Consider the following 144179-nt stretch of genomic DNA (forward strand, 5'->3'; position numbering starts at 1 on the left):
TTTTGATATTGTTGAGGCTTGTGTGAGCTCTTCTTTCCCACCTCCCGTGCCACTTGAAGAAGTGGCATCTCTTCTTCATGCAGCCCTAAGGGAGAGGGGAGGGGGGTACCTGGCTGCTGTACTGGTGTCACAGGAGGAGTCCCTCAGAGGACCACCATGGGCTTGGGGAGGGGGGATGCTGGGAGGTGTCTCAGTCTGGGGACGAGAATGCTAAAGAGAGGGTGCTTGAAGGTGCAGCCAGAGCCTCCAGGGCAGTGCCCACAGCATAGCAGCAGACTGAGCAAAGAAGTGAGAGGGGCAGCAGTTCCTCTGGAGAAGCAAAAGGCTTCAGGCCTGCCACGAAGGGAGTGCTGAGGTTCAGCGTTGAGGTCCCTCTGAGATGCTTCATGAGGAGCTCTTCCCAAGACGGGGCAATAAATAAGCAATAAAACGTTGAAACCACCGCCACGACCACCTGATAAAATGCTCTCCTCTCCTCTTTGGCACTTTGGGGACTGCGTGCGGGCTCGTCTCCCCTTCTGATTGTGGGAGTCCTGCTGTGCCATCCCCCAACCCTCGTGAAGAAGTGGCAGCTTGTCCTAGTTTTGGCTGGGATAGAGGTAATTTTCGTCACATTGGCTGGTGCAGTGCTGTGTTTTGGATTTGGGGTGACAATATCGTGTCCCACCCCGATGGTTTAGTTGTGGCAGAGCAGCGCGTACCCAGAGCCAAGGGCTTTTCAGCTTCTCGTGCTGCCCTGCCAGCGAGGAGGCTGGGGGTGCAGCAGGAGCTGGGAGGGGACAGAGCCCGGACAGGTGACCCAGACTGGCCAAAGGAATATTCCAGACCATACGGCATCGTGCTGAGCAATAAATATGGGGGGAGTTGGCCAGGGAGGTGGGGCCGCTGCTTATGGTCTGGCTGGGCGTCGGTCAGCAGGAGGTGAACCATTGCACTGGGCATCACTTGCTTTGTACTTTTGTTTTTTATTATTAGGAATTTTTTTATTCTCCCTTCCCTTTCTGTCCTATTAAACTGTCCTTATCTCAACCCTTGAGTTTTTATCTTCTTTTTTTCCCAATTCTCTCCCCTATCCCACTGCGGGGGGTGGAGGGCAGTGCAGTGAGTGAACAGCTCTGTGGGGTTTAGCTGCCTGCCCGCTTCCACCACGACACCTTCCGAACCAGTGCCTGCTTTTGGAGTTCCTGATTAGCGTAGTACCAGCGTGTCTCTCAGCAGGGCACAATTCTTTGCCTTTCAACTTCTCTTGCAACTTTCCCCTCCTGTGGGCCAGCGCAACAGAGGGCCACTGTTGGAGGCCCCCGAGGTCCTTAGGGCCTGGAGGGGGGACGCCCTCAGGCTGAAGCTCCTTGCCATGGCAACACGGCCATGTTTGGCTACAGCTGTGGGCCACCGTCACAATGGCCATCACAGTGGCCTGCTTATGTCACAGCAGCCACCGCCACCGCGCCTTTCCTCCTGGGCCCTATAAATACAGGAGCCTTGCAGCTGGCCCACCACTTGCGAGGCTTCGAGGCTTTCAAGCGCAAAGGATGCTCGGAAGCAAGAGGAGCCAGAGCAGGAAGACGGGTGGCTGCCCATCATTGAGTGCGGCAATGAAGAGACTGGCGTTGTTCTCAGGCCCAAGGAGGAGGCTGCGTCGTAAGAAGAAAAAACGGAATAGGAGGACGAAGATCAGCTCTCTCACAAGAGCGATGGCCAGCATTCATGTCAACAGCGGAACGCAGAGCGCGGCTGTGAAGCCATCAGGGAGCAGTGCGAGGCCCCAGAATCAAACGCAGCAGACCGGGACAACGAATGACTATTCTGGCAAGACGGCGATGGCCAGCGTCCGTGTGAGCAGCGGAACGCAGAGCGTGGCTCTGAAGCCAGCAGCGACCAACGCGAGGCCCCGGCTTGTCGTTTGGACAAAGAATGGTGTGGGACCACGGCCCACCAATCGTCCTGCCAACAACCAGGGACACAGGCATGTCCATCTGCCAGCCACCAGGGAGGAGCCCATGGAGGTGGATCCACCACGAGATGCGGAAGAAGCCATGGAAGTGGATCCACCGCAGAGAGAACAAGCATGGAGCTACCCTGGCATGTCTTTGGTGTCCACCGTCAGAGCCCGGCAAGAGCATTGCAGCAGTGCCTGGACAGCTCCCTACGCGCAGCGTAGCCTCCGCACCCACCACTAACTTGGGCAGAACCACCAGACTGGATGCCTTGCAGGCTTGCCTGTAAGACATTGTGTAAATAAATAGTTCTTTTGATATTGTTGAGGCTTGTGTGAGCTCTTCTTTCCCACCTCCCGTGCCACTTGAAGAAGTGGCATCTCTTCTTCATGCAGCCCTAAGGGAGAGGGGAGGGGGGTACCTGGCTGCTGTACTGGTGTCACAGGAGGAGTCCCTCAGAGGACCACCATGGGCTTGGGGAGGGGGGATGCTGGGAGGTGTCTCAGTCTGGGGACGAGAATGCTAAAGAGAGGGTGCTTGAAGGTGCAGCCAGAGCCTCCAGGGCAGTGCCCACAGCATAGCAGCAGACTGAGCAAAGAAGTGAGAGGGGCAGCAGTTCCTCTGGAGAAGCAAAAGGCTTCAGGCCTGCCACGAAGGGAGTGCTGAGGTTCAGCGTTGAGGTCCCTCTGAGATGCTTCATGAGGAGCTCTTCCCAAGACGGGGCAATAAATAAGCAATAAAACGTTGAAACCACCGCCACGACCACCTGATAAAATGCTCTCCTCTCCTCTTTGGCACTTTGGGGACTGCGTGCGGGCTCGTCTCCCCTTCTGATTGTGGGAGTCCTGCTGTGCCATCCCCCAACCCTCGTGAAGAAGTGGCAGCTTGTCCTAGTTTTGGCTGGGATAGAGGTAATTTTCGTCACATTGGCTGGTGCAGTGCTGTGTTTTGGATTTGGGGTGACAATATCGTGTCCCACCCCGATGGTTTAGTTGTGGCAGAGCAGCGCGTACCCAGAGCCAAGGGCTTTTCAGCTTCTCGTGCTGCCCTGCCAGCGAGGAGGCTGGGGGTGCAGCAGGAGCTGGGAGGGGACAGAGCCCGGACAGGTGACCCAGACTGGCCAAAGGAATATTCCACACCATACGGCATCGTGCTGAGCAATAAATATGGGGGGAGTTGGCCAGGGAGGTGGGGCCGCTGCTTATGGTCTGGCTGGGCGTCGGTCAGCAGGAGGTGAACCATTGCACTGGGCATCACTTGCTTTGTACTTTTGTTTTTTATTATTAGGAATTTTTTTATTCTCCCTTCCCTTTCTGTCCTATTAAACTGTCCTTATCTCAACCCTTGAGTTTTTATCTTCTTTTTTTCCCAATTCTCTCCCCTATCCCACTGCGGGGGGTGGAGGGCAGTGCAGTGAGTGAACAGCTCTGTGGGGTTTAGCTGCCTGCCCGCTTCCACCACGACACCTTCCGAACCAGTGCCTGCTTTTGGAGTTCCTGATTAGCGTAGTACCAGCGTGTCTCTCAGCAGGGCATAATTCTTTGCCTTTCAACTTCTCTTGCAACTTTCCCCTCCTGTGGGCCAGCGCAACAGAGGGCCACTGTTGGAGGCCCCCGAGGTCCTTAGGGCCTGGAGGGGGGACGCCCTCAGGCTGAAGCTCCTTGCCATGGCAACACGGCCATGTTTGGCTACAGCTGTGGGCCACCGTCACAATGGCCATCACAGTGGCCTGCTTATGTCACAGCAGCCACCGCCACCGCGCCTTTCCTCCTGGGCCCTATAAATACAGGAGCCTTGCAGCTGGCCCACCACTTGCGAGGCTTCGAGGCTTTCAAGCGCAAAGGATGCTCGGAAGCAAGAGGAGCCAGAGCAGGAAGACGGGTGGCTGCCCATCATTGAGTGCGGCAATGAAGAGACTGGCGTTGTTCTCAGGCCCAAGGAGGAGGCTGCGTCGTAAGAAGAAAAAACGGAATAGGAGGACGAAGATCAGCTCTCTCACAAGAGCGATGGCCAGCGTTCATGTCAACAGCGGAACGCAGAGCGCGGCTGTGAAGCCATCAGGGAGCAGTGCGAGGCCCCAGAATCAAACGCAGCAGACCGGGACAACGAATGACTATTCTGGCAAGACGGCGATGGCCAGCGTCCGTGTGAGCAGCGGAACGCAGAGCGTGGCTCTGAAGCCAGCAGCGACCAACGCGAGGCCCCGGCTTGTCGTTTGGACAAAGAATGGTGTGGGACCACGGCCCACCAATCGTCCTGCCAACAACCAGGGACACAGGCATGTCCATCTGCCAGCCACCAGGGAAGAGCCCATGGAGGTGGATCCACCACGAGATGCGGAAGAAGCCATGGAAGTGGATCCACCGCAGAGAGAACAAGCATGGAGCTACCCTGGCATGTCTTTGGTGTCCACCGTCAGAGCCCGGCAAGAGCATTGCAGCAGTGCCCGGACAGCTCCCTACGCGCAGCGTAGCCTCCGCACCCACCACTAACTTGGGCAGAACCACCAGACTGGATGCCTTGCAGGCTTGCCTGTAAGACATTGTGTAAATAAATAGTTCTTTTGATAATTGTTGAGGCTTGTGTGAGCTCTTCTTTCCCACCTCCCGTGCCACTTGAAGAAGTGGCATCTCTTCTTCATGCAGCCCTAAGGGAGAGGGGAGGGGGGTACCTGGCTGCTGTACTGGTGTCACAGGAGGAGTCCCTCAGAGGACCACCATGGGCTTGGGGAGGGGGGATGCTGGGAGGTGTCTCAGTCTGGGGACGAGAATGCTAAAGAGAGGGTGCTTGAAGGTGCAGCCAGAGCCTCCAGGGCAGTGCCCACAGCATAGCAGCAGACTGAGCAAAGAAGTGAGAGGGGCAGCAGTTCCTCTGGAGAAGCAAAAGGCTTCAGGTCTGCCACGAAGGGAGTGCTGAGGTTCAGCGTTGAGGTCCCTCTGAGATGCTTCATGAGGAGCTCTCCCCAAGACGGGGCAATAAATAAGCAATAAAACGTTGAAACCACCGCCACGACCACCTGATAAAATGCTCTCCTCTCCTCTTTGGCACTTTGGGGACTGCGTGCGGGCTCGTCTCCCCTTCTGATTGTGGGAGTCCTGCTGTGCCATCCCCCAACCCTCGTGAAGAAGTGGCAGCTTGTCCTAGTTTTGGCTGGGATAGAGGTAATTTTCGTCACATTGGCTGGTGCAGTGCTGTGTTTTGGATTTGGGGTGACAATATCGTGTCCCACCCCGATGGTTTAGTTGTGGCAGAGCAGCGCGTACCCAGAGCCAAGGGCTTTTCAGCTTCTCGTGCTGCCCTGCCAGCGAGGAGGCTGGGGGTGCAGCAGGAGCTGGGAGGGGACAGAGCCCGGACAGGTGACCCAGACTGGCCAAAGGAATATTCCAGACCATACGGCATCGTGCTGAGCAATAAATATGGGGGGAGTTGGCCAGGGAGGTGGGGCCGCTGCTTATGGTCTGGCTGGGCGTCGGTCAGCAGGAGGTGAACCATTGCACTGGGCATCACTTGCTTTGTACTTTTGTTTTTTATTATTAGGAATTTTATTATTCTCCCTTCCCTTTCTGTCCTATTAAACTGTCCTTATCTCAACCCTTGAGTTTTTATCTTCTTTTTTTCCCAATTCTCTCCCCTATCCCACTGCGGGGGGTGGAGGGCAGTGCAGTGAGTGAACAGCTCTGTGGGGTTTAGCTGCCTGCCCGCTTCCACCACGACACCTTCCGAACCAGTGCCTGCTTTTGGAGTTCCTGATTAGCGTAGTACCAGCGTGTCTCTCAGCAGGGCATAATTCTTTGCCTTTCAACTTCTCTTGCAACTTTCCCCTCCTGTGGGCCAGCGCAACAGAGGGCCACTGTTGGAGGCCCCCGAGGTCCTTAGGGCCTGGAGGGGGGACGCCCTCAGGCTGAAGCTCCTTGCCATGGCAACACGGCCATGTTTGGCTACAGCTGTGGGCCACCGTCACAATGGCCATCACAGTGGCCTGCTTATGTCACAGCAGCCACCGCCACCGCGCCTTTCCTCCTGGGCCCTATAAATACAGGAGCCTTGCAGCTGGCCCACCACTTGCGAGGCTTCGAGGCTTTCAAGCGCAAAGGATGCTCGGAAGCAAGAGGAGCCAGAGCAGGAAGACGGGTGGCTGCCCATCATTGAGTGCGGCAATGAAGAGACTGGCGTTGTTCTCAGGCCCAAGGAGGAGGCTGCGTCGTAAGAAGAAAAAACGGAATAGGAGGACGAAGATCAGCTCTCTCACAAGAGCGATGGCCAGCGTTCATGTCAACAGCGGAACGCAGAGCGCGGCTGTGAAGCCATCAGGGAGCAGTGCGAGGCCCCAGAATCAAACGCAGCAGACCGGGACAACGAATGACTATTCTGGCAAGACGGCGATGGCCAGCGTCCGTGTGAGCAGCGGAACGCAGAGCGTGGCTCTGAAGCCAGCAGCGACCAACGCGAGGCCCCGGCTTGTCGTTTGGACAAAGAATGGTGTGGGACCACGGCCCACCAATCGTCCTGCCAACAACCAGGGACACAGGCATGTCCATCTGCCAGCCACCAGGGAGGAGCCCATGGAGGTGGATCCACCACGAGATGCGGAAGAAGCCATGGAAGTGGATCCACCGCAGAGAGAACAAGCATGGAGCTACCCTGGCATGTCTTTGGTGTCCACCGTCAGAGCCCGGCAAGAGCATTGCAGCAGTGCCTGGACAGCTCCCTACGCGCAGCGTAGCCTCCGCACCCACCACTAACTTGGGCAGAACCACCAGACTGGATGCCTTGCAGGCTTGCCTGTAAGACATTGTGTAAATAAATAGTTCTTTTGATATTGTTGAGGCTTGTGTGAGCTCTTCTTTCCCACCTCCCGTGCCACTTGAAGAAGTGGCATCTCTTCTTCATGCAGCCCTAAGGGAGAGGGGAGGGGGGTACCTGGCTGCTGTACTGGTGTCACAGGAGGAGTCCCTCAGAGGACCACCATGGGCTTGGGGAGGGGGGATGCTGGGAGGTGTCTCAGTCTGGGGACGAGAATGCTAAAGAGAGGGTGCTTGAAGGTGCAGCCAGAGCCTCCAGGGCAGTGCCCACAGCATAGCAGCAGACTGAGCAAAGAAGTGAGAGGGGCAGCAGTTCCTCTGGAGAAGCAAAAGGCTTCAGGCCTGCCACGAAGGGAGTGCTGAGGTTCAGCGTTGAGGTCCCTCTGAGATGCTTCATGAGGAGCTCTTCCCAAGACGGGGCAATAAATAAGCAATAAAACGTTGAAACCACCGCCACGACCACCTGATAAAATGCTCTCCTCTCCTCTTTGGCACTTTGGGGACTGCGTGCGGGCTCGTCTCCCCTTCTGATTGTGGGAGTCCTGCTGTGCCATCCCCCAACCCTCGTGAAGAAGTGGCAGCTTGTCCTAGTTTTGGCTGGGATAGAGGTAATTTTCGTCACATTGGCTGGTGCAGTGCTGTGTTTTGGATTTGGGGTGACAATATCGTGTCCCACCCCGATGGTTTAGTTGTGGCAGAGCAGCGCGTACCCAGAGCCAAGGGCTTTTCAGCTTCTCGTGCTGCCCTGCCAGCGAGGAGGCTGGGGGTGCAGCAGGAGCTGGGAGGGGACAGAGCCCGGACAGGTGACCCAGACTGGCCAAAGGAATATTCCACACCATACGGCATCGTGCTGAGCAATAAATATGGGGGGAGTTGGCCAGGGAGGTGGGGCCGCTGCTTATGGTCTGGCTGGGCGTCGGTCAGCAGGAGGTGAACCATTGCACTGGGCATCACTTGCTTTGTACTTTTGTTTTTTATTATTAGGAATTTTTTTATTCTCCCTTCCCTTTCTGTCCTATTAAACTGTCCTTATCTCAACCCTTGAGTTTTTATCTTCTTTTTTTCCCAATTCTCTCCCCTATCCCACTGCGGGGGGTGGAGGGCAGTGCAGTGAGTGAACAGCTCTGTGGGGTTTAGCTGCCTGCCCGCTTCCACCACGACACCTTCCGAACCAGTGCCTGCTTTTGGAGTTCCTGATTAGCGTAGTACCAGCGTGTCTCTCAGCAGGGCATAATTCTTTGCCTTTCAACTTCTCTTGCAACTTTCCCCTCCTGTGGGCCAGCGCAACAGAGGGCCACTGTTGGAGGCCCCCGAGGTCCTTAGGGCCTGGAGGGGGGACGCCCTCAGGCTGAAGCTCCTTGCCATGGCAACACGGCCATGTTTGGCTACAGCTGTGGGCCACCGTCACAATGGCCATCACAGTGGCCTGCTTATGTCACAGCAGCCACCGCCACCGCGCCTTTCCTCCTGGGCCCTATAAATACAGGAGCCTTGCAGCTGGCCCACCACTTGCGAGGCTTCGAGGCTTTCAAGCGCAAAGGATGCTCGGAAGCAAGAGGAGCCAGAGCAGGAAGACGGGTGGCTGCCCATCATTGAGTGCGGCAATGAAGAGACTGGCGTTGTTCTCAGGCCCAAGGAGGAGGCTGCGTCGTAAGAAGAAAAAACGGAATAGGAGGACGAAGATCAGCTCTCTCACAAGAGCGATGGCCAGCGTTCATGTCAACAGCGGAACGCAGAGCGCGGCTGTGAAGCCATCAGGGAGCAGTGCGAGGCCCCAGAATCAAACGCAGCAGACCGGGACAACGAATGACTATTCTGGCAAGACGGCGATGGCCAGCGTCCGTGTGAGCAGCGGAACGCAGAGCGTGGCTCTGAAGCCAGCAGCGACCAACGCGAGGCCCCGGCTTGTCGTTTGGACAAAGAATGGTGTGGGACCACGGCCCACCAATCGTCCTGCCAACAACCAGGGACACAGGCATGTCCATGTGCCAGCCACCAGGGAAGAGCCCATGGAGGTGGATCCACCACGAGATGCGGAAGAAGCCATGGAAGTGGATCCACCGCAGAGAGAACAAGCATGGAGCTACCCTGGCATGTCTTTGGTGTCCACCGTCAGAGCCCGGCAAGAGCATTGCAGCAGTGCCCGGACAGCTCCCTACGCGCAGCGTAGCCTCCGCACCCACCACTAACTTGGGCAGAACCACCAGACTGGATGCCTTGCAGGCTTGCCTGTAAGACATTGTGTAAATAAATAGTTCTTTTGATAATTGTTGAGGCTTGTGTGAGCTCTTCTTTCCCACCTCCCGTGCCACTTGAAGAAGTGGCATCTCTTCTTCATGCAGCCCTAAGGGAGAGGGGAGGGGGGTACCTGGCTGCTGTACTGGTGTCACAGGAGGAGTCCCTCAGAGGACCACCATGGGCTTGGGGAGGGGGGATGCTGGGAGGTGTCTCAGTCTGGGGACGAGAATGCTAAAGAGAGGGTGCTTGAAGGTGCAGCCAGAGCCTCCAGGGCAGTGCCCACAGCATAGCAGCAGACTGAGCAAAGAAGTGAGAGGGGCAGCAGTTCCTCTGGAGAAGCAAAAGGCTTCAGGTCTGCCACGAAGGGAGTGCTGAGGTTCAGCGTTGAGGTCCCTCTGAGATGCTTCATGAGGAGCTCTCCCCAAGACGGGGCAATAAATAAGCAATAAAACGTTGAAACCACCGCCACGACCACCTGATAAAATGCTCTCCTCTCCTCTTTGGCACTTTGGGGACTGCGTGCGGGCTCGTCTCCCCTTCTGATTGTGGGAGTCCTGCTGTGCCATCCCCCAACCCTCGTGAAGAAGTGGCAGCTTGTCCTAGTTTTGGCTGGGATAGAGGTAATTTTCGTCACATTGGCTGGTGCAGTGCTGTGTTTTGGATTTGGGGTGACAATATCGTGTCCCACCCCGATGGTTTAGTTGTGGCAGAGCAGCGCGTACCCAGAGCCAAGGGCTTTTCAGCTTCTCGTGCTGCCCTGCCAGCGAGGAGGCTGGGGGTGCAGCAGGAGCTGGGAGGGGACAGAGCCCGGACAGGTGACCCAGACTGGCCAAAGGAATATTCCAGACCATACGGCATCGTGCTGAGCAATAAATATGGGGGGAGTTGGCCAGGGAGGTGGGGCCGCTGCTTATGGTCTGGCTGGGCGTCGGTCAGCAGGAGGTGAACCATTGCACTGGGCATCACTTGCTTTGTACTTTTGTTTTTTATTATTAGGAATTTTATTATTCTCCCTTCCCTTTCTGTCCTATTAAACTGTCCTTATCTCAACCCTTGAGTTTTTATCTTCTTTTTTTCCCAATTCTCTCCCCTATCCCACTGCGGGGGGTGGAGGGCAGTGCAGTGAGTGAACAGCTCTGTGGGGTTTAGCTGCCTGCCCGCTTCCACCACGACACCTTCCGAACCAGTGCCTGCTTTTGGAGTTCCTGATTAGCGTAGTACCAGCGTGTCTCTCAGCAGGGCATAATTCTTTGCCTTTCAACTTCTCTTGCAACTTTCCCCTCCTGTGGGCCAGCGCAACAGAGGGCCACTGTTGGAGGCCCCCGAGGTCCTTAGGGCCTGGAGGGGGGACGCCCTCAGGCTGAAGCTCCTTGCCATGGCAACACGGCCATGTTTGGCTACAGCTGTGGGCCACCGTCACAATGGCCATCACAGTGGCCTGCTTATGTCACAGCAGCCACCGCCACCGCGCCTTTCCTCCTGGGCCCTATAAATACAGGAGCCTTGCAGCTGGCCCACCACTTGCGAGGCTTCGAGGCTTTCAAGCGCAAAGGATGCTCGGAAGCAAGAGGAGCCAGAGCAGGAAGACGGGTGGCTGCCCATCATTGAGTGCGGCAATGAAGAGACTGGCGTTGTTCTCAGGCCCAAGGAGGAGGCTGCGTCGTAAGAAGAAAAAACGGAATAGGAGGACGAAGATCAGCTCTCTCACAAGAGCGATGGCCAGCGTTCATGTCAACAGCGGAACGCAGAGCGCGGCTGTGAAGCCATCAGGGAGCAGTGCGAGGCCCCAGAATCAAACGCAGCAGACCGGGACAACGAATGACTATTCTGGCAAGACGGCGATGGCCAGCGTCCGTGTGAGCAGCGGAACGCAGAGCGTGGCTCTGAAGCCAGCAGCGACCAACGCGAGGCCCCGGCTTGTCGTTTGGACAAAGAATGGTGTGGGACCACGGCCCACCAATCGTCCTGCCAACAACCAGGGACACAGGCATGTCCATCTGCCAGCCACCAGGGAGGAGCCCATGGAGGTGGATCCACCACGAGATGCGGAAGAAGCCATGGAAGTGGATCCACCGCAGAGAGAACAAGCATGGAGCTACCCTGGCATGTCTTTGGTGTCCACCGTCAGAGCCCGGCAAGAGCATTGCAGCAGTGCCTGGACAGCTCCCTACGCGCAGCGTAGCCTCCGCACCCACCACTAACTTGGGCAGAACCACCAGACTGGATGCCTTGCAGGCTTGCCTGTAAGACATTGTGTAAATAAATAGTTCTTTTGATATTGTTGAGGCTTGTGTGAGCTCTTCTTTCCCACCTCCCGTGCCACTTGAAGAAGTGGCATCTCTTCTTCATGCAGCCCTAAGGGAGAGGGGAGGGGGGTACCTGGCTGCTGTACTGGTGTCACAGGAGGAGTCCCTCAGAGGACCACCATGGGCTTGGGGAGGGGGGATGCTGGGAGGTGTCTCAGTCTGGGGACGAGAATGCTAAAGAGAGGGTGCTTGAAGGTGCAGCCAGAGCCTCCAGGGCAGTGCCCACAGCATAGCAGCAGACTGAGCAAAGAAGTGAGAGGGGCAGCAGTTCCTCTGGAGAAGCAAAAGGCTTCAGGTCTGCCACGAAGGGAGTGCTGAGGTTCAGCGTTGAGGTCCCTCTGAGATGCTTCATGAGGAGCTCTCCCCAAGACGGGGCAATAAATAAGCAATAAAACGTTGAAACCACCGCCACGACCACCTGATAAAATGCTCTCCTCTCCTCTTTGGCACTTTGGGGACTGCGTGCGGGCTCGTCTCCCCTTCTGATTGTGGGAGTCCTGCTGTGCCATCCCCCAACCCTCGTGAAGAAGTGGCAGCTTGTCCTAGTTTTGGCTGGGATAGAGGTAATTTTCGTCACATTGGCTGGTGCAGTGCTGTGTTTTGGATTTGGGGTGACAATATCGTGTCCCACCCCGATGGTTTAGTTGTGGCAGAGCAGCGCGTACCCAGAGCCAAGGGCTTTTCAGCTTCTCGTGCTGCCCTGCCAGCGAGGAGGCTGGGGGTGCAGCAGGAGCTGGGAGGGGACAGAGCCCGGACAGGTGACCCAGACTGGCCAAAGGAATATTCCAGACCATACGGCATCGTGCTGAGCAATAAATACGGGGGGAGTTGGCCAGGGAGGTGGGGCCGCTGCTTATGGTCTGGCTGGGCGTCGGTCAGCAGGAGGTGAACCATTGCACTGGCCATCACTTGCTTTGTACTTTTGTTTTTTATTATTAGGAATTTTATTATTCTCCCTTCCCTTTCTGTCCTATTAAACTGTCCTTATCTCAACCCTTGAGTTTTTATCTTCTTTTTTTCCCAATTCTCTCCCCTATCCCACTGCGGGGGGTGGAGGGCAGTGCAGTGAGTGAACAGCTCTGTGGGGTTTAGCTGCCTGCCCGCTTCCACCACGACACCTTCCGAACCAGTGCCTGCTTTTGGAGTTCCTGATTAGCGTAGTACCAGCGTGTCTCTCAGCAGGGCATAATTCTTTGCCTTTCAACTTCTCTTGCAACTTTCCCCTCCTGTGGGCCAGCGCAACAGAGGGCCACTGTTGGAGGCCCCCGAGGTCCTTAGGGCCTGGAGGGGGGACGCCCTCAGGCTGAAGCTCCTTGCCATGGCAACACGGCCATGTTTGGCTACAGCTGTGGGCCACCGTCACAATGGCCATCACAGTGGCCTGCTTATGTCACAGCAGCCACCGCCACCGCGCCTTTCCTCCTGGGCCCTATAAATACAGGAGCCTTGCAGCTGGCCCACCACTTGCGAGGCTTCGAGGCTTTCAAGCGCAAAGGATGCTCGGAAGCAAGAGGAGCCAGAGCAGGAAGACGGGTGGCTGCCCATCATTGAGTGCGGCAATGAAGAGACTGGCGTTGTTCTCAGGCCCAAGGAGGAGGCTGCGTCGTAAGAAGAAAAAACGGAATAGGAGGACGAAGATCAGCTCTCTCACAAGAGCGATGGCCAGCGTTCATGTCAACAGCGGAACGCAGAGCGCGGCTGTGAAGCCATCAGGGAGCAGTGCGAGGCCCCAGAATCAAACGCAGCAGACCGGGACAACGAATGACTATTCTGGCAAGACGGCGATGGCCAGCGTCCGTGTGAGCAGCGGAACGCAGAGCGTGGCTCTGAAGCCAGCAGCGACCAACGCGAGGCCCCGGCTTGTCATTTGGACAAAGAATGGTGTGGGACCACGGCCCACCAATCGTCCTGCCAACAACCAGGGACACAGGCATGTCCATGTGCCAGCCACCAGGGAGGAGCCCATGGAGGTGGATCCACCACGAGATGCGGAAGAAGCCATGGAAGTGGATCCACCGCAGAGAGAACAAGCATGGAGCTACCCTGGCATGTCTTTGGTGTCCACCGTCAGAGCCCGGCAAGAGCATTGCAGCAGTGCCCGGACAGCTCCCTACGCGCAGCGTAGCCTCCGCACCCACCACTAACTTGGGCAGAACCACCAGACTGGATGCCTTGCAGGCTTGCCTGTAAGACATTGTGTAAATAAATAGTTCTTTTGATATTGTTGAGGCTTGTGTGAGCTCTTCTTTCCCACCTCCCGTGCCACTTGAAGAAGTGGCATCTCTTCTTCATGCAGCCCTAAGGGAGAGGGGAGGGGGGTACCTGGCTGCTGTACTGGTGTCACAGGAGGAGTCCCTCAGAGGACCACCATGGGCTTGGGGAGGGGGGATGCTGGGAGGTGTCTCAGTCTGGGGACGAGAATGCTAAAGAGAGGGTGCTTGAAGGTGCAGCCAGAGCCTCCAGGGCAGTGCCCACAGCATAGCAGCAGACTGAGCAAAGAAGTGAGAGGGGCAGCAGTTCCTCTGGAGAAGCAAAAGGCTTCAGGTCTGCCACGAAGGGAGTGCTGAGGTTCAGCGTTGAGGTCCCTCTGAGATGCTTCATGAGGAGCTCTCCCCAAGACGGGGCAATAAATAAGCAATAAAACGTTGAAACCACCGCCACGACCACCTGATAAAATGCTCTCCTCTCCTCTTTGGCACTTTGGGGACTGCGTGCGGGCTCGTCTCCCCTTCTGATTGTGGGAGTCCTGCTGTGCCATCCCCCAACCCTCGTGAAGAAGTGGCAGCTTGTCCTAGTTTTGGCTGGGATAGAGGTAATTTTCGTCACATTGGCTGGTGCAGTGCTGTGTTTTGGATTTGGGGTGACAATATCGTGTCCCACCCCGATGGTTTAGTTGTGGCAGAGCAGCGCGTACCCAGAGCCAAGGGCTTTTCAGCTTCTCGTGCTGCCCTGCCAGCGAGGAGGCTGGGGGTGCAGCAGGAGCTGGGAGGGGACAGAGCCCGGACAGGTGACCCAGACTGGCCAAAGGAATATTCCAGACCATACGGCATCGTGCTGAGCAATAAATACGGGGGGAGTTGGCCAGGGAGGTGGGGCCGCTGCTTATGGTCTGGCTGGGCGTCGGTCAGCAGGAGGTGAACCATTGCACTGGCCATCACTTGCTTTGTACTTTTGTTTTTTATTATTAGGAATTTTATTATTCTCCCTTCCCTTTCTGTCCTATTAAACTGTCCTTATCTCAACCCTTGAGTTTTTATCTTCTTTTTTTCCCAATTCTCTCCCCTATCCCACTGCGGGGGGTGGAGGGCAGTGCAGTGAGTGAACAGCTCTGTGGGGTTTAGCTGCCTGCCCGCTTCCACCACGACACCTTCCGAACCAGTGCCTGCTTTTGGAGTTCCTGATTAGCGTAGTACCAGCGTGTCTCTCAGCAGGGCATAATTCTTTGCCTTTCAACTTCTCTTGCAACTTTCCCCTCCTGTGGGCCAGCGCAACAGAGGGCCACTGTTGGAGGCCCCCGAGGTCCTTAGGGCCTGGAGGGGGGACGCCCTCAGGCTGAAGCTCCTTGCCATGGCAACACGGCCATGTTTGGCTACAGCTGTGGGCCACCGTCACAATGGCCATCACAGTGGCCTGCTTATGTCACAGCAGCCACCGCCACCGCGCCTTTCCTCCTGGGCCCTATAAATACAGGAGCCTTGCAGCTGGCCCACCACTTGCGAGGCTTCGAGGCTTTCAAGCGCAAAGGATGCTCGGAAGCAAGAGGAGCCAGAGCAGGAAGACGGGTGGCTGCCCATCATTGAGTGCGGCAATGAAGAGACTGGCGTTGTTCTCAGGCCCAAGGAGGAGGCTGCGTCGTAAGAAGAAAAAACGGAATAGGAGGACGAAGATCAGCTCTCTCACAAGAGCGATGGCCAGCGTTCATGTCAACAGCGGAACGCAGAGCGCGGCTGTGAAGCCATCAGGGAGCAGTGCGAGGCCCCAGAATCAAACGCAGCAGACCGGGACAACGAATGACTATTCTGGCAAGACGGCGATGGCCAGCGTCCGTGTGAGCAGCGGAACGCAGAGCGTGGCTCTGAAGCCAGCAGCGACCAACGCGAGGCCCCGGCTTGTCATTTGGACAAAGAATGGTGTGGGACCACGGCCCACCAATCGTCCTGCCAACAACCAGGGACACAGGCATGTCCATGTGCCAGCCACCAGGGAGGAGCCCATGGAGGTGGATCCACCACGAGATGCGGAAGAAGCCATGGAAGTGGATCCACCGCAGAGAGAACAAGCATGGAGCTACCCTGGCATGTCTTTGGTGTCCACCGTCAGAGCCCGGCAAGAGCATTGCAGCAGTGCCCGGACAGCTCCCTACGCGCAGCGTAGCCTCCGCACCCACCACTAACTTGGGCAGAACCACCAGACTGGATGCCTTGCAGGCTTGCCTGTAAGACATTGTGTAAATAAATAGTTCTTTTGATATTGTTGAGGCTTGTGTGAGCTCTTCTTTCCCACCTCCCGTGCCACTTGAAGAAGTGGCATCTCTTCTTCATGCAGCCCTAAGGGAGAGGGGAGGGGGGTACCTGGCTGCTGTACTGGTGTCACAGGAGGAGTCCCTCAGAGGACCACCATGGGCTTGGGGAGGGGGGATGCTGGGAGGTGTCTCAGTCTGGGGACGAGAATGCTAAAGAGAGGGTGCTTGAAGGTGCAGCCAGAGCCTCCAGGGCAGTGCCCACAGCATAGCAGCAGACTGAGCAAAGAAGTGAGAGGGGCAGCAGTTCCTCTGGAGAAGCAAAAGGCTTCAGGCCTGCCACGAAGGGAGTGCTGAGGTTCAGCGTTGAGGTCCCTCTGAGATGCTTCATGAGGAGCTCTTCCCAAGACGGGGCAATAAATACGCAATAAAACGTTGAAACCACCGCCACGACCACCTGATAAAATGCTCTCCTCTCCTCTTTGGCACTTTGGGGACTGCGTGCGGGCTCGTCTCCCCTTCTGATTGTGGGAGTCCTGCTGTGCCATCCCCCAACCCTCGTGAAGAAGTGGCAGCTTGTCCTAGTTTTGGCTGGGATAGAGGTAATTTTCGTCACATTGGCTGGTGCAGTGCTGTGTTTTGGATTTGGGGTGACAATATCGTGTCCCACCCCGATGGTTTAGTTGTGGCAGAGCAGCGCGTACCCAGAGCCAAGGGCTTTTCAGCTTCTCGTGCTGCCCTGCCAGCGAGGAGGCTGGGGGTGCAGCAGGAGCTGGGAGGGGACAGAGCCCGGACAGGTGACCCAGACTGGCCAAAGGAATATTCCACACCATACGGCATCGTGCTGAGCAATAAATATGGGGGGAGTTGGCCAGGGAGGTGGGGCCGCTGCTTATGGTCTGGCTGGGCGTCGGTCAGCAGGAGGTGAACCATTGCACTGGGCATCACTTGCTTTGTACTTTTGTTTTTTATTATTAGGAATTTTTTTATTCTCCCTTCCCTTTCTGTCCTATTAAACTGTCCTTATCTCAACCCTTGAGTTTTTATCTTCTTTTTTTCCCAATTCTCTCCCCTATCCCACTGCGGGGGGTGGAGGGCAGTGCAGTGAGTGAACAGCTCTGTGGGGTTTAGCTGCCTGCCCGCTTCCACCACGACACCTTCCGAACCAGTGCCTGCTTTTGGAGTTCCTGATTAGCGTAGTACCAGCGTGTCTCTCAGCAGGGCATAATTCTTTGCCTTTCAACTTCTCTTGCAACTTTCCCCTCCTGTGGGCCAGCGCAACAGAGGGCCACTGTTGGAGGCCCCCGAGGTCCTTAGGGCCTGGAGGGGGGACGCCCTCAGGCTGAAGCTCCTTGCCATGGCAACACGGCCATGTTTGGCTACAGCTGTGGGCCACCGTCACAATGGCCATCACAGTGGCCTGCTTATGTCACAGCAGCCACCGCCACCGCGCCTTTCCTCCTGGGCCCTATAAATACAGGAGCCTTGCAGCTGGCCCACCACTTGCGAGGCTTCGAGGCTTTCAAGCGCAAAGGATGCTCGGAAGCAAGAGGAGCCAGAGCAGGAAGACGGGTGGCTGCCCATCATTGAGTGCGGCAATGAAGAGACTGGCGTTGTTCTCAGGCCCAAGGAGGAGGCTGCGTCGTAAGAAGAAAAAACGGAATAGGAGGACGAAGATCAGCTCTCTCACAAGAGCGATGGCCAGCGTTCATGTCAACAGCGGAACGCAGAGCGCGGCTGTGAAGCCATCAGGGAGCAGTGCGAGGCCCCAGAATCAAACGCAGCAGACCGGGACAACGAATGACTATTCTGGCAAGACGGCGATGGCCAGCGTCCGTGTGAGCAGCGGAACGCAGAGCGTGGCTCTGAAGCCAGCAGCGACCAACGCGAGGCCCCGGCTTGTCGTTTGGACAAAGAATGGTGTGGGACCACGGCCCACCAATCGTCCTGCCAACAACCAGGGACACAGGCATGTCCATCTGCCAGCCACCAGGGAAGAGCCCATGGAGGTGGATCCACCACGAGATGCGGAAGAAGCCATGGAAGTGGATCCACCGCAGAGAGAACAAGCATGGAGCTACCCTGGCATGTCTTTGGTGTCCACCGTCAGAGCCCGGCAAGAGCATTGCAGCAGTGCCCGGACAGCTCCCTACGCGCAGCGTAGCCTCCGCACCCACCACTAACTTGGGCAGAACCACCAGACTGGATGCCTTGCAGGCTTGCCTGTAAGACATTGTGTAAATAAATAGTTCTTTTGATAATTGTTGAGGCTTGTGTGAGCTCTTCTTTCCCACCTCCCGTGCCACTTGAAGAAGTGGCATCTCTTCTTCATGCAGCCCTAAGGGAGAGGGGAGGGGGGTACCTGGCTGCTGTACTGGTGTCACAGGAGGAGTCCCTCAGAGGACCACCATGGGCTTGGGGAGGGGGGATGCTGGGAGGTGTCTCAGTCTGGGGACGAGAATGCTAAAGAGAGGGTGCTTGAAGGTGCAGCCAGAGCCTCCAGGGCAGTGCCCACAGCATAGCAGCAGACTGAGCAAAGAAGTGAGAGGGGCAGCAGTTCCTCTGGAGAAGCAAAAGGCTTCAGGTCTGCCACGAAGGGAGTGCTGAGGTTCAGCGTTGAGGTCCCTCTGAGATGCTTCATGAGGAGCTCTCCCCAAGACGGGGCAATAAATAAGCAATAAAACGTTGAAACCACCGCCACGACCACCTGATAAAATGCTCTCCTCTCCTCTTTGGCACTTTGGGGACTGCGTGCGGGCTCGTCTCCCCTTCTGATTGTGGGAGTCCTGCTGTGCCATCCCCCAACCCTCGTGAAGAAGTGGCAGCTTGTCCTAGTTTTGGCTGGGATAGAGGTAATTTTCGTCACATTGGCTGGTGCAGTGCTGTGTTTTGGATTTGGGGTGACAATATCGTGTCCCACCCCGATGGTTTAGTTGTGGCAGAGCAGCGCGTACCCAGAGCCAAGGGCTTTTCAGCTTCTCGTGCTGCCCTGCCAGCGAGGAGGCTGGGGGTGCAGCAGGAGCTGGGAGGGGACAGAGCCCGGACAGGTGACCCAGACTGGCCAAAGGAATATTCCAGACCATACGGCATCGTGCTGAGCAATAAATACGGGGGGAGTTGGCCAGGGAGGTGGGGCCGCTGCTTATGGTCTGGCTGGGCGTCGGTCAGCAGGAGGTGAACCATTGCACTGGGCATCACTTGCTTTGTACTTTTGTTTTTTATTATTAGGAATTTTATTATTCTCCCTTCCCTTTCTGTCCTATTAAACTGTCCTTATCTCAACCCTTGAGTTTTTATCTTCTTTTTTTCCCAATTCTCTCCCCTATCCCACTGCGGGGGGTGGAGGGCAGTGCAGTGAGTGAACAGCTCTGTGGGGTTTAGCTGCCTGCCCGCTTCCACCACGACACCTTCCGAACCAGTGCCTGCTTTTGGAGTTCCTGATTAGCGTAGTACCAGCGTGTCTCTCAGCAGGGCATAATTCTTTGCCTTTCAACTTCTCTTGCAACTTTCCCCTCCTGTGGGCCAGCGCAACAGAGGGCCACTGTTGGAGGCCCCCGAGGTCCTTAGGGCCTGGAGGGGGGACGCCCTCAGGCTGAAGCTCCTTGCCATGGCAACACGGCCATGTTTGGCTACAGCTGTGGGCCACCGTCACAATGGCCATCACAGTGGCCTGCTTATGTCACAGCAGCCACCGCCACCGCGCCTTTCCTCCTGGGCCCTATAAATACAGGAGCCTTGCAGCTGGCCCACCACTTGCGAGGCTTCGAGGCTTTCAAGCGCAAAGGATGCTCGGAAGCAAGAGGAGCCAGAGCAGGAAGACGGGTGGCTGCCCATCATTGAGTGCGGCAATGAAGAGACTGGCGTTGTTCTCAGGCCCAAGGAGGAGGCTGCGTCGTAAGAAGAAAAAACGGAATAGGAGGACGAAGATCAGCTCTCTCACAAGAGCGATGGCCAGCGTTCATGTCAACAGCGGAACGCAGAGCGCGGCTGTGAAGCCATCAGGGAGCAGTGCGAGGCCCCAGAATCAAACGCAGCAGACCGGGACAACGAATGACTATTCTGGCAAGACGGCGATGGCCAGCGTCCGTGTGAGCAGCGGAACGCAGAGCGTGGCTCTGAAGCCAGCAGCGACCAACGCGAGGCCCCGGCTTGTCATTTGGACAAAGAATGGTGTGGGACCACGGCCCACCAATCGTCCTGCCAACAACCAGGGACACAGGCATGTCCATGTGCCAGCCACCAGGGAGGAGCCCATGGAGGTGGATCCACCACGAGATGCGGAAGAAGCCATGGAAGTGGATCCACCGCAGAGAGAACAAGCATGGAGCTACCCTGGCATGTCTTTGGTGTCCACCGTCAGAGCCCGGCAAGAGCATTGCAGCAGTGCCCGGACAGCTCCCTACGCGCAGCGTAGCCTCCGCACCCACCACTAACTTGGGCAGAACCACCAGACTGGATGCCTTGCAGGCTTGCCTGTAAGACATTGTGTAAATAAATAGTTCTTTTGATATTGTTGAGGCTTGTGTGAGCTCTTCTTTCCCACCTCCCGTGCCACTTGAAGAAGTGGCATCTCTTCTTCATGCAGCCCTAAGGGAGAGGGGAGGGGGGTACCTGGCTGCTGTACTGGTGTCACAGGAGGAGTCCCTCAGAGGACCACCATGGGCTTGGGGAGGGGGGATGCTGGGAGGTGTCTCAGTCTGGGGACGAGAATGCTAAAGAGAGGGTGCTTGAAGGTGCAGCCAGAGCCTCCAGGGCAGTGCCCACAGCATAGCAGCAGACTGAGCAAAGAAGTGAGAGGGGCAGCAGTTCCTCTGGAGAAGCAAAAGGCTTCAGGCCTGCCACGAAGGGAGTGCTGAGGTTCAGCGTTGAGGTCCCTCTGAGATGCTTCATGAGGAGCTCTTCCCAAGACGGGGCAATAAATAAGCAATAAAACGTTGAAACCACCGCCACGACCACCTGATAAAATGCTCTCCTCTCCTCTTTGGCACTTTGGGGACTGCGTGCGGGCTCGTCTCCCCTTCTGATTGTGGGAGTCCTGCTGTGCCATCCCCCAACCCTCGTGAAGAAGTGGCAGCTTGTCCTAGTTTTGGCTGGGATAGAGGTAATTTTCGTCACATTGGCTGGTGCAGTGCTGTGTTTTGGATTTGGGGTGACAATATCGTGTCCCACCCCGATGGTTTAGTTGTGGCAGAGCAGCGCGTACCCAGAGCCAAGGGCTTTTCAGCTTCTCGTGCTGCCCTGCCAGCGAGGAGGCTGGGGGTGCAGCAGGAGCTGGGAGGGGACAGAGCCCGGACAGGTGACCCAGACTGGCCAAAGGAATATTCCAGACCATACGGCATCGTGCTGAGCAATAAATACGGGGGGAGTTGGCCAGGGAGGTGGGGCCGCTGCTTATGGTCTGGCTGGGCGTCGGTCAGCAGGAGGTGAACCATTGCACTGGGCATCACTTGCTTTGTACTTTTGTTTTTTATTATTAGGAATTTTATTATTCTCCCTTCCCTTTCTGTCCTATTAAACTGTCCTTATCTCAACCCTTGAGTTTTTATCTTCTTTTTTTCCCAATTCTCTCCCCTATCCCACTGCGGGGGGTGGAGGGCAGTGCAGTGAGTGAACAGCTCTGTGGGGTTTAGCTGCCTGCCCGCTTCCACCACGACACCTTCCGAACCAGTGCCTGCTTTTGGAGTTCCTGATTAGCGTAGTACCAGCGTGTCTCTCAGCAGGGCATAATTCTTTGCCTTTCAACTTCTCTTGCAACTTTCCCCTCCTGTGGGCCAGCGCAACAGAGGGCCACTGTTGGAGGCCCCCGAGGTCCTTAGGGCCTGGAGGGGGGACGCCCTCAGGCTGAAGCTCCTTGCCATGGCAACACGGCCATGTTTGGCTACAGCTGTGGGCCACCGTCACAATGGCCATCACAGTGGCCTGCTTATGTCAAAGCAGCCACCGCCACCGCGCCTTTCCTCCTGGGCCCTATAAATACAGGAGCCTTGCAGCTGGCCCACCACTTGCGAGGCTTCGAGGCTTTCAAGCGCAAAGGATGCTCGGAAGCAAGAGGAGCCAGAGCAGGAAGACGGGTGGCTGCCCATCATTGAGTGCGGCAATGAAGAGACTGGCGTTGTTCTCAGGCCCAAGGAGGAGGCTGCGTCGTAAGAAGAAAAAACGGAATAGGAGGACGAAGATCAGCTCTCTCACAAGAGCGATGGCCAGCGTTCATGTCAACAGCGGAACGCAGAGCGCGGCTGTGAAGCCATCAGGGAGCAGTGCGAGGCCCCAGAATCAAACGCAGCAGACCGGGACAACGAATGACTATTCTGGCAAGACGGCGATGGCCAGCGTCCGTGTGAGCAGCGGAACGCAGAGCGTGGCTCTGAAGCCAGCAGCGACCAACGCGAGGCCCCGGCTTGTCGTTTGGACAAAGAATGGTGTGGGACCACGGCCCACCAATCATCCTGCCAACAACCAGGGACACAGGCATGTCCATCTGCCAGCCACCAGGGAGGAGCCCATGGAGGTGGATCCACCACGAGATGCGGAAGAAGCCATGGAAGTGGATCCACCGCAGAGAGAACAAGCATGGAGCTACCCTGGCATGTCTTTGGTGTCCACCGTCAGAGCCCGGCAAGAGCATTGCAGCAGTGCCTGGACAGCTCCCTACGCGCAGCGTAGCCTCCGCACCCACCACTAACTTGGGCAGAACCACCAGACTGGATGCCTTGCAGGCTTGCCTGTAAGACATTGTGTAAATAAATAGTTCTTTTGATATTGTTGAGGCTTGTGTGAGCTCTTCTTTCCCACCTCCCGTGCCACTTGAAGAAGTGGCATCTCTTCTTCATGCAGCCCTAAGGGAGAGGGGAGGGGGGTACCTGGCTGCTGTACTGGTGTCACAGGAGGAGTCCCTCAGAGGACCACCATGGGCTTGGGGAGGGGGGATGCTGGGAGGTGTCTCAGTCTGGGGACGAGAATGCTAAAGAGAGGGTGCTTGAAGGTGCAGCCAGAGCCTCCAGGGCAGTGCCCACAGCATAGCAGCAGACTGAGCAAAGAAGTGAGAGGGGCAGCAGTTCCTCTGGAGAAGCAAAAGGCTTCAGGCCTGCCACGAAGGGAGTGCTGAGGTTCAGCGTTGAGGTCCCTCTGAGATGCTTCATGAGGAGCTCTTCCCAAGACGGGGCAATAAATAAGCAATAAAACGTTGAAACCACCGCCACGACCACCTGATAAAATGCTCTCCTCTCCTCTTTGGCACTTTGGGGACTGCGTGCGGGCTCGTCTCCCCTTCTGATTGTGGGAGTCCTGCTGTGCCATCCCCCAACCCTCGTGAAGAAGTGGCAGCTTGTCCTAGTTTTGGCTGGGATAGAGGTAATTTTCGTCACATTGGCTGGTGCAGTGCTGTGTTTTGGATTTGGGGTGACAATATCGTGTCCCACCCCGATGGTTTAGTTGTGGCAGAGCAGCGCGTACCCAGAGCCAAGGGCTTTTCAGCTTCTCGTGCTGCCCTGCCAGCGAGGAGGCTGGGGGTGCAGCAGGAGCTGGGAGGGGACAGAGCCCGGACAGGTGACCCAGACTGGCCAAAGGAATATTCCAGACCATACGGCATCGTGCTGAGCAATAAATATGGGGGGAGTTGGCCAGGGAGGTGGGGCCGCTGCTTATGGTCTGGCTGGGCGTCGGTCAGCAGGAGGTGAACCATTGCACTGGGCATCACTTGCTTTGTACTTTTGTTTTTTATTATTAGGAATTTTTTTATTCTCCCTTCCCTTTCTGTCCTATTAAACTGTCCTTATCTCAACCCTTGAGTTTTTATCTTCTTTTTTTCCCAATTCTCTCCCCTATCCCACTGCGGGGGGTGGAGGGCAGTGCAGTGAGTGAACAGCTCTGTGGGGTTTAGCTGCCTGCCCGCTTCCACCACGACACCTTCCGAACCAGTGCCTGCTTTTGGAGTTCCTGATTAGCGTAGTACCAGCGTGTCTCTCAGCAGGGCATAATTCTTTGCCTTTCAACTTCTCTTGCAACTTTCCCCTCCTGTGGGCCAGCGCAACAGAGGGCCACTGTTAGAGGCCCCCGAGGTCCTTAGGGCCTGGAGGGGGGACGCCCTCAGGCTGAAGCTCCTTGCCATGGCAACACGGCCATGTTTGGCTACAGCTGTGGGCCACCGTCACAATGGCCATCACAGTGGCCTGCTTATGTCACAGCAGCCACCGCCACCGCGCCTTTCCTCCTGGGCCCTATAAATACAGGAGCCTTGCAGCTGGCCCACCACTTGCGAGGCTTCGAGGCTTTCAAGCGCAAAGGATGCTCGGAAGCAAGAGGAGCCAGAGCAGGAAGACGGGTGGCTGCCCATCATTGAGTGCGGCAATGAAGAGACTGGCGTTGTTCTCAGGCCCAAGGAGGAGGCTGCGTCGTAAGAAGAAAAAACGGAATAGGAGGACGAAGATCAGCTCTCTCACAAGAGCGATGGCCAGCGTTCATGTCAACAGCGGAACGCAGAGCGCGGCTGTGAAGCCATCAGGGAGCAGTGCGAGGCCCCAGAATCAAACGCAGCAGACCGGGACAACGAATGACTATTCTGGCAAGACGGCGATGGCCAGCGTCCGTGTGAGCAGCGGAACGCAGAGCGTGGCTCTGAAGCCAGCAGCGACCAACGCGAGGCCCCGGCTTGTCGTTTGGACAAAGAATGGTGTGGGACCACGGCCCACCAATCGTCCTGCCAACAACCAGGGACACAGGCATGTCCATCTGCCAGCCACCAGGGAGGAGCCCATGGAGGTGGATCCACCACGAGATGCGGAAGAAGCCATGGAAGTGGATCCACCGCAGAGAGAACAAGCATGGAGCTACCCTGGCATGTCTTTGGTGTCCACCGTCAGAGCCCGGCAAGAGCATTGCAGCAGTGCCTGGACAGCTCCCTACGCGCAGCGTAGCCTCCGCACCCACCACTAACTTGGGCAGAACCACCAGACTGGATGCCTTGCAGGCTTGCCTGTAAGACATTGTGTAAATAAATAGTTCTTTTGATATTGTTGAGGCTTGTGTGAGCTCTTCTTTCCCACCTCCCGTGCCACTTGAAGAAGTGGCATCTCTTCTTCATGCAGCCCTAAGGGAGAGGGGAGGGGGGTACCTGGCTGCTGTACTGGTGTCACAGGAGGAGTCCCTCAGAGGACCACCATGGGCTTGGGGAGGGGGGATGCTGGGAGGTGTCTCAGTCTGGGGACGAGAATGCTAAAGAGAGGGTGCTTGAAGGTGCAGCCAGAGCCTCCAGGGCAGTGCCCACAGCATAGCAGCAGACTGAGCAAAGAAGTGAGAGGGGCAGCAGTTCCTCTGGAGAAGCAAAAGGCTTCAGGCCTGCCACGAAGGGAGTGCTGAGGTTCAGCGTTGAGGTCCCTCTGAGATGCTTCATGAGGAGCTCTTCCCAAGACGGGGCAATAAATAAGCAATAAAACGTTGAAACCACCGCCACGACCACCTGATAAAATGCTCTCCTCTCCTCTTTGGCACTTTGGGGACTGCGTGCGGGCTCGTCTCCCCTTCTGATTGTGGGAGTCCTGCTGTGCCATCCCCCAACCCTCGTGAAGAAGTGGCAGCTTGTCCTAGTTTTGGCTGGGATAGAGGTAATTTTCGTCACATTGGCTGGTGCAGTGCTGTGTTTTGGATTTGGGGTGACAATATCGTGTCCCACCCCGATGGTTTAGTTGTGGCAGAGCAGCGCGTACCCAGAGCCAAGGGCTTTTCAGCTTCTCGTGCTGCCCTGCCAGCGAGGAGGCTGGGGGTGCAGCAGGAGCTGGGAGGGGACAGAGCCCGGACAGGTGACCCAGACTGGCCAAAGGAATATTCCAGACCATACGGCATCGTGCTGAGCAATAAATATGGGGGGAGTTGGCCAGGGAGGTGGGGCCGCTGCTTATGGTCTGGCTGGGCGTCGGTCAGCAGGAGGTGAACCATTGCACTGGGCATCACTTGCTTTGTACTTTTGTTTTTTATTATTAGGAATTTTATTATTCTCCCTTCCCTTTCTGTCCTATTAAACTGTCCTTATCTCAACCCTTGAGTTTTTATCTTCTTTTTTTCCCAATTCTCTCCCCTATCCCACTGCGGGGGGTGGAGGGCAGTGCAGTGAGTGAACAGCTCTGTGGGGTTTAGCTGCCTGCCCGCTTCCACCACGACACCTTCCGAACCAGTGCCTGCTTTTGGAGTTCCTGATTAGCGTAGTACCAGCGTGTCTCTCAGCAGGGCACAATTCTTTGCCTTTCAACTTCTCTTGCAACTTTCCCCTCCTGTGGGCCAGCGCAACAGAGGGCCACTGTTGGAGGCCCCCGAGGTCCTTAGGGCCTGGAGGGGGGACGCCCTCAGGCTGAAGCTCCTTGCCATGGCAACACGGCCATGTTTGGCTACAGCTGTGGGCCACCGTCACAATGGCCATCACAGTGGCCTGCTTATGTCACAGCAGCCACCGCCACCGCGCCTTTCCTCCTGGGCCCTATAAATACAGGAGCCTTGCAGCTGGCCCACCACTTGCGAGGCTTCGAGGCTTTCAAGCGCAAAGGATGCTCGGAAGCAAGAGGAGCCAGAGCAGGAAGACGGGTGGCTGCCCATCATTGAGTGCGGCAATGAAGAGACTGGCGTTGTTCTCAGGCCCAAGGAGGAGGCTGCGTCGTAAGAAGAAAAAACGGAATAGGAGGACGAAGATCAGCTCTCTCACAAGAGCGATGGCCAGCGTTCATGTCAACAGCGGAACGCAGAGCGCGGCTGTGAAGCCATCAGGGAGCAGTGCGAGGCCCCAGAATCAAACGCAGCAGACCGGGACAACGAATGACTATTCTGGCAAGACGGCGATGGCCAGCGTCCGTGTGAGCAGCGGAACGCAGAGCGTGGCTCTGAAGCCAGCAGCGACCAACGCGAGGCCCCGGCTTGTCGTTTGGACAAAGAATGGTGTGGGACCACGGCCCACCAATCGTCCTGCCAACAACCAGGGACACAGGCATGTCCATCTGCCAGCCACCAGGGAGGAGCCCATGGAGGTGGATCCACCACGAGATGCGGAAGAAGCCATGGAAGTGGATCCACCGCAGAGAGAACAAGCATGGAGCTACCCTGGCATGTCTTTGGTGTCCACCGTCAGAGCCCGGCAAGAGCATTGCAGCAGTGCCCGGACAGCTCCCTACGCGCAGCGTAGCCTCCGCACCCACCACTAACTTGGGCAGAACCACCAGACTGGATGCCTTGCAGGCTTGCCTGTAAGACATTGTGTAAATAAATAGTTCTTTTGATAATTGTTGAGGCTTGTGTGAGCTCTTCTTTCCCACCTCCCGTGCCACTTGAAGAAGTGGCATCTCTTCTTCATGCAGCCCTAAGGGAGAGGGGAGGGGGGTACCTGGCTGCTGTACTGGTGTCACAGGAGGAGTCCCTCAGAGGACCACCATGGGCTTGGGGAGGGGGGATGCTGGGAGGTGTCTCAGTCTGGGGACGAGAATGCTAAAGAGAGGGTGCTTGAAGGTGCAGCCAGAGCCTCCAGGGCAGTGCCCACAGCATAGCAGCAGACTGAGCAAAGAAGTGAGAGGGGCAGCAGTTCCTCTGGAGAAGCAAAAGGCTTCAGGCCTGCCACGAAGGGAGTGCTGAGGTTCAGCGTTGAGGTCCCTCTGAGATGCTTCATGAGGAGCTCTTCCCAAGACGGGGCAATAAATACGCAATAAAACGTTGAAACCACCGCCACGACCACCTGATAAAATGCTCTCCTCTCCTCTTTGGCACTTTGGGGACTGCGTGCGGGCTCGTCTCCCCTTCTGATTGTGGGAGTCCTGCTGTGCCATCCCCCAACCCTCGTGAAGAAGTGGCAGCTTGTCCTAGTTTTGGCTGGGATAGAGGTAATTTTCGTCACATTGGCTGGTGCAGTGCTGTGTTTTGGATTTGGGGTGACAATATCGTGTCCCACCCCGATGGTTTAGTTGTGGCAGAGCAGCGCGTACCCAGAGCCAAGGGCTTTTCAGCTTCTCGTGCTGCCCTGCCAGCGAGGAGGCTGGGGGTGCAGCAGGAGCTGGGAGGGGACAGAGCCCGGACAGGTGACCCAGACTGGCCAAAGCAATATTCCAGACCATACGGCATCGTGCTGAGCAATAAATATGGGGGGAGTTGGCCAGGGAGGTGGGGCCGCTGCTTATGGTCTGGCTGGGCGTCGGTCAGCAGGAGGTGAACCATTGCACTGGGCATCACTTGCTTTGTACTTTTGTTTTTTATTATTAGGAATTTTTTTTCTTCTCCCTTCCCTTTCTGTCCTATTAAACTGTCCTTATCTCAACCCTTGAGTTTTTATCTTCTTTTTTTCCCAGTTCTCTCCCCTATCCCACTGCGGGGGGTGGAGGGCAGTGCAGTGAGTGAACAGCTCTGTGGGGTTTAGCTGCCTGCCCGCTTCCACCACGACACCTCCCGAACCAGTGCCTGCTTTTGGAGTTCCTGATTAGCGTAGTACCAGCGTGTCTCTCAGCAGGGCACAATTCTTTGCCTTTCAACTTCTCTTGCAACTTTCCCCTCCTGTGGGCCAGCGCAACAGAGGGCCACTGTTGGAGGCCCCCGAGGTCCTTAGGGCCTGGAGGGGGGACGCCCTCAGGCTGAAGCTCCTTGCCATGGCAACACGGCCATGTTTGGCTACAGCTGTGGGCCACCGTCACAATGGCCATCACAGTGGCCTGCTTATGTCACAGCAGCCACCGCCACCGCGCCTTTCCTCCTGGGCCCTATAAATACAGGAGCCTTGCAGCTGGCCCACCACTTGCGAGGCTTCGAGGCTTTCAAGCGCAAAGGATGCTCGGAAGCAAGAGGAGCCAGAGCAGGAAGACGGGTGGCTGCCCATCATTGAGTGCGGCAATGAAGAGACTGGCGTTGTTCTCAGGCCCAAGGAGGAGGCTGCGTCGTAAGAAGAAAAAACGGAATAGGAGGACGAAGATCAGCTCTCTCACAAGAGCGATGGCCAGCGTTCATGTCAACAGCGGAACGCAGAGCGCGGCTGTGAAGCCATCAGGGAGCAGTGCGAGGCCCCAGAATCAAACGCAGCAGACCGGGACAACGAATGACTATTCTGGCAAGACGGCGATGGCCAGCGTCCGTGTGAGCAGCGGAACGCAGAGCGTGGCTCTGAAGCCAGCAGCGACCAACGCGAGGCCCCGGCTTGTCGTTTGGACAAAGAATGGTGTGGGACCACGGCCCACCAATCGTCCTGCCAACAACCAGGGACACAGGCATGTCCATCTGCCAGCCACCAGGGAGGAGCCCATGGAGGTGGATCCACCACGAGATGCGGAAGAAGCCATGGAAGTGGATCCACCGCAGAGAGAACAAGCATGGAGCTACCCTGGCATGTCTTTGGTGTCCACCGTCAGAGCCCGGCAAGAGCATTGCAGCAGTGCCCGGACAGCTCCCTACGCGCAGCGTAGCCTCCGCACCCACCACTAACTTGGGCAGAACCACCAGACTGGATGCCTTGCAGGCTTGCCTGTAAGACATTGTGTAAATAAATAGTTCTTTTGATAATTGTTGAGGCTTGTGTGAGCTCTTCTTTCCCACCTCCCGTGCCACTTGAAGAAGTGGCATCTCTTCTTCATGCAGCCCTAAGGGAGAGGGGAGGGGGGTACCTGGCTGCTGTACTGGTGTCACAGGAGGAGTCCCTCAGAGGACCACCATGGGCTTGGGGAGGGGGGATGCTGGGAGGTGTCTCAGTCTGGGGACGAGAATGCTAAAGAGAGGGTGCTTGAAGGTGCAGCCAGAGCCTCCAGGGCAGTGCCCACAGCATAGCAGCAGACTGAGCAAAGAAGTGAGAGGGGCAGCAGTTCCTCTGGAGAAGCAAAAGGCTTCAGGTCTGCCACGAAGGGAGTGCTGAGGTTCAGCGTTGAGGTCCCTCTGAGATGCTTCATGAGGAGCTCTCCCCAAGACGGGGCAATAAATAAGCAATAAAACGTTGAAACCACCGCCACGACCACCTGATAAAATGCTCTCCTCTCCTCTTTGGCACTTTGGGGACTGCGTGCGGGCTCGTCTCCCCTTCTGATTGTGGGAGTCCTGCTGTGCCATCCCCCAACCCTCGTGAAGAAGTGGCAGCTTGTCCTAGTTTTGGCTGGGATAGAGGTAATTTTCGTCACATTGGCTGGTGCAGTGCTGTGTTTTGGATTTGGGGTGACAATATCGTGTCCCACCCCGATGGTTTAGTTGTGGCAGAGCAGCGCGTACCCAGAGCCAAGGGCTTTTCAGCTTCTCGTGCTGCCCTGCCAGCGAGGAGGCTGGGGGTGCAGCAGGAGCTGGGAGGGGACAGAGCCCGGACAGGTGACCCAGACTGGCCAAAGGAATATTCCAGACCATACGGCATCGTGCTGAGCAATAAATATGGGGGGAGTTGGCCAGGGAGGTGGGGCCGCTGCTTATGGTCTGGCTGGGCGTCGGTCAGCAGGAGGTGAACCATTGCACTGGGCATCACTTGCTTTGTACTTTTGTTTTTTATTATTAGGAATTTTTTTATTCTCCCTTCCCTTTCTGTCCTATTAAACTGTCCTTATCTCAACCCTTGAGTTTTTATCTTCTTTTTTTCCCAATTCTCTCCCCTATCCCACTGCGGGGGGTGGAGGGCAGTGCAGTGAGTGAACAGTTCTGTGGGGTTTAGCTGCCTGCCCGCTTCCACCACGACACCTTCCGAACCAGTGCCTGCTTTTGGAGTTCCTGATTAGCGTAGTACCAGCGTGTCTCTCAGCAGGGCACAATTCTTTGCCTTTCAACTTCTCTTGCAACTTTCCCCTCCTGTGGGCCAGCGCAACAGAGGGCCACTGTTGGAGGCCCCCGAGGTCCTTAGGGCCTGGAGGGGGGACGCCCTCAGGCTGAAGCTCCTTGCCATGGCAACACGGCCATGTTTGGCTACAGCTGTGGGCCACCGTCACAATGGCCATCACAGTGGCCTGCTTATGTCAAAGCAGCCACCGCCACCGCGCCTTTCCTCCTGGGCCCTATAAATACAGGAGCCTTGCAGCTGGCCCACCACTTGCGAGGCTTCGAGGCTTTCAAGCGCAAAGGATGCTCGGAAGCAAGAGGAGCCAGAGCAGGAAGACGGGTGGCTGCCCATCATTGAGTGCGGCAATGAAGAGACTGGCGTTGTTCTCAGGCCCAAGGAGGAGGCTGCGTCGTAAGAAGAAAAAACGGAATAGGAGGACGAAGATCAGCTCTCTCACAAGAGCGATGGCCAGCGTTCATGTCAACAGCGGAACGCAGAGCGCGGCTGTGAAGCCATCAGGGAGCAGTGCGAGGCCCCAGAATCAAACGCAGCAGACCGGGACAACGAATGACTATTCTGGCAAGACGGCGATGGCCAGCGTCCGTGTGAGCAGCGGAACGCAGAGCGTGGCTCTGAAGCCAGCAGCGACCAACGCGAGGCCCCGGCTTGTCGTTTGGACAAAGAATGGTGTGGGACCACGGCCCACCAATCGTCCTGCCAACAACCAGGGACACAGGCATGTCCATGTGCCAGCCACCAGGGAGGAGCCCATGGAGGTGGATCCACCACGAGATGCGGAAGAAGCCATGGAAGTGGATCCACCGCAGAGAGAACAAGCATGGAGCTACCCTGGCATGTCTTTGGTGTCCACCGTCAGAGCCCGGCAAGAGCATTGCAGCAGTGCCCGGACAGCTCCCTACGCGCAGCGTAGCCTCCGCACCCACCACTAACTTGGGCAGAACCACCAGACTGGATGCCTTGCAGGCTTGCCTGTAAGACATTGTGTAAATAAATAGTTCTTTTGATAATTGTTGAGGCTTGTGTGAGCTCTTCTTTCCCACCTCCCGTGCCACTTGAAGAAGTGGCATCTCTTCTTCATGCAGCCCTAAGGGAGAGGGGAGGGGGGTACCTGGCTGCTGTACTGGTGTCACAGGAGGAGTCCCTCAGAGGACCACCATGGGCTTGGGGAGGGGGGATGCTGGGAGGTGTCTCAGTCTGGGGACGAGAATGCTAAAGAGAGGGTGCTTGAAGGTGCAGCCAGAGCCTCCAGGGCAGTGCCCACAGCATAGCAGCAGACTGAGCAAAGAAGTGAGAGGGGCAGCAGTTCCTCTGGAGAAGCAAAAGGCTTCAGGTCTGCCACGAAGGGAGTGCTGAGGTTCAGCGTTGAGGTCCCTCTGAGATGCTTCATGAGGAGCTCTCCCCAAGACGGGGCAATAAATAAGCAATAAAACGTTGAAACCACCGCCACGACCACCTGATAAAATGCTCTCCTCTCCTCTTTGGCACTTTGGGGACTGCGTGCGGGCTCGTCTCCCCTTCTGATTGTGGGAGTCCTGCTGTGCCATCCCCCAACCCTCATGAAGAAGTGGCAGCTTGTCCTAGTTTTGGCTGGGATAGAGGTAATTTTCGTCACATTGGCTGGTGCAGTGCTGTGTTTTGGATTTGGGGTGACAATATCGTGTCCCACCCCGATGGTTTAGTTGTGGCAGAGCAGCGCGTACCCAGAGCCAAGGGCTTTTCAGCTTCTCGTGCTGCCCTGCCAGCGAGGAGGCTGGGGGTGCAGCAGGAGCTGGGAGGGGACAGAGCCCCGACAGGTGACCCAGACTGGCCAAAGGAATATTCCAGACCATACGGCATCGTGCTGAGCAATAAATATGGGGGGAGTTGGCCAGGGAGGTGGGGCCGCTGCTTATGGTCTGGCTGGGCGTCGGTCAGCAGGAGGTGAACCATTGCACTGGGCATCACTTGCTTTGTACTTTTGTTTTTTATTATTAGGAATTTTATTATTCTCCCTTCCCTTTCTGTCCTATTAAACTGTCCTTATCTCAACCCTTGAGTTTTTATCTTCTTTTTTTCCCAATTCTCTCCCCTATCCCACTGCGGGGGGTGGAGGGCAGTGCAGTGAGTGAACAGCTCTGTGGGGTTTAGCTGCCTGCCCGCTTCCACCACGACACCTTCCGAACCAGTGCCTGCTTTTGGAGTTCCTGATTAGCGTAGTACCAGCGTGTCTCTCAGCAGGGCACAATTCTTTGCCTTTCAACTTCTCTTGCAACTTTCCCCTCCTGTGGGCCAGCGCAACAGAGGGCCACTGTTGGAGGCCCCCGAGGTCCTTAGGGCCTGGAGGGGGGACGCCCTCAGGCTGAAGCTCCTTGCCATGGCAACACGGCCATGTTTGGCTACAGCTGTGGGCCACCGTCACAATGGCCATCACAGTGGCCTGCTTATGTCACAGCAGCCACCGCCACCGCGCCTTTCCTCCTGGGCCCTATAAATACAGGAGCCTTGCAGCTGGCCCACCACTTGCGAGGCTTCGAGGCTTTCAAGCGCAAAGGATGCTCGGAAGCAAGAGGAGCCAGAGCAGGAAGACGGGTGGCTGCCCATCATTGAGTGCGGCAATGAAGAGACTGGCGTTGTTCTCAGGCCCAAGGAGGAGGCTGCGTCGTAAGAAGAAAAAACGGAATAGGAGGACGAAGATCAGCTCTCTCACAAGAGCGATGGCCAGCATTCATGTCAACAGCGGAATGCAGAGCGCGGCTGTGAAGCCATCAGGGAGCAGTGCGAGGCCCCAGAATCAAACGCAGCAGACCGGGACAACGAATGACTATTCTGGCAAGACGGCGATGGCCAGCGTCCGTGTGAGCAGCGGAACGCAGAGCGTGGCTCTGAAGCCAGCAGCGACCAACGCGAGGCCCCGGCTTGTCGTTTGGACAAAGAATGGTGTGGGACCACGGCCCACCAATCGTCCTGCCAACAACCAGGGACACAGGCATGTCCATCTGCCAGCCACCAGGGAGGAGCCCATGGAGGTGGATCCACCACGAGATGCGGAAGAAGCCATGGAAGTGGATCCACCGCAGAGAGAACAAGCATGGAGCTACCCTGGCATGTCTTTGGTGTCCACCGTCAGAGCCCGGCAAGAGCATTGCAGCAGTGCCCGGACAGCTCCCTACGCGCAGCGTAGCCTCCGCACCCACCACTAACTTGGGCAGAACCACCAGACTGGATGCCTTGCAGGCTTGCCTGTAAGACATTGTGTAAATAAATAGTTCTTTTGATAATTGTTGAGGCTTGTGTGAGCTCTTCTTTCCCACCTCCCGTGCCACTTGAAGAAGTGGCATCTCTTCTTCATGCAGCCCTAAGGGAGAGGGGAGGGGGGTACCTGGCTGCTGTACTGGTGTCACAGGAGGAGTCCCTCAGAGGACCACCATGGGCTTGGGGAGGGGGGATGCTGGGAGGTGTCTCAGTCTGGGGACGAGAATGCTAAAGAGAGGGTGCTTGAAGGTGCAGCCAGAGCCTCCAGGGCAGTGCCCACAGCATAGCAGCAGACTGAGCAAAGAAGTGAGAGGGGCAGCAGTTCCTCTGGAGAAGCAAAAGGCTTCAGGTCTGCCACGAAGGGAGTGCTGAGGTTCAGCGTTGAGGTCCCTCTGAGATGCTTCATGAGGAGCTCTTCCCAAGACGGGGCAATAAATAAGCAATAAAACGTTGAAACCACCGCCACGACCACCTGATAAAATGCTCTCCTCTCCTCTTTGGCACTTTGGGGACTGCGTGCGGGCTCGTCTCCCCTTCTGATTGTGGGAGTCCTGCTGTGCCATCCCCCAACCCTCGTGAAGAAGTGGCAGCTTGTCCTAGTTTTGGCTGGGATAGAGGTAATTTTCGTCACATTGGCTGGTGCAGTGCTGTGTTTTGGATTTGGGGTGACAATATCGTGTCCCACCCCGATGGTTTAGTTGTGGCAGAGCAGCGCGTACCCAGAGCCAAGGGCTTTTCAGCTTCTCGTGCTGCCCTGCCAGCGAGGAGGCTGGGGGTGCAGCAGGAGCTGGGAGGGGACAGAGCCCGGACAGGTGACCCAGACTGGCCAAAGGAATATTCCAGACCATACGGCATCGTGCTGAGCAATAAATATGGGGGGAGTTGGCCAGGGAGGTGGGGCCGCTGCTTATGGTCTGGCTGGGCGTCGGTCAGCAGGAGGTGAACCATTGCACTGGGCATCACTTGCTTTGTACTTTTGTTTTTTATTATTAGGAATTTTTTTATTCTCCCTTCCCTTTCTGTCCTATTAAACTGTCCTTATCTCAACCCTTGAGTTTTTATCTTCTTTTTTTCCCAATTCTCTCCCCTATCCCACTGCGGGGGGTGGAGGGCAGTGCAGTGAGTGAACAGCTCTGTGGGGTTTAGCTGCCTGCCCGCTTCCACCACGACACCTCCCGAACCAGTGCCTGCTTTTGGAGTTCCTGATTAGCGTAGTACCAGCGTGTCTCTCAGCAGGGCACAATTCTTTGCCTTTCAACTTCTCTTGCAACTTTCCCCTCCTGTGGGCCAGCGCAACAGAGGGCCACTGTTGGAGGCCCCCGAGGTCCTTAGGGCCTGGAGGGGGGACGCCCTCAGGCTGAAGCTCCTTGCCATGGCAACACGGCCATGTTTGGCTACAGCTGTGGGCCACCGTCACAATGGCCATCACAGTGGCCTGCTTATGTCAAAGCAGCCACCGCCACCGCGCCTTTCCTCCTGGGCCCTATAAATACAGGAGCCTTGCAGCTGGCCCACCACTTGCGAGGCTTCGAGGCTTTCAAGCGCAAAGGATGCTCGGAAGCAAGAGGAGCCAGAGCAGGAAGACGGGTGGCTGCCCATCATTGAGTGCGGCAATGAAGAGACTGGCGTTGTTCTCAGGCCCAAGGAGGAGGCTGCGTCGTAAGAAGAAAAAACGGAATAGGAGGACGAAGATCAGCTCTCTCACAAGAGCGATGGCCAGCGTTCATGTCAACAGCGGAACGCAGAGCGCGGCTGTGAAGCCATCAGGGAGCAGTGTGAGGCCCCAGAATCAAACGCAGCAGACCGGGACAACGAATGACTATTCTGGCAAGACGGCGATGGCCAGCGTCCGTGTGAGCAGCGGAACGCAGAGCGTGGCTCTGAAGCCAGCAGCGACCAACGCGAGGCCCCGGCTTGTCGTTTGGACAAAGAATGGTGTGGGACCACGGCCCACCAATCGTCCTGCCAACAACCAGGGACACAGGCATGTCCATCTGCCAGCCACCAGGGAGGAGCCCATGGAGGTGGATCCACCACGAGATGCGGAAGAAGCCATGGAAGTGGATCCACCGCAGAGAGAACAAGCATGGAGCTACCCTGGCATGTCTTTGGTGTCCACCGTCAGAGCCCGGCAAGAGCATTGCAGCAGTGCCCGGACAGCTCCCTACGCGCAGCGTAGCCTCCGCACCCACCACTAACTTGGGCAGAACCACCAGACTGGATGCCTTGCAGGCTTGCCTGTAAGACATTGTGTAAATAAATAGTTCTTTTGATAATTGTTGAGGCTTGTGTGAGCTCTTCTTTCCCACCTCCCGTGCCACTTGAAGAAGTGGCATCTCTTCTTCATGCAGCCCTAAGGGAGAGGGGAGGGGGGTACCTGGCTGCTGTACTGGTGTCACAGGAGGAGTCCCTCAGAGGACCACCATGGGCTTGGGGAGGGGGGATGCTGGGAGGTGTCTCAGTCTGGGGACGAGAATGCTAAAGAGAGGGTGCTTGAAGGTGCAGCCAGAGCCTCCAGGGCAGTGCCCACAGCATAGCAGCAGACTGAGCAAAGAAGTGAGAGGGGCAGCAGTTCCTCTGGAGAAGCAAAAGGCTTCAGGTCTGCCACGAAGGGAGTGCTGAGGTTCAGCGTTGAGGTCCCTCTGAGATGCTTCATGAGGAGCTCTTCCCAAGACGGGGCAATAAATAAGCAATAAAACGTTGAAACCACCGCCACGACCACCTGATAAAATGCTCTCCTCTCCTCTTTGGCACTTTGGGGACTGCGTGCGGGCTCGTCTCCCCTTCTGATTGTGGGAGTCCTGCTGTGCCATCCCCCAACCCTCGTGAAGAAGTGGCAGCTTGTCCTAGTTTTGGCTGGGATAGAGGTAATTTTCGTCACATTGGCTGGTGCAGTGCTGTGTTTTGGATTTGGGGTGACAATATCGTGTCCCACCCCGATGGTTTAGTTGTGGCAGAGCAGCGCGTACCCAGAGCCAAGGGCTTTTCAGCTTCTCGTGCTGCCCTGCCAGCGAGGAGGCTGGGGGTGCAGCAGGAGCTGGGAGGGGACAGAGCCCCGACAGGTGACCCAGACTGGCCAAAGGAATATTCCAGACCATACGGCATCGTGCTGAGCAATAAATATGGGGGGAGTTGGCCAGGGAGGTGGGGCCGCTGCTTATGGTCTGGCTGGGCGTCGGTCAGCAGGAGGTGAACCATTGCACTGGGCATCACTTGCTTTGTACTTTTGTTTTTTATTATTAGGAATTTTATTATTCTCCCTTCCCTTTCTGTCCTATTAAACTGTCCTTATCTCAACCCTTGAGTTTTTATCTTCTTTTTTTCCCAATTCTCTCCCCTATCCCACTGCGGGGGGTGGAGGGCAGTGCAGTGAGTGAACAGCTCTGTGGGGTTTAGCTGCCTGCCCGCTTCCACCACGACACCTTCCGAACCAGTGCCTGCTTTTGGAGTTCCTGATTAGCGTAGTACCAGCGTGTCTCTCAGCAGGGCACAATTCTTTGCCTTTCAACTTCTCTTGCAACTTTCCCCTCCTGTGGGCCAGCGCAACAGAGGGCCACTGTTGGAGGCCCCCGAGGTCCTTAGGGCCTGGAGGGGGGACGCCCTCAGGCTGAAGCTCCTTGCCATGGCAACACGGCCATGTTTGGCTACAGCTGTGGGCCACCGTCACAATGGCCATCACAGTGGCCTGCTTATGTCACAGCAGCCACCGCCACCGCGCCTTTCCTCCTGGGCCCTATAAATACAGGAGCCTTGCAGCTGGCCCACCACTTGCGAGGCTTCGAGGCTTTCAAGCGCAAAGGATGCTCGGAAGCAAGAGGAGCCAGAGCAGGAAGACGGGTGGCTGCCCATCATTGAGTGCGGCAATGAAGAGACTGGCGTTGTTCTCAGGCCCAAGGAGGAGGCTGCGTCGTAAGAAGAAAAAACGGAATAGGAGGACGAAGATCAGCTCTCTCACAAGAGCGATGGCCAGCATTCATGTCAACAGCGGAATGCAGAGCGCGGCTGTGAAGCCATCAGGGAGCAGTGCGAGGCCCCAGAATCAAACGCAGCAGACCGGGACAACGAATGACTATTCTGGCAAGACGGCGATGGCCAGCGTCCGTGTGAGCAGCGGAACGCAGAGCGTGGCTCTGAAGCCAGCAGCGACCAACGCGAGGCCCCGGCTTGTCGTTTGGACAAAGAATGGTGTGGGACCACGGCCCACCAATCGTCCTGCCAACAACCAGGGACACAGGCATGTCCATCTGCCAGCCACCAGGGAGGAGCCCATGGAGGTGGATCCACCACGAGATGCGGAAGAAGCCATGGAAGTGGATCCACCGCAGAGAGAACAAGCATGGAGCTACCCTGGCATGTCTTTGGTGTCCACCGTCAGAGCCCGGCAAGAGCATTGCAGCAGTGCCCGGACAGCTCCCTACGCGCAGCGTAGCCTCCGCACCCACCACTAACTTGGGCAGAACCACCAGACTGGATGCCTTGCAGGCTTGCCTGTAAGACATTGTGTAAATAAATAGTTCTTTTGATAATTGTTGAGGCTTGTGTGAGCTCTTCTTTCCCACCTCCCGTGCCACTTGAAGAAGTGGCATCTCTTCTTCATGCAGCCCTAAGGGAGAGGGGAGGGGGGTACCTGGCTGCTGTACTGGTGTCACAGGAGGAGTCCCTCAGAGGACCACCATGGGCTTGGGGAGGGGGGATGCTGGGAGGTGTCTCAGTCTGGGGACGAGAATGCTAAAGAGAGGGTGCTTGAAGGTGCAGCCAGAGCCTCCAGGGCAGTGCCCACAGCATAGCAGCAGACTGAGCAAAGAAGTGAGAGGGGCAGCAGTTCCTCTGGAGAAGCAAAAGGCTTCAGGTCTGCCACGAAGGGAGTGCTGAGGTTCAGCGTTGAGGTCCCTCTGAGATGCTTCATGAGGAGCTCTTCCCAAGACGGGGCAATAAATAAGCAATAAAACATTGAAACCACCGCCACGACCACCTGATAAAATGCTCTCCTCTCCTCTTTGGCACTTTGGGGACTGCGTGCGGGCTCGTCTCCCCTTCTGATTGTGGGAGTCCTGCTGTGCCATCCCCCAACCCTCGTGAAGAAGTGGCAGCTTGTCCTAGTTTTGGCTGGGATAGAGGTAATTTTCGTCACATTGGCTGGTGCAGTGCTGTGTTTTGGATTTGGGGTGACAATATCGTGTCCCACCCCGATGGTTTAGTTGTGGCAGAGCAGCGCGTACCCAGAGCCAAGGGCTTTTCAGCTTCTCGTGCTGCCCTGCCAGCGAGGAGGCTGGGGGTGCAGCAGGAGCTGGGAGGGGACAGAGCCCGGACAGGTGACCCAGACTGGCCAAAGGAATATTCCAGACCATACGGCATCGTGCTGAGCAATAAATATGGGGGGAGTTGGCCAGGGAGGTGGGGCCGCTGCTTATGGTCTGGCTGGGCGTCGGTCAGCAGGAGGTGAACCATTGCACTGGGCATCACTTGCTTTGTACTTTTGTTTTTTATTATTAGGAATTTTATTATTCTCCCTTCCCTTTCTGTCCTATTAAACTGTCCTTATCTCAACCCTTGAGTTTTTATCTTCTTTTTTTCCCAATTCTCTCCCCTATCCCACTGCGGGGGGTGGAGGGCAGTGCAGTGAGTGAACAGCTCTGTGGGGTTTAGCTGCCTGCCCGCTTCCACCACGACACCTTCCAAACCAGTGCCTGCTTTTGGAGTTCCTGATTAGCGTAGTACCAGCGTGTCTCTCAGCAGGGCACAATTCTTTGCCTTTCAACTTCTCTTGCAACTTTCCCCTCCTGTGGGCCAGCGCAACAGAGGGCCACTGTTGGAGGCCCCCGAGGTCCTTAGGGCCTGGAGGGGGGACGCCCTCAGGCTGAAGCTCCTTGCCATGGCAACACGGCCATGTTTGGCTACAGCTGTGGGCCACCGTCACAATGGCCATCACAGTGGCCTGCTTATGTCACAGCAGCCACCGCCACCACGCCTTTCCTCCTGGGCCCTATAAATACAGGAGCCTTGCAGCTGGCCCACCACTTGCGAGGCTTCAAGGCTTTCAAGCGCAAAGGATGCTCGGAAGCAACAGGAGCCAGAGCAGGAAGACGGGTGGCTGCCCATCATTGAGTGCGGCAATGAAGAGACTGGCGTTGTTCTCAGGCCCAAGGAGGAGGCTGCGTCGTAAGAAGAAAAAACGGAATAGGAGGACGAAGATCAGCTCTCTCACAAGAGCGATGGCCAGCGTTCATGTCAACAGCGGAACGCAGAGCGCGGCTGTGAAGCCATCAGGGAGCAGTGCGAGGCCCCAGAATCAAACGCAGCAGACCGGGACAACGAATGACTATTCTGGCAAGACGGCGATGGCCAGCGTCCGTGTGAGCAGCGGAACGCAGAGCGTGGCTCTGAAGCCAGCAGCGACCAACGCGAGGCCCCGGCTTGTCGTTTGGACAAAGAATGGTGTGGGACCACGGCCCACCAATCGTCCTGCCAACAACCAGGGACACAGGCATGTCCATGTGCCAGCCACCAGGGAGGAGCCCATGGAGGTGGATCCACCACGAGATGCGGAAGAAGCCATGGAAGTGGATCCACCGCAGAGAGAACAAGCATGGAGCTACCCTGGCATGTCTTTGGTGTCCACCGTCAGAGCCCGACAAGAGCATTGCAGCAGTGCCTGGACAGCTCCCTATGCGCAGCGTAGCCTCCGCACCCACCACTAACTTGGGCAGAACCACCAGACTGGATGCCTTGCAGGCTTGCCTGTAAGACATTGTGTAAATAAATAGTTCTTTTGATAATTGTTGAGGCTTGTGTGAGCTCTTCTTTCCCACCTCCCGTGCCACTTGAAGAAGTGGCATCTCTTCTTCATGCAGCCCTAAGGGAGAGGGGAGGGGGGTACCTGGCTGCTGTACTGGTGTCACAGGAGGAGTCCCTCAGAGGACCACCATGGGCTTGGGGAGGGGGGATGCTGGGAGGTGTCTCAGTCTGGGGACGAGAATGCTAAAGAGAGGGTGCTTGAAGGTGCAGCCAGAGCCTCCAGGGCAGTGCCCACAGCATAGCAGCAGACTGAGCAAAGAAGTGAGAGGGGCAGCAGTTCCTCTGGAGAAGCAAAAGGCTTCAGGTCTGCCACGAAGGGAGTGCTGAGGTTCAGCGTTGAGGTCCCTCTGAGATGCTTCATGAGGAGCTCTTCCCAAGACGGGGCAATAAATAAGCAATAAAACATTGAAACCACCGCCACGACCACCTGATAAAATGCTCTCCTCTCCTCTTTGGCACTTTGGGGACTGCGTGCGGGCTCGTCTCCCCTTCTGATTGTGGGAGTCCTGCTGTGCCATCCCCCAACCCTCGTGAAGAAGTGGCAGCTTGTCCTAGTTTTGGCTGGGATAGAGGTAATTTTCGTCACATTGGCTGGTGCAGTGCTGTGTTTTGGATTTGGGGTGACAATATCGTGTCCCACCCCGATGGTTTAGTTGTGGCAGAGCAGCGCGTACCCAGAGCCAAGGGCTTTTCAGCTTCTCGTGCTGCCCTGCCAGCGAGGAGGCTGGGGGTGCAGCAGGAGCTGGGAGGGGACAGAGCCCGGACAGGTGACCCAGACTGGCCAAAGGAATATTCCAGACCATACGGCATCGTGCTGAGCAATAAATATGGGGGGAGTTGGCCAGGGAGGTGGGGCCGCTGCTTATGGTCTGGCTGGGCGTCGGTCAGCAGGAGGTGAACCATTGCACTGGGCATCACTTGCTTTGTATTTTCCTTTTGTTTGTTTGTTTGTTTTTTCATTGTTAATATTTTTCTCCCTTCCTTTTCTGTCCTGTTAGACTCTCTGTATCTCGACCCACAAAATTTTACTTTTTTTACTCTCTCCCATCCCACTGTTGGAGCTGGGGGGCAATGGACTGAGAGAACAGCTACTCAGTACTTAGCTGCCTGCCAAGTTCTACTCCAACACTGCTTTTTGTTTCCCAAGACTGGGCACAAAGAGTTGTTTTAATGAGAGGTCTGGCCAAGTTTGTTAAAAGCATTACGTTAGTTTAATATTGCTGGTCACAATGTTGATTTATTTTCTTTAGGCGCTGTTGTGTGTGTTTTCAGAGTGGTGTTATAGAATCCTTAGTTGCTGTATATGTTCCCTGTCATGCTGTTGATCGCTTCTGTGGGCTGGTTAACAGTTATCATTTTACCGTACTGTGTAACACTCGCCTATGATACGATAGAATGACCAGTCGTGAGACTAATGCGGTGTTTGTATTCCGCATTGCTGTCATCTCCGTACTTCAGGAACCATCTTTGAGACACCATTAATAACTACACTGTCTACCTTTTGTCCTCAGGGAGCCAATCTATAGGGGTGATAAGGGGGCGATACTGTCCCCTTCTCCTTCACCTTTCCTTTCTCCTTCATGTTCCTCTTTCACGCTTGCCACAATAGCCCTGGAGAATTTTGAATATCCTTTGGATGTTCAAACCTGCGTTTTCCTGTTGCTATGTTTCCTGAATGTGTTTCAGGTTTCATTCATAGTTAAACAACTATTTAAGAAAACTACCCATATATCTGCCCCAAGGCAGGATAGTTATGAGCAGCAGGGTGTGACGGAGGATATGGGCAAGTACCTAGGACAGTGGGCACCTCCAATATTTTGGAACTTCGCCCCTGGATAAGTGCAAAATCCTGGAAAAAAATAGAAATATTAAAAAATAAAAAATGCCGTCACCTTTGCAATTCCAGAGAGACATGAATCACTGCTGGGGCCTGGCCCATGCCTGCCAAGCCCTGTTTACCACCCTATTCAGCACCCTCAAGGGGAAGAGAAGGTTTCTGGATCCAACGACAAAATGACAGGCACTGTGGCCACTCCCGCAACAGACCCTGAAGCCACTCCAACCCCTGTGATGGGCCCCACGGCTATGCCAGCCCCCGCAGCAGGCACTGCAGCAGGGCCAGAGAACCAACCCGTGTTGCTATCAGTCACCCCTCCATGCAAGACTGAACGATGGATGCAAAAGTTCGCTCATTTAGTAGGGGAAAAATCTCCTATTAAGAAGGGGAAGGAGGGAGAAGAAGAAGAGGCAGGCTACTCTAAATGAGGGCCATTGTGGGACCAGGAGGAGGAAGAGGAATATATCATAAAAGTGGCAATAACCAACCCATCCCTATCCCTATTCAGCACCCTCAAGGGGAATCACAGAATCACAGAATCGCAGAATGACAGAATCGAAGGGCTTGGAAGGGACCTCGAAAGATCATCAGGTCTGACCCCCCTGCCAAAGCAGGCTCCTTAGAGCAGGCTGCCCAGGTAGGCGTCCAGACGTGCCTTGAATACCTCCATTGAGGGAGACTCCACAACCTCCCTGGGCAGCCTGTTCCAGTGCTCTGTCACCCTCACCGCGAAGAAGTTCTTTCGCATGCTGGTGCGGGACTTCCTGTGCTCTATCTTGTGACCATTGCCCCTTGTCCTGTCCCCACAAACCACTGAAAAGAGGTTGACCAAATCCCTCTGTCTCCCACACTTAAGATATTTGTAAACATTGGTAAGATCCCCTCTCAGCCTTCTCTTCTCGAGGATGAGCACACCCAGGTCTCTCAGCCTTTCCTCACAGAGGATATGCTCCAGGCCCTGTATCATCTTTTTGGCCCTCCGCTGGACTCTTTCCAGGAGATCCCTGTCTTTTTTGTACCGGGGAGCCCAGAACTGGACACAGTACTCCAGGTGAGGCCTGACCAGGGCAGAGAAGAGGAGGAGGATCACCTCCCTTGACCTGCTGGCCATGCTCCTTTTAATGCACGCCAGGATCCCATTGGCCCTCTTGGCCACCAGGGCACACTGCTGGCTCATGGTCAACCTGTCATCCACCAGGACCCCCAGGTCCTTCTCCTCAGAGCTCCTCTCCAGCAGGTCGTCCACCAGCCTGTGCTGATACATGTGGTAGTTCCTTCCCAGGTGCAGGTCTCTACACTTGCTCTTGTTAAACTTCATTTGGTTTCTTCCTGCCCATCTCTCCAGCCGGTTCAGGTCTCGCTGAATGGCAGCACAGCCTTCTGGCATGTCAGCCACTCCTCCCAGCTTCGTGTCATCGGCGTACTTGCTGAGGTTGGACACTATTCCCTCATCAAGGTGGTCGATGAAGATGTTGAACAAGACTGGACCCAGCACCGACCCCTGGGATTCACTTCAAGTTACCATTTTTTACCTGGTATAGATTTATGGCTAAGAACAGTTACACAGGTATTATTTTTTCTTTTGAACAATAATTTTAAAAAATGTGCAAATGATTGTATACATTTAAACACAGTTTCCATTCAGATCAAACAAACAATCTAACTTTAGCACTAGGAACAAAACAAGTAAGTTCAGTGGAACAGCAGAGCCACTTTCCAGCTCTCTAATGGAGAAATATTCTATTCCACCCATGCAACCTCACCCCCCTGTAAGGATCTTTCTTCTCCCAAGAAAATCTTTCTTCTCCCAAGAAAACTGTTGAAACATAACAGCAATATGTGAAAGACAGAGAAGACTGGGGTCCTATGAAAGAGTTGGAAAAAGAAAGATGTTCTGCAACATTCTAGACTCCTAAATTGCACTGAAGAACTTTCCAGGTGAGTTTAAAGTGTAATGTCAAACACACGTTTCCCTAATATAGAAAGCTGCCATAAATCTTAGTGCTCCTTTGCTCAAAAACTTTAGGAAATTTGCCAGATTACTTTTGGTATCAATTTTGTAGGAGATCTGAGTGTTTATTTTTAATGTGCTTATTGGGTCTCTTGGCTAGAACAAGGTAATCTGAATGTTTTAATGTCAGTATGAAAATGCTCCTTTCAATAATGCAGAAACAAAGTGAATGCTTGGATCAGAACCTATACTTGTAGATAATTATAGGCAGATACACTACTACCTATATTTTGTTTTTATCTAACTAACTTATGCTACAGAAAACCTGCCTGACAGAGGTAAAATGATGAAGTATATTGGGGAAACATTCTGTTATTACTGCTTCTTACCTGGTACAATTCCTAAAAGAAAGAGTCAGGTCCTTTGAGTTATATGGAAACACACAATAATCTAATATGGTCCTCAAGCTGATAGTGAAATGCAAAAAAGTAACAACCATATCAGATTTTCAACAAAACTCAGATGAAGCCTGTGGTGTTTTAATGACATCCACTGAAGTAGTTGAAGAATTAACTTAGCGGTGTATAACAAATAAAAAACTATTTTTCTTCCACTGACAAGAAAACTATGAAGAGTCTTGATACTATACTCTCAAGACAGTTAATTTTTAACTAGTTCAAATATAATTTACAATGAATAATTTACTGTTTCAAGGACTGCATGTGTGAACATCAAAAAATCCACTGATAATAAGCTTGGCTATGTTAAAGGCATGAAGACATTGTTTATATTTACTGACCTATGAATAATTCATAAGTGAACAAAAACTTTTTAAAAATCAGTTTATGGATCACAGATTTCTTTTAAATATTTTCAGAAAATGTTTGTTTTCTATATAGTTTGACTCTGTGTTCTGAAAACTGCTCTTCCAATGCTTAAAGTTATTCTGAAGGACTCTGCATAAAGCATGTGAAATGACAGTGAAATCCTGATATGAAATTACGGCCTTCACTAAACTTTTTGTGCTTCATTTGTGCTCAGAATTCACTGGATTTACATAGAACAAAATGTCCAATGCATCAGGTTCATTTCAATTTTGAAGGTTTACTGCTGTCTGAAATTCATGACTATAACCAGCTGCTTCACACTTCTCTCAGCACTGCAGCTGAGGTGTCCAGCTACTAGAAGTGGCCAAAAACAAATCCATTTTTGTATTTCACAAGGAAGTTGGGAACTTTATTCTTATCTTGATTTCAATTTGAAACAAATCAAAAGCAGATTTTTTTCAAGATTTCCTGTACACCAGAAAGAATAGTTCAACTACTCTTAACAAATAAATATGTAAAGCAAATTTTAGCAATCTGAAAGCTAACAACAGTAGTAAATGTGACCTTCCGTGAATAGATATAATGTTAGGGCTCTAGAGTAACCTTCCAGGATGACCATGTAGAGCAATAGACCTGGGAAGATAATTTTATTTGTCTTTTTAGCAACTGGTTTGGCATGAGACTCAAATAAATTATTTCTATCCTTATCAGTTTTATGACAAGATCCTCCCACAGCTGCAGTGCCTTACTGCAGTCTGTCTCCCATTTTGTTATTCCATGCAATTGGTGGTAATCACATAGATTGGCACAATGATTGCTGATGGGTAGAAATGAGATTTGGGCATGATTTGCGTCACATTGCAACTGAGACATAAATTAGTGTGAAAGAAAACACACTGAAAAGCTAGTGAGTTTTGTGCCCTAACATCCCATTTTACATCCAAAACCATCAGATACTCACTACTACAACATTACCTAATACATTGCTTCATATAGAAGGGAGGAATACACTTGAGAGGTTGAAACAAGAAGCCTGGAAACAGAGAGATGTCCTTGTGAGGATCAAAGGCCCCTGGAGTTGCGGACATCTCAGCCACTGGCTAACGTACTTAGCATTTGTATCTCAGAAGCATGGACACTGAAATTCTAGTAACTGTCTGTTTTCAAACTGGAAGAACTTTGTATAGCAAAAGCTCTTCAAACCTGGAGAATTTTGAAAAAAGGCTTCAAAAACTTCTGATGTGGTTGGATACTCAAATATAGAAAGTTGCTCACCTGCTCCAGCTCTGTTTCAGTCTTACAGATGATAAATATGGAACGGATTTTGGTATGGAAGAAATGTTGTCATTTTAGCATGTAGATCTATTCATGCTGACGTGGAGGAATGGAACTATTTTCACAGACATGACATATGCTACTGATCTACACAGTATTAGGGCAGGTCCAGGCCCTTCCATCCCCAGAAAGAATGAAGGGAGAGATCTGCTCTTGTTCCCTTGTCACCCTCCTCCCCCACCCCCTCACCCCGTACTAGTTTTATTGGGAAAATTTCCCATCAGTTCTATTTTCTATTCATGTGTTTTGTTTATAAACACTGTTTGAAATATATTTGAGGAGGCAAAAAATGATTTTTTTTTTAGTGTGGTTCTTTAATTAATTTAGGAAATTATTACAACTGTACATAAACATGTTACTTAGTTGTATAATTGCAGCTGCAGTGTTAATTCAGGACAATTTAATGTGGATAATGTAGTGCAATATGGTTTGTTTATTTATTTATTTATTTATTTATTTGTCAGATTGTGCCTATTACCAAAGAGCTGAGCGGTGCAGTCGATACAACAGAGGGAAAGGATGCCATCCAGAGGGACCTAAACAGGCTGCAGAAGTGGGTCCATGAGAACCTAATGAGGTTCAACAAGGCCAAGTGAAAGGTGTTGCACTTAGGCTGGGACAATCCCAGGTACTTATATGGACTGGGAGAAGAAGAACTCAAGAGCAGCCCTGAGAAGAAGGACTTGGGGGTCCTGATGGACAAGAAGCTGGACATGAGCCAGCAGTGCACACTTGCAGCCCGGAAGGACAACTATGTCCTGGGCTGTATTAAAAAAGGGGTGGCCAGCAGGGAGAGGGAGGTGATTGTCCCCCTCTACTCTGCTCTTTTGGGACCCTACCTGGAATACTGCATGCAGGCCTGGGGCCCCCAGCACAAGAAGGATGTTGAGCTCTTTGGAATGGGTCCAGAGGAGAGCCACTAAGATGATCAGAGGGCTGGAGCACCTCTCCTATGAAGAAAGGTTGAGGGAACTGGGCTTGTTTAGCTTGGAGAAGAGAAGGCACCATGGAGACCTTATTGCGGCCTTCCAGTACTTGAAGGAAGCATATAAACAGGAGGGGGAATGCATGTTTATATGTGTTGATACTGATAGGACAAGGGGGAATGGTTTTAAACTAAGACAGGGGAGACTTAGGCTCAAAATTAGAAGAAAGTTTTTCATTTGGAGGGTGGTGAGGCACTGGAACCAGTTGCCCAGAGAGGTTGTGGATGCCCCACCCTGGGAGGCATTCAAGGCCAGGCTGGATGCAGCTCTGGGCGGCCTGCTGTAGTGGTTGGCAACCCTGCCCAGAGCAGGGAGGTTGAAACTAGATGATCTTTAAGGTCCTTTTCAACCCAGGCCATTTTATGATTCTATGTTTCTATGACTATCCATAAATTTTCTGATGTTAATTAATTACAGAGAAATGATGTTAAAATGGTACTGAAATATCTAAGTAGTGTCTTTTTTTTTTTTTTTTGGTATGAAGTGAAAAAGAAATTTAATGGATTTTAACATAACGACAAGTGACCCATAACTCATCTTTAATCATTGCTATAACTGTTAACAGCATACAGCAACAACTCTGCTTCAGATGATCATTGTAATTGTATACAGTAACTTATATATATATATATATCAAGCATGATCTGAGAGCAAATAACTGCAAGAGCAGTGGCTCTTGAAACTCTTACTCTTCAGCAGTTTGGCACAATATCATAAATTATTTTTTTCCTGTAAGTAGTAATCTATTCAATGATGTGAGCTGGATGAGATTTCAAGAGGAAAGGCTATTAAAGGCAACCTGTATGCAGAGGAAATGTTAGAGGTTGCTATGATTCTTTACAGTAAGAACTAGGTAAACACTGTCATTTTCACTTCAGGTCATGCTATATGTAGTAGATAAGAAATGAGAAAATAAAAAATGGTAAGGCAAGGAACCATCTGCAGCTGAAGTTTGAATTCTTTATACTTTTTCAGTGTGGCATAAATTAAAGCATTTCATTGCTATCATATGATTCTTTTTCTCTACTTCTTTTTTGCAATTGTTCATGCTTTTTGACAGGCCAGATGATCTAATATCTTCCTTATTGTTGAATGCATACCTCTAGACTTTTTAATTACCATTTATTCCTGTTCTTTGGGTACTCACTTATCTGTCTAGGTGTCTAAGCCTAAAAGCTGGATTGACAGAAACTCCATTCAGCTGATGCTTGACCTGAAATGTTAAAGGCATCTCACTGTTTAAACTTAAATTCACTACCACAACAAGAAATTCTTCTTACCTGAGAGGTCTGGAACCTTTCTTGGATAGCAAATGATGTGTTTTGCCTTATCTGCTTTTATTCTGTAGCTCAGTGGCTGGAAAATTTGTCCAAAATAAAGCTAGGTCTCCTTGTCTGTCAGGGAAATGCTTTCACCATTAGACTATGTGGTCATGATCTTTCTTTCTTTTTTTTTTTCTTTCTTTTCTTTTTTTTTTTTCCCCATTCCTGTGTCCCAGTCACAAATTATGACATCTTCAGCAAGAGTACTGAATGAACCTCTAGCACATAGTTCTGGTTAATAGTAAAGCTGGTAGGTGTCACACTCTCAGAAGGTAAGATCATATGACACATAACTGACCATCAATCTATAAAATTAAGAGAAGTCTCTTTGATTTTTGGCTGGAAGGATTGAGCCTCCTGATTTCTTAAAGAGGAGCCTGTGGTGCACAAGTAGAGTCATCAGGACAACAAAACTGAAGTTGAAGATAGACTGTTCCTGCAATCTGAGATCATGTTTGCCCCGTTTCATCTCTATCAGGGCCCTGAGTGTGAAAACAAGCCTCAGTTGCCTCATGTCATAGTGTACCATACTATGGAAACTTGATCATTATACCCAAGAAGAAGTCAGTGTCTTATTAACCCAGTTGAGAAATTAATGTCCTACTAAACAAAAAAAAAGCTTTGCTTCACACATCCAGAATTTTATCTTTCTTCTTATTTCTACCATTTGACAATTTAGTGATAGAAGCCTCCATTTGAAGACAGAGAGAACTTTTTTTGATTACATCCACATTTGGGTTCCATGTTGCCATTCAGGTGGAGGAGTCCACATGAATGTATTTTGCAGCTCTCTGCCATAAAAGTGAGGTGTTGCTGTCATTTCTTCACTCAATACGCAGCTAACTGATGATTGCCAAAAACTGTAAGAACATAGACTAGCTAATGTGATACCCATCTATAAGGAGGGTAGTAAGGAGGACCCAGGGAACTACAGGCCTGTCAGCATGACCTTGGTGCCAGGAAAGGTGATAGAGCAGGTCTTCTTGAATGCAATCACGCAACATATGCAGGACAAATTGGGGGATCAGGCCCAGTCATCATGGGTTCATGAAAGGCAAGTTCTGCCGGACCAGCCTCATCTCCTTCTATGACCTAGTGACCCGCCTAGTGGATGAGGGAAAGGCTGTCGATGTAGTCTACCTAGACTTCAGCAAGGTCTCCCACCGTATTCTCCTGGAGAAGCTGGCAGCCCATGTCTTGGACATGTGTACTCTTTGCTGGGTTAAAAACTGGCTGGATGGCCCAGCGAGTGGTGGTGAATAGAGTGAAATCCAGCTTGTGACCGGGGGAACACCAGTGGTGTTCCTCAGGGGTCGGTGTTGGGGCCCACCCCCTTTAACGTCTTTATTGATGATTTAGATGAGGGAATTGAGTGCACCCTCAGTAAGTTTGCAGATGACACCAAGCTGGGGAGAAGTGTTGATCTGCCGAAGAGTAGGAAGGCCCCAAAGAGGGACCTGGACATGTTGGATCGATGGGCAGAGGCCAATGGGATAAGGTTCAACATGGCTAAGTGTCAGGTCCTGCACTTTGGCCACAACAACCCTATACAACACTGCAGGCTTGGGGCAGAGTGGCTGGAAAGCTGTGCAGAGGAAAAGGATCTGGGGGTGCTGATTGATGCTCTCCTGAACACAAGCCAGCAGTGTGCCCAGGTGGCCAAGAAGGCCGATGGCATCCTGGCTTGTATAAGGAATAGTGTAGCCAGCAGGACCTGGGAGGTGATCGTTCCCCTATACTCTGCTCTGGTGAGGCCACACCTCAAGTACTCTGTTCAGCTTTGGGCTCCCCAGTACAAGAAGGATATTGAGGCCCTGGAAAGTGTCCAGAGAAGGGCTATGAAGCTGGTGAAGGGTCTGGAACACAAGTCTTATGAGGAGTGGCTGAGGGAACTGGGGTTGTTTAGTCTGGAGAAGTGGAGACTCAGGGGAGACCTTATTGCTCTCTACAACTACCTGAAAGGAAGGTGTGAGGAGCTGGGGGTCATCCTCTTCTCACGGATAACTAGTGATAGGACTAGAGGGAATGGCCTCAAATTGCACCAGGGGAGGTTTAGGTTGGAAATAAGGAGACATTTCTTCTCAGAAAGAGTAGTCGGGTATTGGAACGGGTCACCCAGGGAGGTGGTGGAGTCACCATCCCTGGGGGTGTTTAAGTAAAGGTTGGACATGGTGCTTAGGGACATGGTTTAGTGGGTGACTTTGGTAGTAGAGGAATAGTTGGACCAGATGATCTTAGAGGTCTTTTTCAACCTTAAAGATTCTACGATTCTAAGTAAGAAATACAATTTCTGTACAGATGCTGTTGCACTTTTCCCTCAGTATCTGCTATCTCAGGCTAACACAAACAGCGAATTAAACTAGATGGTCATTTGGTCTACCTTCTCGTGGTGATTCCTTTTATTTGGTAATACTATACTGTATTTGCCCACAGCAAAGCAATAGAGAAAAAAAGTATTTTTATTCTCTGAGTAGGGCTTGCAGGTTTGTAGTTGGTAGACTCTGAGCAAATCACACTGCTGCATTTCCGCCTTCACTGTTTTAATGATGTCCTGCCTAATTTATTCAGCAGACAGAATTGACAGCAATGTTCAGGATTCCCATTGATGAAAGCCATCTATGTCAGTCATTGTGTTCTAGAAGTGGTACAGAGTCAAAGTTCATTGATGTGTCTTTCAGCTCTTTAACACACAGAGTAGCTTTGGTTCTGTGATGGTTTGCTTATAAAGTACCATTAGTACTGTTTATCCCAAAGAGACTGAGAAAAGATGCAGAACAGATGATGTGGGCCAAGCACTAGTAAAAATAAATTCAAATGGACTGTTCAACTCTGCCTTTCTTCCCTCTGTTGCTCTACCAGCTTAATTTTCTGACTGAACTTGCATGTCTGACTGCCATAGAATCACAGAATCATTTAGGTTTGAAAAGATCTTCAAGATCATCAACTGTCAACCTGACCTACTGAGTCCCATCGCTAAACCATGCCTTTTAGTGCCATGTCCACACATCTCTTAAACACCACCAGGGATGGGGATTCCACAACTTCCCCAGGCAGCCCATTACAATGTTTCACCACAATCTCTGAAAAGAAAGTCTTCCTAATATCAAATCTAAGCATGCCCTGGTGCAACTTGAGACCATTTCCTCAAATTCTATTGCTTGTCACCTGAGAAAAATAGACGGACACCATGACACATGACAGAAGTTCTTTGGAAGAAGCTCTTGAGTTTTCTATCTTCAGTAAAACAGATATAACCTGTCTTATTTTCATTAAGATGTCTCAGTGATGCAGCAACGTGTTTGCTGGATCACAGTCTTCTTTTTCTGACTTTGAGTGTCAGCATTTCTGAAAGGCTTCACCTTCTTTTTTCAATTTTAGAAGCATTTCTTTGTAAGTGTACTATGCATTTACTGTATATACCTGTACACTGAAATGTAAGGAGGAAGTACCTTCTACACCCACAGAACACTGCCAGGATGGAATCAATTTTGTTCCTTTGCAAAAGGTATCCATCTGGAGATGCAGATTAAGCAATCTGTATAATTATTTTTCTGTTCCATGATAAACCTGGAGGGTGCATGAGACATGGCAGGGTATTATCTAAGATATTAAGAATGTTATTGGAAAATTTCTAGTGCAATTTACTTTTGTCAGCTAATGAGAAGTAATGCTAGTCCTGAAATCAGTGCAGGGATTATGTATGGAATTAACCTTAACAGAACATGTATTTCATCAGGAAAATTTTAACACAAAATTAAAATCAGCTTTATTCTAAAAACAACTATTTGTATTTCTCAATCTACTCTATTTAGTTACAAATTGTCTCTAAAATGTATGGATTTCTTTGAAAACTGTGCCCTTTCCTCACTGGTGCACAGTCAAAGTGAATTACTGCAAGTATTTTATAGCAGCCAATGTTTCAATTAGTACTTTGCATTTTTAACTGGTTTGTCAATTTACCTTATTGTATTCTTCATCTGTAGTAAGTGTTCAATTGATTTCTATTCCCATTTATTTTAATATATAAAATAAAATAAATAATTTATAAGCTATGCTGATATGGCTTATTCTCCTTGCATCCAGAGATGTCATCAAAGACACTGAGAGTAAGGCAGCCAACTTTGTGAATATTTTGATGAACTGGAATTTAAGCATTGTTTCATAAATTGATTTTATAGTGACTTCTGTGTTGGGTTCATGAGCCTCTTTTAAGGCTATTTTAAGATGTTGTGTATACAACAGATATAAATTAACATAAGTTCCAGACACTTCTGTTGTTTAAGATCACTCCATAATAATTCATAGTCTACAATTGTGGCAGGTAGTTTTATAACTGTTCACATAAATTTATGTAAGTCACTAGTAAAGTCAAATATTTTACTTTGAATTTACAATTATTACAAATACTGGATATTAGAAGCTAAAATGACTAATAATATGTTTGCTGTATCAAATGAATGTATTAGGTCAGCTCATTTTTCAGACCGTCTGTTAGAATCCTGTGGTATTTCAAACAATTATTTTTCTATTTCCTCTGTGCAAAAAGGAATATACATACCCACAAAGAAAGAAAGTGTAAACAGAAAACAAAAAGTAAAGAAAATTAAAGGGACATATGTTATTATAATTTTCAGTCCCAGTTATGTGACATTTTAAAGGAGCTCTTTAAAAGGATGGTAAACAGACAGCACTTAGAATTGAAGAACACCTTTTCAGACATTTTGAAGACTCCTTTTTCTCCTACTTTAGTTACCTTAATCAGTTAACAATATTCCAGTATCATCATTAGCTAGTATCAGCAGGGCTCACAGCTATACAGAAGCTGGAGTAACTAATGCTGCTGGCTTTGGCATCCTCAAGGAATAGCTGATTCTGTCACCAGCAACCCCAGTTCCTTTCCTGTATCATAATGCTAAGTCTGGGATTTTCTTTTCTGTGACAGCTGCTACAGAATCTTGTTCAGCAAGTGAAGCAAGCTCTGCAACACTAAAATAAGTTTGATTTTACCTCCAGTCTGTCTGGTTAAAGCAAAGGTAAAGCAGTGCAATTCCCCACATTCCTATACACAGATTTGCCATGTGGCTATGTCAACTAAATCAACATCAGTGTAATATGGAAGTCCTCAGGTTACCACGCATCTATTGTTTTTATACGTGACATCCAACTTCACATTCACTGATATCTTCACCTGTTCTCACAGCACAAAGACCAAAACTAGAGTGCTCTCTGCTCCCAGAGATCTGCCACCTCATAGCTGCATTTCTTTGTTGCTATCAGAGCAGAAATGATCCTTTACTATATTGAGTTCCTTTTATTTTAACTGTTTATGATCATATGTAACCATACAGCAACTGTCACACAGAGGCCTTTCCTTAAAAGTCATTTGGTGCATCAGTCCAGTCGCCCTCTTTCTCCCTTTAGTTCTGTTAGGTACAGGGCTCAGAAATCCTGGAGCTGAGTTAAAGGACATTTGCCCACATTATGTGTTATCAGCAACCAATGCAAATCTCTTAGATTGAGTTTTTTGGTTCATTCTAAAACCCTGTGTAAGGACGGCTTTCCTGTGGATGATCCATTCTCTTCCTGGACTAGAAAAAGGAGATGAATGGAGTTGCATGAAGGTATTTCAAAACTGTTAAACTGTTTCAGGATGACTGGTCTGCCTCACTGCTTCCTAAAAAAAAAAAAAAAAAAAAAAAAAAAAAAAGCTGGTCCTATCCAGGACTTCTTCCTACCAGTGAAAAATTTCTGGAGCCAAGTCATTTGCAGTATTGTCATTTCCATATGCATCTCATGTAGGAAGCATGGGGCGGATCAATATGTATGGGAGCAGATCAACATGCTCAGTTACACTGGTTATTGTTTGCCTGTGACTTCCCTCTGGTGCTGCTTTCTCTGATGATGACAGCTGTACCAGCTAAGAGGACAGATACTGCAAAATAGAGAGTGTATTCTTTTGCTTCTCAAATTTCACAGGTCAGCTATCAAGCAGTAAGAGTTTGTGGTATTTGACAAACATTCCCTGGACACCTCTTGTCCTTGCTTTGTCTGGTCTTTGAAGATGGCATTTTTGCTAGTCACTACCATCCCTTGGAAAACCGGGGGAGAGCTAGGTCTTTATGGTTCTCCATCAACAGACTGTGCTTCAGCAGTCACTCTATATTCATCCCTAAAGCAGTGTCAGACTTTCATCTTGGCCTACTTCTTGATTAAGAGGTTAATTAACCTTCCCATTTATTTCTGTATGCCTTACGCTTTTAGGTTTGATGCAGCACTTCTCCCTCAACATCAAAAAGACTATTTTGTTTTATCTGCACAGGTGTAGCCATTTTAAAAAATCCCTTTTTTCATGTTTCTCAATGAAGGAAGAGTCAAGTCTGTTCACTGCATTCAGTGATTGCCAAGAAGATACTGAGCTATATTCAGATTGTTTCTGAAACTGCAAAAGCTCCACATAATTTTGGTGGAAGGTCAGAGAACATTCTGCTGGAGCTTTTTCATTTGCAATGCCCAATATTTTAATTTTGAAAATGCTTATGTGACTGATTACCTGATGTTCCATCCACACCTTCAGTAGGCTCAGTTCCACTTGCAAACCATCCAGACAAGTACTGCTGAAATTATCATCCATGAAACAGGAATTTGAGATCCTTGCCTGGATGCTTTCTGATAACATAGCTGCTCAGAATTACAGCAAACAGGGATACAAAGAAATATTTCCATACATAATACATAATACATCCCAGTCCTTCTTCTTTTCTGTACTTCTTTATGGGTAAAATTTTTGCTTTTGAGAGAGGCAGAAATCGCTACCCATGTAAACCATGCACACATGCACATAGCAGTGGAATATACTTGACTATATGATCCACAAAAGTTGCACAGGAAAATGTTTCTGCTCTCAAGCAGCAGGACACAGCTACACCTACTGTAGAAATGCGTAATCTATATGTATATTCTAACAGTATTTATTTGCAGATTTACTACATCCTGGTAATAGTATTCTGCCGTTTAACTTATATTTCTTAAAGGCTCAAGCTTGCTTGCCATGGACGGTTTCAATATACTCTTAGGGGTTTGCTTCCCCTGAACTTGGGTATACACATATCCTGTTTAGAAACATTATAAAAAGAACTATTTAACTCCTTTTGACATCACAGGAGGTACAAGATAAAATAAAATAAGTATTATGTTGTTATATTTGAGCATTAACACAACATTATACCATTAGGGTGTACACTAGGGTGTAATGCATAAGATAGATGGATTACTGAAAACGCATTACTACTGAAACACACTATCTAACATTACTCATTGAAGTGGATTTGCATTTTTTTAGCAATATAAATGAGTTCACAGCACATGCATAATACTGTCTTCAGTTCAGCTGTAACACTCTGTTTCTAAATATTCCTACTACACAGAGAAACTTCTTGCAAAGCCTTAGCCTGATAAGAAGAAGCTCGCTCCTAAGGCTGTTGAAATCAATGGACTCCATAGACAGACTGTGACAACATCATTGCATAAAAAGTATTGCTGTGTTACAATCATATGGTTTGCTGAAGTGTAAGTAGAAATGCAAACCTCCAGCAAGTCTCTACTAATGCTGACATTTTAAGTGTCTTAGCAGTAGAGATATGAAGTAGCATCAATTAATATCTGATTGGGAAATGGAAAAAAAAAAAGAGAAAGAGAAAGAGAAAGAGAAAGAGAAAGAGAAAGAGAAAGAGAAAGAGAAAGAGAAAGAGAAAGAGAAAGAAAGAGAAAGAGAAAGAGAAAGAGAAAGAGAAAGAGAAAGAGAAAGAGAAAGAGAAAGAGAAAGAGAAAGAGAAAGAGAAAGAGAAAGAGAAAGAGAAAGAGAAAGAGAAAGTGAAAGAGAAAGAAGAAGAAGAAGAAGAAGAAGAAGAAGAAGAAGAAGAAGAAGAAGAAGAAGAAGAAAAAAAAAAAAGAAAAAGAAAAAGAAAAAGAAAAAGAAAAAGAAAAAGAAAAAGAAAAAGAAAAAGAAAAAGAAAAAGAAAAAGAAAAAGAAAAAGAAAAAGAAAAAGAAAAAGAAAAAGAAAAAGAAAAAGAAAAAGAAAAAGAAAAAGAAAAAGAAAAAGAAAAAGAAAAAGAAAAAGAAAAAGAAAAAGAAAAAGAAAAAGAAGAAAGGGGAAAAAGAAAGGGAAAAAGAAAGGGGAAAAAGAAAGGGGAAAAAGAAAGGGGAAAAAAAGAAAAAAAAAAGAAACTATTATTTCCTGGGAATTGATAATTTCTCATGTAAAACATCAGGAAATGTTTCTTTTCTTCCACATGAAAGAAGCTTCACCTTGAAAAAATAGCTAACTCAGAAACTAAAACTAATAACACATATCGTCTATGCATTGGTACTATGTAGCCTGCTTGAGTGCTTCTGCCTGCACACAGTGGAGGGTGGAAGTTAAAGAAAGAGGAAAGAGAAGGAAGTGATGAGCACCTTTGACTGTGGCACCAGATTAAATTGACTGCAAAAATATGGTCTTAGGAATATGTTAGCAATAGCTGTTTTTTTTTATATATATATATATAATTTTCCCTTCTGTTGTCACATTTTTCTTTAGACTTACTTCACTTTATGAAGCTGAATTACTACTATAAGCCTTGAAAAACCTACCAAACTGACTTAGCAGTCCCCTAATTACCATCTACTTTTATAAAGGAATGAATTTTGTCTCTGTGACAGCTAATTTACTGGTCTGCTATGGCAAATCTAGGTGCAATGGGTTAAGACATTACAGCCATTGACTGCTTGCCTTGCCACACTGTCAGTTACCAAGACCTGTGCTTGAGCCGTGGCCTCTGCAGCTCCCAGTCTTTCACTTTGGTGCAGCTGTCACCACTGCCAGCTGTACCAGAGGACTGCACTGCCTGGGGCTGGCACGTGTCCCTCACTGTTGATGTCTGGGGGCTGTGACCATTGGTGTAGCAGCAAGGAGAAAATGTGCTTCTGTTAGTGTTAGGGAGAATCGAATGGATGTTTTATTAATGTCTCTTAGGTGATGGGTCATACAGTATAATTAAGCATTGCCAAATGTACTTACATTATCAATTAATTTATGTATACTGGGAAGTTTAGGGAGTATATTATCAAATAATCTATGTATACTGGGAAACTTAGGGAGTATACTGAACAGTCAAATGAATCTTTGAAGGGGAACCCTGGGAGGGAACAGATACAACCTGACCTTGGATAAGGGCCTGGAAGTGCTGGAATGAGTTGAAGCAGAACCAAGGAGCGGAGGGAGCATGCGTCGAGTGAGAAAGGTGAAAAGTTTAGCAGAGAGGAAGATTCCTTACTTCATCTGGACGACCACCTGGACGACCACCAGAGAGCACCACGCATGTGCAAATGGGAGGAGAGCTAATTAGAATGGAATGCGAGGCTGATGTTGCAACCTGTAATGAATATGTATGCCTTACGTAATGTTGAATGTATAAATAATGGCTGGGAAGTAACGGGACTTGAAGCCAGATTTGGGGACCTGCCCCGGCTTCCAGTGCTGAATAAAGCACCTTCATATAATCACTTGGTGGTTATGTGGTTGCTACGCTAACGCTTCCAGTGCCTTAGGTTGTCCTTGATAGTTCTGCCGGGGGTATGTTGGATTCATCATATCTAAGGTGCTAAAAAAGGCTTCATCTTGACTGTAGTGTACTCTAGAACAGGTGTTGCACAAAAAGAACAGCTACAGTGAGGAAAGGCTTTGATCTGTTATTTTTAGAAAGTTAAAAAAAACAACTACTATATAGTAGAGCACAATTCGATTCAGTCATGACATCTTAAATGCATAAAGGAATTAGTCACAGTAACGTGTGACAAATACCATGTGTTTGACTTCTAGGCATCCTGCCACCTACTGGTCTCCTTTACATGTCTAAGAAGATGTTGTAAAGCTGCCTCTCTTAAATAGAGATGTTTCAGTTTTACCCTCTGTCAACATCTAAGTATCCTACCCCTCTGAGTTCCCAGGTATAATCTGTTTTTCTCCTTTGGAACTGGTGTCTACGCTGGGCATAAAGGAAGAGGTTGATGTTATCTCTTCTTTCTCCAATAAATAGCAGGTTAAATGTACTCACGAGTGTATGGAAAGAGTGGTGCTAGTACCTATCTCCTGTGCCCAAAGCATAGTGAATCATCAGTGTCACTAATTCAGAGTAGTACCCTACCTATAAATGCATTCAAAAATTAAATTCATTGTTACTTTTACACAAGCTGTCCCATTTTGAGTAATTAAATGTTAAGCTAGAAAGAAAGAAAAATAATGGTTTTATTTTAGGATTCGATTGTAAAATAGATGATTGTAGGTCTTTAAAAGCAAGTGAGGGTTTTATTTGCTTCATTTGGTTGGTTGGTTGGTGTTGGGTGTTTTGCTTGTTTGTTTGTTTGTTTTTTCTTTACCTGGATCTACCAAACTGCAGTCCAGTGCTGCAACCTTTGAGTAAGAGAAGATAGAGGCATTGTACTATTACGATTTTTTAAGGATCCAGTAAATCTTCTGAATTAAACCTTACAGGTAAGGTAATCAGGGTGTTGACTGGCAGGAAGAGAAATGTGGCTGAGCAGATGACACGCATAGCAGATGCTGGGTACACAAAATGCTTCATGGTCTGTTGTAGCACTAAATCCATTACTAAAAACACTAAACCCCATAATAAATGTCATAAATATCTTTGCTGTCACAATAGATGTAGAAACAGATGTTGACAAACTACTGTTTGCATGTTGCCCCATCCAAACCTGTGAGACTTAATGAAAGTGGACAAATGGAGCTATAAAGGAGTTCATATTTCCTCCAGTTTCCTAAATAGTGAACAGATTATTGTTCAGAAACATTAAGGGAAGAGATGCTGGAACTGAGAACTTTGAAAAGAGAAGACATACTGAGGCTCCTGTTTCTTGAAAACATAGTTTTGGGTACCAGGTGCTGAATGCAGAAAAATGCAAAGAACATATATAATGAGAGAAGCAAAATCAAGGATATTTTTTTCCCTCTGCTTTCTACTAGATGTAGCTGTGAATCCTTGGCATTTTCCCAAGAAATCATTATTCATTATATTTCTACATTATCTTTTCCTGGGTAAGAGTTAGACATACATATTTTATCCCTTCTTTCTAAATATACCACACTGTTTCCTCTCTCTGTTTTCTATGTATATCACTGTTATTTTCTGCTTCCTGTTAACACCTTTTACCTTTTGAAATTTATACATAGTTCAGTGTAACATTTTTCATGCACAAATACATTTTTATAATGTATACATTTTACTTCCAATCTATATTGGAACATTATTTCACACGGGCTTTTTGACCATCCATTTTCTAATGTCTTTACTTTTTTTTTACTTTTACTTTTTACTTTTTTTTACAAGTGCTGTTTTTCTCTCCTGTTAAATAGTGTTGGGTTTGATCCTGTTTCTAAGCTGCTCCATTTCGTAGTGACATAGTCAGACATGATTTCAGTCTTTGCTATACTGTGAATTTTTACCACCGAAGCTGAGAACAGTTTATGATGCTGAGAATTTGATGGAGTTAACTTTACCATTTTCTTGCTGATCCCCTCTCCACCACTGAAAGGTAAAAGTATCCTAAAGCTACCTCTCAGTTCTAACTGAAACAACCTTCCCTTCCCTTCCCTTCCCTTCCCTTCCCTTCCCTTCCCTTCCCTTCCCTTCCCTTCCCTTCCCTTCCCTTCCCTTCCCTTCCCTTCCCTTCCCTTCCCTTCCCTTCCCTTCCCTTCCCTTCCCTTCCCTTCCCTTCCCTTCCCTTCCCTTCCCTTCCCTTCCCTTCCCTTCCCTTCCCTTCCCTTCCCTTTTTGGGAGATATTTGATATTGAGAGAAATTTCAGAGAGGTTGTATGGGCATTACTCTGCTATACAAAAATAAGTGTATCACTTTAAATCACTTTAAATCACTCAAGATGTAATTTTAACTAGATATTAGGGCAAATGCTTGTTTGTACTTACATACAATGAAGGTAGTCATGCTGATTTTTGGAGGAATTTTCCTGAGGTGATAAACATCATTTAAGTTAGAAGGAGCTTTTGCAACTTCTGAAAATGTCAAGTTTTTCAAATTCCATTAACATTTATGTGTCTAATAGGAAAGAAGACCAATAGCTTTTTTACAGAAAGCATTCATTGTAAAACTAAAATTAATCGCTGAAAATATAATAATTGCAGACAATCTTATTTGTGTTCTGGACAGCTAACTAGAAAGATCAAGATAAAGGTTAACAGTGCTTCCTTGTTCTGCATCTATTTTAAAGGCTCAGACTGGGACTTGGAGAGAGATGTATAGGCTCCATTTTAGGTAGAAGTATCTATACTTCATTTTTCATTATATAAAAACTGTACATACCTTTGTCATTTTCCCTCCCTTCCTCTCTCTCTCACACACACTATCCCTTTCTCCCTCCTTCCTCTTTTCTCCCTTCCTCCTTTCCTCCCTTCTTCATTTCTTTTCTCCCTCTCTCCCTTCCCATATCCCTTCCTCCTCTCTGTCCTCCATCCCTTTCCTCCTTCATACTTTCGCCTTTCTTCATTCTTCCAATAAGTCCTTTTTAATATACTTTTCCATAGAGCTTTAATTTCATAAAATCATTGTATAAATTTTCTTGGCCAGTCAATGGTCTTCCTGTTTTGGAAATCATCAGGTTACCAGGTATTAAGTAGATTGCATGTTGACCTCCAGTTACTATCTTTGGATGTACATATATTGATTATGAATTACAAAAAATCCCAAATATATATCATTTTCCTACAAAAAGGAGAAGAAAGAATGATTTACAATAAAATTTATTTAGTAGACCTAACCACCTTGGTAAATCTGTCTGTCGCTCTCTCTTTTTTTTTTTTTTTAGAACTGTCAGTATAGACTCAATAATATAATTAGAAACATTAAAGATATATAGTCTTTTTTTTTTCCTTCTGCTACAATGCCAATAAACAGCTAGTGTTCAACAATTAGGCACTTGTTCTTACCATGAATGAAGGAAAGATAAAGGTTGAGTGGACAAGTTTCTGACATGAGATTTAAACCTGGAAATCAGGACCTGGAAATCATCCTTGCTTGGTGGCATGAAGGAAGTGCTTTTCTTTTTAATTTCTTTACAAATTCGGGAGTTCTGGATGAAGATCCTTCAGAAGTAGAAGGAAATATGATCTTTAAGTTGGAGTAGTAGGGTCTGATATCTTCCAAAACTTGGATCTGATACTTAATATAGACTGAAACTTACATTATATTGTGAAACAATACAGAGACAATCAACATTGACAAGAAACAGAAAATTAGGCAAATATGAGAAAATCACAATTTAGCCCTCTTATAGATTTAAACACCTTATCCTCAGTTGATTGGTGGTCACTGAAAGGATCAGCGCCCCTTTTATTTGCTGCTGTTCTGGAGGAGAATGAGAAATACCAAAAAGTCTACTGTACTTATTGCTGTTTCCTGATGGTTTATTGATTTTCCCTTTGCCAACATGCTTCTGGATACTGCTTTAGCACACTGAAACAAGTCTCCCACAGCTATTTTTGTTTTGTTTTGTTTTGTTTTTCACATTCTAAATTATTTTTCTACATTATGTATCTCCAGTTCCGTAAAGGGGGTGTGGAGGTTGGAGGAGCAATAAACATCCCGTTGTTATAAGCAGAGTAGAATGCCCTCTCCACACAATGTATGCTGAAGCAGGAACTACATAGCTGCTGCCTCATCATTTGGGTCAGCTCTGTCCCTCCCTGTGAGGCATTGCTTTGAGTCTGTGCTCTATGTCAAAATGAGAACTTCAGCTCTATTACCAGGCTAGGTAGCAGGACATGAATTACTGAGGAGCAGAAGGCAATGAACAGAACAATGACTTCAGAATTGCTGGTTATATAGCTAGCCTTACCACTTAGTTTTTATAGACTTTTTTTTAGAAGCCACTTTATCACTACAGCCCCAAGTTTATTTATCTACAAAATAAGATTAATGATTCTTTAAATCATTCCCATATGATAAGTATTTATGTTATTTCCAAACTGTTTTCATTATTGATTACCTTACATAAAAGACAGCAGTGCCACTTTGTTTTTAACAGCCTAATAGTGTGGAGTATGTAGTTGTTTTTCCCTCCATTGTTGTTTCTTTTTTAGTTGAACTTCATTTGTTTGTGACCCATGATGCTAAACAATAACTGTAGGAAAAAAAAAAAAAAGTAACATTTCACAAGCTGACAAATGATTTATCAGAATCTGAACATTTTAATTGGGTACCAAATGTTTCTCCGGTACTTACTTAATATACTTAATATAGAAAAAAATGGAATAATGTTATTCTGTCAAGTATTCTAACATAAATAAAAATTCTGCATACGATTTTCTGCCTGTTATAGAGACAGTCAGCATTTAGTGTACTAGCAATTAAAATGCTGCTTTAAAAAAGTAAATAATAAGAATTTAAGAAGCTAAGGCCAACAAATAAAATATCATAATTGGACTTTTCCCTGAAATTTTGATAGATAACAATCTTCAGTATTTTTAAAACTATAATAAGTAAATGAAGATAGCACACAATGTATTGGTGTGGTTGCAGTTTAGAGCTTAGCATTTTGATAAAATGAGTTTGCAAAGGATTTTGGCTGAAGCACAAGCTTTTCCAAGTTTGTGTAGCTCAGATTTTGTTTATAAATATTAAAAGCCTTGCAAGAGTTGTAAAAGCAAAATATTCCATGAATCTTTGAAAATTTATAGATAGATAGATAGATAGATATAGACAGACAGACAGACAGACAGACAGATATTTCAGGAGTTTTTCCCCTAGTGTCAATCAATTCTTTTGTGTAACATTACCCTACAGATAGGAATTCTCTGTGTTTAACACAACTCTCTTCATTTACAACAGTAGTTTAATGCTAGTGACCAGGAAAAACTCTCAGCCATTTATCCTTGCTTCAAATGTCTCAGGCTTAAGCAAAAATTTTTAGAAATTAAATTCAGCCTCTGTGAGAAGATTTGTCTTCACTGAAATCAAAAGTAATCTTAGGAGTTCCCTGGTCCAGTGTACTTTCAGTTGAAGAGTTGATTACCTCTGATTCAAATTTGAATTGCTCATCAGTATGTTAAAACTACATTTAAAATACACCAATAAAAGTTTCCTATAAATATACTGACAGGAATGTCCTACAAAATATTAATATTAATAACCATATTTTTAATCATGTTTTGACTGTTTAGACTTCTTAATAATCTTTTATGATCCTCTTCACAGGAATTAATTTTACTTCTAAAAACACATTACTGTATTTTCTGTAACTATGCATTCTTTGTATTCAGTTATTATCGTCCTGTTATACTTGTTTTGTTAAGAGTCACAAATAATGCATTTTAGCTTCATACTAATGTCTGCAGACTGTATTTAGTACATGAAAAGACAGATAGATATGTAATGCTAGGTTTTGTGCAGCTATCTCTCCAACTGATTTTGACTGAAATCAAAGAAATGTCTATTGTTGAATTGAATGACTGGTAAATTTACACCAAAATATATATTTTTAAAATTAACTAAAGGATTTAGTGCTGTCAAATTTGTTACTAACTAGTTGCTTTAAAGAAAAATGACAATGTCTTAATGCATGAGTAAAAGTCAAATGTGCATTCTGGACTGTGCACAAAAATACATCAAAAGTGAAATCTTTCATCTTTTTTATTCTCTTTATTTTTTATTTTTATTTTTTATTTAAAAGAGTCGCTAAGACAACTTACTAGAAAACCCTGGCATTTTACATACACTGATTTCTGTTTGAGGAACACTTCTTTTGATTTCATATTCTTGCCAGAGGGGGGAGAAAGGAAATGTTCATTTATATTCATCAGAAAGCATTAATACATAAATTTTGCTCTCACTGTTGGTTTCAAATGTCAGTGCAGCTACACTTAAAGCAAATTTACATTTACACTCTAGAAATTCTGTATTAGCATATCCATGTACAGTTTTTAGTATCCCCAAATTGCTGCTTTGTTAAGTTTTTATAGGAGTAGTTACCTGCAGCATTATGATTAAGAGTATAGTAAACTTTTATGTAATGAACAGCTATAGTTTTATTCATTGTTGACATGTAACATAGAAAATGTCTTTCTAGACAGGGAAGAGAGACCTCAGAGTGGAAATAGAAGTGGTCGAAATCTGGTATGACACTTCCAGAAGATGCCTTAGTGGCATCATGCCTCTGTCTCAGACAGAGAGAGTGGCCTCACTATTGGATGTTGTGAGCTGTTCACCTTCCTCACTCCACTCAGGATATTTATCTCCATTTCATGGCCACTACCACTGAGGCTGCTATTGACTATTACATCTCCAATGAGTTCTTTCTACATAGGTATCATGGAGACATCCTCAGTCTTCTTGAGTTCTTACATCATGTTATCCTTCTAGCAGATGTCAGACCAGTGAAAATATCCCAGAACTGGGACTTAAGAGTTTTCCCTGAGAGAACCACCACCTGAGAGAACAGAAGGAAAAACAAACAAGTATTTGGCTTTTCTTAGAGATTTAATTACTAAAATTCCTTCAGACTTACTTCCTGAACTGAAACATTTCCTATTTCTCACTGCACCAAATCTCCATATCTATACACTGGTTTCTGAGAATGCTGTGGCAAAATACCTAAATCTTAATTTCTTTTTAAAATGTTTTTCTTCTGATATCCCATAACAAAATTAATGGTACTCTCATAGACACCTTGACAAATACATGTTATATTCTTACCCATTAAAGACAAACTCTCTGATGGAGCCCCAATGGTTGTACAGGAAGCACTTTTACAGGAGGGGATGGATGGAAAAATTGTGAACAGTTTTTCTGGGCACTCGCAGGCATAGGAGACAAGTTTAAAAAAAAAGCAGTCAGTTCTGAGACTGTGAGCATAACATGGGAAAGGGCTAAAGTGAAGCCTAGCAGTAAATCTTTAACACAATATGAGAGGCTGCTCTTGAGGCAGAATAAGAAAGGAAGGGACAAGAGAGGAGAATTGGCTTGAGAAGTAATAAAGTGATTTTGCTATCGCAGACTGCTTGTGACATATCTCTTAAGCCTCATTCCCTTTTGTTATCATTCTGTTTCCCATACCCAGTATTTGGAAACCATTCTCCACTGTCTTCACATTGACTGCTTTTTTTTTTTTTGAAGTTTTTTTTTGTTAGCTGACATTTCATTTGGAGTGGCTCCTCAGTGTGCTAGTCCAGGGTGATAGCTCTTGAGAAATTAGAAAAATCTAATGATTCTACTTGGCAAGTAGCATAAAGCTTAGTTTATAGAGGAATGAAACCAAGACAAATAAGGACTGATCCGTTATAAGCAAGAATGTGAGATGGCTTGAACTCTACTGGGAACAGATCATGAACATTTTGGGGATAAAAGGATTTACAGACTCCTCCAAATGTTTTTATAATGTTCTCAAAACCCATCGTTCCCAACTCTCTTTTCCTCATCATCAGGACAACAAGGCAGCCAAAAATGAAAAAATAATAATAATAATAATAATTAAGTCCAGGTGGGCCAGTCTTAAATGAAAGTTCCTTTATATTTTCTTCTTCCTTAGAAGGAGATCTTTCCTGCTTCTACTGGTTCAGATTCTCTGAGCTGTCTGTTGTCTTTTAATAGAAAACACTAAGCCTGAAGAGCTGGGTGGGTCTCCAAACCTTGTAGTATGCCTTCAGTTTGGCAAGAATAAGAGTCAAACCTGTATAGTGCATTTTCTGTCTTCCAAACTATGTTCATTTCTCCCTTTTTTCATACTGCATTCCTGTAACCCGCCAAAAGTGCAGAAGAGAACAGCTAGACCCGATGACATCCAGAGATGCCTTCCAATCTCAAACAGACTTTTAGTTTGTTGGAGGACTGTGCAGTCACTGATATACTCCTGCAGCTTGTCTTCAGAGTGAATTAGTTCATATACACCAAAGAAACTGTTTGGTTAGTTAATGATCTCCCTTCTGACTGTGTCCAAAAAGGCATTACCTCTGAAATATTTCTGAATTTGCTTGTTGTCTGTAGTATACCACCTGTAAGCATGGCCTTGAAGCAACTGCAGAAAGTTGTGCTGGTTTGACAAGGTTGCCCTCAGTGGAGGGAAGAAGCCATAGCCAGAAATCAAACACCTCACTATGTCTAGTTCCAGGTATCCAGTTAGCAAAAAAGAGATGCTTAGTGTTTCACAAAGAGCATGTGATAGATGAATTCAGACTGGCTGAAAATGATTCTTAATATCGTGAAATTATTTTTATAGTATATAGAGAAATTAAGAAGAAGGAGATTGAGAAATATTCCTCAAACACATCTGTGTTAGTGAATACGTGATTCAATCTCACCCACTGGGAGCTGGAGTAATGCGTTCGCACAGTTATTAATCAAGACTCTAGATATTGTCAAGATAGTAAAAAATGCTGATTTTTAATTCTTTTTTATTGAAGTTTTAAATTTCTCATGCTTAAAAGTGAATTTAAAGTAGGACAATGCAAATATAAATAACTAATTGCATATAGATATTTACATCATAGCACCATAGCCTACAATAACTACATTCTTCTCCATCTTCATCTATTTTATTCTGTAAAAGACCTGTTGTGTAAACCAACATGAAAACTCTTTGCCCTTGGAGATGCATATTGATGAATATAAAAACTCAATTGCTTCAAAAGATAAGAAACATGCTATTGTGCTGCATTTTAATGGTGTGAAATATGAGGTGTTCACCCCGGAATTGATTATTGTGGATTGGATTTAGACATACTGCAGAGAAGGTGATTTGAAAGTTAGATTAATTAAACAGACTCATGTTTTGTCACCAAAGTTTGATTTTTATATTAAATTGCTTTTCTCCTGTCTTTACAATTTTCCTTCAGCACTCTTCCTACATGAAGATGTAAAAAAGAAAGCATGCTGGGGCTTTTTTCTTTGTTACACTTTGATTCTTTTACTGAAAACGGTTACAGTGAATGTAGAGATGTTTAATAACTGGAAGACTTGGTAAATTGTCAGTATTTTTCATTCAGTAGTGCAGTTGTTGTAGACTACAGATGATTTTGTTCTACTTCCAGTTTTACAACTAACTTGCCAGTTAATCTTTCACTTGTCTGTTCTTCTATCTTTGAAGTGGGAATAATGATACTGAGAATCTTTGAAAAGTGTTTTGGGACCTACAGATGAGAAAAAATATGGTAGTTATGCAGTATTTTTAAATACAATGCCATTAGGACCCAGTCTGTGCAACTGTGAAACCTCTCAGTTCCATCCTTCGTAATGCAAGACTAACTGAGGAGCTATTAGTACCACAGCAGCCTGTCTTTTGTTGCCTTATATTCATCCAGAGAATTGTCACCAATCAAAGAATCAGAGTATAGGTTCTCAAATTTTCTTCCAATTTTTACCCTTTATTTTATACATTTCCCCAAAGGTACTAAAAAGCATTGTAGAAAACTTTTAGCCACTTTTTTTTTCCACCTATTCTTCTTAATGGAACAAAAAATACTCTTTTATATACAATATTTGACCTTAAAACAAAACAATATTTATTTTTATTTATTTATTTTAACAATATTACACAACCAATAGGCTATATTTAGGGACAATTTTTAACTTGTGAGAGGCTTGGGGAGTTCTATTAAACATGAACCTACATGAGTTCTAGTTGGAATTCATTTGGAGTCAAATTAACTAACACATTTATTACAGGCCTCATTAATCCAACATTTAAATTAATTTAATTTATGCAAAGAACATCTTGGCTTAGAAGATACTGGGCAGATGATAGTGACTCTTAGATTTACACAGTCTAGCAATTTTGAATATAAAAATCCTTTGTATTAAACTATTGTCACCATTCTTTGTAGGGCAGTATCAATACCGAGAAGACAGTAAACCACAGGAAATATATCATTCCTTTGTTTCACTCAGTTATAACTTCTCAAATGTTGAAATAAAATGCTGTGCTCCTCACTGTTGTCTGAAAGACATAGTCAGCTTTTCAGAGTGACAGAGCAAGAAATGTAAGAACCCAGCTCATTCTCTGATTTGTTGCCTATGTCTTCTGTCTTATCTCCCTTCTTCCGTTTTGAGGAAACAGAAGACTGAAGAGACATCACAAATAGATATAACACAGTACCCCAGTCCATCTTCTTTTCTCAGTTGGAGATGTCCAACAACCTCTGTTCCCGGGAGCAGAGTAGAAACAGGCCAGGACAGTTCCAATATTGAGCAGATACAGTGGAGTTATTTCTGAAGTGACCTCTCCTATAACTGACTAATTTACTCATAGTTGTTACTTTATCTGCAGCATCATGTACTGCAACTTTAGAGGTTTAATGCGAGCTTTTTACCGGGGAATTGTTCTGTGTGGGAAAGTGAGAAGTCTGTACCAAAAATAAATAAATAAATAAATAAACAAACAAACAGAAACAACAACAAAAATTCTCAAAAAAAAAAACAATCCTATGTTATAAATAGTTTGAGCTTGGAAAATATAAGTATTCCTTAAAAGTCCACTGGAATTTAATCTGTGAGATTTTATGTCAGCCATTTTGTTCCTTACACTTATGGAATAATTTAGGGTGGAAGGGACCTCTGAGGGAAAATCTGGTACAATCCTCCGCTCAAAGCAGTGTTGACTTTGAAGTTAGATCAGGTTGCTTAGGGCCTTGTTCAGTCAAGTTAAATATCTCCAAGGTCCTGAATCCACAGCCCACTTGGGCAATTTTTTTTCAATGGTTTACCACCCTTGCAATTTTTTCCTTAAATATGTAGACTTGGAATATGTAATATGCACAATTTCAAATAATTTGGATTTTCTTTCCTGCAACTTGTATGTGTTGTAAATTATCCTTTCACTGCACATCTTTATGAAGCTTGGCCTTGCCTTATTTTTAGCTACTGATTAGCTTAAAACAGCAATTGCACAAATCCTTTGTTCCATTAGAGCAAGTAAGATACCAAGGCCTCATTAGCCCTTTCTTCTCCAGGCTGAACAAAACTAGTTCACACAACCTCTCCTCATACATCTAGTGCTCTAGTCCCAGGTCACCTTGTTGACCCTACACTGTGGAGTAAATACTCCAGGTTGACAAGGTCTCATCAGTGCAAAATAGTGGGAAAGGATCATTGTTTTGACCTCCAACCTATGCTTCTGTTAATACAACTGAATATGTGGATATACCTCATCACTGCAAGGGTGCACTGCTGTTCAACTTGTGCATGAGAGTCCTGAGGTACTTTTTTACAGAGATGTTTACTTCCCAGTCAGCCCCAAGACTGTACTGCTGCAAGGGGTCTGAGACACAAGAGTTTGCATTTGCTGAATTCAGGTTGTTCCTCTAACATCGTTTCATCAGCTTATCAAGATCCTTCTGGCAGTCCTACTCCTCTGTGTATCTGCTTCTTCCCACAATTTGATGTTATCCATGAGTTTGCTGAAGAGACAGTCTATCTCATCATTCAGCCCACTAATGAAGACTTCAAACCATACTGGCCCCATTGGTGACCTTGGAGTAAACAGTCCTAGCTACCCTCTGCTGGTGGTAGAATTTGAACCACTGAATGCAGCTCCGTGATCAAAGCAGTCCAGACAGTTTTTCACCTACCTTGTAGTCTGCCCATATCTCTCCAGATTGCTTTTAAGGGGCTTATAGAATACCGCATCAAAAACCACACTAAAATCAAAATAAACATCTACTTTTCTTCCCTTATCCCTGGGCATGTTGTATCCTTCTAGAATTAGTTCCAGGTTGACCATGCAGAATTTGTCCTTTGTAAATCTGTGCTGCCTCTTCCCTGCCACCTTCATGTGCCTGGACATTGCTTCCAGACAGATTTGCTTCATGAGATTTCTGGGAATTAAGGTCAGCCTGATTGATCTGTTGCTTAACAGATTATTTTGTTACACTGATATTTGCTTTTTCTCTGTTCTCTGAAACCTCCATAAATAACCACAATCTTTCAAAGATAATCAAGTGGGCTGACGATGTAGTCCAACTCTACCAGCACTCTACGAGGTGACCTGTCTTGTCCCCTGGACTTCTGCACTTCCATTCTCCCTAAGTAGTCTGTAACCTGATGTTCGTCTACAGTGGATAACACTTCACTCACACAGACTCTGCCACTAGGCTCAGGAGACGGGGATGCCTAATAATAGACCTTGCCAGCAAAGACTAAGCAAAAAAGGCGTTTTCCCCTTTCCTTTTCTCATCCTTTCCCATGGCCTTTGTCAAAGAGTCCCTTGCCTCATTCAGCTGTAGGCCCACCCATTAGTGAGTTGCAATGGCCAACATTTTCCTAAGGGAAGGCATGTAAGAGCCAAGTGTCTGTGCCCTCACCAGCATGGCACCATACCACAGGGTCTGAACATCATGGGCAGAGACAGAGGCTGGTAATAAGGTCCAAAACTGTCCTCAGCAAGACAAGCAGAGAACAAGGACCAAGGTCAATCCAAGGAGTTCAGAAAAAGAAGATGGGGCCAGAGACATGACTGAAGAGAAAGCTATATGAGTTCAAAGTCCATCCAAGAGAGAGGAGCATGGACAGGATAGTAGACAAGATTATAATGTGCATACAAGGGGTGTGTACATTGTACTCTAGAGTATTTGATTGTCAACCTACATGTCTCATTAAGATGTGTTTGTAGATGACATGAGAAAACATTTTTAAAAGCAAGTAAAAATATGTAACTTACAGAGACGAACCAGACCTAACATTTACAACACTGAATTTAGAGACTGATATTTGTAAATATAAAATTTCACTATCCATATTCAATTTCTTAAGACAAGCTGCAGGTGAAAATATATGTACTTTGATTTTATCTATGTGATTTGCACCTTGAGAAATTAAAGAGCTAATTGTTATCGCAGCTAGCTACACCCTGAACTAACTGCAAGAGCAAAAATACATTTTAAGCTCAATCTTGGCAATTTAGGCTGCTGCTTTGAAAAGAAGAAGCTAAAATGTAAGAATATGCATAACAATATGCATATTGATATTCATACATATTAATAATAATATGCAAGCATGAATTAAATATGCATTAAGCCTTTTTTTTAATGCCTCCCAACTTTTTTATGGAGCAAAGACAAATAAGAACAGATGCTTGCTAGCAGTCATTATTACACTTGATGTTAGATGTACACAAATCAGATTACATGGCAAAACTGAAGGTTATTATTTTTGTGTCTTCTTCTTTTCTGAGTTTTTTCTTAAACATTATGTTTCATGTTTTGCCAAGCTACAATATCAGAACAAAGGGCATATGGTCTGAGCCACACTATTGAAGAAGTAATAGATGTATACTAGAAATGAGGCAAGCTCTTAGTCAATGCCCATTTATTTTAGGGGCAGCCTATAATAAAAGTTTGGACATTATCCAGTCTCCTGAGGGTGGTTTGGGGGCATCTCTAGGGACCCATGAATCATGGAGTATTTACACTATAAATGTCATATTTTCTAGTTGTTTGCCCTACAGGGAAAAAATTTAAAATAAAACAAAACAAAACAAAACAAAATAAAATAAAATAAAACATAAAATTTAAAAAAAGCAACACGAGCTAGAAGACAGAAGAGAAGTGAACAAGAGAGAAAGAACTAAAAATAAAATATAAATGAATGGAATTCATATTCTTATCTTCCCCTTTACTTATTGTTATCATAATCCTATGGTCAGACAGTCAAACCCACTTTCCACTCTTTTGCTGATAATATAGACTATGGAAAGATTGTCTTTATATCTCTCCAAGTAAATTTCCAACATGAGAATATAAGGACATAGCAACAACTGAGAGCAAAGTAGTTGACATGGCAACAGCAAATAACCAGAAGACCTTTTGCAGTCTTTGAAGATGGAAAAGGTTGATTTTCTTCACTAGGAGGAGAAAAGGAAAGGAAAATAAAATAAAACTAAAAAAAAAAAAAAAAAAAAACAAACAAACAAACAAAAAACAAAAAAAACCCTCAAACTTTATATACACAATTGCATTGTAATAGTACAATAATTGAATTGCCTCTTGGCCTCTTTTAGAACTGCCAGTGAAATTGTAATGAAGAGTAGTGTTAGCATTGTAAATGAGAAATGATTTACTTAGAGGGCTATGTTCATTACTATTATTTGCTGAGGACCTTGGTATGTGAGATATTAGATTTGCCTTAACCTCTCAGGAGATATTGAGAGGGTATGGCAGGTGAAGATATTAGTTTTCTGTGCAACCTCAAAGGAACATGTATTGGACCATTCTGTACTGTACACTTTTCTTTCAGTAATGTATTAAGGATTAAACAAATAATTTATAAATATGAAAAAAAAAACTTTATTTACTTCCTTTCCTGACTTAATGTAAAATTTGAATGTATAATAATGTATACTAATTTTACAATACTAAAAAAAATCACAATATTAAAACAGATCTTTTTTTTTGCCATAAGCTTTATAGCAAAAAAATATATATATGTAGTCATCTATATACATTTAGAAAACACTCCGTTTTTATCCATTATATCAAATGTTTGTTATGGAGCCTATATACATAGCTTATAGTGGAACCATGATTAAGAATATGTTTTAATATTATGCAAAGTTTCCTTTTCTGTTGAATTCATCTACAAATTAAAATACAACAGAAGTAATATTTTTAATATCTCCAATGAAATCATTACCTATTTTGGGTTCTGATTCTCACATTATGTGGTATCCTATTCTTAGCTTGATCCAAAACCCTTTGAAAACAGTGGGATATGGTGGGGCAACTCTTTACTGAATAATGCTATTCCTTCTTGAAAGGCTGAGGCTCAAAATTAGTGAAAATAACATCTAAAACAGATTTCTGAGATTAAATAACATTATGGCTAGTAACAACCCTGCACCTGACAGACAAATCTGTTTATCTTCCTATCTTTGTAGTACCAGCACATTTTTGTTATGTTTTTTAATTGATGGATAAAATTATCAACTTGCCAGTTGTTGTTTTGTGTTTTCCTTCTCAAGGGAATCACTTTTTTAATTGTTCCTAGCCCTAAATTACTTTTTCTTTTAACAGGGAGATGTTGGAAGTTATACCGCCTCTTTCTATTAATGAAGTTTACCGTTATTTCTGATTTGATTATAAATTCAGCTTTCAGAAACCAAAGATACACTCTAGAACAAGCTGGAATATTAAAAGAAGTGTTACATAAAAAGAAGTTACACAAAATATGGTAGATAGCTGTTTTGAATAATTGTTATATAGTGAAAAAATATTGAAAATATATATATATATTAATAAAACTAGATTTTAAAGATCCACGATTTTAGGAAGACTAGCAACTCACAATTTTTCTACTTTTGACAGTACTATATGCTTAGTTCATATTCTTTGTTGCAGACAAGTCTCCAATTTTTGAGTAGATGTTGGGAAAGAGAGCCAGTGGGTCTATAAAATGCAAATTTATTTTAAGTGAGATATACCACAAATAAGAAGAGACTGTTCTCTCTGGGCAACAGACTGCTACAATTCAGCAAACATATTTGTCATTTTCCATGTATGGATGAACTTGTTTTGACCAATTCTTTGAACGTTGATAGGAATGGGAGTTTCTGAATTGAATGTGCAGGATTGTGGAAGTGTATAGTGCTACCTGTACCTTCAAAATAATTATTTTGGACTTCTCTTATAGTTGGTATAGATAACAATGAAGCTTCTGAAAATCATTTTCTGAAAGAGGATATCTAAAATCAGAGTTTAATGCTGCTTTTTACTTCTCTACTAAGGATTAAAGGGTGATTTCCACCCAGCTTCGTCTATAGCAGCCACTTGCACCTGAAGTCTAGGAGATGGCCAAAAAAAAAAAAAAAAAAAAAACCTTATGATAACCTAGTATCTATAAAATCAACCAGAAGAAATATTTTTTTATCTTCACATCTGTTTTGCTATCTGGGGCTTGTAAAAAGGTGCACAAGAAAATAAAGGTCTTAATATCTATTACGTCGACGATGGAGCACAAGCTGATTCTTACCAGGGCTATAAATGTACATTGGTCCCTAGCCAGGAAAAATGGCACTTTTGTGCAACATTTTCAGTCCTTTGCAATATGGTCTATTTCAAAGTCCCCCCTCTAGGAAATACACATGGATCCATCATAACTGAGTAAGTACCCAACGTCAATGAAATCCATACAGAGAAGCATGAAATTGTGTGGTTCTGTGACAAGAAACAAATGAAACCAGACTGTACATCACTTTAGATAATCCCAGTTGCATCTATCTGAAAACAAGAGTGCAAAGTAATTCTATTGAAATAAGAAATTCTTATAAGAACTTGATAGGTCACTGCCATGGTAAGATACCATCTTCCAATTTAGTAAAATGTTTTTAAACCTAACCAGCTGATTTATCTCTTCTTACGAATTGTGACTCTGGCATCACTTACAAGACCCATTGCTTTCTTGTTTCTTTGAGACAACTTTTTTCCTTTTCTCTAAAAAAGATCCAGTCAGGGTGAAACTATGAATTGAATGAATCAGCTTCTTTAGATCATCTTTAACAAAGTTAAAGAAGGATCACATGACAGCTGCAGTGCCAGGGATTAAATAGAGAAAAGATGAGATTGCTGAAAAAGTTGGCCTTCTAAAGACTTTTCTTTTTATTTCTTTTTTATTTTACATAGAAGGTTTTATATCTTAGGCATAGTGTACTTGCAAAAGTCTTTTCTTTGGACTCAGAAAAGATGAAATTACTCAGTCAAATCTCCTACAAAACACAGTGTACAGGCTGAATTCACCTGTGATTTGATTTGCCAAGACCTACGGTGAAAGGAAATGGGTTGTATATAAGCTTCTCTATGCTCACCTTCTTTAATAAGTCCAACAAGTAACTGACTTTTATCTTTAGCATACTGACTGTCATTTGATGGAAGCGAGTTCCAGTGATCACCATAACTGAATCCCTAGAATGCCTTGGTGTATGTGTGTGCATGCATGTGTGTGCGTGCAGCCTTTGGCAGAATAGAAAGTTTTAGCTCAGTAACAACCCCTGCTGGGTTGTACAGCACGTTTCCAAATGATTTACCACACAGCTTCCTGTACTGATGAGGCATCATCTGTTAGTCTTCAAGCAATTGTACTTCCTGCTGATTGCAACTTCCTGTTGTTTTTTTTTGACCAACAAAATTGTGAAGCCTCCATAATTCTCCATATGTGTTGTATGGCTCTTATTGTATTATATCAGATTAGGTTTTCTGTGATTTATGAGTTTTCTAAGTAGAATCATAATGGTAGATGGGCTACCAGAAAAGCAAACAGAACCAACCTACAAAGTAGTTTGACAGTATTAGAACAGAGTAGAAGAATAGATGTTTCATCATAATAAATACAGAGTTATTCACAGTGATTAGAATAAATGTAAACCAATATTTGAAATCTACAATTCAGAATGAGGCAATTTCTCTAAGGAGTAATCACAAATACAACATTAAAGTGCCTCATTGGCTCCTGTGTATTGACCTAATATTGACTTTGCTAAACATTAAGCTTCCACAAATTGGCTGAGGATAGAAATGGAACCATAAAGGTTTCTGAATGGAGCATTCCTGTGTATGTACTAGTTCAGCAAAATACCGAATGTTGTTTACCTTTTATGTATAGTTTCTCTGAATCAACATGTTAGCCCCTGATGAACAAGAAGTGATTGTTTCTGAGTAGATGAGTTCATTTGGGTCTTTTTGTCTATACTCAGAAGGAAAACAGAGTGAAAAAGAATTCTGATTTTGAGACATTAACTACAATAACATCTTCATTAGGCATACTAGGAAATTTCAGTAGTTCCTTAAATTATGAAAATGATTCTCACAAAGCATTGAGCGGAAACTTCAAATAACGTACAACACTAAAAATACTTAAATTGAGTAAAATTCATGTTTTCTTTGTTTGTTTGTTTGCTTAATCCAGGAAAAAAGAAACATGAACTTTTTGCAAACATTACATGAAGAGTGTACACAGAGAGACTGAGAGGAACAGCAATCTTGTTTTGAACAAAACAGTCTTTTAAATAAAGACATTCAGAAAATAACTTACAAATTATTCTTCAAATATGGTAAAAGACAAATAGTTAGCTTAATATGTAATGACATTATAAGGTGTCTTTTTTTGTTGGGGGGGCACTACTTCAAGGTAGATATTCAAAATCTCTGATAACTTCTGTTAAATTGTTATTTGAGTAAATTTTATCATTTCATTTATGATAACTTTTCTTTGTTTCATGCTTTTCTGCACTACTGGAGATTTACTCTTTGCTTTGCTTGGGAGGTTGTTGAAAAACAGGCTAAGAAATACTGAGTAGACTAATAGACAGTGGTCACTGCTTCGTAATGGGAGGAAACTGGAATAATTAATTAAAATAATAAATAAATAAATAAATAATAAATAAAATAATTAAAAGAGTCTGCACTCTGTTATTTCATATATTTCAGGTAGGTATAGTTAAGTAATGAGGGATTGGGGTGAAGAAAAATGTATAATAGGGAATGTGGTATTTCTGAGGGCAACACAAAAGCAACCCTAAAACACAAAATTGGTTTCTTTGCTTGTTTGTTTAAAAAAAATACAAGAAAAGAAAAAAAAAAAGAAAAAAAAAAGAAAAAGAAAAAGAAAAAGAAAAAGAAAAAGAAAAAGAAAAAGAAAAAGAAAAAGAAAAAGAAAAAGAAAAAGAAAAAGAAAAAGAAAAAGAAAAAGAAAAAGAAAAAGAAAAAGAAAAAGAAAAAGAAAAAGAAAAAGAAAAAGAAAAAGAAAAAGAAAAAGAAAAAGAAAAAGAAAAAGAAAAAGAAAAAGAAAAAGAAAAAGAAAAAGAAAAAGAAAAAGAAAAAGAGAAAAAGAAAAAAAATGAAAAAAGGAAGGGGAAGGGGAAGGGGAAGGGGAAGGGGAAGGGGAAGGGGAAGAGGAAAAAAGGAAAACAGAAGAGACTATTTCAATCAACACAACAGATTAGAAATAGACCAGAGAAGGAAAAATAAAATTGTCAAATGAAAAATAGTTTAATTCATAGCAGGGAAACTAGGTTTGTTTTTAGGAAAGACAAAGGTAACAGGAGAAAGTAATCTGGGTCATGGTACAAACAGGTGACTGTATCAGAGCTATCCCTTAGAATAGCAAAGGATGGCAGTAGCAGTGAGCACACTAGAAAAAGAGCATCACTGGAAACGGTTGAAACTATAAGTAAGTTGCACATTGCTATGGTTATCTGCAGAATTATTCACTTCATAAAGTTGTTGTTATAATGTACTACATAAGAGTATCTCTCTGTAAGCTTTGATCAGGTTTGCAGTATACAGTTATTTCTCTAAACTTATTATTTTTATGTTTAGCTACCTGTTCCCCTACTTTTTTTTTTTTTGATAATGTTTCATGCTTTCCACCTGTTTTTCTCTCATATATGATCAATGTTACCACAAATCACAATGCCTGTTATTTGTTTAGCATGCTCCCTCTTCCCAAGACAGTTGTTTCAAGACTGGTTAATTGACAATTCTGAATATTTCTGGAAAAATTTTGGCTATCTACAGTTGCATATAAACACTATAAACACTAGAATTTTTGCTGGAATCAGAATATTTTTCAAATATTTCTATCTTTATTTACAAGGTGACAAAAAAAAAAGCTATTTATTTAATTTGATCTTATTATTTTTTTAATGTTTAATTAATTCATGAAGTAATTATTTTGACTTTACAATAAAGGTATTATTAAAATACCTGAAGCTGTAGCATCTGCTTCCACTAATTTAAATTCCCATATTACCTGTCCAGAGGGATGTGCATTACTGCCCCAGTAAAGAGAACAAAACAGATACAACAGCGTAATTCACTCCTGCTCAAGGTCATTTCTGTCCAGCTATTCTGAATCCTGATTTAAGATATGGTATAGAGGAACTGTAGAACAGTATGTTTTTTGTAAATACTAAGAAAAGCGCAGTTGGTTTATTGTACAGCCATAAAGCCAAATTCCTAGTAAATGTATATCATCAGTATTTCATTAATATCATCAGCAATCAAAAATTAAGATTTCTAAAGGAAAAAAAAATGCAGTATTAATCAATGCATATAAATCATTAATTCCCAGAGTCCTCCTGGATTTCCAAACTCCTGAAATACATTTTGAACATACAGGGTGCTCAGCCACTTAGTAGTAATGTATTCAATAGAAGGAGCTGCAAATCTTAGGTTGGCATATCTCAGTACCCACCACTTAATATTATGGAATTTTTAACAGATATTTTTGACTAGATGTGTAGCAACTTTGAAACTCATGGTATTTCCTAAGACTTCTTAAGGTCATAAAATTCCTAACCCGTCTTTTGTCTTTTACTTTTTTTTTTGGGGGGGGGGGGGGGGTTGGTTTGAAATCAATGTCTTCAAGTTTTTGCTTTGGAGGTTTTTGTTGGGGATGATGTGTTTTTTTTTTTCTTTTGAAGCATCTCAGATATACCTTGAACTGTAGAATGGATGCACTGAAAATAAAATACTAAATTATTGCTTGAACATTGCTTACGTAACTATGTAATGAAGTGAATCTGTTAGCAGATGATAGGCAAAATGACAGCCAGTTCTCTCCATCTTATACTTATAACCTATGTGAAATTGCAAAGAAATGCTGTGTTCATGGATCATGGAATAATGCTACCCATGGATCATGGAAATGCTGTGTTCAGGAAAACCAGCCAACCAACCAAACAAACAAACAAAAACCAACAACATTAATAATTAATATCAACAACTCAGATGGAACAATGAGCTGTATTGAGAAAAAAAAATTAACCTATTTAACCATTAATTCATGTGAACTAGTAACAACAGGAGTTCTACCAAAGATTCATGGAATATCTGATATATGCTATGAAAGTAGCATCAGTTTTGTCTTCTAATAAGTACACACATACTGAAATGAAAAACTTATTCCTTCAAGATGCTTTTGACATACCTTTGAGCTCACATAATTCAATGGATTTGCTGACTTTTGAACTTTTGCTTTCAGGTATGTCATTATTCACTTTGAGAAACAAAGTCAGTCCCATAGATGAGTTGACATCGTTATCTTTAATGGAGAAAGTCCTTCTGCCACAATTGCAAACATCCTTTCTTGCTTCCAAAACTGCTTAGATTCCTGATTAACCTTTCCATAGAAATTATGTCTGTATTTTTGGGAGCTCTGTGTAGAATCAGTGCACCAACATGCAGTGTTTGATTGGGGTGTCTTGTTCATTTCTCTTCTTTTCTGATGTATGTCAGTAAGCCATTCACAGAATAGCAATACCATTGTGATACACCCTACCAAAATCCTTGACATGCTTTTAAGGCAAAAAGTAACCATATTTATCATGTAATCAGTGGCATTCTCAACAGAACCATGACCACAAATATAAAAGGATACTGCTTTCTAGTTTGCTTTTGTGTTTGCAACTTACATAGTGTGCATAGTGTCTTTGTGGCTACAATACAGCAGGCTGTAAATGATGTATGAAATAAAGCACGAAATTCTGGTAGAAAATGGGTTTGGGGAAAAAAATTAAGCCTAATTCTAGTATTTATAAGTTGTGAAGTTGTGAATACAGGAAAGGTACCAGGGAATGTAAATGAGAATTGAATAACTAAATGTCAAAGAGACTCAACACAACTACTAATGAATAAGTATTGGAATAGATGACTTATTTTAATAGAATCAGCTGCAATAGTTATGAAAATATGAATTACTTTACTAAGCATTATCATTCTTTATTATTTAGATTATATTGTAAAGAATAATCTTAGTGTGACATGGATATTATTTTTAAATATACCTTCTATTGTTATACAGTGTGACCATTGTTCTATATATTCTAGCAATGCCTTTGATATGCAATTTTCAGAGGAATTTACAGGTTATTAGAAATGAAACTTCACAGTCATTTACATGTTTAGGAAAAGACAGCATTAGAAGTCAGACACAAACGTCCTTTGAAACTGTGCAGAATAGCTTCCTGTCTACTGTTAAAACAGGGAATATAAAAGAGAGCATATCTGAAAATATATCAGTAAAAATATAGTATATATGGGCAACATCTAACCTTTTTGGTGGTACAGTGGTACAGACCTGCAGCCACTGAGTTATTTTAAATGGCTTTAATCAGGAACACATGGATAACTGCTCACAGATGTTTATGTTGGAGAAAAAGTCTAATACAGAGGTCAATATTTTGGGTGTTCAAAATTCAGTCATTTAAAAATATAGATATTGACTTACTGTCTTAGCTCAACTATACTCCAGTACCTTAACCTTTTTGTCCTTAGATACTGCTGCCTGTAAAATAAGAATAGTAATGATAACCATACTGCATAAACATGGTAAAAGTACTTAAGACTCAACCAGAGAGGGCCTGTTGCTTAAAATGGAGCTCTTACATAGACACATTCACCCCCACACACCTCCAAGTGCAGAATATTAATGCTGATGTATCAACAAGAATATCTTAGTTCAAGTCAGAAATACAATTTTTGATACAGATCTCCTGACCATCTTAATGTGCTCCAAATCCTTATCAGCACTCAGAACATGAGCCAATGTAAAATCCCCTGAAATGTGTTTATGGCAGATTTCTATGCTTCAGTAATGACCATTCAACTCTACAAAATAGTACTATCTGATGCCAGAACTGTGTAATTTAAAAACAGATTAGGTAAATCTCCTTTAGCTTGATACCTTCAGATTACACTGTAGGCATAGAATGGCACAGCTCCTGCTGTTACTGTCAGTACAGTGAGTAGCCAAGGGTGCACAGAAAGCTTCAGAGATGGTAGCAGCCAGAAGGAAATTGAAGCAGAGGATGTTTGCAGTTAGAGATGTTTGGGATGAAAAAATTAATATAGGGAAAAATAGCACAGTTTTCCAGTGACTTGTTAGAATCATGACGAGGTGGATGTTTCATCATTGCCATCAATATCAATTACTTTGGGACAGTATTATACCTCACATGCCTTGCTCCAGAGACCCTGATTTCAGGATGTGTGGGTCTGGAACAAAACTGTTATACCAAGGTGTGAAGTTTGGTCTTGGGATCTCCACTTACAAAACATCTGGGTGCTACAGAGCCAGGATTTGCAGCCCCATGCAGGTGATATCAGGCTGGGAACACTGCATGGGGTCTAGGGAGCTACTTAACAGCCCAACGGGACAGCTCCCTACTGGAGAGGGAAGGGCTGCTTTTGTTTAATTTTCCTTGGAATATCTTCTTTTTTATTATTATTTTTTTCCCCTGAAAAATCAAGACAAAAGGGATTTAAATGCACCTGGACAAATCTTGAGCTTTTGATATGGAAACATCTCAGAGAATAGGAAGCCAACATTTCAGCCAGCTCTACCTAGGAGGTGCTGCAAAGGAACAAGGAAGAAAAGGACAACTGAGATACATACTAGAGCAAGAAGGGTTTCTAAATATCACTTTTGACACAAAATGATGAGTTTATCCATTATGATAATAAATCAAGACAGACTTGAAACTGTAAGATTTTTTTTTGACCTTTTTTTTTTGAGGAGTAGAATTTCTCGTGCCTAAATATGGTCATCAATTTATAGAAATGTGTTTGGATCAACCAACCACAGTAAGCATCATCTTTCATGAGATTTGAAATGACTTGATTGAAATGTTTTTGATTGCTAGATAAAAATTGGCCAGATAAATCTTTATTCCATACACCATCTTCTATATGATGTACATGTACATCAGACTTTCACACTTACAATTTTCTGCTTAGTTAGGAATAAAGTGAGATATCAGATTTTTTCCAGAAAAGCAGACGCAAAGACTGTCATGCAAATATGATATTCTCCCCTAAAGTGTCTGATTCTTATTAAATATATATATATATATAGCTTTTATGTCATGCAATATATTTGAAACTTTTTCCATCAATTTAAACATAACTTTTGCAAACTTATAAAGCTAGTGACAGGAGCATTACATCAACTTCTTTTTATAAGTATCCCAGAATGAGTATCATCACCTCCCAAACTAAAAAAATGTCTTTAAAAGATACAGTTAAATCAGTTTGATTTCCTTCTTTGCACATATTAATTAAACAAATTAGTGTTATAAGATTTATTATCTAATTATAACATTAACTGAAAACTTGTGCCCAATTCTGTTCTCAGAGTAGTATTCATTTCTTTTCTGGAAATAATAAAGGTTTTGTTTATCAAAGCTTCTCAAGATTCTCATAACTTTCTGTATATATAATTGAAATATTAATACAGGTAGGAAAAATATGTTGAAATGTTATTTGCAATATAATATAGACCTTACAGTCACACTTGGAGTGCCCAATCATTTCATGAGATGTCTGTGTCATATGGCATGATCTAACATTTCAAGCACTTAAAAAAATACAATAGATATTCCAGCTTTAGTTCAAGTGCTGATGGAATATATTGTTGTTTGCTATCATTTGGAATATCACAAAACATCTGAATCAATTCACTGTGCCTGTATACAAATTTCTTGACTTAATTAACATATGGCAAGATAGCAGATTTCAGTTTTGTGTCATTTTGGCACAAGGTGGTTATCCATGGTTAAATAAAGGGGGATGGAAACAAGTTCACATGCATGAAGATTTATTAGCAGGGAAGTTATTTTTGAGGAAAATGAAAAACAAGAATGCTGGGGGGGGGAAGGGGAGGGGGCGGGGAGAAGGAGAGAGGGTGAGGAGAAGGAGACGCGGTTAGTGCTGACTGAAGCATGCTTAAATCAAGGGCAGATACTGCAAGTCCCTTGCCTGTTAAGTTCTCTCCATGCACATTATTGCCTCCCTAAATGTAAACCAAAAGCTACAACCATAGGTTGGGAAAAAGGGTGTATGAAAGAAGTTATCAGCAGAAATCATTTCCCATGAGAACTATCACAGCAATGCCATAGGGGTTTACAGGTGCAAAGCCATGGTAGTAACAGCACGAGAGCAACTGCATGGGAATAGTGGGGAAAAATACTGCCTCAGATACTCTGGAAAGACTCCCCTGGCCCTTGGGTGAAGGGGTACAATGGAAAGCAGCCTATGGAGTTGCAGAAAGCCATTCACAAAACAAAGAGAGAAGGCATCCAAGGCACTGTGCAAGCCAGTGGGGGACAAGGCTGTTCCTGAAATAATTTAGCTCATTCTTCTCTGTGTGTGAGTCATGATTAATTTCATAGAATCACAGAACATCCTGAGTTGGAAGATCATCAAGTCCAACCCCTGGCTCCACACAGGACCACCCAAAAATCAAACCCTGTGTCTAAGAGCATTGTCCAAGTGCTTCTTGAACTCAGACGGGCTTTCTGCCATGACCTCTTCCATTGGGAGTCTGCTCCAACGCCTGGCCATCCTCTCAGGGAATAACCATTCCCAAATATCCAGCCTGAACCTCCCCCTGATGCAGCTTCATGCAGTTCCCTCATGTCCTATCGCTGGTCACCAGAGAGAAGAAATCGGCTCCTGCCCGTCTGCTCCCCCTCATGAGGAAGCTGTAGGCTGCCAAGAGGCCTCCCCTCAGTCTCCTCTTCTCTAGGCTGAGCAAATCAAGAGACCTCAGCCACTCCTCATACATCTTCTCCAGATTCTTCACCATCTTTTCTGTCCCCCTTTGGATGATATTTAATGGCTTTATGTCCTTCTTATATTGTGGTGCCCAAAACTGTACACAGTGGTCGAGGTGAGGCTACACCAGTGCAGGGTAGAGGGAGACAACCAACTTCCTGGGGAGGGGAAGCAGAGAGGGAGATGCTGGACTCTTCTCCCTGGTAACCAATGACAGGATGTGTGGGAACATCACAAAGCTTCACCAGGGGAGGTGAAATACCAGATATAAGGAAAAATTTCTTTACCATGAGGGTGGTCAAACACTTGAACAGGCTTTCTAGAGAGGGGGTAGATGTCCAATGCCTGTCATTGTTCAAGAGGCATTTGGATAATGCCCTTAGTAATATACTTTACCTTTTGGTTAGCATTGAAGAGGTCAGGCAGTTGGACTGGTTGATCTTTGAAGGTCCCTTCCAACTATTCTGTTCTATTCTATTCTGTTCTGTTCTGTTCTGTTTCCATTCCATTCCATTCCATTCCATTCCAATTATCTGATACTCATTCAGTGACTTATAAATATGCTGTCTCTGCTGCTCTGTAATTAAAGTATATAGGTGGAATGAAAAACAAGATTTTAATTAAAATTAGAGGAAGGGGAACATTTTTATGTGAAATAAAATTTGTTAATATGCAATTTCCACCTCCTCATGTCAAAGTGAACTGTGTTTCTTTAAAATGCAGCGCTGCTTACATGTCATCCTCAAAAAGGCAATTGTTTTTGTCAAATATATATATATATGTATATAAGTGTCTGACACAAGACATAATTTTGAATGCTGGTGATCTGTATGTATAGAGGATTAAAATTGCCATCTGTGCCCCTAATTGTCTGTTAGGCATGAATTCCACGTCACTTTTCGTCATTACCATGGTAGATGTTAAATACTTAAAAATGTAAGTAAATGATTTGCCTTCTTTCTTAGTCTTTAAAGAAGAAATATCCCCTACTTAGAAGTAGTGTGGAATAGGAGGAGGATCTATAGGTTTTACAACTTTGCTTAAATGCTTTTGTGAAGATGCTTTCTTGAATCCTGACTTATATTTTGAAATAGCAAGGTCTATTTGCATTCTTCTTTTGAGTGAACTCTTCTTTCCTCTGCTGTTCTGCTCCAATACCCCTGCACTCTCCAGTGCATACAGGTTATTTCACTGTCTAAGGCAAGGCAGCCAATGAATTCGTGAAGCAGAAAAGTTCAGATGTAGACACAGGGGTGACTACTGGGACCAGAAGCCTCCAGGCAATACCAACATGAGCTGCACCACGATTTGCTTCTCTGCCTGAAGCAGCCTCCCAGCAGGCTATGCTCTCGCATACAGTGCCTCTGCTCAGTCCAGCAGGCTATAAAAGCAAAGGCTGGTGTTCCCAGGAATGGCCCTTATTATATACTTGTGTGTTTAATCCCTTTAGGAAATGACACAAAGAAAGGTCCAGTAGAGGGCTAAGGATCAGTCACATAAGGATTTGTTGCTGGGGGGGACATACAAGCAACTCTTTTCTGGCAGGTCAGCATACTGGTTCTCACCACAGCACTGAGCAATGCCATTTGAAACCAGAAATGTTACGGTGGTCCAGGTGCATAAGCCCACAGTTCTGCTGTAACTGAACGCGTGCATCTGTCATCCTGACCTACCCTAGACGTTTGAATGAAGAAAGATGAAAGTCATGGGCCTCTGCAGTGCTCTGGGGCCAGAAATGGTCTCTATACAACTACAACGCGCACCAAAAAATAAAATAAATAAAATAAAATATAATTAAAATAAAATAAAATAAAATAAAATAAAATAAAATAAAATAAAATAAAATAAAATAAAATAAAATAAAATAAAATAAAATAAAATAAAATAAAATAAATAAAATAAAATAATAAAATAAAATCAAAGCACGGTCCACAACCTTGTAGCCTCAGGTTCTTCCTTCTTTTGCCTCCCTAATGGGTGTCACCAGCCCCACTCCAGAGGTCCTTCCCAGAGGATGTCAGGAGGAACACTGGGCTGGGCATGGGTGTTGCCACTTTGGTTACAGTTGCCAAAGGATGGGAGGCAACGAGAGCTGTGCTCGGGGACGTTTGCTTTATGCCAGTCATCACCTTTTAACAGCAAGAAGAGCAGCTCTACAAAGCCACAACACTTGAAGGTAGGGAGAAATTTCCATAGTCATCTCACTCTTCCCACCTCCACAGAAAGGAAAAGGTCTTTTTGTCTCACATGATGAGGTAAGAGTATATCCACTATTGAAATATTCTTTCTAGGTTTGCAGAAGGTTTCATTCTAGCATATGGCTTGGTTTTAAAAATAGTATCTCCTATGAATTGAACACTAAAAATCCATTTCATGTCCTCTTGGACAAACACCATATAGCAACTTTTTTACTTACTGAAATACTGAATCATTTGTGTCAGTGACATAGATAGAAAACACACTTGACCATATTTCTTGTGACTTGTCAGAAATGAGACAACAGGACTGCTGACATCTTTGGATATATGTGTAACCGTAAATATATATTGATCTTGAAAAAATATTTAAGCATTTTAAAGAAAACAGACTCACAAACATTTTTCATTTATGGATATACCATTGCCCTAAATAACAGAATACTGTCAAGCTTGAACAGTCTTTCCACATTTTTCCCAGTAGACCATTCAAATGAGTGCTTTCCACAGCCCCTTTCACAAAGCTGCCCTAAAATTTTGCTTTAAGACAGAAATGCAGACAGACAGAAATAAAGACAGAAAGACAGAAAGACGACAGAAAGAAAAAGAAAGAAAGAAAGAAAGAAAGAAAGAAAGAAAGAAAGAAAGAAAGAGAAAGAAAAAGAAAGAAATTTAGTTAAAATCCATTGATTTCAACTGTCACCTTTATAACTATGACACAATTGTGTTAGTGAACCACTTATTAGTAAACTTTTTGGGGGAATAAGATATTTAAAGAAGATACCTACTGACGGTGAGAGTAAGGGCAGAATCTGACACTTCTTTCTTCCTCACAGGTGCTGAGGCTTCCTAGACATAACAACCATGGAAAACACTTTCTCAGAAGAGAAATGCTGGAGCTCATATACTGCTGAGGAGGTGGGACCCTATGTAGGGGAAGGGTGAGTACTGCTGCCTCTCATTCTCCCTCCACAGCTGCTAAGGCAAGGTCCTTGACAAGGACCACGGCTTTCTTATGCTGGAGACCTCAGAGCTGAACGCAGTATTCCAGGTACTCACAAGAGTGGAGTAGAGGGAGAGAATCACCTCCCTTGACCTGCTGGTCACTCTGCTTTTGATGCAGCCCAGGATACAATTGGCTGTCTGGGCTGCAAGCGCACATTGCCAGCATAGAATAATGTCCTTTAACTAGTTTCCAAGCTTGAGTATAGAACACCAGTTTGCATAGATTTTTGTTTAAGAATTGTCCAGTTAAACAATTTTCATTTTAAATTTAGTGGTTATTTTGCTCGTGATGGTGCACAGCTTGACTTCCTTTAGGATACAGAATATTCTCCTGTCCATTGTCAGCCATCTTCTGCCATAAGGATCTTCTATTACATCTTTACAAGGTCAAATTCTTTTACTTAATGGATCTGACTTCATTTACATGTGAAATGTTTGGCCTAGCTGTAACCCATTATTACAGTTGAGAAGAGAATAAAAATGACTGCATTGTGTAGCATTTTTTAATAGCATGTTTCACACCATGAAGTGCTTAACAGTCTTTCATTCACTGGCACTACTGGCCTGTTCTGAACAGCTTTACTCCCTATTTGTTTCTTTATTCCAGTATTTGCTACATGCAAATTTATCATTGGTTCTGCTTTGCATACATGTACTTAAATTTATCTGAAAAGAACTACGGACACATACCACATATCACTATATCTTTTTTAAACATCAAAGGTTATTTTTACAGAAAACATACCTCAGAAGTGGATCTATGGTTTCTAGTTTTATTGTTCTTTTGAAAACTGTTAGAAGTTGTGATAGCAAAAAAATGTTTTTCCATTGTGCCATTTTGCTCATTATATATACTGTTTCTGCTGCCATATGAACCGATGTTTAGCATTCCAGCTGTTATTGTCTAAAACAAATGTTAATTCATTGCCATTTATTTTAGTAGCAAGACACAAGTTTAAATAACATTGGTTATTCATGATTGAAAATTGATGTTGCAAAGATGAAAGCGATCCAGAACACACTAATTTGGAACAAAGTCTTGCTTCCCTGCTCTACATCTTCATTTTTGTATTATGGGATGTGACAATTGATTAAAATTTTGTCTAATAGCTTCTTGTCTTCACCTCTGGAGTTTAAAAGGAGTGAACTAATACTTTTGTCTGTTTGTTCTTTGCTTTCAAAGATAAAGATCATTGTGTTGCTTTTTTGTTTTCCTGCATAGAACATCACAAAACAAAAGCAGATAATTATACCAAATGATTATGTAAATCCCAATAGGAAGAGAAAATCCACTCTTGTGAAGGTATTCAATAAGTTCTTGAATTCACTGAAGACAGCAGATTTTCATGTCTTTGCAAGTTAAAATTATACAAATTTTCAATTAGGATTGTGAAATGCTGTTTTTCGTTTATTTAAAAAATACTTTTTTAAGTTTTCTTGTCTGATAACCATGAGGGTGATATTCATATAAAAATAATATATGGTAAGTGAAACACAGTAAGTGGTGAAAAAACAGTGAAAAGAAAGCACTGTTCAAAGACATGAAAAGGAGCTTTCTAGCATTGCCTCTCACAATGTAACTACTCAGAATAATGGGGATGGTAAATGATGCATCATTTTGGGGAAATCTTTAGTGGCATATGAATACATGCTGAAAATATGACTCTGTGCTTGCACTGACTGAGACTTGCAGCAATCTGAGTTATATTCCCCATGAAGCCTGCTTTAGAACTGTTGCTGCATCACTTCATCTTTTTATGAACTAGTTTTTTGCCCTATAGAGTCACAAAAGAGCTCATGCAGATGAGTGGAGATGTCTCTTAGGACTCAAGTTATTTTCAAGACCCAAAGCTCTTGAGGAAAAATAATGTGTTTAAGAAATACCTCTGCTAAGCCATGTTTCCAGTTGTATAGTACAGAATAGAGGGGAAGATTTTTATGTAGCTTAAACATGAACACTTTAATACAACTAACCAGAACTCACAGTTAAATTTAGTCAAAGGAATCTACATGGAAACACAGGATTGCTGTTTGAATTTTAAATAACGTTTTGTAATATATTTATGTTGCAGTCATTTTTTCAGCTCAATTTTCAGTGATTTGTGACAGGTTATTAATGATCAGGTTTGTGCACATATCTATACCTTACAGCATGCCTTTGATGATGATTCAATGTCAATAATTATTCTATGTATCTCATATTTTCATAATAGGGAAAGAGACAAGAAACAGTGACCAACTTTAAAAAACTCCTCTGGATTAGCACTGCATCTATGTTTTTGGTAATTAACGAAAATAAACCTATAATTCAAAGGTAAACTAAGAAAGAACTGAAGTTTCATTATATACATATATCTCTTAGAAAAGAAGGACCAAAACCTTTATGCTCCTAATTTAACTCTTTAAACTTTAAATTTAGCTATTTCAGTAGTAAAATAGCAATTAGGCTCTTCATCATTTTCCTGGAAAAGAAAACAGAAGTGTCACAATACAGGGTGAAGAGAAGGAAGAGCAGAAAGAGATGGAGCAGAGAGAAATTGATATTAATGCTAGTAATATCAACATCTTATTTTTGCATTTTTACCTGAACTATCTGGCAGCAAGTAAAATGAATGTTTTTAATCTGAATTATGGTAAGACTTCCATTCATTTTCTGTACTTACTGCCAAATTCTGAGAAAAATATTTCTGTGAGATAAGTGACTTCTGTATTAGTATCTCACATAATCTGTTTACTTCCATGTTTTTGAATGAAAAGAAATAATATCAAGGTTATTAAAGTTTTATAACATTTTGTTCTCTAGATAATGACCATATAATTACAACATGGTTAGTATGCAATTATATTTGTACTTGAGCTTAGATTCCATGTGAGTGGATGGGGTGATTCAATTTATACTGTGTGATTATGCAGTGTCATAAAAAATCAAATAAATATGCTACAAAGTAAAATGTGAATATCGTGAGCTATTACAAAGAGAACTTGTTCAGTCCAAAGTTGCTTAATCATCATATGTTTAGTTTATTAGTTCATTTTTTTTTCCTTTTATTACTCTCAATAAATTAGAACAAACTTTATAGGCTCTCGAGCTTCTGATTTATTTTATTATGTAAACTAGCCTACATTTCCATAGTCTGTAGATTTTCATTATTAAGCTGCTGGTTCTTAGACTTAGTAATTTATTGAGAATATCTTCATCAGCCCTCCCGTGGATCACACAATCATGTTGGTCTTGTTCACAAGTGTATCACAAGAAGGCTGTTCAGTAAACAAAGATGATGTAAAAGTCACATTTACAATCACAAGAAGTTTTGGGTACTCTTACATAAGCCAAAGATGTTTAAAAAAAAAAAAAAAAAGTGATATTCTGTAGTCAGCATTCACAGTGAATATCTCTGTTTCTACATGAAACCAAATGATTTTTATTTGGAAATAAAGTCCAGACCCTGATTCTTTAATAGGAATAGTTCACCTGAGGTTCCCCAAGCAAAGTAAGTAGAGACATGAGTGATGTTCTAAGCATGCTAAAAAAGCAGACAGGATTTTTGAAGTTAGTGCTTTTGGACATGACAGTTTTTGGACATGACAGCTTAGGTTTAAAGCGGTAGGTTTAGTTGTGCCAGTGAAAAGAAATACTTTTTCCTATTCCCTTTCCCCTTGTCCAACATGTACGTAGGAAAAAAAGACATTAGAATAAATAAAAATAAAAATCAGAAAACAAGAAAGAACAGAATCAGTCTGAGAATTCTATAAATGGATCAGAAAGAGGAATGCAAAATTCCTTTGTTCTTTAAATACTTTATCCAGAAACTGAGATAACTGAAGTTTGTTCAATATGTGAAAAATATATTTGACTGTTCTATCAAGTCTCTACAAATTCTTTAGAAGATCTGCAGGCCCACAAAGAGTATACATTTTTTCACTACTACATACATGAAAATTTTTTTGGAAAACAGAGCAGTGTATATGTTCTTAATATTTTGGAAATATAATGGGAACATTATTTAAAAAAAATGTGAAGCTTGATTCTTCTCTTTTATATTCATTTCTGTCCTCTGTGATTTTGGAAATGTCTCTAGCTGACTTTGCCTTAATTTTTTTACCTGCAAAACCAGATCACATTAAAGTATACATGCTTGTCACTGAGCTGACTACACTTTCATTAAATGTTTTTCTGGATGAGCAACACTGTTTTTCAGACAATTTTTATTCCATGTTATGACAGAAGCGTTTAAAATGCCAATTAATACCCATAAGTAGATGGAATTCTTACCATAATATGAATACTGGTGAGTGGTAAAGTCATCCTCCATATGCTAGAAAGTGCTGAAAATAATTGCCTGTATTTATTTAGGTCCTTATTTGTTAACATTTTAACATTTAAAATGCACTATCTCACGCTGGCTTTTCATATGCCAAATTTTCAGTGTTTGACTTTGCAAAATTGATTAATGTTCTTTTCGAGACACTTATTGGTGTGTTTTTTCCCATGTTTTGGAGAAAACTAACAAGAAATTCGATGAACTGGCATCAAAATACTTCATATCAAAGCCATAGGATTTTCTAGGAATATTGACCCTTGCTAGAGTACAAACTAAGTTGTTACTTGACTTACACCAATGCGGAAGGCACATAGGAAATCCTGATCATTGGAAAACTGTTCATTTCATGCAGTTTAAAACAAATTGGTAGTGAAATGCTTTATTGATTTATTAATGATATGTAATTAGCCTAGTATCATTGACCTGTACATTCAGGATCAACGTTGTAACAGATAAACAGTCCTAGAGACTTAGAAAATTTTAATGAAGACCTAAAAATTTCTAAAAACTCTTCTATGATTTTCAAAAATTCTAATCTCACTCACCCATATAGTGATGGCAAGCTGCCTTTCCCTCACAGTGTTTTTTTCCCACCCTTGGGATTGCAGTTTTGCTTCTTGAACACACCACCAGTGGTAGATGCTCTCATTTGTGTCGACGTGTGGCATTCCCTGCAACCCACACCCCTTGTGCTTATATGTTTCAGCCGTTTTAGGTAAGAACTTCTGCCGTTTTTGTGACTGTCACATGGCACTGATTAGGAAACAGTCACTTACTTTTCCCTGACGTATCTGGTATCCGTGAACATTGGTCTGAGGTCCAGCACCTGCTAGTTTCCCTGTCCAGAGAGAACTGTTTTCCTGTCCAGAGAGAGAACATCCAGAGACCGGATGTAAATGTTATTTTCTTGCTGTAATCTTGTAGAACAGTGGAGAACATCAGGGAGTTTGGACCTTTTAGCACTGTAAACTGAGAAAAACTGTCATGTGGCCAGTATGGAAAGAGTCATCTGAGATTTCACCTATTAAGATGCAGGAAGTCATTCAGGACTGCCATCTGCACTCTGCTTATAATTGAAGATTTGATTGATGATGAATGGACTTTAATGAGGTTAGCAAAAGAGGCAAGGTCCAGGTCCTGGCAGGACTGCAGGTTTCTTGTTGGACTGAACCTTTATAGGTAAGAAAAGATGTCACTTTTCACAATAGGAGGACAAATACAATTTTTTCTACACTTAGTCTTAAAACTCAAGCCATTTTGGCTGCACTTGGAAGGTTACACAGCCTTATTTGCAGGCAGTGTCATCCACCACCTATAATCACATGTACAGTGTCTTTTTTCTGTTCATTTCTTCTGTCATATTAACACCTCTAATTGGCAAACCAGGCAATTTCCTAGCTTCAGCTGTATAAGCCAAATTAAAAATACTGGCATTGAACAATTTGTAACCCTCTACCAATAATTGGAAGTGTTGACATCACTTAAAGGTCAACATTTTAACCTTATGGAAATCACCTACAAAACTGTCAAAATGAAATGACTGAGCACTCCGTACTTTCAAAGGTTTGTTGGAAGTAAAGGTCTATAATGGATATCCTATCTCAGAAAGCGCAATCTCATGCTGTATGAGAATGTCTTTATAGAATTAATGCACTTGATTTTGAACCTTTCTGAATACACTTATTCATCTTTGTAGTGATAGTGTAAACGTACAAATATTTTTTTAAATCATTTAAATTATGATATTAATGTTCAACTGAAACAATGCTTATTTTGTTTTGTTTCTAATTTTCTGAGTCAGAAAACTTGAAAAAGAAAAATTAAAAGGCCTGGATTTTTACTTTAGAGTAGTTTAGCTAAGGAAAAGTAATTTTTCACATGCTGTATTCTACAACTCATTTTTCACATTCACATTATTTAGGAAAGTATAAAAAATAACTGTTTAAATATCAGTTCTTAAAACAGTGACATTTTGCAAATGCCTGGTAAAATAAATTCTATTTTACCCTTAGTAGAACAATTTCAAATAAACACCATCTTTACAAGATTTCTTTTCCAAATCTGCATACTTAAATTCAGTTTGGGGTCATGATATGGTAATCTACTGCAGATAGCTTATAAAGATATATTTAAGAAGGACCTTGTATTGAGTGTGATTGTGTAATAAACATTTAAAAATAAAAATAAAAGGAATAATATTATAAGAAAATTAAATATTTTTACTTTTGGCTCACTCGTTAGAAAGATCTACTAACATTATTTCAATCAATGGGACTAACTGAAGTTTGTGAAAGTAAAAAGAATACTTTTTTCCCTTTGTCACTTGTATTTGAATATTAATTTATTTTAAATGTGGGAAAATGGCTGAGGTATGAAGTGTGGTGTGGAAAGTTGTTACTACTGTGTGATTGCATTCACAAGAAACTAAATAGACTAATATTGTTACAGTGCTTTTTCTCTGGGTTCAAGACTGCAAAACCAATTTAGTTTATTTATCCACATGCTTAATTCTCCTTAACTATTGCAATGGATGGTAATTGAAGTATGGATCAATCAACTAGTCCTCATATATACTTACAGAGTTTGAAACAACGAAAATCACAGCTAAACCTACAGATACATATACAATGTCTTTTTTTATATTTCTGAAGATTATGTCTTACTTGCACTATGTATAGGAATTCTTTCTACAGAGAATGGGATAACCATCTTGGTCATATTTTTGTCCAAGATTTTTTCATACATCATATAACAGCTATGTGTTAACTACTGTTGTAAAATTCCACTCATTTTCTCCTATCTCCAAAACCAAAAAATCACATTTTTTTTTTATTTCTCATAGTGGATACGCAAAAACAAATTCTTCATGAATGGAAGATTTGAATGGAATTCTTAAAGATACACCTTACAAACACTTGTTTTTCTCTAGTAGGAAAGCAATACAACACTGGTACAATACTGTTCTTGTTCCAAAGGTACAGAATATAAGCTATACCATAGCTACTATACTACTACACTGACATGCCGCTATGCTACACTTCTGTCTGTCTTCTACAATCAATGTCCATCCGTCATAATGGTATTTGTTACTATGTGACCAATGATTTTATGTTGGTCCACTACTCTCTTTCCCTATATCAACTACCTTTTTGTCCAAAATCTGTAAGTATTACAATAGAGATAAATAAAACAGATAGATAGTTAGGTAGATATATTGAGCATTGAAAGTCAAATGATACTAACTATGGCTTTTTCACTTCATTTATGCTGAAAGAATCTAGTGCTTAGCTGTCTTCTGAATTCAGTCAAGTCAAAGGGTAGAGAATAAGTATTTTTCCCCAAGTTATCGTTACATGGTGAATTAAAAAGCGTTAGAACCTTCACTGCATTAAGAGAAAATGTTTAGTCACACACTGTGTGAATTTTCTTTTGTATCAGACATTGAAATGGAGACAGACATCAGCAAATTTTATTTTTTTTTCAGATTAATAAAAAAAATGAAAATGAACTTTTAGGCACTGAAATCTAGAACATGGTCAGAAACATGTAGTTTCAAGGCAGGACCAATATTAAAAATACAGTTATCTTGACTTTTCATTTTGTAATACTCACAGAAATGCAAGTTGTATTCCTGATCATAGGATAGTGACAGATTGCAGATGTGGGCTGTATGAACATCGTTATATAGAACAGTGATGTATTTGCTGTAGGAAATGAACTTACTGATAACTTTCTCAGAACTGCAAATATTGAGATTTCAGAACAGGAATTGTGTGTGCCAGTTTCAAGGGGAGGTTGCTCTTCTCTTGCAGATCTATCTCCACAGCCTGCTTCATAAGCTTCATGAGTGTCTCTCAAACTACAATATTGCGACTGTAACCATTGTAAAATGTTTGTTCCTTACCGATGTTAGAAGTCACTACGTGTGCAAAAAAGCAGAGAGGAAACAGAGGAACCATTCGTAGCTACCACATAGAAAATAAGAAAAGATTTATAACAGATTGTCAGAAGTACTTTTAATATGGGACACAACAGATTAAAGCAGCATACTAGGCAGGCATGACTTAGGAACAATATATTTGGAACTGATTTTTGAAAGAGGGTGAGCAAGCTTAAAGAAAATTATTATTGAAAAAATGCTTCTTATCCCTTAAATATAAGTACTTCTTTATATACTTATGTATTCCAATTTGAGGTTTATAAAAGCAAAGATACTACATGGGATAACTTAGACATCCCCACAGGTGTGTTTTTTGTCATTGTAGTTTTTTTGTTTGTTTGTTTGGGTTGGGTTTTTTTGTTTGTTTTTAGTTTTTAAAGATAAACACATGATCCATTTTAATCTTGTAACTTGATCTATGTTTTAAGCTATATATGAGGAAGAGAAAAAGCATCCATACTATAAGCATGTGCACAAAATTCCAGCCATGGAAATTATTCTTCTTAAGAGATAAGAATAGTAATTTCTATAAACAAATGCCAAGGCTGAGTTATTAATGAGAATATAGCTGGGAAAAAAAAAAAAAAAAAAGGAAAAAAATATTTACTAGCCTCCCAGATGCAAGTGTAACTAGAGAATTTGGAATAAACAAGACACAGCAGATAAAAACATGTTGGGTAACTTGAGCACCTTGCTTTTATGGTGATTATTAGACCCTTACTGTGACATTACATCTCTTGAGTTTTTATTCACTCTTCTTAACAGCCTTAAAATTGAAGCATAGCAGAGAACTGATTTTAGGCTGCTGTCCTACATGTTAAAAGATTAAATCAGACAACAGTCACATACTTAGAATATTACTGTTGAAGAGCTGATTGGTCATAGAATTACTGAATATAAGACAACGATGGCAAATTAACATGTTGCTTATGATTTTTAACTTACACGCTTTCTTAGGTTTGGTATTGGTGATACACGGTAAAAGTACAACAGATGAGTGACTGCCCCAAGGATGGTAGTAACAGAAAGGTAGATTACAGTTAAGAGGAAAATATGTGTACATCACGTCTTCAGAGTGTAATAGAATTTTATGTAGTAGACATACAAATGTCTAGCCACACTATAAGAAACTTGCTTTATTGCTACATTTAAAACTTGGAGGAAGAGAAATCCTGGAGATGCTATTTCTTTTATACTATGTAGTAAATATGTTTCTAGCAAGGTATAAAAGACTGAAATGCAGCTAAAGTTTTAAAGGAATACTGATTATTGAGCAGTGCACTTTGCACCTGAAAGAAAATATTAATAGAAAAGAAACTGCAACTAAAGACAGAAAACCAAAATTTAAATTAAAAAAAAAAAATGAGGGTATGGTATCAGAGCTTTCATTGCCATAATCAGATTGTAATGGGACCCTGCTGGTTCCTATCCAATAAAGATTTGATACATAAAGTACCAGGTTGTCAAAGAAAAAAGAAAAATGCTCATCTGTTCTTGCAGCTTGCTTTTAGAGGAAGTCAATGCTGATACTGAGCTCTGTTTGAAATACAACAAATAATTGGTCTAATCAGCTCCTTTGAAAGAATGTAAGAAGATAAAAATTGCTAATCTTTTAGAGGTGTGTGCTTTGTGTAGCATACGCTTCTTGAATTCAGAGGTGTGTGCTTTGTGTAGCATACGCTTCTTGAATTCAAGAGTTTTAACGTCTCCTTGTTCAAAGGGTAGCAATAAGGGTAAATATATTTCACATGGTGCAGTTGTTGGAGACTGTTAAACACTTTTCAGAGGACACATATCCAAGACTATTTTTTTTCCCCAGTACTTGTGGTTCTTCTCTAAGTGGTTTCAACACAGTAGAACACATACTTTCATTGAATTGTTAAAAAAAAAAAAAAGTCTGGAACAAATGCATGGCCAGAGAAATTCCAGTATATTCTCTTAAATAATAGGGGTCTGCCAGTCTGCCCTTCTGAAAAGCTTGGAAGAGTAGCAAAGGAAGCACAAGCATTATCTGTAATCCATGATTTTTTAAACAGAAAACCACTGATGTTAGCTTTGGTCTAAGATGTGAGAGATTCTGATAGGCCCTAGGTGTACATAACACTCATGTAAAAAAAGCATTAGTTTTATAGAAGCAGTTTTATTTTTAGGTATTTGCCAAAGATGCACCATTTTCCTTAACATGGCATGTATTCCTGTCCATTTCTTGCTCATTATTGAACGTCTCAATATATTATTTCAAATATTTAATATCAAATTGAAAACATGTGCATACCTCTATTTGTAAATCAATAAAAATATTCTTTACATGTACTTAACTGAAATGAAAAACTATAATGAAAACCACAAATCAGCAGATTTTTTAGCTATTTTTCAGCTATTCAGAATAGCTTATAAAAGGCAGGATTGCTTACAAAAGGAAAACTTTGATAGGAATGAGTATAAAATTTTATAGAGAGAGAGAGAAGTAGAGAGAACAGATCTGAAGATAGAGCATAAGCCTGTTTCCAAATACAAGACTCCTAAAGAAAATACACCTTCTTTACAGCATCTCTACACTATTCCACAAACAGAAAGTCCAGGACCAGCTACTTTCAAGTTTCTATTTGTCATTAATCCCTAGATCCCTAATCCCTGTAACTCAATATCCTCTTCCTCACCATCCCACCCATATACACAAAAAGAAATTAACTTAACAAACAAGATGTATTTAACTAACTGAAACAGAAAAATGGTTACTTGAGAACTAACATATGCCAATGCGTGTAGACTCCCTGTCTTCCCCAGCTTTGGCATTATTTTCTGCTTAAGAGTGCATCACTTGCTTTTGGTCATTTTATTCATGGTGCAGTAAGGATTGACCTCAGTTAACAAAGAGTTTCCCCAACAGAGAAACTCAAAGACTTTTTTAGAGTACTGATGATTTAAAATTTGACTTCTCTTTTTATTCCAGAGTATAGATATCTGCTGTTACAATCCAAGTTTGACTTATTTCACCCTTTGAAAAACTAGTTAACTCCTGTCTTTGGCCTACATGTTCCATACAGTGCTATTGCTTCCTTGGGGGGTTGTAAAATCTTTTCTCAAAGCACTAAGCAGGGCATAAAACATGTATACATAAAACATGTATACAATTCTCTTGCTTCTGAATGGTATTTGTAATGCAGTGATTACAAAGTTTTTTTTTCTCTATCATGAGATAACACTATAAAAGCAATATTCAAAGAGGCTAACATTAGAGTTCAAACTTGTTATCAAATAGCTTATTAAAAAGTATGCAGGTTGAAATCAAGATTCCTCCTTGCCTTTTTTCTGTTCTTTTACATAAAATCTGTTATTGCTTTGCAAAGCAATAGGCAAGTAATACAGAAAGAATATAAAATAATATTATGAAACCAGAGTGTAACACCTCCAAATGCAATAGCTGTCTCATAACACTATATGCTGTTGTCAGAGAGAAGGATTTCCAAAAGGATCCAGGATTTTACTGCAAATAACTGGGTAAACACACAAACCCCTAAAAAAATTAAAAAAAAAAAAAAAGTTAATTGTATAGCTATCAAATTCCAGAAATAAGAATTTTCATAAGTCTGATTATAATGTAAAACTACTATTATCTTAATCAATATGAGAATTGTCCAAGTCATTGCAAACAAGCAGAAAGTAACTGTAATAGTATTCAGTCATGGCACATGGCAATGTATTGACATTTGGAGCAGACAATAGTAAAATTGCATTATATCTGAAATTCAGACAAATACACTGCACAAAATAATTCCTATAATATATACAAAATATGAAGTATTCAAATAGAAAATACCTATTCAAGAACAAAATATATTTGCCAGAAATTTAAGGATTATAAAAGAATAAATATTCTAATGAAAATGGCTTGCTATGGAAAATCTTGGTGTTGTTGACAGTAGTACAGCAGAATGAGAAAGTAGAAGGACATTGCAATACTTAGGTATAAACATCAGACTATTGAATTTAACTCAGAAGAATAATACTACAATGAAGAGAATCATACGTGTAAATTATATTTCAGAATACAAAAAAACACATGCTTAAGTTTATGTGGGTAAAAATTAGAATTTAAACGTATGAGCACACTTATAAGAGTACACTCATCCTTCAGATTAAGAAAAGGAACGTCCTTTTATATTTAGAGACACGAAAGCGTCAAAGTTAACAAAATATGCTTATAAGGGAATTCCATACTGAAGGAGATTGTCATGTCTCAGAAAAATGCAGAAAAGATAATCAATGGGATTTTGAAGTCCTCAGCATCACAGGGCAGTTTGTTATTCCCACTGATGGGCCTAAGCTGTTTTAGGTTTTAAGACACCTAAGTACACCCACTGCACTGCAGTCAGACCAGCAAAGCTGTATTTCCACCTGCAGTGGGAATTCAGAGAGCTATCAGTCAGCTCTTCCATAGTCCTTCCTTGTAAAAAGTATGAAGCAATTGTCTTAGAATACATGTTGGTTTTATTTTTCTTATTTTTCCCCTGAGTGTATTAGTTTCTTTTTTATTATTATTATTGTTTTCTTTGTTTGTTTCTTTTTTCTTCCAAATATGTACAGATACTTTTTGAGTGGTACTGTCTCCTGAGGTTTGCTTAGGAATGATTTCATTCGCTATCTCTCTAAAACAGTTGCATACTATTTTTTTTCAGGGAACATTCTCATGCTATCTTCCTTGAAACTTCCCTGAATTTCTATTTATAATTCAGATTGTATAACAACTTGCTTTTCAAACAAATCCAGTTAGAAACAAATGGGTCTTCTACTTGAAAAAGAAAGAAAGAAATCTTGTCTTGTGTAATTACACTTTGAGAAAATAGGGAAATTATAATAAACCTAATAAATGTGTTTAATTCTGTAACCAAGGTACATTATATAATGAGAATAGTGTTTTTACTATCAGCAGAACGCTTATAAATGCTTACTCACTACTAGAAAACCTTACAATATTGTGATGTGTTTTGAGAGGAGATAAGTCAGGGGACCTGAAAGCAAACTTCATTATTCTTAAACCTGTGGGGGAGAAAAAACTGTTATAAAATTTTCTTCATAAGACTTGATATGTTGTTTTAGTCAGACTTGGGGGATTTGTTTTGTTTGTTTTGTTTTTTTACTAATTTATCTTTGGTTTATGCAGATTACAGATGTTCAGATTAAAATAACTCTGTATTTCAAAAGACTTTGATCAGATTAAAATATCCTGGTATTTCTAAAGACTGGAGTACTTAATATGTTTTCATCTGTTTCTATGCAAATTGAAGCAGCAACTGCAATAGTACTGAAACTAATGTTTGTAGTTTTAAAAATGCCATCAGAAGAAAGAGGCTGAGCCTAGAGGAGTAACAAAACATTACCTAGGCAGCATTTCTGTCTTCATTTAAAATCCTAAAATATCCTCCTTGCTTTTGAGGATTACCTTATTGGCAAAATGAATTTGTAAGTATCTGTTCACTACAGGACAGAGGATGAGTTTTGGTCAAAATATATTTGATTTTTATGTTTATTGTGTGTTATTTAGTACAAGCTGACTCTTCGGGAAATATGGTGTGTTATAGCATTGTTTTTAAGGTAAGATATTTTATTTCTTTATATTGCTTTATGCGAATAAATGAAAACTGCCATCTTACTCAAAATTAGTAGAAGTGAAAATTTTGTGGTGTGTCTCTCAAAAAAAAAAAAAAAAGTCCTTAAAATATTAAGGACTGCTTTAATTCAGTTCTTTATCAAGTACTCAAGGTACACAGAAACCTAGTCTGTCTAAAAAAAACATACCAGATGCATTCCCTAGCCTTGGCCTGGTGTTCTCAAAATTTCATTCTGGTGAAAAGAAATAATTTGATTGATTATCACAGATGCTAGTCTTTAGACTTACATGTTAGAGAACCTTGGTATAATACTACTACATCTCAATTACCTTTGTAAAATGACTGTAACTATGGTAAAAACAATCAGGATATATTTTCTTGGTCCTGTCAGTGTGAACTAATGATTTTTTGCTGTGGATTCAATTACTCCATCAGAAAAAGCCAGATAGTCCAGGGAAACAAATAGATTGATCCAAAGTTTCAACATAAACACATTAATTCCTTCCTCACTAAGGAGTGCCAACAGATTCTTTTGAATAGGGGTTCAGTACTGATACAAAAGAAATCTAATTGGCACAGGTAAACCAATTTTGTTGCTTTCTGAACAGGGGGTGCCAGCATGAAATCAAGCAGCTAGTTAACACATTTAACACTTTACAGAATCTTACAGATTTCTAAGAGGATCTATTATTGCATTTATCCAATTGCTTGTACATTCAATACACAGTCAGGAAATTAACACGATTATACCAAAAGCACAGTATCATTAGTTCCCTTAGGGAATTAATTAACCTGCTTATGTAGAATACTGTAATAATCCTCTTAAATTATAAGTTGCTATGTTTAATATTGACATGTAGGTCCAAAAGGTGTAAGGAATTATTATGTTTTGAAAAATAATAAAACAGTAATACATTTATTTTCTGTCTAAGTGAAAGGAGAGACATTATAGAGTGGGGGAAAAATGTTTCTCCTTTCAAAGAGTGAGACATAAAGGCACCTAATTTCCTTCTCACATACTATTAAGAATTTGACAGAATTTTATTACTTAACTTCAGCGTTTGTCACCTTCATAAATCAGTGATCCAAATTCATGAAAAGATAACTGACTTATCCATGATTTAGAAGTTCCAGAGAGTATCTGAAAACCTGAAAACCTAATAATTTCATAACATTAATTTTGTGTTCTTTCTAGAATGTTTGTCCGCACTGAAGGCATAACTTAGGTAGGAAACAAAGTTTGAAAAAACATTCCATGCAAAACTGAACTTTGGTTAGTATAGCATACTATGATACCCCTCTTGTCTTCTGGGTAAAATAAACTAAGATAAGATTAAGATGAATGCAGTGTGGAAAAGTCGAAAGTGTAAACCCTAAACCAGAAGCAATATAGTAATGCCAGCATAAAGATGCATTTAAGTTATTTGGTACCTGGAGCCTCTTGCCAGGGCTGTAATGTGCCACAGCCTCCTGCTCGGCACTAGCTGAGAAGTCATTTCTCTGTACTCCTACATGTGATGGTAGACATACAGTCAAAAGCAGAACTCACTCTGAATGGCAGCACAAATGCTGAAAGTGATGTGGATTAAAAACAAAGCAGGAGAAGGAGATAGTGAGCCAGAGGATTTTGTTGGTTTGTGTACAAATGGTTGTAGAGGGGAAAATCATTCAGAGAAGAAATGAAAAGGTTTCTAAGTATAGGAACAGCAAGGTTCACAGATAGATTCCCAATTCAGAAAATCAAATTTTAGCCAAGAGCTCATTACAGCCCAGAGGTCTACTGGGACCTGTCACCACTTTGACAGCTGATGATGGGGGTAGTGTTATTAAGTCAGTTGGCATGTATAAGGCTCCAGAAGCTCTTGCTGATGTTACCAGCATCAGGTCCATGCCACAGTGAGCTCTCACTGTCTCCTTTACACCAGTTTTATGAAATAATTAATCAAGTCAGTTTCATTCTGATGCTTTCCAAACAGTTTTTGGTGGTCCATTTCTAACTGTATATAAAGATGCAATATGGCATAATTTTTCTATGACTGAATTCAAACAGAAGAGAAAAAACTCGGGCTCTTGGCTCAGACTAATACATGCATCTGTTATTGTATTTACAGGCAATTCATTTTGAAAAAGCTCATCTCCTTTTGTTCAAGATGTACTACTACAGCATCATACAGATATGATGACTGTAAAACCAGGTGTATGATACTCCACCTGACTCATAACACACTCTACGTTGCAAATTGTGATGTAGAATCTGCCATTCTGAGGCTATTTCTTTTTTTAACTTATAATTTTGGAGCCCAGGTAAGGTTTTAAGCAAATACATGAAATAAATATATATATATATAATTAAAAATAGATTAAAAAAACACTCAAACACTTCTGCTAAGAAAATATATATATATAAAATGATCTTTAAGCTGCATTAAAATCTTGTATGAACTTATGCTAAGACTCAAAATGGCCTTAAGGCTTATTTACATCTGAAATCATTGTGGACAAAAGAGCATAATATGAATTAATTGTTTAGCTAATCTACTTTAAATTCATACATGGGCAGTTTGAATTAAGAATCTTTATACTCACCAGTTTTGTGTGCAAGTATATTTTCTCGCTCCCACAAATCTAAAAAACAAGCTAATGAACCACCACTGAATAATACTATTTCATAAGCACAAAACTTTCAGAATAAGGTTATTGTCTCTATTATGATTCTCAAAAATTAATTTAACTAAAAGTATTATTGTAGAGTATTAGTCAATCTGCACTGTACTTTCCTCTGTAGACATATTTGTTTTTATATTTAAAGTGGCCTTATTTCAGATTAACCCAAGTCACAAATTTAAAGCACACTGAGGTCATTTTAATTAAAAAAGTATTATTCAGACATTGGGTGTTTTAGCAGTCTTCTTCAAAATTACATTCATTTTTGCGTGTTTCTTTAGTTTTCCTTAAAGTCCAGGATAAAAATTGAGAAATCTAACATATACTTCTCAATAAAGTCACTATATCAATCAAATGCTGAGATTCTAATATAAAAACTTTTCAAAAATTTTTGAGGTTTGTTACCAATTTCTTTAACTTAGGTGTCTTGACATACAAGTTTTAACTCAAAGTAAAGATATATACATTAATACCAAAAACCCACCAAACTTCATACTTTCGGGGGGGGGGGGGGGATTTTAAAATCTCATTAACACAAAAACTATAAGAAAATACTGTTTGTTTCTTCAGTACAAGTGAATGGCAATTACTCCTGTAACATATAAATAAATCCCAGGTACTTATAGAACTGAGTAAAATATTAGTTATAAGATTACTTTCAGTGGGCATAGTTCATCCTTAATGGTATTTTCAGGACTGCAGTTTCTGAAGAAATGATGCATTCGGTTTTGTTGTAGACCTTGTTTCAATACTGCAACCCAAAATCTGAATGCTGATCTGCAAATTTGTCTGGATTTATGCAGGTCAATTTCCTCAAAGAACAAAATCCAGCAGTAAGTGGCAGCAATTTACTAAGGCAGAAATGCGCCCAAACAGTGCTAGCAATAAAAGCTCTGTTAGCTGAAAACTTACTGTGCCATCTCCATTAAAGGGCTTATAAAAACAGTAAAGAAAATTCTATGACTCAGAGCTCAATTGACATTGGCATTACACAGTAGCCTGAGGTAGCATGTGCTCAGCAACAGTCCTTTTCTGCAAAGAAAAATAAGTGCAATAACTGTCCTAGCGACAAGATGAGTGATGACCTGTTACAGCATAGACTCATTTGTTTGTCATGAAGACAGCAAAAATAGCAGTGACTACTTCGTCCCTCAGCAAAAGGTAAAATTGTCAGTCACAGCCAAAACAAAGCGACTGAAGCAACAATCATAACTCTCATTTGGATAGCATTTTATCTGAGTTGTTTTTTAAAGAGATATTATTCAAACAAGCAAATCCAAAAGAATACATGTTAAAAATAAAACATCATTGAGAAAATAAATGTTGTTAAGAATTACTAATGTTGAATTTGGTACCTTTCACTCCCAGTAGAAACTAGACGTCAAAATTGCATGAATTCAGCTTTGACTAGCAGGTTGGCAGGCAATACAGACAGGGGAATTTCCTCCATACCTTTCTTAGCAAGTTATCTGCCTCAGTAACTCATTCATACAGTTTTACATTGACAGTTTCATCTTTTCTAACTCCCAGCTCCATTGGGAAACTCCTTAGCACAAGAGTGAGTAGTGATATGCAGCACTTTTTTCTTTGGGATCACTTTCTCCTTGACTAAGAAAAACTTACTGACTCTTTGGTCTATCTGGATTCATGTCCAAATGGCAGCCCTCTATCATTCAGAAGATGCTCAGTCATATCACATCTTCATCTGCCCACTGATGGTAGCACCTCTACATTAACATTCAAGAAAAATGACCTAATAATAGCATGAGCTTCATGTGCGTCATACCAGAAATTTGACAGATGTTAAATTCACTTACATAAAAATTATTCTCTTGCTGGAAGTTTCACTCTCCTTTGAAGGGCAGAAAGCCCACTGTCAATGTCTTGGCAGATATTTTCTTGTCTGGAATATACACAAAAAGCAGGAACAGAAAAACAGTACCTCCTTTCTCTCTCTGGCTGCTGCTTAATGAAAAGAATAAAATGGATTTGATCCAAGCTCATTCTGCACAAACAAGGAACAACATCCCCTGCATATAACACAGCATCTCCAAAAGGCACTCGCATCACTTAAAGCTGTGGTACAGGACAATGTCTGTGTTGCAGCAGCAGATTCATAGCAAAAAGTGTTGCAGGTGTTGTTTATGATAAGAATAAAATCACTTCATGCAATTTTGAGTATAAGTCTATCAAAGTCAGAAAGGTCTTTCCAAAGACAAATCCAATTAAAACAATATGAATTTCAGTTACTGTCCCCAGCAAATCTTTGGAACTTTTTGCAGGACAATGTGCAGCTGCAAGTGATGCACACGTTTAAAGGATTACCTCAACATTTGTATCATTCCCAGACATCCCAGTTACAAAACTTCCACAGGAGAAGTTCCTGGATGTGCAGAAGATAATGTTGATATAGTGATTGACAAAACTCTGCTGCAAATAGAAAACAAATTTTACAGAGAGAGAGAGAGAGAAGAAAGACAGAGAGAGAGAGAGAGAGAGAGAGAGAGAGACAGAGACAGAGACAGAGAGAGAGATTCCAGTAGAATATAAGTCTTCACAGTGACAGAGGTTAGACACAGGAAGACATAACGGAGATTCTAAGAGAGGCTCTGAATCCTCTACCCAGGAGGATTTTCAAAGATAGCTAGATGGCACTTGGCATAATTGATCTAACTTTGAAGCTAGACCTTGATACAGCTGAAGGTTGCTAAAGATGATCTGCTGAGATCCCATGCAACTTGTTGTTTTCTATGCTTCCTGTTATCTCTTTTTCTAGTGAAATTACTGAACAGTTTTCAAAGTAAGAGATAAATTGAAGAAAAGTTCTACATGCGGAGAAGTAGGTATGTGTACAAAGCATGAATGTAATTACCTTATTTCCAAGGGAGTAGCATGTTTTAATAACAAACAAAACACACACACACACAAAAAAATGTTGTTGATGACTGTATCTGAATAGAGAAGACCAAATGGCTATAAACAGAAAAATACACATATACTGCTCTAAAAGTTGAAGCGGTGAGCATAGAACAGCAAGACTGCACTTCAGAAATCTATTCCTACTCAATATATGAAGAAAGAAAATCTGTGTAGTTGAATAAATACTTCTGTAATGGGTGAATAGAGGAATCCCCATACATTACAGACTGCTAGATAGAACAGTGTTTGTGACTGAAATAATGGAAATTGAAAATATGTGATAAAAATCATCCACAGAATAAAGGTCAAAGGTAACATTTTGCTAAAAAAGATTAAAGTTCACTGAAGTGGGTAAATAATTGAAAGAATACCATGCACTAAGTCAAAATGGGAGAACTCCAAAGTTTAACTAAAATATGGGAGAAAATTGAAGTATTACATGGGGAGGGGGTGAGAAAGCTCGGAGTTTCTGCTTTCTCCATTCACCAAAGACTTCCTGTTCACAAACAAACATTCTGAAGACTGTGTGTACACAAATACTATTTAAATGCAGGGAAAGAATAAGTAACAATAAGACAAAGAACAAATTCTAGCATATATTTGTAAGTAACGATTTTTCTGTTTGTATCAATGACAGTCAGTCTTTTCGTATCTTGTACCTTACAGAATTTCCAGTAAAAATTTAAAATCAGAAGAAGAGGATCAGGGCTTAGCAACATTAGAAGGAAGAGAAATACTTTTTGTAATCTGCTTATTTACCAAGATTTTTGTGGTTTCCTTCCTGTGCTGGATTTGATAACGTCCTTCTCCATAATGGCCAGAGCATTTGCAGAAAGAAGAGTAACTAACTCCTCTTCATTAGTTCACCAGGATGTTGAACATCAGCTAGTAAAAGTGGAAGAGCTTTGTATCTTGGTACTCTATAACAGGACTTGAAGTCACGCATCATTTCATCAGTTTTTACTGTAATGGTGCTAGCATTTTCCAGCCAAAATGAGCTGGTTGAAATAAATACTTGAAAGGAGAAGACAGGAAATCTACAAAGTTGACCAAAGGAGGGCCACACAACCCTCACAAATTGCTTAGAAAATAAACAGAATGAAAGAACCTATCAACAACAGTCAAAACAGATATGGATGACTGTTGTGGTTTAACCCGGCTGGCAGCTAAACACCACACAGCCGTTCGCTCACCCTCCCCCATCCCTCTCTGGGATGGGGGAGAGAAACGGGAAAGTGAAGCCTGTGAGTTGAGATAAAGACAGTTTATTAAGACAGGAATATAATAATATAAGGAATATAAGGAATATAATAATAACAATAATAATAATAGTGATAATGATAATAGTATTAATAATAATAATGTGTAAGAAAACAAGTGATGCACAATGCAATTGCTCACCACCCGCTGACCGATGCCCAGCCTATCCCCGAGCAGCCGGCCCCCCACCCCAGCCAGCCACCCCTATATATTGTTTAGCATGACGTCAGATGGTACGGAATACCCCTTTGGCCAGTTTGGGTCAGCTGTCCTGGGTCTGTCCCCTCCCAGCTCCTGCTGCACCCCCAGCCTGCTCGCTGGCAGGACAGAGCGAGAAGCCGAAAAGTCCTTGGCCTGGTGTAAACACTGCTCTGCAACAATTAAAACATCAGCATGTTATCAGCGCTCTTCTCATCCTAATCCAAAACATAGCACCCTACCAGCTACTATGAGCTACTTAACTCTGTCCTAACTGGAACCAGGACAATGACCCATCCTTTAATCACTGGAATTGAGGTAACATTAATTTTCACTGAAAATTAGGACATTTCTCTGTCTCTCAAAGTAAGCATAGCATTCACTATTGTTTGGAGTATATATGAAAACTAGTCCTGCCCCTTCCCAGTGGGCATCAGTACTTTCTCCCTACACCCTGCTACCCCAGACTATCCAGAATTAGCTGAAGACAGAGGCTGAAAAGGTACTTAGTCCAACCTGTTTTAGGTGGCATGTTATTTAGTTTAGCTGATGTGTGCTCAGGGCAATGTCTGTGTTTCAGATATCTGGATATGCACATGAACTAATAAATTTTTATGTATGCCAAGTCTTGATCTACTGTTACAGTACATAATTTACACTGAATGTGAAAGGGAAATCTTATCAAGTGTATCCACCTGTTAAACATATACAGCCTTACTAGAGGTTTATTACCAGCTGCAAGGTATTGGCAATAATCTTGAACATTCATTAGATGTTCATGGATGATCATTAGATGTTCATGATTAAACAGTTTTAAGACATCACTTGATTGCTACCAATTTGCAAGTTTGCAAGGGTTATCATTAAAAAATGTTGAATCACAATATTAAACTACTTTGTGGGATTTATAATTAGTGAGGTAAAGTAAGCCTCCTAACTAAATGGTTTAGCATCGGATTTTATTTTATTAATTTGAACCCTAATAGTAAATTTACCACCACATTGAGAAATAATTAGGTGGAGTGTTCTGCTGTTCTGCAGTGTTGTCCTCATATGTACTAAATTTTATACTGAAGAAGGGGGGTGGTTTTCATGTGGTTTTTTTTTAACGCTTTTTTTGTTGTTGTTGTTTGTTTTTTCCTCTCATCATACTTGGAATGCATGCATGTGTTAAGGGAGCTTTATTTGTCTATTTATTGTTAGCCTTCAGAGTACAGACAAGTAGAATTCATAATCATTTCACACCCTGGGAACAAAGTGAAAAGTATTTTAGGCTACTGTTTGCAGAATGGGCTTCCCTCATGACTGGTTGCCAAGATGAACAATGAAGCTTTGGTTTTTGTTTTTTTTTTTACTTTTAGTTCATCTCATGCTCACTGGCTGTGGATTCAATAACAGTTAGGCTTTCAGTTTCAGCCACTTATGGCTGCATCTTATTCATATAATAAATCTGACCCAAACAGAACCACTACCTTCAGAAGAAGTAGGAATAAATTCGATTCTCCTGGATAGCCCACAGCCCCTTGAATAACATGACTGTGCTTTCTTTCTCTAAAATGCCTTGATTTACATGATATGCACCTGTCAGTTTCAGCAAAGAATGAAAGCAAAAGTCTTGCATATTATGCAGGCTCCTATTATCCTCAAAGCTGATCTAATTTATCCATTATAAATGAAGCAGAAGCCTGACAGAAAAACATGACATCTGATGGTCTAATTAATATAATCACTTCCTAATAACATGGTTTTGCGAGTTCAGAGTTTACTTTCATCATCCCTTGTGCAAATAAATTTGATAGATCAAATGTTGACACAAATGAAAAGCAATGGTGACCTAACCAAAGCATTTTTAGCAAGTCATGGATTTCCTGCTTGAAATCTAATCTTGGAGAAAAATCTGCATTTTTTCTATGTTTCAGGACGTGAGCTGGAAGTTAAATGAAGTGAACTTACATAGAACTATAGTCATCACTTTCAGCTGTCTTTTTTATTATTATTATTTATTTTATTTGGTGCTCTTCATTAAGGGAAAAAACTACAGAATAGCCTCTCACAAAATAAATGAACCCTACTATAATTTATTTTAAATAGTCTTAAACAGAAAGAGCTGTACTAGAATTGCATTATTAGAATTGCAGTAGTGTAATGCTGCAGACAGCCTTTCAAATTGCATTTGCTTTATGGAGATATACAGATAATAAGGACATCAACTATATATATTAGATACACTTTGGATACCTACTCACTTTCTGAAAGCTAGCTACACTACTATTTTCAGCTCTGTCTAGGTTTAACCAAACAAAGTATTATGTAATATAAATAAATTTCAATAATTCTGATAAGAACACTTACTGTGTTATCCATGAATCCTTTTGGTTGTTCAAGCTCGTCTTTACTCAAGAAGATCTGCAGACTAACTCAAGCAGTAACAGTCCAGAAATTACAGTACAACCACACAAATATTATGTTTTTGATTCCAAGCAAAGAAATGTATTTATTCTATCTGCCCTTGCTGTTACTGATTATGCATTAATAAGATTTGTGGCCATGTGCCTTATAATTTTATAACACTTGCATAACAAGATTTGCATTTAGTGAACACAGCCTCCTCTCTTTGAACTGTTGTTATATTAAGACCCAAACCACCGTGCAATACACACTGCCAAAGAGAAGAAACTGGTCAGAACATATTTTGTGAATTATGCCTCTTATTATGAAAATCGCTGTCTTAATTTTTCACTTTTTTTCCTTCTCCAGCACTACAAATGGGTATAAAAAGGCATGTGTTTACAAATAGCTTGTTAATATATTTGTTATTAAAATTGGGTTAAGACTGAAGGAGTGAAACAAGACTTTCCACAGTACACTTCCTTTCTATGAAACATATCCTGGATCTTACTCTAGGTTACAGCTCTGTGTGCATTCTTGGGACACATTTATTTGGAGTATCCATTTTTCACTGTGCACCTGTGGTAGGCCACTAGTGTTTGTCATATTGACAATCAGATACACCATACTGTAGTCTAAAAATCTGTAAAGATAATTCCTCACCTGCATGAATGCATTTCTTAAATTTTGGTTTTGTGCTCGTTCTTTTTCCCCATTTTAAGTTTTCCATCCACTCTCTTTCCACAAGCAGTTAAATACAGATTCACTGGCCTTTCTCAACTGATTTTTTTTTTGTATTTACAGTCCTTCTCAAATCTTAAGTTTGTATGTTTTATACAAAATATTTATGAAATTATAAATTATAATATATTTTTAGTGTCCAGAATAATGCCAGTTTCTACTAGAAGCTACACATACCGTTTTTGATTCCTCATATAATGCATATCATAGAACAAAGAATGAGTCACTTTGCTGAGACTGATTAAATTCAGATATGTCTTGGACATTGCTCCCCTTTTTAATTATTTTTATATCAAAATGCAGTACTCAGTGCTGACAGTCTTTACATTCATTCACAAGAGCAGATGTTTGCAAACAGTGTATGAATACTTTATTTGCATAAAGAAAGTAGGCTTTGTACAGCAATGCAAATATCTTGTTTCTTTTTACTTAACTTTAGACAGAAATACATGAACCTGTCTCCTGAGCACTAGCCTATGTTATTTTATACTAAGAACCTAGACGGTGTTAAAAAAGTATTCCCCCTAGATGTGTGTTGTTTGTCTGTGAATCTGATTGCCTTAGAGACAGCCCTGGAACCTGAAGGAAAATCAGAACTACCTCATTTCCTTATTGAAACAAAGAGCAGTTCACAACACAAATTTTTAATACAATGATGACATTATCTTCCTTTTTTAATGAAATTCTGATTAACTTCCATTTTTGTTTCTCAAATTGCTCTTATTTTTAACTTCAGCCACATACTGTGGATTTGATTTTGTCAAGCAGGTCTCATCTATACAAACTGCTTTTCTGAAATCACAACATGAAACTCTTCTCTTCATTCTGCTGGGTTTCAAAAGTTCAATTCAGACATTCCGCTGTTTAAAAAACTTTCATCTCTTCACTTCACCTGTTTTTTTTCTCAAGACAAGAGTCAGTAAAAAAAGAAAAAACATCTTTTTGCACCTTTCTATACTGCGATTCTATCCAGTAACATCACATGGCACTAACAATGTTGTTACTATGCGCTCAGTACTGATAGTATGTAAAACAGTGGCATTAATTTCTAGGGAAAAAAAAAAAAAAAAAGAACAGATTTATATTTGTCCAGTGTTTGACAACAAAAAACAGGAAAGAAACACAACAGTCCTAACAAGTAGGCCAGACTCAAAGTAATAGGAGAGAATGATGGTTAAATATATATATTTTTTTTTTTTTTGAGGAAAAAAACTGAAGAAATCATAAGATAAAGGAGTAATCATCAAAGGTGCTGATATACAATCTGCCCTTTTCTTCAAACAGCTATTCTTGACTATGACTAGACAAGTATTAGCAGTCTACAATGTTGTCTTGCACAGAAAATATGCTCAGGGAGACAAGAAAGCAATTATTTTAGTTTTCAAGAAAGGCAAATAATTCTGTTATTTATACAACATCTGACATTTCTGCAAGATAGTTTGCTCTGAGAATCCAATAGACTAGTGAACAGAACAACGCCTGGGCACCTACAACTAAACAAGCTTAAAAAAAAAAATTTAAATGCTTTAAATGTTTTATTTCCTGTATTCTTTATTCCTATATATATAGAAAAAAAAAAAAAAAAAGAAAAAAAAAACAGCATTATTTGTATTGCTTAAATTCTCTAGGTTTATAAACTAAGAAAAAGCCAACTTCCAGCTTTTCATGACAGAAACATTGATTCTCAAAACATTTCATAGAGTAACTTGGACTTAGACTTTGCTATGCAATGCATAATATTTAAAAGCAATAAAAAAATTACAGAAAAATATTACTTTGTGGATTTTCTGATTTACAGAAGTGATAAGTGAAAAAACTACTATTGTATGTGAGTCACTGGGTTTATGGCTAATATAAACAACACGAAGCAGAACTTTGACTTGCTTCAGAACAACACCACATACTGCATCAGGCACACACTAGATTTGTTAACCTACAATATGTAACCTGTGACCTGGATATATTTTAGAAATTGCGTCAGAAAACCCTACAGTTCTACCTCTCAGTTGCGAGATATAACCTCTCAAAAGGAGAAAGGAATATTTCCAATGTTATCATTTGCAACTGTTTATGATATTTTTCTAGACATAAGCCTAGAATTAGCTGCTACAGTATACGTATAAGGGGTTTGTCAGTAATTATTTTTTAGTCCCTTAGCACAGAAACTGACACCAAAGTGCTTTTAGCTTTTTTGAATGAGATTTTCTGTGGTACAAGTAGAATTGCTTCTCATACCTCTTGCATAAAATCACAAGGTCGTACTGTGAACTCAGGTCTGCATTTACGTGAAAATTTAAAAATATTTACTTTAACTAAGTTTTATCCCACTAGAATAGTTAATGAAAAGGAAATAATGGAGAAAACTCTATTGTAAGCAAGTTAAACAGTTGTTACTGGCAATGACAGTAACTGACAATAGACTGCAAGTAAGCAAGCTTGTTTTGTCAAGCTGGGAGAAAAAGAAATCACTTAATTATGAAGAACTTCTGTGTCTTCCAACCCCTACATAAGTAAAGCTCCTTAACACCCTATCTGGGTCAAGAATCAAGGTACTTTTCCTCTTTTTCCAAATTGAAGCACCACAACTTTCTGTAGCTAAATGATCTATGTTATATTTTTCCCACCAGGTGTGCCAGTCAATTCATCTAGAAGATGCTTTCTGCCCCCACAGAAAGAAAGCACACTGCTCCAAGACCAAAATCTGCAGCCGCGAAGCTTGAATACATAGTAAGTGTCCAGGAGAAGAGAAGCTGAGTACTTAACTTGAGCATGCTGACTCATGGCATGAGAAACTACCAGTAAATACAGGATGAAGAAAATGCATGTCAACCATCAAACTATATTTTGGAAGTACAAATGAGAAGGTCAGGACTCTCTGAAGACTTGTATCACTAAAAGCAAAAGAAAACATACAAATTACTTGTTTTTAAAAGGAAAAGTATGACAACAAAAGTGACATGAAATGACACTTGATCATCAGGCAGCCTTTGCTTATTAACAGCAAATCTTGTGAATTCCTTGAATGTGCCTACTCTAAGCAACAGGGGGTGATCAGAGACGGAATAAATGTATCACATATTCCAGTCTATTTCTTTTCTCTCTTGTGGATTGTTACTATGCTTTTTTTTTTTTTATGCCTGTAGTTGTGAGGGCAACCATATTTTAACTCCAGTGATAGTGATAGAGCTACCTGTTGATTGTATTGTAATAGCCTGTTACAACAGCAGTATTAGTAAGCTTGCCTTACATGCAAAGCCATTTGATACCTCCCTGAGTGGTTACCAATGATAATCCATCAACACTGAATTTTAGAACCATTTGTAATTCAGTCTATATTTCTAGGTTTTCCAGGAAGTCGTTTCTGGAAACCAGTAAGATTTCTTCTCTCCTTTGAAGCTGCATGTATGCTAAAGAGAAACTGAAGTTTGAGAAAATGGTAGTGATTGATCACAGACAGAAATGATGTGGAAAAGAGGGCTATGACGCATAGGTGACAATAAAGACTTTCCCCTGAGTAGATGCTCTCTAACATATAAGATTACACTCATTGGAAGTAAAGTCAGAAGGGAATTTGTGTCCTAAGTTACACAAATGGTGACTTTTTCTTTAGATTCATGTATTGTTGCAGTAGCACTTCATTAATCAGAAATGGTCTGACTGAGAATACTCCAGCTTTCATATTTGAGTGTGACTAACCTGTTTAATTTATGAGCAGCTAAAGGAGAGCTTTTAGCTACTAACCCTGAAATCTCTGCTTACCGTCCTGTCTGCTTAGCTCCTTCTTTTACTTCCCCAGCTGAGCCCCACTAACTGAAACACGCATGCTACTTTGCTATCTAAAGTTTCCCAGCTATTGATTTCAGTCTCATGCTACTCAGCGCAATACTTCAGCCTCAGCGTGAGAAAAGCTGCTTCAGCATTCAGATCTCCTTCATTCCCAATACGTGCCCAGAGCAGCAAAACTATCCTGTGACTGTCAGGATTTCACCCCTAGGATCCTGCAGCACTCCAAAATGTTACTGTTACAGGTTTATACCTTGCCTCTTTACAGGTAGGATGCATGCAGTCTGAATTCAGCCTGAAGCCGTACATATCACTTAACAGCAAAGACAAGGTTTGCACCTAAACAGAGAGCATGAGGTAACACTGAATCCAAATTTTGTCTGATCATTAATCAAAGAGACACTGGTTCTGAATTCGTCAATGCCTTACATGAGAGGGTATCCCTGAATGAGGTGCTGGCAAAATGGTTTAATCTGCAGATGCCTTTAACCCTCTGTGCTTCAGCTGCAATTATGGATCTATATACAACTTCCTTCACAAAGGACAGGGTATAAATTCGTGTTAACTGTCTCCTGGTTATGCCAATTTATTCACAATCAGCTGCATGTTTTGCTACTTCTGTGTCAAGGGCACAGTCATTAGAATGCATGATTACCTTAATGATTTTGTGGAGCTCTATAGTCCATTAGGATAATTGGAAGCACATCCATATTCTAGCATGCTTTCCCTTACTAGCCAATTTTCTTCAAAGTATTTAAGGAAAAAAAAAGAACAGAGTTGTACCCATCACACATCCTGATTCAATGACTGGAAGAGGATCAGACAAGACACTGTATGCTTTGACCTCAAATATCAGGGGATGAAACAGACTTACTTTATAAGTAAATCTTGCCAAGGCGATCGGCTCCGGGGCAGACGCATTCTGCAGCAGAGCAGGGGATCGCGACAGGCAGGGCTTTTTTTCCAACATCAAGGCCACTCGAGGGAGCCGCCAGGACCCGGCAGGACCCGGCAGCCCCCGCGAGGGAGGCTGACGAGGCGTAGGCGGAGCCAGCAGCGCCCCCTCCCCGGCCGTTCAAAAGCTGCCCCTAGGGAGCGCGACGCATCAGAAGGGCGGGGCACGGCAGTTTGCGCAGCCGTGTGCGCAGGCAGGGTGGGCAGAGAGGGCAGAGTTTCTCCCCCGCCCATAAGAACAACATCTTTAACGGCTGTCGACCACTAGCTAGGCTGCGATGGTCTTCACCAGGCAGAGCGCTCTCTAGAAAGTCTGTGGCCACCCAGACTGACTGCTTGCTCAACAATGCGGCAGTTCAGGTCTCTGGGTGCAGGGAGTGTCTGAGCCTGTTGCTGCCATCTGAGGGAGGCAGAGGCACTGTGTGTGTGAGGCGCGAGCAGGTGGATGACCTGGTCTGACTGGTGGCAGAACTCAAAGAGGAGGTGGAGAGGTTGAGGGCTATCAGGGAGTGTGAGCGGGAGATAGACTGGTGGAGTGACTCCCTGCAGGGCCTGAAGGAGAGGTACTAGGGTGAGACACCCCTAATGGGGATGGACCCCCTGCCCTGTTGCTGTTGGGCAGAGGGAGGCGACCTAGGAGTTGAGGAGGGATGGAGACAGGTCCCTGCTCGACCTTTCAGGCAACGCCCCCCCCTACCGGCCCCACCTTCCCAGGTGCCCTTACGTAACAGATTTGAGGCCCTGGAGCTTGAGAGACCGGTGGGTGAGGACGAGGTAGAAAGTCTACCCAGGAGGATGCCTAGGGTAAGGAAGCCGACTCCACGCCTCAAGACTGCCTCCACCAAGAAAGACAGAAGGGTGATCGTAGTAGGAGACTCCCTTCTCAGGGGAACAAAGGGCCCTATTTGTCGACCTGACCCTACCCGTAGGGAAGTCTGCTGCCTCCCTGGGGCCAGGGTCAGGGATGTTGCCAGGAAGCTTCCCAACCTGGTCCGTCCCTCTGACTACTACCCTCTTTTGATAGTCCAGGCTGGCAGTGATGATACTGATGAGAGAAGCCTGAAGGCTATCAAACAGGACTTTAGGGGACTGGGACGGTTAGTGGATGGAGCGGGAGTACAGGTGGTGTTTTCATCTATCCCTGCAGTGGCAGGGAGGGGTACCGAGAGGACACGGAAAGCCCACCTGATTAACACGTGGCTCAGAGGCTGGTGCCAACACAGAAATTTGGTTTTTTTTGACCATGGGGCGCTTTACTCGGCACCCGGCCTGGTGACCGCAGATGGGTCCCTATCTCTAAGGGGAAAACGTATCCTAGCCCAGGAGCTAGCAGGGCTTGTTGAGAGGGCTTTAAACTAGGAAAGAAGGGGGATGGGGCTGAAATTAGGCTTGTTGGAGCTGTGCCAGGGGGAACAATGGCAAAGCCGGGGAAGAAGGCAATGGCCCGACTGAAGTGCATCTACACTAATGCACACAGCATGGGTAACAAACAAGAGGAGCTGGAAGCCATCGTGCAGCGGGAAGGCTATGACTTCGTTGCCATCACGGAAACGTGGTGGGATCACTCTCATGACTGGAGTGCTGCAATGTCTTGCTATAGGCTCTTCAGAAGGGACAGGCAGCACAGAAGGGGTGGTGGTGTGGCTCTCTATATTAGAGAGTGTTTAGATGTTGAGGAACTTGAGGCTGGGAATGATAAGGTTGAGTCCCTATGGGTTAGGGGAAGGCCAACAAGGCAAGCATCCTGGTGGGGGTCTGTTATAGACCGCCGAACCAGGATGAGGAGACTGATGAGGAGTTCTACAGGCAGCCGGCAGAAGCCGCGAAATCGTCAGCGCTTGTTCTCGTGGGGGACTTCAACTTCCCAGACATATCCTGGAAGCACAACACAGCCCAGAGAAAGCAATCTAGGAGGTTTCTGGAGAGCGTGGAAGATAGCTTCCTGACGCAGCTGGTTAGTGAGCCTAGCAGGGGAGGTGCCCCGCTAGACCTTCTGTTCACAAACAGTGACGGACTGGTGGGAGATGTGGTGGTCGAGAGCTGTCTTGGGCAGAGTGACCACGAAATGGTTCAGTTCTCTATTCTTGGCGAAGTCAGGAAGTGGACCAGTAAAACCTCTGTCTTGGACTTCCAGAGGGCTGACTTTGAGCTGTTCAGGACACTGGTTGGCAGAGTCCCTTGGGAGGAGGTTCTGAAGGGCAGAGGAGTCCAGGAAGGCTGGGCACTCCTTAAGAAGGAAATCTTAATGGCTCAGGAGCGGTCTGTCCCCACGTGCCCAAAGACGAGCCGACGCGGAACTAGACCGGCCTGGCTGAGCAGAGAGTTGTGGCTCGAGCTTAGGAGAAAAAGGAGGGTATAATCTTTGGAAAAGAGGTCGGGCTAGTCAAGAGGACTATAAGGATGTTGTGAGGCTGTGCAGGGAGAAAATTAGAAAGGCCAAAGCTCACCTGGAGCTCAATCTGGCTACTGCTGTTAAAGATAACAAAAAACATTTTTACAAATACATCAACACAAAAAGGAGGACTAAGGAGAATCTCCATCCTTTACTGGATGCGGGGGGAAACTTAGTTACAAAAGATGAGGAAAAGGCTGAGGTGGTCAATGCTTTCTTTGCCTCAGTCTTTAGCGGCAGGACCGGTTGTTCTCTGGATACCTGGTACCCTGAGCTGGTGGAAGGGGATGGGGAGCAGGATGTGGCCCTCGCTATCCATGAGGAAATGGTTGGCGACCTGATACAACACTTGGATGTACGCAAGTCGATGGGGCCGGATGGGATCCACCCGAGGGTACTGAGCGAACTGGCAGAGGAGCTGGCCAAGCCGCTTTCCATTATTTATCGGCAGTCCTGGCTATCAGGGGAGGTCCCAGTCGACTGGCGGCAAGCAAACGTGACGCCCATCTACAAGAAGGGCCGGAGGGTAGACCCGGGGAACTATAGTCCTATTAGTTTGACCTCAGTGCCAGGGAAGCTCATGGAGCAGATTATCTTGAGTGTCATCACGCGGCACTTGCAGGGCAAGCAGGCGATCAGGCCCAGTCAGCATGGGTTTATGAAAGGCAGGTCCTGCTTGACGAACCTGATCTCCTTCTATGACCAAGTGACGCGCTTGGTGGATGAGGGAAAGGCAGTGGATGTGATCTACCTTGACTTCAGTAAGGCTTTTGACACCATTTCCCACAACATTCTCCTCAAGAAACTGGCTGCTCTTGGCTTGGACTGGCGTACGCTTTGTTGGGTTAAAAACTGGCTGGATGGCCGGGCCCAGAGAGTTGTGGTGAATGGAGCCAAATCTGGTTGGAGGCCGGTCACTAGTGGAGTCCCCCAGGGCTCAGTGCTGGGGCCGGTCCTCTTTAATATCTTTATCGATGACCTGGATGAGGGCGTCCAGTGCACCCTCAGTAAGTTTGCAGATGACACCAAGTTAGGTGCGTGTGTTGATCTGCTCGAGGGAAGGAAGGCTCTGCAGGAGGATCTGGATAGGCTGGAGCGATGGGCTGAGGTCAACTGTATGAAGTTCAACAAGGCCAAGTGCCAGGTCCTGCGTCTGGGGCGTAACAACCCCAAGCAGAGCTAGAGGCTGGGAGATGAGTGGTTGGAAACTGCCTGGTAGAGAAGGACCTGGGAGTACTGGTTGATAGGCAGCTGAATATGAGCCAGCAGTGTGCCCAGGTGGCCAAGAAGGCCAACAGCATCCTGGCCTGCATAAGAAGCAGTGTGGCCAGCAGGGCGAGGGAAGTGATTGTCCCCCTGTACTCGGCTCTGGTGAGGCTGCACCTCGAGTACTGTGTTCAGTTTTGGGCCCCTCGCTACAAGAAGGACATGGAGGTGCTCGAGAGAGTCCAGAGAAGGGCAACGAAGCTGGTGAGGGGTCTGGAGAACAAGTCTTACGAGGAGGGGCTGAGGGAGCTGGGGTTGTTTAGCCTGGAGAAGAGGAGGCTCAGGGGAGACCTCATCGCTCTCTATAGGTACCTTAAAGGAGGCTGTAGAGAGGTGGGGGTTGGTCTATTCTCCCACATGCCTGGTGACAGGACGAGGGGAAATGGGCTAAAGTTGCACCAGGGGAGGTTTAGGTTGGATGTTAGGAAGAACTTCTTTACTGAAAGGGTTGTTAGGCATTGGAATGGGCTGCCCAGGGAGGTGGTTGAGTCACCATCCCTGGAAGTCTTTAAAAGACGTTTAGATGTAGCCCTTAGTGATATGGTTTAGTGGAGGACTTGTTAGTGTTAGGACAGAGGTTGGACTAGATGATCTTGGAGGTCTCTTCCAACCTAGACAATTCTGTGATTCTGTAAATTTATCTTGTAGAACTAGAAAAAAAATGAAGAAAAACTATGCCATAAACTAATTAATTCCTATTCAAACCACCCCAGTACAGCTGCAAATTGAGAATCCTTATGCTGAAACAATGTATGGACAGCTATCAGAGTATTGCCAGGATCACACAGCTCTCTAAGTCCAGGCAGTACAGATGCCATATCGAATATAATCCTGGGATGAAAAAGCCAAAACAGCAGGATATAGAGGAAGGTGCTCCCAGCCCTGACAAGTGTGGTCAAGGATAAGGTAGTGCATTATATCCCCAGTTGTCTCTCTTAATCAAGCTAAAAATACTAATGACAATACTTTAAAAATGATACTATTCATCGTAAGTGTGTTCCTCAAGCACTTCGGGCTCTGTCGTTACTTTATTCCTTTCTGTTAGTGGTCTTCTGTGGTCTTCCCTCAGAACCCCTGGACTAGCTGGTCTTCAGGACGTAGTCTTTTCTAACCATTCCAGTGACTATTTCCCTAACAGAAACAAGAAACATAATAGCTTAGCTGGCTTCAGTTGATCACAAATGCTCTGTCCAGCACTTCAAGACCCCAGAAAGGGATATGGCTAGCTGTGGTTTCTCAATACTTCCTTAGTCCAGCACTATTAATAGTCAACATTAGCATGCACTTAACATAGAAACTAATAATCTTTATTGCAGTACAAGATCACTCCCTAATGCTCCTACATGTCTTGAGATAGCAAGATGACAAAACACTTAATTTCAGAACTGAATACTCTTCTGTCAATGGAGTCAGTATTAATGATGTCCCTTGACTAGGCATTCAGTCAAACTAAGAAGCTCCTCAAGCAGTAGTTTCCACTGACTTTTTATTACCTAAGCAACATAAATGGCCCACAGTGGTCCAGACAATCTGTTCACACATACTGCTTCCAATTCTACAACCTTTTCGTACCTACTACCTTGGCTGTTATGCTTAAAGACTTTTGACTACTTCTTTAGCTTTCACTCCAACATTAAAATTGCTTTTAATGATTTTCATAGCTTCAGAGAAATGCTACTGTATAGCTGAAATAAACCATCAAGGAATTAGTTTAATTCATTCCTTATAGTCTGACTAAACATTATATTTTCCCCATTTTTTTGTTTTGTTTTAATTTGTGCCATAGCAGAAATCTCAATGTCACATAAGTTTTGCGAGCGCTACCCACGACCATTAGGATGCAAGAATTGTCTGTAAATATATCTAGAATTCAAGCTATTCAAAGGACAAAAAAAAACAGCCAAGAATTAATTTAGCACAGAAATTATCATACTGCTATCAGAGCACTCAGTTGCTAGAGCAGACTAGGGAAGCAGCAACAGTAAAATATATCATTGGTTTTAATGAAATTAATTTACACAAAGCATTATATAAAACACAGTGACTACATAATAAAGACTGGACTTGATGGATAGGTTTTACTTTTGAGGCCTACCTGACTAAATAATGAAGTGATATGTTTCTGAATTTTTGATGGTTGTACAGGGAGGCTAGTAATATTAAGAAAATGCTAGGCAGGAGGTAGAAGAATTGTCATCTAAACATTTATTCTGAGTGGCTTATATTGATCCTTGTATGCATTAGAATATATCTAACAGTCTAATTTTTCATTTTCTTTTTTTTTTTTTTTAAATGTCTGAGAGATGTAGCTCAATGTGACAGCAACTTTGAATTATCCTTCACTTTAGAAGTATCAAAAAGACACATTACAACTCCACTACTGGGTTTAAAGTAGGACAGCATCTCCAAAAGAATGAAAATTTCAGGCCAGTTTCCTAACCTTTGCAATACATGATAACGTTCCTCCAAATCAACAATTGCTCAAATGAGATAATCAATATTCTTATCTATTTCCATAAATATATACATTTTCCAAAACCTATACAAATATCTCATTTCCATTTTGATAAGTCACCATGAACTAGTTACTTGTATTATCTACACATTTCTGTTCCTCCGCTGAACTTTCTGTTCCTCCTTCCAAAAATGAAGTTCAAAAATAATGCACCTAAGCAATACAGTATTTTTCTCCATAAGAAGCATGCAGGTTCCATGGTAGTTTATTAAGTTTCCAAACTCTTTAGTGTTTGAGTGCAGCTGGCAACAATTTTAAACATCAACAGTTTGTCAAAGTATTTTAGGTAGCTGTGGTGGTTTAACCTTCTGCTCCATGCCTGGAGCACCTCCTGCGCTCCTTCCACACTGACCTGGGTGTCTGCAGGGCTGGTTCTCTCACATTTTCTCACTCTTTTCTCTCTCCCAGTTGTTGCTGTGCAGAAGTTTTTTCCCTTTCTCAAATCTGCTCTCGCAGAGGCCCAACCAGCATTGCTCCCTGGCTCAGCTCTGGCCAGCAGTGGGTCCCTTTTGGAGCTGGCTCTGATCTGACATGGGGGAACTGCTGGGCTTGGCTCACAGAGGCCACCCCTGCAGCTCCTCCACTACCAAAACCGTGACATCTAAGCCCAACACAGTGGCTCTTAATTATAGGAAGTCTTGGAAATAGAGCAGCTATCAAAGAAACAAGAAGCAGTTAATTATTTCACCCAGAAGGCAGTAAAAATTTAGAACTTATAGAACTGAAACAGAAGGAGGTAACAATGTGGGCTGCTTATTGTTAAGGCATTGGATCATGATTTCAGATTTTCAATTTCTGATCTTTTACATCATGAAGTTAAAAACAGAAATATAAAATATGGAGAAGGCCCTTTGCTACACTGGTAATGGAACAGCAAAGCAATCAAAACCTACTTTTTAAAAAATAAAAATGTAACAAAATAAAATAAAATAAGCCAGAGCCTAAGTTCAAGGGGAAAAATAAATAAATAAATAAATAATAGTAATAATAATTGCAGTTTTAGGTTGGGAGGCAAGGGTTCTTGTTCACATTCCAAAAATTCTTGTCAAGCCCTTCTGAAAAAGCCACATATTTTTCAGATAAGTTCACCACTGCTCAACTAACATGAGGTTTATGGGAGCAATAGACTGCTGGAAGTTCATTACGTTGTTCGTGGCTAAATGCTAGCATCAGACAGCCATATGTTGCAATAAAAAGTCAGAGAGCCAACAAGTGCTGAACAAAACAGTGGGGACACAGAGTTATATCACAGCACACCTGTCACCAGATCTGAGACATCTCACACCTGCAATCTTGAAAAAACAGTACAGGACAAAATAATTACATCACTGAGCAAACCACACTACACCAGACAGATATAAAGGAACCCCTGCTCCCCTTCCTAAAATCTCTCCTCCCCCTCCTTTCCCATGAGCAAGTTTAGCATTATCTTTTGCATAAAACTCCAACTGTTTTATGCAATATACAGCAACAAAACAAGTTTATCCTCTCATCAGAATGTATGGGCCTCAGATAGCATCTAGCAAAAAGAAGATGAAAACTCCATTTCTAACAGAAGTATCTGCATTTACTAGAGCAGAACCAGCCACAAGGCAAAGTTTATAACTTACCCACAAAAAGAAAGCTGCTTTTATATCAAGCCCAGCTGCTCTCCGTTAGTGGTATTACCTCTATCCAGACTTAGTTTAATCACGGGGGTTCACAAAGTCATTCTTAAAAGAATCATTAACACTTGACACAAACTGCAAGGCGTATTTTTTTCAGAACATTTCCCAGAAGATATCAGGCAAAGTCTTATTCCTAATCTTCCTTTTAAATTGCAATGCCACTTCAGTCCATTCAGTAAATAATTAAGCCTAACACTTGATCAAAGTAAAAGAAACAATCTTGCTTCCATTAGCTAAACTATTACTGAGAAAGCATTCAAGTAAATAAACATGAATTTTAATTACTTACAAAACAAGGAGAAAGGGACAAAAATCTCTGTCGTGTAATATACTAGGAGTTGATATTTGAGGATTTTTAGGTTTTGTTATTTTTGGAGTAGCACATACCATTTTTGCTTGGTAATGTACAAGGTGTTACTAGGTAACAAGAAACCTAGATCTTTCCCGAATGGGGAAGATAGAATAATTGAAGTGATTGTTCAATAAAACATGAGATGTTGGATATTAATTAAACTTTAGCAAGTCTTTGTAATTAACTAATTAAAAAAAAAAATCATGTGTCTCTACTGAGGTTCTGGAAAGTTCTTGTCTTAAGAGAACGTAGAATTCGTTGATTTCTGACTTAGGATAAAACCTACATGTTTTCACTTAAGTAATCAGCGTAGTCATCAAGGTCTGGACAACTGCCCATGAGGTTTGATATAATGATATTCCCAGAACCTGTAACAACAGAGTTTTGGGAGAGTCCAGTTGAGAGTCCAATTCCATACTAAAAATATTTTTATTTATTTATTTATTTATTTTTGGAGCTCAACTATTAAGCCAGACCTTAACAACATAGTCAAAGCTGTACAAATACAGGAGATAATCACTGTTCTGAGACCAGTGACAAAAATAAGTAAATAAATAAATACAAAATAACATAGATGTTCTATAGAAGGAACGTTGGGACAGCAGCAGACAGAACAATACACTGTGATCTAATGTCAGCAGCATAATAGATGTGAATTTATATTCGTACACATGGCAGAAAAAACCATTACAGCTTCTAAACTTCTGCTTCATCTACTTTATGTTATCTATTGAGATAATGATTCAAGTTTCATCCCACAACAGATTTCAATGGGTGGCCACCAGGTAATTTCATTCTTTGTGAAGTACTGTGTTTGAATCTATTATCCTTTTCTGGAAATAAGATATATATATATATATGCACATATATATATATAACTTTCAGTCTCTAAATATGACTTATTAAAATTCATAATTTCTTTATATTATTACACTGCAGTTTCACTTTTGTTTTCCTCCCAGAATATTAACCTCATCAGTTTGAATTTCCTAGGTTGCAAACACAGATTTTACATGAAAAGTGATGCAGGCAAGATACAGTAACCACTACTGCTACTGTGTTTTTCAATTTAAAAAACAAGGCTCAAGTGATTTTGGCTTAGCAGGGTAAGCAATTCCATCTTTTAGTTTAAATGAAGTGGAATTACTACCACAATTACTACCACTATTCTGCTTAGTACTCAAATTTAGCTGCAGAAGATGTAACTTTTTAAATTTCACTGTTTAGGAAAGTTCTACATGCATCAACCCAGAGCACTGCACTGTTTGATCAATGTTAAATTAGCAACTTCTGAAGGCTGCAATACAAAAACATTAAGAAAAAATTAGCATGTATTTTGTGGATTAATCACAGGTAATTTATGCTATCAGTCATTGTACACAGTAGCTTTCCACCTGCTAGTAGAATCTATTACCTTCTTACGGAAATGCTGAAATAGGTCAACAAAAGCCAAGAGAAAAGCTCTGCACTGAGGTGCTGTTTCACAGTACTACTAAACTAATCTAACAGACATGCTACCCCCTCAATCTTGCATTCTGAAAATGGTCTTTGTAACTATTTGAGAAGATTGTTCCATGTGACCAAAAGCAGATTTCCGGACTGGTGACAAACTGAAGCTGACACTCATTGCTCTTATTAGTACAGAATTTCAAGATCTAGGGCAAAATACCATTAATTTATCTACAATATGAATAGCAGATAAACTACTGTCCTTTAAGGAATAAACAAGCCAAGAATAAATATTTTTATTGCTTTCAGGAAAGAACTGAGGCAATGGCAGAAACCAAGTTTTATACAGCAAGGTGTTTTTATTGGAAAATGATGGAGAAGTTCACTGAAAAAAAAAAAAAAAGTGGAACTACAGTGAGGAACATTGTAGCCCTTGACCTTTTCTTGACATTCTGTTTGCTCTCAATCACCTGTAAGTTCACTTAATAAAAGAACTGTGTTTTCTTAAATATCATTGTGCATTAGTCTGGAAAAAGAAAATAATAAAATAAAAAGGAAGAAAGAAAAAAAAATGTACCTTCTTAAGTGAACTCAAATAGGCACACTGGCATTTGTACAGAATGTCAGATATTTGGAGAAATCAAACACCACATTTCATCTCTACCTGTCAGTTTTGCAAAGTACAGTTGTCACTTCAAAGACATTTCTAGGAAGAATACAATTCAAAAAGAAAGGAAAGAATGAAATGATACTGAAATATGAGAAGACTGTAATAATTAGATATTGGTTGGGATTAATAGTGTTGCCTCTGACTTCATCATAGCATGTAAAAGTCATAGGGCATAAACTGACTGTTAGAGACACAGTTCTGCCTATTCAGGGTGCTAGGCAATACAGAAATCAGGCTTTGCTGAACTCACACCCATGCACAGCAGGAGCCTGGTGGAGATTCTTGTTTATCCTCATGTTTGTTGTACTTGAGCATTAGTTAGATCATTACACCGACTGGCTACATTTAAACTGCAGTGGTAGGGGAGGTTTCTGTTCATCTACTGCGACAGAATTGTAAATGAGCAAAGGAACAGAAACAATGAGCTGGCTTGAACCGATTATCACAGCCCAGGTAGCCTGTCAGACATTGGATAATTTGCCTTATTAAGTATTCATTAAAGCGTGCAGAGAGACCTCGTGGAAGGAAACAGCTTGACAGAAAATCTCTACACAGTACCTGAAAAAAATGCCACCTAATTTCCACATACAGCAGAGAACTTAAAATTGTCACTTATATGCACTTTCTTGTGTTAGTGACCTCCATGCCAGGCAGACCTCAGCCATTTGTACGTTTACAGAATAAAAGGTGATGTAGTATGTACTTCTGCACACTATAAACAATTGTGTACAATATTAAAGCAATAGAAGATAAAGGGGTAATTTAGGGGATAACTCTATTTTTTTTTCTTTCCTTCTTTAATCATGAGAATGATCAAATCAAACATCTCACCTATTTGAAGCTGCTAGTTAAATGTCTCTGCATTTAAGTAGTTAAAGAGTTTCTTCTATTATTCTTTCAGCAATTTTAGTTTTATATTGAACTCCAAAAAAAGGCTGCAAAAGAAAGGTTATAAAGCCAACTTTTATGGATGCATTAAGGCAAGTTAGGAGAATTTCTTAACTGTTACTGACACAAATGGCCAAAGGCAAGGAAGCCAACTTCTTTCTATTCATCCAATATTGTAACTTAAATATTCAGTATTGAATCTTGACTACCTTTCACAAGAAACAACTGTTATTCCTTTAAGCCTCCAGCTTAAAGTAGCTTTGCCTCAGAGCCCTACCAGACACCCCAGCTCTAGCTCCTGACTCCTCAAGGAATGATAATTTAATATAAATGAGTTGAGAAGCTGAAAAGAACACTTGAGAAATGTAGCACCCTTCCTCTTGCAGACCCCTACAGCTATTATTCCATATGGTTGCCTGTTACGGAGTTTGAAATGCATTTTCTTTTACTATAGTCTGACGTGCATATACAAAAATAGTTATTGAAGCTGATCTTAGTTCCTCACCTAATTTTTTCTTTAAAATTTGCTGTTTAGTTCTGCCAACAGCTACTCTAAAAAAGCTATTTATATATTTATATATATACTTATGAAAACAAAGGAATCTTGAGCTATCTAAACAAAATTAACATTCAGTAACAGTAATTTGACTGTAAGACTTGGAATAGTTGCAGAAAATGATACCGTGCTATAAAGATATTTAATTGTATCTTCAAAACATCTATAATGCCATCTGTCTTATACATAAGGGGTTTCTCTTTTGTTTCTTCTATTTTTCCCAACCTTTATAATAGTGGAGAAGAGGAGCAGGATCTGGAACTGCTTTTTTGATTAATTTTGTATCAGTGTGTTTTAGGGCATCCCCTGACGTACTGAGTTACTTCCTTTTATTATTTTAGCTTTGCTCTTGCAAATCATTCAGACACTTTCCACCAGTAGAAGAATAACCTTTAGCTTTTATGGAGTAATGCTGCACAAAATCGAAGTGCAGGCAGCAGTCAAACACTGCACTGACATTTAGGAAGCAGATGATGCCACTGGGGAATGCAGGGCCTCACAGCAGGAGTCATGCTGCTGTAGTATCTCTGGAAAGTTACCTTCTAGATATTTTTAAATGAATGGCTAATCTTGCCCAGGGGTATGGTTACCTGGACTGTGGTTACAGCAAATCTAAGCTAAATAGTTATCACACTAGCTATCTCTCTACAGCACACTGGTGTTTGATGCACCATCACATCAGATTTACCATTCACTTGATAGAAGGTTCTGTTTTCTTTTCTGAAAATTAGTTTATTTCACAGAAATGAGACTGAGAACAGAAAAATGTGCAAGCCAGGTGGGGGAAAAAATAAAAATAAAAAAATATCATGTGCAGTGTATTGCAGAGAAAGATAGAAGACTGGAAATGAAAGAAACTAGGAACATAGATTATTTGAACCATGTCTGTCCTAGGCAGAATAATCCATTTAAGGAAGTGACCAAATAAGATTCAGTTCTACTCATGTGTGGTGTTTCCTAAACAATGAATATGACAGCTGTGCTAAATGGCAAAGCCACACCTTTTAAATAAAATGCTCTTTGAGATATGTGGCTCCAACACATAATTATCAGCACAAACAGTAAAATCCTACCTTCTCAGAGGTTTGGAGCAATCAAGAGCAAAGGCATTTGCACACAGCGGACTCTTCCAAATAAAGCATGAGGAGTCAAAGGATGTGATATGCTTGTTCCAACTCCCCACAGTGGGAAAAAACAAAAAAAAGAAACCTTGTAAATCTCCCCCATGCAATTTTGTTTACCGTTCCTCACATTTCAGGGAAACTGCAGAGTAATACATAGTACTTTACAATCTTCTAAAAAATTCCTGGCAAATGAAATTTAAATATTTTAACATTATTGACTGTGGATCATCTCTTTAGGTGGTTGAAAAACTAAATCACTATTACAGAACAACAATTTCCTGTGAAAGTACACCCTTCCACTGGAGTGGACATATCTGTCTCCATTCTATCAGCTGTATCTTTACATAACATTGGCTTTTGCAACAGCAAAAAAAAAGGAAATTTTTAGAATTCCAAAACATTAGTTGTCTGCTAAACTAACAGTGTAAATGTTACAATAGCTTTGCACAAGAGTCAAAAAAACACCAGAAAAACCATACTTATCAAAATATGTGAAAATAGCATCTATACAACCTGCTGGTATGAGTGCTTGGGAGCTGTTAGAATAAAATTAATGTGAAGACTAGTGGTCTACTACTTGGTCCTGGGCAGTTAAAGAACTCATATCAAAATTTGTGATCATTCAAAAGCTCAGTAGTTATGAAGTAGTCTGGAAATATTTCTGCATTGTTAGAAAAGTAAAATAAATAAATAAATAAATAAAACAGGTCTGGTAGAATAATAAATCACTTGCCTGTTAGTGAACAAAACCAAAACTTGAGAACGAATAAAGATCTTAAAGAAACATCTTTCCATCTTTCCATTATCTGCAAGTTTATGAGTTTACGTACATCACAGAATGGGCCGGGTTGGAAGGGACCTCTGAAGACCAGCTGGTCCAATGCCCCTGTCAAGCAGGATCACCTAAAGCACTTTACGCAGGAGGTCATCCAGTGGGTTTTGAATATCTCTAGGAAAGGAGATTGCTTTCTCTGGGCAACCTGTTCCAGTGCTCTGTTACCCACACAGTAAAGAAGTGCCCCCCTCATATTGAGCTGGAACCTACTGTGCTTCAGTTTGTACCCGTTGCCTCTTGTCCTATCACTGGGCACAACTGAAGAGACTAGCTTCATCCTCTCGACACCCTCCCCTCAGATATTTATATACATTAACGAGGTCTCACCTCAGTCTCCTGTTTCCCAGGCTAAACAGGCCCAATTCGTTCAACCTGTCCTTATACAACAGGTGCTCCAGTCCTCTAATTATCTTAGTAGTGAAGCAAACCTAGGACAATTTGCAATTCTATTTGCAAATCAGTTGTCTAGTCCTTTTTTTTTTTTTTTTTTTCTTAAGAGACTTTGGTGAAACGTGACAAAAGAGAAGACACAGGATAGTGACTGTTATTTAACAAGCACCAGTATGTTTTACTGCTTTATCTCAGAGTGAAGAATTTCACAGAAACCTCTCCCTGGCAAAAGTTTGTTTGACATCAAGTACTCCTAATGGAACCATCTCTAGTTAGATCCATGTAAAGCTTTTGAGTTTCAAAAATGACTAGAATTGTTAGAAATAAGGCAAATACTATTTCAAGAAAAGGAAAAAAAAAGAGGGGGGCAAAAGATACACTGGATACAGTGTGCAGTATGATTACACAGATATGTTATATTTTTCTGATGCCCCTACGAAATGCTTGGGAATCAAAAATCTCAAACGGGGCAGGTTTACTACTTATGTTTTAGGCAGTCCTGCCACCCACTTTTTGCAGGCTTTCGTCAGAGATTTCACTGTCAACAATAACAGGCCCCTCCCTACACAGACACAAAATCACCTTCCTAGAAGTCACGCACAGGAAGTTACAGACTGTATGCAACTCCAAATACAGAAAGTCTTCACCTATCAAGTAAAAATATCACCCAAATCACATTTAGAATAAAGCTAAAAAATTAGCCTCCACCACCTGGAAAGGAACATCCTAAACAGGTACTAGGTGGATCATTCGTGTGACAGCTAATTGAAGTTTTTATTCATTGCTTCCCAGCAAGACAAATGTTTCAGCTCTCAAGAAAGCTAAAACCATATACATACATGACCTACAAAGGGCATGATTTCTCAAGGACGGTGAGTGCCTAAACATCCACATGAAAGAGATTATTATTCCAAATTGTCTCATTAAAAAATAAATAAATAAAATCATATCTCCTTCCAAGATATTCTGATCCTTTTGGTAGAAGGTAGGCAGAAAAGTTACCATATCACATATGACAGCTATGATTGTGCCTTGTGAAATAGAAAAGTGTCATTCAGCCTTCTCTATCTGTTGAGAGATTAAAAACACAGCATTTTACATCAAAATGGTTAATTTCAGTGACCTTTCTGTACTTAAAATGAAAAGTGAAAAAGCTTACGCATATTGCTCTTGCAAGCATCTGACAATACCAGGGTGCTCATTTTATGAAACTGTAGCGACTCTTTTAACATGTAATCCCATCAGTAGGGGGACAAATCTCAGGACATTTGCTGCAATCTCAAGAATGAAAGGACAGTAACTGTAGAGAGAATACCTGTTTCTATACCTTATTAAATTCCAAATCTGGAACTGACATACCTCAGTAAGCTCTTGACAAGAGACAAAATTACATGGCTGCGCTAGCCAAGGAGCCATACCTGTTTGCTTCATTTTCCTAGGGATAACTGCTGTCATGAGTAGATCACTTTGTTCTCCCATCAAACTGAGTGGCAGCGGGATGCCTTGTTCCATTTGTGGAAGACCTGCAGGCTGGGAATACCAGCAAGTCAAGCTGAGAAAATATTATCTGGTACAAATATGTAACAAGAAGTATTAAAAGGAAAAGCAAACAAACAAACAAAATGTTTTTACAGTGGTATTATAGTGTTAATAGCCACTGCGGTTGTCAGGACCCTGAAATTTAAAAGAGCAAGCTTCCAGCTGTTTAAAGAATTAGTAGGTGAGATCCCCTGGGACACTGTCCTTAGGAACAGAGGAACTGATCAGAGCTGGCAGTTCTTTTAGGACACTTTTCTTAGCGTGCAAGAGCTCTCCATCCCCCTGTGTAACAAATCGAGAAGGCAGGAAACGTAAATGGCTGAGCAATGACCTGTTGGTCAGACTGAGGTGTAGGAAGGAAATGCACAGGCAGTTGAAGAAGGGACATGTGGCCTGGGAAGAGTACAGGGATGCGGTCTGGATGTGCAGGGATGGGATCAGGAAAGCCAAGGGATGGATGGTACTGAGCTTGGCAAAGGAACTGGAGTTCACTCAAAGGAGTAGCCAACAGGTTGAGGGAGGTGATTGTCCTCCTCTGCCATGCCCTTGTGAGGCCCCACTTGGAGTACTGTGTCAAGGTCTGGGACCCCCATCACAAGAAATATGTGGACCTGTTGGAGCAGGTCCAGAAGAGGGTCATGAGGTTGATCATAGGGCTGAAGCATCTCTCCTGTGAAGACAGGTTGAGAGAGCTGGGGATGTTCAGCCTGGAGAAGAAAAGGCTCTGGTAAGACCTTGTTGTGGCCTTTCAGTACTTAAAGGGGGCTTATAAAAAAAAGGATGGAGAGTGACTTTTTACACAGACATATAGTGACAGGACAAGGGGGAATGGTTTTAAACTAAAAGAGGGGAGATTTAAATTAGATGTTAGGAGAAAATCCTTCACTCAGAGGCTAGTGAGGCACTGGAACAGGTTGCTTAGAGAAACTGTGGATGCTTCATCCCTGGAAGTGTTTAAGGCCAGGTTGGATGGGGCCTTGGCCAACCTGATCTAGTGGGTGGCATCCCAAGGTTTTTCAGAGGGTTTGGAACTAGATGATCTTTAAGGTCCTTTCTGACCAAAACCATTCTGTGATTCTGTGATTCTGTGATTAATGGCACAATTCCAAGTTCTTGCTGGACTGCATTATGAAACAAGTTGGGCAGGAGCGTTCATCTGCTGGAGGATAGGAAGGCTCTGCAGAGAGATCTGTATAGGCTAGACTGGTGGGCCATGTCCAATCTCATGCCATTCAACAAGACTAAATGCCAAGTGCTGCACCTGGGTCACAACAACCAGATGCAGTGGTATAGAAAAAGACCTGGGGGTTCTTTTCAACATACAGCTGAACATGAGCCAGCATGAACATGAGGTGGCCGAGAAGGCAAACAGCATCCTGGCCTGCATCAGAAGTGGTGTGGCCAGCAGGACTGGTGAAATGACTGTCCCCCTGTACTCAGCACTAGTTAGACCACACCTCAAGTACTGTGTTCAGTTTTGGGCCTCTCACTGCAAGAAAGACATCAAGGTGCTGGAGCATGTCCAGAGAAGAGCAACAAAGCTGATGAAGGAACCAGAAAACATGACATATGAGGAGCAGCTGAAAGAATTGGAGCTGTTTAGTCTGGAGAAATGGAGGCTGAGGGAAGACCTCATTGCTGTCTACAGCTACCTGGAAGAAGGTTGCAATGAGGAGGTTGTCAGTCTCTTTTCTCAGCTGGCAAGTGACAGGACACAAGGAAGCTGCCTCAAATTGCACCACAGGAGGTTTAGATTAGATGTCAGGAAGAATTTCTTCACAAAAGCAGTGGTTAGGCATTGGAACAAGCTGTCCAGGGAAATGGAGGAGTTGTCATCCCTGGAGGTATTTAAGAGTCTATATTCAAGAGTCTTTTTCAACCTAAAAGATTCTATGATCCTGAGATGAACTCATTACTTAATTGCACACCTGGAAATAAATGTAATAGAACTTGAACAGATGATGTGGTCTGCTGCTTTATGAAAAAAAAAAAAGGCAGAAAAAAGAAAAAAAAAAACTTGGCATATCTCAGCCATGAGAGCATTTTAACAGTTATTAGGTGTAAAATGAACTACCAACAAAGCAACAAAAAGCCTGTGACTGGAAAATGTTTTAACACATCTGTATATATGATTTCTAATATACATACATAAGCACACTGTGTAACTTTGTTTTGACTCATGGTAAAAACAGTATCATTCATTACAGGACAGGAACTATCGTGAATGAGAGTCTCAGCACCTTAAATCAGATTAACGTTACACACCTTAAATCAGAGAGGGCTAGTTCAGTGCAAATTTCAGCTGTCATTGCTGCTAACCTGTGACAGTCCTCAGTTTCTCTGAGCTCCCAGAGAAAGACAATCATGTCTACAAACAGAACAACCACTATAGTAGAAACTTAGAAGTTATTCAGAAGAGAAAAAGAGATGTTTCCTACTGCCCAAGAGAAAAAAATCTTAATTCCAAGAGAACAAAAAGTGTATAACTCTTTCCATTTCCCCCTAGTAAAAAATATGTCCTTTCTGAACATGCCCTTAGTGAATTTCTATGTGAACATCTCTCTAAACATTTGTTTGCAACAGTAATAAAAAATAAATAAAAAAATCTTTTTTCTATATTGTCCTATGCATTTCCTTAGAAGATCCAAGATGAGCAATGACAAAGTTTAATTTGCATGCCCTGCTTCCCATGCTTCCCACAGACCAAGTATTTCTTTTTTTCTTTTTCTTTTTTCATTGACAGCAAAACAAGCACTGTAAAAGGCTTTTAAAATAAAATATTTAACTGGTGCTTTACTTTACTCCTTTTTCCTCTTGGATTTTTTTTTCCTCTCAGAAAGGAAACTTTCAGACATTGAAAGCTGACCTTTGCTGCTCCCCTCTCAAGTTAAGATGGACCAACTGCCATCTGGCTGCTTATTTTGATAGAACCAAATATTATAAAAAAATGCTGCATGTTTTGACTGTGGAAATATACAGGAAAGGCAAAGCAATACTCTCCCTCCTCAGTTCCATTCTGCTCACAAGGCAAATAATTATTCTACGGGTATTACAGGAACTAAGCAAAAAAAAAAAAAAAAACTATTCCACTAGCCAATCAAGCCGGCTGCTATTACTGACATGTTTTAATTAGATCGTTTTGGTCATAGGTGAAAATGTAATCACTTATCAAGTCTGTACATATCTCAGAAAGATGCTTCTATCCTGCATGTTCTGTATAAATGCTATCTCACTGCAAGAAATGTAGTCAGCATCATCCTTATGTTGCTGAAGTGAGTTATAGTGGGAAACACTTATCCAAAAAGCTAAAAAAAAGAAAGGTGAAAGTGACCTATTTACATCAGTTTTTAAGAAAAAATAAATAAAAAAATAAAGGTCAGAGGTAGGGAGAATCTTCAAAGAGACAATGCACAGATTAATTCTCATGTAAAACACTACTAAAGCTATAATCAATCACTAAACTCAGTTTTAATACAATTCTAATACTTCTATCATATGTACTGAATCTTTCATATGTATTAAATCACCTCTGTGATGTCCCCTTAAATGATGTGAGCTGTAATTAATTGTTCCTGCAGATTTTTAGCTGCTTAGCTTTGTTCTTGCATAGCTTCCATACCCCAATACAATTACTCATACAACTCAGACATTGCAGTTCCACATCTCCCTGACTAACTACACAGAGATAGGAAATATGTGACTTTTCTCATATCATTCAAGTCCTTTAAAAAAGATTGCCACAGCACTCCTGCACTTCCTTTTTGTGCAGCTGGTAGTTTCAGCTCCACATTAAGAGCTGTAGATAACAGAGGACAAGTGATATATACTCCTAAGGAAAAAAAAAAAATCTATCTTGGAGATAATCCAAATTTTCTTATAAATTATATTTCATGGTGTAGGTTTTGCTTTTGATTTAGTTTGGTTTGGGTTGGATTTCGTTGTCGTTGTTTTTAATTGAAAGTAGTTAATAAGAACAAGACAAGTTATATGAGCACATGTGGAAAACATTCTTCCATTCTCTCACTGAGCAAGCATATTAAATGTCAGACACAAAGTTGCCAGGGAAGACACATCCATGTGAGAAAGTTGTTTGAGAATAAGTTTATCCAATTCATTTTATTCAGTTTAGAAATATAATATAAAGAGGTCTACTCATGGCCTTTCCACCTTAGTTTCCTAAGTGGTATGATGAAGCTTTGAACAATTTAAGGATACTGAGGCATTTTAATATATAAACAGTGCATGTTAATATAAAAAACTAACTATTCTGAGGCTTTTTAAAGTAAATATTTTTATTTTGCCAGACAATTAATATAATGTATTATTCTGAAGAGATTAATTTCAAGAAACTGCTATAGCAACTGTAATTCTGGGTCTGTAGGCCCTAGAAGGAGTAGGATGTTTCTTTCACCATTCAGCCAGATCTGCTCACTTTACATAGAATTTGAATTTTACATTCTCCTGCTCACATAAGCAAGTCCACAGAGGATGTATTATTAGAAGTAACATTTTAGTATGCGGCCCAGACTTTGTAAATCAGTTATTCAGCTTCTTCCTTGGAATACCTGCTAGAGTTAATAAGTAATTTAAGGAAATGAAGAAGAGACCTGAAATTAGTTTGCCACTTTAGCCATTGTGATAAGTAAAAACTTCAAAATTGTCAAAGATAAATTAGCACAAAATTGTTCTCATCTTGATCTACCCTTCTAAATTCATGTGTTTTCAGGCTTAGAATCCCTCTGTATCCTGTGGAGGAAGAGGCACTTTGAGAGTGATTCATGCCATCCTAAAACAAGTGAAATGAAACTCTTTCCAGAGGTGTGTTTCTCTCTTTAGCAGGTAGCAGATTCTGAATGACTTTCTGACATTGGACAAAAAAATTTTACACACAAATTGTTTTGCTTCACAAACCCAGTCCTACAAGGTTGTATTAGCTGTTATAAAGACATGAATCTATGTGAAGTCAGGGCATCCTCACTTTTGCAAAGACAGAAAAAAATTCTCACTACTGTCCTCTTCATTTGTATAGTAGATATACACAACTGAAAAGTGGCAAGACACAATTGCAGCAGAAAATGAAAACTATCAAAATGTTTACTTCAGCTGTCTCATCCATTACTCAAATTTAAGAAACAAGACTAAGAAATGTTTCCATCTGCTCTTAGCCTTCTTTTTTCTCTAATGTCTTTTCAATACAGAAATAAAGCTTTAAGCCATTATGGCTGGGTAGCTTTGCTCACAACAGATTTTTAGAACCAAGAATTGTCAGTCTAGAACACCATGCTTAGACAACCAGTTTACTTCTCAGCTGGATAAAATGAAGTGGTAAATCTATATTCCAAACATTAATAAATACAAGCTCATAACATATTCCTCAAGAAACAAAACTGTGAAGGTTTCATAAATATTATTCCTAATTCAATAAACAATAGAATTAAATAAAATGAAACATACATAGATTTTCAAGTGTCCATAAGAAATCACATATTTAGAAACAGGCTGTGCATTATTACATATTTACACAGGCATTTAACATTTTGGTACTTGGAAGCAGTCTGTAGTTGAACTGGGAAAAGAGGGAAATCACTGAATTTTCCATCTAGAGTAAAATTTGAACCTGTAATTTGGTTGCATTCTAGCCTAAACCTGCTATTCTAAAAAATAAATAAATTATTAATAATAATAATAAATCTTATGCAAAAGGAATCACAAAGATTTAATATTGGAAATGCTGACACTCTACATCAGAAAGTTGGACAGAAATTTTTGTTTGTTTCCTAAAAACTTTTCTTCAAACTGGTACAATTTTTTACATTTCACATTCTCCATAATTCCAGTGATTAAATTATCAGTAACATTCAGTTACGAAACCTATGAACAAGACAAGAATATCATAAACTAGAACAGTCCTATAGCCCCCCGTTCTGTGAAATCCAGCCATAAAGCTCTTCTGAAGCTGAAGCCTCCTGGAAGTTTACAGCATATGAGTTTGATTACTGTAGGTAAACCAACCCTAACATAGTAAATGCGTCAGAGACCCATCAACATGGTTGGTCCTTGACCAATGTGTCAAGAAACTTGAGCCCTAGGAATCTTTCCCAGCACTTCTACCACTTTCTTGATTCCATTTTGTGAAGCTGGGTTAACATAATTGTTGCTTCTGTTCTATAATTCATCATCTGTCTTTTCTGACAACTGTGTTTTATCAGCAGATTCCCAACCAGGTCTACTGATGTTTAATACCATTCTTCTGAGGAAGTTACGGTTAGCACTAAAGTTTGTTTGCTATGTTGATACTTACCTTTGATTTATTTGCAGATAAGAAAAGAACTGTTTTGGGCAAAAAGCTATTAAATACAAAATAGCCTAGATGAACTTAGTGGTGACCTCTGCCCAAAAGAAGATAAGAATATTTAAAGTTCCTTAGTTAAGTTAAGATACATCCAAGACTTGCTGCCAGCTACTTGTCCTATGAGAAAACAACCTGCAAAGGCCTTGATATTGGGTAATTTTACTCCATGAAAAAGACATTATTTTTTATCACTTTCAGTGAAAGTGATTTCACTGAAGAACAAAACTATACATAAATAAAAATCATCATAGTTTATAAATGCCTTCCTCACAAAATCGCTGGAAAAACATCCTAAATTTTAGTGTAGAACACTGTAATCTGGCCAGCTTTGCCTGGGTTGGTACTTTCCAAGATATACAAGCTTAGGTTTTACATCTGCTACCAGAAAAGTAAAAACATCTTCCAGTTAGTGAGAGTGAGGAGGAAATTCCTACAGACAATACCTCAGTGGGATTGAAGGCCTGTAAAAATTTAAAGGGGAAAAAAAAAAAAAAAAAAGGATACTCAGCTGGGCCAGACCATCTGCTGAATCTGAAATGCAGAGTATGGGTTCATTTAAACAGGGAAAAAAAATACTGTGTAGCATTACCCACAACATCTATTTCAAAAAAAAAAAAATCCCCAAATCCAAATGTACTGTTTATAGAGTCCTTCAAATTTTGACAGCTATCACAGAACAAACATTTTGTTTACTTTATTTCAATAAAGTCTGAGGTTTTTATCTTGTATTCATTCATGGTGCTTTTTAGCAGCTTTGTCCATTTCCTTCTGACTAAGAATCCATAAATGGAAAAGAAAATAGCACTATAATCCTATCATTGCAATACAACTCTCCTTCGCAATTCAGGCATAAGGCTGAATATGAGAAGTTAATGTACTTGTGCTTACTGAAGCACAGTCATTGCAACTACATATTTTCCTGATACTGACAACGTGAAGGTCAGCACATGATACTACTTTAATTTAGACTTCAGCAGTCAACATCCTACAGCATTCATAGACTGCAGTCTATGTTCAGGCACAGAAAAGTGCACCATCTTGCACTTGATATTAACAAATTATCAGGAGTAGATATTTGTCTTTTTGTTGTTTTTTTTTCTTTTTAAAGTTCAGTAATATAAAGGGATACTCTTTCCTATTTGCACCTGTAATAAACCTTTTATCCATCAATCCCCTAATCACTATGGTTTAATGTAGTACCAATAACAAGATAAAAGTTAAGTATCAAAACCTAAAACAAATCTAAAACAAAAAAGAAGACATTATCATCTATCAGCACGCTGGTTTTCTCACAGACATGAGAATGTCACTGTTTTTGGTAAGTAAGAAGTTTTTTTGTTGACTTTTTTCTTTTTAATAAGAAATACCATTTCCTTCTCTCCTGTTGTGCATACCCTGACTGACATCTGACTCTGGCCCCTTACCACATTTCAGAAGCTTTTCCAATCTGCAAAACAATGATAGTCCATGAGGAAGTAGCAAATGATGTTGTTGTGTAGATGTTTTATGTAGATGAAGAATTTTTCACTACCTATGATGTGCAAGATGAAAGTGCTTGGCTGCAATATGTATTTCAAAATGTTAACAGTTTTGTCACAGAACTGCTCCAACTGTTCCGTAGAATATATTTGAATCATCACTCCATTCATTTCTATGTTATGCCTTTCTAATATCTATGTCTGTTATTCTCTTAGAGAATAGGGGACTGAGCCCCTGGGATTTCCCCTGTCCCTGTAAGGCTGCAGCAGTTCTGCATCCCCATGCAGTAGTGAAGCCAAGTACATTCTGCCTATAGGTGCAAACACACAACACAAACATCATACCTATGACCAGCCACACAGATTGAGACAGTGCCTCTACCCACACAAATGCATACAGTATTCACGTAAACATGAATGACAGATGACTTAATTTTCCTCTTCCTCTCCACCCGAGGAAGATAGAAGTTCAGTAGATTGAACATGCAAATGTGCACACACGTTTCTCAAGGTAGGTTGTGCTTGACACAGTCAATCCAGCAGTAGGCACCCAGGCCCTGATCTCCTGCAGTTGTTGGTCCTTAGACCCTCAAATCCTTCAGCCTTATGGTCCAGCCCTGGTGGTTGTTACTCAGACCAGTTCAGATGGATATTTGATTGTGTTCACTACTACAATTAAGTACTTATACTAATTATAAATAGTTAAATACTACAATTTCAACCTTGCAGCTGGTGGAAGGTGCGTTTGGTCTAGGCTGCAGAGGCAGCTCCTCCTCCTTCATGTACAGGTGCACAAATTTAACCAATAGATTATTTCTTTCTAGGCTCCTAAACCTTATTGATCAGATATCAAACACTGAAAAGAAAACCATGCCATAGGACTCTACTTACATAGGCTTCTTACCTCTGACATGTCTACCTGACCCACCATAACATTTTAGCTACAAGTTTGGAAGGGGTTTATAATAGCTACCAATGCTGGCAGCAGCAATGCAGAACAGAATCAGAGCATTAAAATTCTGGAGTATTTTGGACTCTAAGTTTCAGAGTTTGACTGGCCATAATTATTTATATAAGATTAGAAATAAAATTTGTCCAACAAAAACTAATCCTAGCACTTCTATTTTTAATTTTGTCTTTTTTTTATTATTATAAAAGCAAGATCAAACAATAAAGTTCCGGTACCAGTTTTCCATTCTAATCAGAATCTTCCTCTTACAGTCTGTCTTTTACTCCTAATTTACTTTATTGATCAGGATAATTATTGCACTGCAGAGGAGTCTGATTCCTTGACAGAACATGTATCACCAAAGCTACACAAGTCTATGGTTTATGATCAACTAAGGGACTTTATTTAACTTATTCCAAGGTTGAAAAAGACATTGTGAGAAGGTCTTTTACATTTATTTTCATGAACACATTCTGGAATAAATTACTGCCATATCTATCTAATGCAGAAAGGGATTTTGGCTTGAAAACAGGTATTCAAAATTAATGTGAAGAAGCAAATTAACTACTTATTTTACATAATCTTTATTTCAGATTGGGTTTTAAAAAATCAGTGTTATAAAATGAGAATAAGCAGTGTTATAAGCTAGGGTTTCAATATTTACTGTCTTCACCTAAAAAAAAAACAAACAAACAAAAAAATAAACTAAATAACCACACTTAAAAGAACATGACACTTATGATTCATTCAAGTGAAATACTATGTCTAACTCAGCCTACATGACATTGTGTATATATATATTGATCTTACAGCAAAAAAATCAAGTTGGTGCAAAGACCAGTATAATTACGTTTTGAGAGATTCAGTGCAATACGATATCCACAGTACTCCAAAAATCTTCAGACTAGTGCTGAGAGCAGTAGGTTTTGTTAAGAAAATATTAGAGAAATTAAGAAAATATTATGAAATATCAATTTAATAATAATTTTAAGTTATTAAAGTTACTGATTGTGTGAAAAAATACATAGAAACAGAAAACCTGAAAGACAGTACTGGGACAGTACAGTATCGGGGTCTAGTTTCATATTTCTGATTTGTAATATAAATACCTGTAACTCAAAAACTCCTTGTTCCATATGTACCAGGCATCCCATTTTGTTCACAATTATTTCACCTGTAAAAAATCAATGGTATAAATAGTCATTCTCATCAGCTGTGCATGGGAGAAATATTTGAGTTTTCATATACAGTTACACTTTTATAAAACAGTTTACTGAATTTGCATGTAATCAAAAATTACAAATTAATCTCTGTACTTGCTCTTTTCATGTGTTTCTTTTACGGGTTCTTTCTTCTTCAGCATTTGTACTAGTTTGCATCACAAAGAAATGCATGTATGTAAAAAATACAGAGGTACCTTCCCCCCAGTTCTCCATTCCACTAGTGCTGTTGAAGACACATTTGCTAAATGGTAAATAATTTTATTCTTCCATATCAAATAGAAAAATAAAATAAAATAAAATAAAAATAAAAAAATCAAAATAAATATTTCATGTAGTATTTAAATAATCAACAGACTGACAGGAAAACTGAGTTATTAAGTGACCTCTTTCCCAAGGGATGTTTTTATCATAGCTGTTGCAATGTTTTAACTCCTAATTATGAAAAGAGAAAAACTTCTGAGAAGTGATTTGGCAAAGTGTCGGTCAAACTGCAGTTCTCACTGAAGAAATTTTGACCAAAACATTTGTACTCGGATGTTCATGGGTTTCAATCCCCTACTTGGGTAACTTGCCCATCTCACTATAAATAAATAAATAAAATATCAAAACAAAATATACTGATAACATTAAAATGTTCATGCAGACAGATTGTCTAACAAAGACTTGTGCTTCTAGCAGCAGGCACATGTACGCTATTTCATCCAGAGTGTGCCAATTATTTCATAACAATAAAATGAAACCTCCTAGGACTTGCAGACATCTATCAGGAGAGTGGCAGGTACAGTCAGTTGTGAAAATGTTTCCACTGGGGAATTCAGGTGCAGTATTCTGCCAACTTTCAAGATGTCCAAGAGCACTATGTAGAAAAAGAAACTCCATAAGAAGGCAGCTATGTGGTGGAAGGAAAGCTATAGTCATATGACAGTGTTCCTAAGCAAGCTGTCTGTGCTATCAGTATTGCTCAGCACTCAGCTGGCAATGGGAGCAGTGAGTTTGCTCATTAAGATTCCAATGCAGTGAGATATATTTCAGCTTTTTATGGCCAGCTAACAGCTGTTATGGTAGTGAGGTGTGAGTCATTTCTAGTTATACAAACACGGTATGTAAGATACAAAAATTCACCCAGCATAGCCTTCTGCAAAGAGCTCTCTGTTGAATTAGATAGGAGAACAAAAACTTCATGTGAAGACAACGCTCACACGGGCTTCCAGAAGGACAATTTAAGATGAAGTGGGTGATACCACCTGACAATGGTCAGACCAAGAAGCTGAGTGCCAGTTGCTTCTACAAATCCTCTGAGCAGCCATTATAACTTCCCCAGAGGCATATTTCAATGTGCTGTTGTTCCTGCTATCAGTTATGGGCAGAAGGTCATTTTGCACACCATGTTGCCACTTTGGTGAGTGAAACAGCCTCAAGGAAAGTTCTCCCATAGCAATCATTCAAAATTCATGAAAGCATTAAATATGGAATCAGACTAGCGCTAACTGAATCCACTAAAGCTTTCACTCAGGTTTGCCTATTTCCCTACTTATTGTCATATAGAGATTTTTTACACAGATGAGTTTCAGATCTTTCTTATTTCCCTATAAAAAGCTGGGGGGTGATGTGAGGGGTGGGGAAAGGGGAGGGGAGAAGGAGGGGGAGGGGGGGTCTGTTCTGCTTCTCTCCAGACAGCAACAACATTAGAACAAAATCTGTGGACACACAAATAAAAGAAACAGACAAAACTTCCATCTCTGAATATAAGTTTCCCTACAGAGATCCAATGAGAAAGAAGTCACTTTGTAACTCAGTACCTCAGTTTTCATGTCAGTATATTATTGTTTGCAATTTTCCTTAGAAATCACAAATAATACCTCACTGGACACCTACGAAGTCTCACTCTGAGCCACAGATTTGTTCAAACAACCTGTACCATGCTTTTGTACCATCAACAGGCCACCACAGCTTATACACTTTTTTAATCCTGCACAAACTGTGTAGCTAAAAAAGAAAAAAAAGAATAATAATAAAAAAAAAAAACAGTAACTTACATCTAATCCCTAGTTTTGCCTGGCTAGGATTTGACAGAAACAAACATGAAAAACTCAAAATTCAGTGAGCTCAGTAATGTGTTCCCCAAAAGAGCTCTGTCTTCAAAACATTTCTAAAGATATAGCTAGTTCACCCCACATTAC

The 144179-nt window shown here is 42.6% G+C and overlaps 1 long non-coding RNA gene across 3 annotated transcripts; it reads right to left on the bottom strand.

Moving 5' to 3' along the window:
- Nucleotides 1-57749: 57749 nt before the first annotated feature.
- Nucleotides 57750-117352, bottom strand: LOC310893603. Of its 3 annotated transcripts, none has more exons than XR_014579116.1 (5): nucleotides 116275-117352; nucleotides 62833-62967; nucleotides 61775-61930; nucleotides 60758-60887; nucleotides 57750-60361 (listed from the first exon to the last, which is right to left on the bottom strand). It is a non-coding gene; the product is annotated as an uncharacterized lncRNA (long non-coding RNA). The 3 variants fall into 3 exon arrangements; XR_014579117.1 differs by lacking the exon at nucleotides 116275-117352 and adding an exon at nucleotides 108432-108464; XR_014579118.1 differs by lacking the exon at nucleotides 116275-117352 and adding an exon at nucleotides 81048-82071.
- Between the last annotated feature and the right edge of the window lie 26827 nt (nucleotides 117353-144179).

The sequence above is a fragment of the Anser anser genome, assembly GCF_964211835.1.
Source record: "Anser anser genome assembly, chromosome: 2".
In the NCBI taxonomy this organism is placed as follows: Eukaryota; Metazoa; Chordata; class Aves; order Anseriformes; family Anatidae; genus Anser; species Anser anser.